This window comes from Metopolophium dirhodum, chromosome 9, assembly GCF_019925205.1.
Source record: "Metopolophium dirhodum isolate CAU chromosome 9, ASM1992520v1, whole genome shotgun sequence".
Taxonomy (NCBI): Eukaryota; Metazoa; Arthropoda; class Insecta; order Hemiptera; family Aphididae; genus Metopolophium; species Metopolophium dirhodum.
In genome coordinates, this window is record NC_083568.1 from 13,818,395 (window position 1) to 13,961,410 (window position 143,016).

Sequence of the window (143,016 nt, forward strand, 5' to 3'; positions counted from 1 at the left end):
AGAAAAGTAATAGAGATATCAATCTTACACGCGTTACTATGCATGTTATATGTACATTATACTCGTACCTACACGCGTATCATAATCATAATACTATACAAATAACAAATGCATAAAACAAGTACATATTTATAAATAGGGTGATTCACCAAGCACGGTCACCCACATTTATTTAATTTCTGATTTTTGGGATTTTGAAGTATACTTAAATAACATATTTTCAGTTACTTAAGATTCTTCATGCCATTTAATAAGGATTGTCCTGTTTCTTTTTTTAATGACAACAATCCCTTTTCACTGTAATTATTTTTTTTTGTGTTGATGTACCATATTATACTAACTATAACTTTATGAGTTATTTAACTTAATGTACTACACAAAAACACAAAAGACACAAAAGACAAAAGACTAAGGAGTAAGTATAATTATTATAGTACATATATTATTATAATAGGCTAGGTATTAAAGATATTGGGACTATGATAATTAGAAAATTGTAGTAATTAATATTAATATAATATTAGCATTTTATGTTTTAAAAAAAATATTCTAAGTATAATAAGTACTAAGTAGGTATACTCATAGATATATACAACAACTAGATAGCCGTCTTTGAACTACAGTTGTGACCAATGTTGAAGTCAGCCGCCATTTATAAAGCAGGCAATGTTTACATTTATTTTACATATATTCATATACATATACTGTGATATTATTATTTTGTAAACATTGAATGCTCTATAAATGGCGACCGACTACGATAATAAGAAGGAGATGGCTATTTAGTTGTTGTATATATCCATGGTTATGCTAGACTGAATATTACTTCCATTTTATATTTTATGTAAAACCATTATCAAGGATTATTATGTATTACCATTATTGTAATTAATAGGTACATAAAGCTTATAATAGCTTAGAAATTAATCGTTAAACCTCGATTTGAATTCATCAACATTTTCCAAAATAAATCTAAGAATCTAATGGTTTTTAGTATTCCTACTCAAAAATTCTGAAAACGAGAATTTGAATAAATTTATTATCATTGGATAAAAGTTGTAAGCCGTAAGTATAAGTATGCTTGGTGAATCATCCTAACTATAATGTAAATCGCGAGACAGGGGACACGCGAAGGTACTTCACCACAGTCTAAATATATAATACAATAAACTCGTAGTCACGTCAAAAACTCCAAAAACGAACAGTTTCAATATGTGCACTCATATTATATAGATAAGCATGTAAGTATATAAAATATAAATATACCACTCATCCCAGGAAATATTTGTCAGATTCGCACAGTAAATTTCTGTTACGTTCTGCACTTCTGCGTGCAAGTATTGAACTCTTTTGAACAGGTATCTTTCGAAAACAAAAACTTATAAACATATATCACACACACGTCACACACACGGTAGAAACTAAATTTGATAACTGCACACAGATACTTCAACAACTGCTAAACTGCAGCTAACCTAACCCATATATTATGATCGTCATTATACTCATTATCGCGGTATACCGACCTATATTACAATACCTAATACATCAATAAATTATAGGTATAGCTTTAGCCCATTCAACTAATTTTAAATCCCAACCACCCATGGCCAATGCCTATACGTAAATCAACTCAGGGGTGTGCTCACAGTCCACAGCAGGGGTGCTGAGTGTTACATTTCCCCTCTTTGGATTTTTTTTGTCTATCGATTTCTCATGATTTACTGAAAAAATTAAAATTCACGTTTTTGATATATATTTTTCTGTGTGATTTTTAATATTTCATATAAGTTAAGTTGATCGATAACAATACAATTTGTAATAAAGTAATGAAAGCAAATATTACTATCGTCACGGGGCGAAAGACGTGAATATGTTACTGATATAAGTTATTGGTAATAAGTAACAACATATACCTACACATTATACAAATTCTTCTCACTCCCGAGTTCGACTAATGATAGTATTATAATTAACAAGCACCCGGTAAATTGAAGAGAAACTAAATTTTTTTATTTATTTAACTTGGTCTGAAATTAGACAACAGTGTACATACTCCACCCACCACGTTTCAAAAAATCTGAGCACGCCACTAGACTAGATCCATCGCACATCATCATCAGCGTACAGTCGTTTCACCTCAATAACGTCGGAACCCTCATTATGTAGGTATTATTAAGAACGAGCTCTCAAACTTTATCGACGTATACCTTATACCTATATATATGTATAAATATAATACCTATACAATACGTTATATACACGCGCGTTATATACATATAAATATTATATACGAGCACACAGACCAGATCGCACGGCAGTTCACACACGTACGGACGGAATAACACACGCGCATTATATATTTATATATTCTCATATTATATACCTATATTATATTATCCCTAGGCACGTGATTATATTATACACGCCGTATATACGTATGATACATATTATATACATGGCATGATATTATATTATAATCTTCGAATGTATTATAATAATACACGAGCGATTCTCTCGGGCGCGCAAGATGGACCGAATAACTATACGTAGGTATAGGTATAGTATATCGTATATAATATTATATAGGTATATAACGGCGACTCGAATACTCGCGGACCCGCTTTCTCCGCGGGTCTCACAAGTCACAGATGCGCGTGTATATATAAATATAATATGATGGTTGCACCCGTGTATAACATATTGAGGTATAGCTAGGTATCAGCTATAGGTTATATATATATATATATATATATATATATATATATAGGTAGGTACCTACACGCCCGCGAACACGTGTATATATGGCATTTATCCGACGCCGTATATACCGCCCACTGCAACTTACTGACGTGTGTGCATATATTATAATACATCATATGACGTACCTATATACCTGTAGGTCGAGGTACCATTATTATAATATTACACCTGTCCTGCGCGCGCGTACAATATCCGTATATTAATTTGGCGGCACCGTTGCGGCAAGAATGAGAAGGAATGATAATAATAATACCTACATAAACGCGAAAGTCACGGGGCTTGATTGTGCGTTAGATTATTATATATCATATTATTATTATTATTATAATACGCTTCCGCTGGTTACAGTCGTGGTCGTTTCGCGTTATAATAATGGTACGGTATGGTCATTGTCGTCGAGATGCAATATAATAATATATCGTATTATAATATGTATACGTCATATATGGCACAATCGCACAATCGCGAAGGGGTCATGGGCGAAATGGGTTGCATATAGAATACGCATCACAACACACCGCAAGACTGTGTGCATAACTATCTGGTGTGTTAAGTGTGTGAAAACGACAGAGTGTCGAACGTCGATTGGATATAATATTATAACTTCACACCATCGACCAATTTTGCGAACGGAACGCTTATTTATTTGATATTTGATTAGATTTGAATTTCACGACACGTGGTTTTTTTTCTGTTAATGTTCGTGATTTGTTTTACGCATCGATGGTGAACGATATATACGTCGTGCAGGTAAAATAATAAAACGTATAATGTCTGTGTATATAATTATTGTATATTTGTATAGCCTCATCCTAACAGTACGTAGATCGATACGTAATACGCACACGGCGATATAGTGTCGTTTTCAAGGGAGGCAAATGGGGAAATTTATTACCTTGTACCATTTTAAAATATTCTTAGTTAATTTTTCTGTAAATGAACTGTTTCTGCAGATTACATTAATATTATTATTTATATTTACATTTATATATATAGGGAGTATTTTATCCATAACCTTCAGACTTCAGAGGATATTTTTGTAAAAGGTAATGATGAATGGTAACGACTAAAAGGTATAGTATATTATATTCATACACGTTGTAATATTGTTTCGAATATATATACGTACCTACACTACCATTCTGCCTAAACGCAGTTATATATAAATGTAATGAGGAGTTTGTTTATTTGATTAAAGTTTAAAATACAACAATAATTTACATAAACTATTATGTGAAAAAATTATTTTTAATCTTTTTACCGTCCATGTGAGTATTCGCTTTGAAAATTAATCAACTCTCAACAAAAATTTGAAACGCATTTTTAGGGTTTAAAAGTCAATGACGTTAAAATCGAAAGACCATTTTAATTAAAAATATTTGTTTTTGGTAGGTATTTAATAACTTTCCAAATATATATATTTTTTCGGTAATGAAGTATTTAGTATTTGAAATATTCCTTTTAATTAAGTTCGAATTGTTGAAACTATATACAATCAATTTTTTAAGTAAATAAAATTATACAAATTGGCTGAATGTATTTTTTTTATACATATCTACCAATATGATTATATGAATCAAACAAACATTAGGTTTATATAGAACCTAGGTACTTATTAAAATTGTTTAGTTTTATAATTTAATAAAAAAAAGCAGAAAAATATATTAAACCATAATTTATTCACTGTACTTTTTGTGCAATAAGTGATAAAAGTTAAAATTGAAATTTATATTTTTACTATAATATTCATATTAAAATGATATTTTATTTTTTATTTTTTAAATTATTGTAAAATGTATATTAGCTACCTGATCGTGAAATGAAATTGTGCCTGGCTCTCTTGGTGACATACGGCGAATTTCCCGACATCATTATGGCACTGTCAGAGTCGGAATGGTAGCCAGATATGTCACTGGAATCTTCGTCCTCCGCGACTTCCTTCATAAATTCCAAAACCTTTAAAACGAAAATCATAAATTAGTAATTACTAATTAATATATTATTTACTTCGTGACCATCGCCCGAATCATCGTAAGTACGATCCTCGTTCGTACTTAAAATACACGAGCGATCGCAGATCATCTATATCATTAGAAAGTATCGTTTTTAGGGTTCGCGCACGCATACGAACTATGGATTATTGAGCAAAATTCAAATCTACTTGTCAGCACTGCAGAACGATTCACATCTCGATTTATTTGTTTTGTGAATCGAATCAATAGGTACTATACTTTCTCTCCCATCGTCTACATTTCGACGATAATTATGTGCGGGAAATAAACATTATACATACGTGTACCTACTTATGTTTACGTTACTGATAACAGTGGAATTCGATCCAATTATAACCGACCGCAAAGGTTGAAGGTCGTTAGTGAAAATTCAACCAACCCTCGAACGAACGCTATAGCTAGCTAATAATAATAATTGCCATCGTGAGTGTAATAACATCCTGAATTGCGTTCCTAGTGTACACATCATAAACCCACTACAACGACTTATACTAAAACATGTACATAATACGATGCTCCGGTGTATAATAAAACAGCCAACATTCACCAGCGCTCGTGCAGTAAGTAGGCGCACAGGCGGCACAGGTGCCCAGGGCTCAACGCTCGAATTTCGGTCGTTAAAAAAATAAAAACCGTATAATTTCTACCCAGCAGAAATTCAAACATTTTACACAAACACTACGTAAACGGTAATGATACCTGCTATTAGGATGGAAGGTAGATTGGTTGCCAGGTTGGGAGTATAGGTAGATGCAGGGGTGGACTGGCTAGGGTGGTGGGTGGGTAATCCCTGCCTGGGCTTGCTGAAAAGTTGAGCTGATAACTTATGAATATTTTATTGTATTAGTCCAAATTATCTGTTTCTCCGGGACCAATTTTTATCACCCTGGGTAGATGGCTTTATCCATTTTCCTCCAAAAATGAGATTCAGTTTTCATCTCTGTCCATTTTCCTCCATTAATAAAATAAAAAATTAACCCTCTTGTTAATTATTTGAATAGGTATAAAGTGCCTATCGTGTTCTGGCCTAGAATATTGTTCTTTGTATTTCTATGTATAGGAATGAATATCAAAATAACTATGAAATAAATTAAAATTAAAAACCATCATAATAAAATACAAGAAAGTATTAATTTTTTTTTTTTTATTATGGTTAAGGCTTCGACTACTAGGTCATTAGCCTGTGGTACTGTAGGGGAGGGTACTGTAGAATTGTTTACACGTGTGTGTTTATTTTGGCAGAATTTTTAATTTGGGCAGCCGTAGATATCTGCCATGCCCGGGTGGGGGATGGCGCACTTGTTCTCCGGACACCGTGACTTGCCCGAAGAAAATGCCTTCCGCGACCGAGGTATCGAACTCGGGTCGGCTGCGTTGCAGCCGACGCCTTATTCCGCTCGGCCACTCCGTCCCCCGAAAATATTAATTGTTTTATAATAATTTAAAATTTAAATATAATATAAAAATGATCGTAGATTAAGAGTGTTACTACATAATACAAATAAAATAAATAATTTAATATTTAAAATATTATTGTATGACTTTAATATTAGAAGGAAAGTAGACGTACACGATTCTAGTTCAAAAAATAAATCTGTGGAGAAAAACGTTATCTCATTTTTGGAGGTAAATGATGCCACCCAAGAAGGTGTATAATGTTAAATAATATTCTATTTCATCAGAAATGTTTTCCATGTGGAAAAAAAGTGATCTCATTCTTATATGTGTGTATTTTAAACCCATTTTATCGCCGTACAAATCCATTCATCACGTCCTCTTAACTCGGAGAGCGTCGTAACGGTGATCGTTTGTCGTCTAATGTCACAAACTGTTTGTTGTATTTTGTTTTTTTCTTATCGAAAGCGTGTAAAATGCAGACGCAAAAAAAAAAACCATACGGATTACGGAAACATATTATTCTCTGTGAGTTCATTTAGTCAAAATTTCTTGCCAAATAGCATTGGGTTAATCGTGATCAGAGTCATACTTAATTTATACCCCTGGGAGAAATAACATATTATCTACTTCAGTGGTAGGTACCTACTGCACATGTTCGAAAAATACCGGTTAGAAAGGCTATAATAGAAACGTTGTATATTTATGATGCAAAACAACAACTCATCGTTAACTCGTTTGAGATCACAACAGTACTTCGATGCAGTGTGTCAGTAGACTAATATATTCGATACCCCGGGGTGTTTCGAGTTAACCTTGAGTTCCGAAAATATATAAATATCATTACCTGGACAACAGTTTTTAAATACTTAATAAATCTACATATATTACGAATGACTTGATACTTTAGAATTACATATTATGGAAAGAAACTGGACAGGAACACGTTAAAAAGAATTATAGAAACCGTTAATCGCAAATGTTTTCTGATAGCTTTGAAAAAATATATTTAAAGACTATGTATCAAACACTGAAATATAAAACAAAACGTTTGGTCACGATAAAAATAACAACATTTTCATTTTCATATAAACTTATAAAAGGGCTCGCGAAAAAACGCAGTCAAAAGTCAAAATTAATTTTGTTTATAGATAGCACATTAACTTCTTTGTATATGATAAATTGATTTTAAAATTTAATAGCTACAACTATCAAAGACTTTGTATTTAAATAATTTTTCAATAAATAATATACCGTTATATTGTTCTATGTCTTTCTTCAAATAATATAACTATATAAGTTTAAGTGTATGTTTGTGTGCCATCTGGATTTGTTTTATTGAGGTACATATATATTATACATATTAACATAATATAATAATAGTAATAACTTAATAAGTGAAAACATTTCTGTTTAACTTAAAAAAATATATCTATAATTGATAATTTAAAATCATATTTTAGCTGAGCTAATAAATATAGATATTTTGTATATAAACTTTTCTTTAAATTTATCATAGCCATAGGTATTAAATAGGCATTAAGATACTTATGTATGTAAGGCGTAAGCCTTAATTAAAAAAAATAATATATTTTGTGATTAAATTGTGTCTACAAATAATATAATTGTAAGTTGAAAATGTATCGAAAAAAGTATAGCAAAAACATGTCATAAAAGTTAGGAAAAAAGGTTGTCAAATTTATATTTATATATAATTTAAAAAAAATACAGAGTTCTTGTATGACTTATTATTATCTTATTACAAGATGTTTACAAATTTATTATTTCACATCCAAACTATAATTACTTCCTCTTTGTGACAGAATTCCTATAATTATATCCTATAGGAGTTTTATATAGTTATAGTTAATACATTGTTATATAATAAGGATTAAAAAAACAAAAGATGGTAACAAATTACAAATGTACCTTTCTTAATTTTTTATTATTATATTTTTTGCTGTATTTATATAATTATATTTATATTTATACTTTCTCGTGGGAAGTGAAAAGTGCAATAACTTTTTTATGTGTTTTAAATATAAAATACATACATCGCTCCGCTCAGATTTTAAAAGTCGGATATAAATGTTATCTTATAGTTATTATATTATATAATCTTATTGAAATGAAAATAATACTTTTTTACAGAACGCGAAAAATAAAACCAAATTTTAATATTATTGTTTTAAAATTTTAGAACATGTGAATCCGAAATTAACAAATATTTCCCATACATAAATTTAATTGTTTTAATTTTTAAGTATAGGTTAGTTCAACTATATTATTTGATACAATTTTTACAATACATTATAATATTATACTTTAATATGTGTATAGTAGAAATTTATGGCTATAATATTACATTGTTTGATTACTATACAAAATTATAATATATATTTTATTTCTTGATTAAGTAATTCAATATATTATTTTTATTGCGTTACCGATTGTCATTTTTGTATTACTATAATATATAGCACACATATCATGTTGTACAATGACTAATGACTTTGGATTATTTTTTTCGATAAAAAAAAGTATAATCAATGTGTTTTTTGGAAGTATTTTCTGGTATTGACGTTTAATATCATATATCCAATACGTTCATTTAACCACGTGATTGTTATTAATATTTATTATATTATATATCAATACTATTAAATATAATAGGTATATACTATAGTAAAATAAGTAGGTTTATTCGATCGGAAATAGACTTATAGATTATATTATATTATAGAAGACATAACAATCCCATATTAAACATTTGAAATCATACTTTGTAATATTTCATTCGAATAGTATAATTATTATTGTATTCAAGCCTATTGAAATAACCGTTCGGGAAATTTGAAAATGAACTCCGGTCTTTTTTGTGTTGAAACCACCATTCGTTGCTTTTACAATTGTATCGTTTTCCTAAATTGGAATAATGTTGTTGTTATATAATCTACAGATTTATAATTCTTTTAATTTAAGATGTAATTCGTATAGCGGTCAATTTCGGTTTTATTGGAAAAATATCCAGTTCAGTAAGATTATTATTGGATTGCGTGAAGACGGAAAACAATAACTGCGTACACGGTGAGTACCTAGCAAACAGTACATTATGCACATCATTGCACAATCAGCTGTTCATACTAAACTTCTAATAATTAAGTCCGCCGTCTGAAACATTCGTCGGTGGTCGCCTATTGTGATGCTAATAACCGGCTAGTCGTGCTTCTACACTGCTTCGTCAAAGTCGGTGTCGCTCGCACGCAATTACTTTTCGTGCGTAGGTAGGTTTATGTCACATACACATCGAGTGATACACTTACGTGGTAAGTGGTAAATGCATATACAGGCATACATACGTATGTATTGCCTAGCGTCCTAGCCGCATTACCCACGACTTCGGCTGGGAAATAATGATCGATTATAAAATAGAACGCTCGGTGTACTTCGGTTTAAATGTTCAATGACTCCGTTGTAAATCGACCAAGTCGGTTTATATATAGGTACACCCTCTGCCCACAAAAATTATCAACAAATATTGTTAACGCAGTCCGAGTCCCAATGAATCCACCTATAATTTATTTGATATAATTTGTATATTGAAAATGGAGCAAATGGCTACATTATTTTCCGGAGAGTGTGATAAAAAGTTATAAATTCGTTTCGTATCATTCTGGTTGTAATGAAGTTAACTTTATTCTGCTTCTTCCCCTCAATGTACATTTTTGATAATGTATGATTAATTTTCACGAAAATTTCATATATTTCTGAAATTTTATATGGGCCAGGTCATACCACCTACTATACTATAACCAGAAATATGTAAAACGTTCGTTTTCGTCGTCGAAATTATTTTGTTTATTATCGGGGTAATATAATAATAATAAAATGATGGCTGATAAAAAAAAAACTATCAAAATACAGCTGTAGTTGGTTGTTGTAATTTTATTATAGCGACCGTTTTGACTTTTGAAAAGGGGAACATTAATTTAATTTTTGTAGTTTATAAGCTTAAATTAAATATATGCTTTTATAATCGCAATTATAAACGTTCTTTTAACGGTCTATTTTCCTACAAAATCCGAGCCCTGTATGACGTACAATGTACGTAATGTGTACGCACACCGCACGATTTGCGTAGGTATGGTAAACACGAAAACCTGCCCGATGTAAAACACACAGAGCAACTCGTATATAGGAGCTAAGTGCATTAAATTGAAATAATTATACGGTGTCCTTGGATATGCGTTACTCTATATACATATAATATATTATATTTGTATATGTAGGTAGGTATAGTGCGGTCTCGCGTGTTCATATTATGTATACTTGCTGGTTTTACAGTTAGGTAATATAGGTATATAATATATGGTATGTATACAATTTACAAAAAAATTTTTATCACGGATGTCAGTTCGTTCACACAGCGCGTTAGCGTTTAAAACGCGAACATAATGGAAAAAGATGAATATGTGAGAAAAACGGATGTGCGCTCGCGTGTGTGTGTGTGTGTGTGCGACTGGTTCGCTCGATAATGGCCAGCGCCGGTCGGAGAGCCGACTCGTCCACGGTCATTGATCTCATCACACGCGTATAGGTACACATCGCGACACATCTGCAGCAGATCTTGTGACCGCGACTGCCCGCGCGCACCTGACCGTTGAGACGCCGACTCGCCCGACGCAGACGATTAGTATATTATTTTCGTGAACGACTTTGCACCGGGTCGGCCGGCACTAGGTGTAGAGGTGCCTATATGAGATAATATATATATATGAAACCAATCGCGTTCCTCTGCGTGAAAACCGGCGACGAAATCGTTTCAAAGTCACCGAATACATCGTGCAAACCACGATTTGGGCTTACGAGTTTCGACTCGGGGGGTAGGCAAAAAACTCGAAACATGAAGGGCTCAAAAACATATTGCCTTCCGTACCTATACTACTAATTACTATATATTGTACAGCCGCAGCATACCGGTTCGACAGGAATGACTGTACGTTATCCATCACGATCTGAGGATGTCCAAGAATTTTTCCAACAAGCATGCGAATAGTTGACTACCTATACTATAGAGTTGCACTGCACCAATTAGCAACCGCTAAACAATTTCTTTGTCGCAAGACATCAAGCAACCCAAACGCCATAAGCCGTACGTCTAAGCATAGACGCAACTCGGAAGCGGCTTGGGGGAGGCTTAGCCCCCCCAAACATATACACTAACTGGATAATAAGTCACGAAAAATGTTTTCTTCAATGAGACATGAATCGGCTAAGAACGAGTAGACAGCTACTAGCAAGACATTTCCTCAAATTTGGCAAATGCTTAGATTTGTTAGATTATTATTTAATGAGTGTCTGTGGCGGTACAAATTTCTTTTTTCAAATGAGAATCAACCACTTTTACTAGGTATTATCAAGATGACTTTGCACTAATTATATAAATCTAAATAATTTAAAATTCGATCCTTAAGTTTATTTATAAATTCCAATAATGAGAATTTGAATAAATACATTATTAGGAAAAGATGGGGGGGGGGGGGTGCATGCTCGTTGAACTATACTGGATACATATTCATGCAAATTTATATTTATTTAATATTTAAACCACTTGTAAATATTCCAACTGAGTAGAAGAATGTAAGTAATATTTCTACACAATTATAAAAGACAATACCAGGCTCCCCAGAAAAAAAATTAGTCCTAGTAGCGCCTATGCGTCTTAGTTTAAGTGACTTGAGCTAAGGAAAAGGACTAACACCTTGGAGTTACAACTACTAGGTACCTACTATCCAAAACATAATCATGTATACACGTATATACATATAGCTATATTATGTAATATGTATTATTAATTTATAAACTCATCAGCTATTGATCGTTTAACAAAGATGCATTAGGCCTTAGGGTAATTAAAACAATGAAACTTATATATAGCTATATAAAAATATAACCACACGCAAAAACCGTCACTACACGACCATAAACAGTGTATCTCAAAAGTATTGTACCACCCTAATTATCTCTGTGGCAAATCGATATATATATATAAATGCGTTTTCTTCAACAGTATGTAGGTAGGTAATCGAAAAAAAAATGTATGCCATTAAATTTAAATTTTCATTGATTACCTACTGTTAAACAAACTGCATTTAAACATAATGATGTATCACAGTCTCACAAACGCACATATAACTTTAGGGTGGGGTGGGACTTTTGGGATTTATTGTATGGTACACAAATGCAGTGGTAATAAACTTGTAGCTGTTGTACAAGGTACTAAAACATGTATATTTCTCACCTGTTCGCAAGCGTGCGAGTATCTCATGAGCAGAGGCGCCACCACGTGTTCCGATTCGACTTTGAGCTCTTTCCGGAGCTGAGTGAACTGAAACAGAGCGTCTTTGTCGTATTCGACCCGCCGCTTGAGTATGGTCAATAGTATAGCCATCGACTTATTCTCCAGTACGGGTTCGACGACGTTCAGCAGCGTCTTGTTCTTGATGAGCCGCTCCTGGATGTCTGACTGCTGCAGGGACAGTTGCCGCTGGTGCGACGCTTGCACCGGTGCCGGGCCCTTGCTCACGCCGTCCCGCTTGCCAGACAGGCTGAGCTCTTCCAGCTTGAGCAGGGCCGCCTTGTATGTGTCAACCAGCTTCTGGAACTCCACCTTGAGCGCGTCGTGCAGGTTGGTAAGCGTCTCGTCGCTGGTGCCCACCAGGCCATGCTGGCCGAGGCCCTCGACCGCCTTGTCTAGCGACCGGCGGCGCACCTGTAGTGCCTTCCGCAGCTTGGGCTCGGACAGCACGATCACCTTGAGTAGCTTGCGCGTGCTGCCCAGCCACCGATCCGCGCCACCCGCCGCGGTGCCGGTGAACAGCTTGACAAGCCGCATGAGCACGTGGTCGGGCCGGAGCACCTTGACACCACAGTCAGATGACAGAAATACCTTGGCGTAGAGTGCCTCCAATATGGACAGGCTGTGTGGCATCGCCTCAACGAACAGGTCGATGGGCAGCTGGTCGAGGATCGCCTTGAACGTATTGTGGCTGAGCCGGTTCACAAAGTTTGCCGCCTCCCTGTACTGGGCGTTCTCGTAAAGCAGCAGGATGCGCTTCACCGCGAACCTCGGGCTCACGTCCGCAATGGTCATCGAGCCCACCAGCTCCGGGAACCCGTCCACCCAGTTGGAGTTGCGCCACTGCATCTTCTGCACGTTAACCGCCTGACGGTTCCTGTCCGGCTTGATCCGGTTTCCGAGCCCTTTGACCGGTTCCGAGCTGTACGAGTTCCACGTGGCCGACGGGTCAGACAGCGGCGGCGGCGGCAGGGTCAGCATGGTTCCGCCGCTTTTCGGGTACGCCTCGTAGTATCTGTTCATGTCGCGTCGCGCATAACACTCCGGATGTCCGGGATTCGGCCGGAATACTCGGTGGCGACGGCCGGAAACTGTAACGTCGGGACGAAAAACCGCGGCAAATCGTCCGTGGGGATGATCGAACTTTTTAAACGGGTTGGAAAAATAAGTACACACGTAACACGTTCGATATAATAAGGGTATACACGTGTAGTACCGCGTTATCACAAGTAGGTATATAATACGAAAGGCGATCGCGGTTAAACGTGGTCAAACTCAGTGGTTCGTGTTCTGTGTGGTGCGACGCACTGCGGTAGCTGACGACGACGTGCGCGGCTGGTCACGCTGGCGAAACTGGTCAGGTGAGAGACTCTCCGGAGACTGGGTGTTTGAAGAGCCGGTCTCGGGTACGCGCGCGGAGCCGGTTATAATGACTCTCCTCTCGTGGGAGAAAACCATGTTCGTTTACACGACTTGTCGGGCCGCGATGAGATCCACCGACGTGCCCCGCCGCATTGCAGTATACCGCGGACGGGGGTCCCAACGAATTTTCACGTACATTTACACGTACATATTATATGCGTTGCGTTATCGCGGTTTACCGTAAACTCGTGCATCTCAGTACCTAAGACGCAATAACATATTATATTATTATAAACGTGTATCTATGCGTGTAATTTTACTCGAGAGTATAGGTATAGGTACGTATAATAGTGTGGAAGTAGTTCCAGTTTACTGGAAATTGTAGTGTAGTATACCACGGTTATCTGTAAATAACCGTGCACTATACACAGCACCCCTCCCCATCTTGAAGATTGGGTCAGGTCAAGTTTCTTGGTTATTATTCTTTTTCTTGTAATCCTAACATATACGTATTATATGAATATTATCATAGATGTAATCTTTTGACAGACGCGGTACACCTCAAAGTTTAAAGTAAAAGTTAAAGAACACAGATTTTCAGAATTTCCCGTGGCTTATAGTAAAAATATTCAATTTTTCGTGTATTTTATAATATAGAGTCACCATTTCATTATTGATCGTCACATTAATAATCAAATACTGTTGTTGTTGTTGTTGTTGTTGTGGTTGTTGTTGTTAACAGCGCAGAAAATATTTAACCTATATTATGTATATGGATTTATATAGTATATTATATTATTTAAATCGTTGAAGTTCGCCGAAACCTTTAAGACGTACCAATAACTGTAAGATTTTATAATAGATATATAAAATGGGTACTTTGAAACTTTGTTATTTTCTTTTTTTTTTAATAATTAATATAATATTATTCTCGTACTTTTCAAATAATAATAAAATACAACAGTTAGGGAATATAAACTTCTCTACAATAAACAAATTTTTCAAATTAAATTATCCTTGTGTTTTATGTACACTTTTTTTAATTTTTCTATCTTACATTCTTACGTCATAGTATTAAATAATAATTTGGACTAACAAAACATAATTTTTTCATCTCAATGCAATTAAGCTCTTTCGTACAACTATATCTTAAACGAAAGAATTCTTAATTTCTCGTTGATAATTAAGGGTTGAAACTTGTTTAATTAATTATATATTGGTACCTCGAAACGAAAAAGATTCTTGTTTTTAACATTATCCATTAGCCGTGTTTGAATAAGAAAGTTGGGATGGTTCGTAAAATAATTTTTTATTTCATTATTTGTAATTTTTGACGATCCGTTGGACAGTGTTAGTGTGATACATCAAATATTTAACACGTATTATCCATAAATTGGTGTTTTAATGTTGCTAGCCAATTCCTTACGCACAGCTAACCTATATCAAATTTAAATTATTAATTTTTACACGTAGATAACTATCTTATAAATGGTTTCTTTTGTTGTACGGCGATTATAATCTCGCAAATGAGAAATAAAAACATTAAATCGTCATAAAAATGTACGAAGTGTGTGCAGAAATCGTGTGGACCATTATTTTGTTTTTATGGAAAATAATAAAAAAAAAATGTTTGTCAATAACTGAATGCGATTTAAAAAAAAAAATGATGCAATTGACGATGATTATTATTTATTATAATAAAATATATTGTACTGCTTGCATGCGTTATGATCTGAGTCCATCTCCTCCTTAAAATATAATTGCATATGCCTGCTAAATAGGTCTATACGCCATCGTCTTTAGCCCTTCTAGCAATGTTCTATACCTACATTAGCTCGGCCACGCCACGTTAAGATTCTTTTTAACACACAAAAGAAAACACAATACAAATACTTTTAACTCCATTAAATCATTCGCACGCCTTTATTATTATTATTATTAATTTTTATGTTCTACATTGTGTGTAAAATAGTTCGTTCACAATTATGAAATTATTATATTCCAATTGATCGATTTTATTATATAGTAATAACGTAAAGCCCATCATCTTTATCATTAAGCAGGCACGTATTTAGGGGGGGAAGCGTACCCTGTTCCCGGGCAGGCGATTTTGTTAGTCCATGTAGTGGGCGAAAAATGTATAATCACATAATTTTTAATTGGGTATTATATTGTCTCGAAAAATAAATGAATATATATTATTTTATATTTTAATTATTATTATAACTTTCTGTTAAAAGGAATTATTACAGCTCAAAAATATATATTGTTTTCATCAATTAGTCGGAAAATAATATTAATAATCACGAAAAATATTTAAGTTCAACAATGAACCTAGAAAGATGTTTTGCATTGGAGCATTATTGCGACAATTGAATCAGAAATAACAAGTACCTAAAAGTAAAGCAGATTTTGAAGAAATTATTACTTTATTTTTAAATCTCCAATCTAGGAGAAAGATATAAATGTATCTAGATTCTAGATACATTTATAACTTTAGATAACTCTAGATTCTAGATTATTAATATTAATAAAATCAAGATTGTATCATTGTTCTTAACTCATTAAAATAAGTTTCCAAAAAAAAAATATAAGCCGCATTTATGTCACAAAATAGTACTTATACTTTACATTTTAAGAAATAAGTTTTTGGGCGGAGGAGAGGGGAAATATGTTGCCCCGGGACGCAAAATGTTCAAAAACGGCCCTGTCATTAAGTATTATTATTACTTAACAAATTTAAAAATGTTTCAGTTTTAAATACATACTTGTATACTACAATATACTTTACTGCAGATCACATTATATAAATGTACCTATATATTATACGAAATATATTATAATCATCGCTGTTATTGCATTTAAAATCATTTTTTACCTTATAAATTTATAAAGTTTTAATCAAATAGATCGTAGTATTAAATCGATTTAAGTAGATACTAAACCAAAATAAAATATGAATATTATATTATTCTATTAAGCTTAAAATATAAAATAATATTTTATGAAGTTGTTTCATTAAATTAGTTTATATTATTTTAGAACAACTTTAAATGGTTAAATGTTTTTAAAAAAGTGTCAAAAACAGACATATTAGTGGGGTTGTTATACTGTTATAGTATATATAATATCATTGTAGTGTGGAGTTTTTCATTAATTTAACTATTATGTTTGTATGTAAATAAAAATATATTTATTATTTTAGTATTAAAGTAAGTTAGTAGGTAGATATTTTAGAAGTAACCCGGAGGAGAAGTAATGCTAACGCGGTTCCTCCTCCGGTTCTCGATACCACGAAAAAAAAAAGATATTTTAAGATCTTGAGTATATAAGAACATTTAATCGATTCAAAAAAACTCATAAAATATAATATACTGGTGTGCAACTATAAATGAGTTACATTTGTATAATTATTATGTAGGTATATGGCTGTCGATTGATGTTAGTGCATTTCACTACAAAAGAAAGTTTTCAAAATGTATTTTCCAAACATCACGTACTTGGTGTAATGCACACATTTATTGTCCCACAAAGCATTTTCTAGGTACTTACTTTGAGTTAACAGCGTATAATCTTTCGTGTTAAAGTTAATGGCAAAACATAACATGTTGTAGACAAATAAAAAGTGTAATTTTTTCTAATATTTAATACATTTATCCTTAGGTACCTAAAATATTTTTCATCCGTATATTTTCTATTTATAAATTGCTTATTTATTATATTATAATGTATGATTATTATGAATAATATAATATTATATATTTATATTGTATCATAATGTAAAATACTAATATGTTAATACTTTAACAATTTGAGTACTTTTATACTATCATGGTAGGTATATAAATAATTATAACGGTTCTCCTTTTTCTTCTCAACCATACCCTTTGAAGCGTCTAAAATATACGACATGATATTATGGTTTATATCTACGTCGTACTGCCTTAATAAAAAAATATTGATAGTAGTTATTTATTTTAAAATACGTTATTGAACAAAATTTAAAAAATGTAAAAATATCAATGTTTTTGGAATGTATAATCCATTCTCTATTATTTCATTATTCAACACGCTGCAATACCATTCAGCCATTGTTGACGATTGTATAATGAACACAAAACGTGAATATATTAAATACTTTTATATCTATAACATCATCATTGTTGAAACATCGCTCGTTGTAATATGAACGCATGAATATAAAGGTGCGCGTTCTCTCTCTATATATATATATATATGCGTATCCTAATCAAGGTTTTATTTAATATTGCGATTATTAAAGAATTATTAATGATAACGATAATGCGGCGTCGGCGGATTGCCAATGGTGTTCAATTTTCCACCCGAAAAGCCACAACGGTCTAATAAGTTTAAAATTTAGGAGGATCCATTGCGTAAGACGTATATTATACACTATAATATACCTATGCGCTTAGCGTGCCACACATGTATATATCGTCTGTACGCAATAAAAGTCCACTTTAGCACACTCGTACTTATAGTTCGCGATGTGTAAGTACAAACAATCCAATTTGCGTTCGGACGGTAAAACAAACAACATATAATAATATAACGTACATTTAATCGTCTGGGGATGATTTGACGATTCCGCGTATATACTGCGGAGGGGGTTCTTATAATCAGACGTTCGGTCTTTATATTATGCGTCATAAAGATGTTTAGTGTTATGATTGCCGTGTAGTCAAAAATGACGAAACACTAAAGACAGTAAACAGCGTTAAGGTTCCGGTGCCAAATAAAATAATTCATTTCCTAATGAGATTGTGTGTGTGGTATAAAAATTCTCATCATTAAACAGCTACCTAACATACAATAATAATACATGTTATGTGTGTATTATGATATATTATGGTGATGATGTGTTAACTGAGGAAATGCCACGGTCATTATATAATAGTATTATTTTATTTGAAAAATATTTTCCCAGGATTAGATCAATACCTACTAATAATAATTATGATAAAAAAATAATGATGTTATAATATTGTAAAATTATGTTGTTATTATTATAAATACCGGATACTTATTATATCGTTGTGTGTTCAACGTTCGATATAATTCGTTTTTTCGTGACGTTCCATCTTCATAAACCAAATTTCTGTTTCCATAAAAAAAAACTGGGGATTAAAGTACGTTATAAACGTTTTGTGTCAAAATGACCATAAAAGATAACTCGTATAAGCTATTAAAAAATAAGTGGACATTCTTTTAACATTGGGTAGACTGTTGTTTTAAATGGAGCAAAACTATTATTATCGCATACAATAAAACATCAATGTATATAACAAGATTTTATTAGCAGTTATTTTTTAGTTACAAAAATCCAAACTGGCAATTTAATTAATTTTGTACAACGTAATCAAATTTACATAATATTACAATAATATTATAAAAACTCAATTTGTATTTACATTATTAATTACAATCTTAACTTTACTTTAATTGGACTAGTATAATATCTTATAATGACCATAAAAATATACATATAATTTTAAATTAAATGTAACATAATACATGCAACGTTTTATAATAATATATTAATATGGATGGGTAAATAGCAATGTAATCTAAATTCCACAGCTTATTACAGTCGCGAACTACAAAAATAACAAACTTATTATATTTCAAAAGTCCGAAAAAAAACTATAGTTAACTAAATAATCTTTCCTTACTTTAGATCAGAAATTGAAAGACCAAGGCAAGTTGTATAATATTACCTGAAAAAACTACAATGAAAAAAAAATATAGTGTTATGTGTATTTATTGAACGTAACATAAGTAACCAAAAGTGTGATACCCATTGTTGGTTAGTTTTTTTCAAACTAATTTCGTGAAAAATACTTTTTGGTCTGACGAAGTGATGAAAAGTTTTTTCTTCGCAAAAATGTATACTTTTCTCCGAAAGAATTTACGACAAGCGTAGAAATGTTTTTATAAATAAAAATGCACCCTCTTTTGAAATGGCCTGCGATAAAATTATCATATTATCACAGTAGTATAATCGAAATAAAAGTGATTTCGTTCCTAGTGCAAATAAAGAAATGTAATAAATACAATAAGTACCTACCTCTAAACACTATATTGGTATTGCATGCGTGTTTTAAAATGTGATCGAAAACATGTCTGAATCTAATTTAATGCGTATCCATTTTTTATTCTAGAAATGTACTTGGCAATTGGCAATTATGACTTACAGCGTAATGCGTTTTTAATATTTTCTAATAATATATTACACCCATTATGGTGTCCACAAAATGATTTGTTTGGTTTGAATAATTTATGGGAAACATCAGTGACGTAGTCACGATTTATACATTACAGGTGTATATATATATATATATATATATGGAGGGAGGAGTTTTAAAGCAACCTAAAAATCATTTTTTTATTCTCTTCACATTTTCATGACGTTAAGACTATCAAATGAAACGCTGATGGCTACATTTGACGTGAAACCGAAAAAAATTGCACTTTTGTTGGATTGATAATTATTGGTTTAAACAAATTACCGTCAATGGCATGGTATTTCTATGCTCCATTAAGGGACATGTGTGTACTTATAATGATTACCTATAAGACTATATACCAGGTAATTAAGGTCCTGAAGGGCTGTATAGTGTGTCATCAGACAGTGGATACAATACACGATTTTTAAAGGTCTTTAAATTTATCTGTGAAACGCCTAACTGATTTCAAACAGCATTCATCAAGATTCGAGATTATAGCTCGAGAGAAAGAATTTATGAATTGAGTATATGATTATAATATACCTACGTCATCAAAATGCTTATACATAGGTACCACTTGTGCCTGCTGTGTGTGTATCACATTACGGAGATTTTGCACCAAGACGCGATATCGAATTTGATTTTCAATGTTCGTAAAAAAAGTATAATATTAAATCGTGGGCGGTGGACGGTCAGCAGAGTGCCGCGCGTACAATAATAATAATTGCTATAGCGTATATATTATCGATTCAATGGAACAATTTAAACGACTACGCACGGCGAGCTGAACCCGAAGTCGGTCTCGAAAAGCTAGAAATCAAATTTAACGGTAAGTGTAGAATATTATTATGACAATGTAACATTTTATTGTGCTATTTTTTTTTTATCTTTACCATTAACCATCATCACCACATGTGCCGTAATGGCGTTTTCGTTCTGTTGCCGATTTAGTTTTGTATTCTTTGTCGTCGTCTGAACAGTCGACATTCGTATACGTGCACGTCGAAAAGAAAATAGATTTGTTGCGGAGCACATAAAATGTTTAAGAGGCATAACATAAAAGGGGAACTCTGGGAAATTAAAATCGTTTATTTAGTTTTTTAATATCGTTAGTCGTACTGCGTACACGCTCAAGAGGCCTATTTCTAGAAAATAATATAATATATGCGTCTGTTGTCTACAGCGCAAAGACCCCCGTGTTGCATCTGTTGATTGACGTCGGTCGGAGAGAGTTAATCGAAATTTTATGAAATTCTCTAGTTATGACTCAAAATTACTATACCGCTGCACACAAAGCTGCCGTATATTATCCTTCAACGAGTCGCGGTCTAAGTACTTGAGTGAAGAACCTTAGACGAAGGTTCATGCGGTTTTTTCCTTTGCATTATTACAATATTACAATATAAACCAAACAAGTGGTTTCACCACTCCCTTCGACATGTTTATTATTAAAGTCTCGTTCGACGCACTTGACTGTTCCTTGTATATTTTCATCCCTACGCCAACACCGATAATTATTATGATTTATGAATTCTGCGTATCGTTACAATAATATAATATAATAGTAACATAAATTTATATATATATAACCGATAACCCTGCAGTAGATGTATGGATATTAATTGTGGGCGTCTGTGGCACATATAATATTGGTACCTATAATACTATTTTATTTATATAAAAAATATGTTTTCTCTACGAATGTCTTTAGGTACAATAAGAAAAAAAATCACATATAAGTTTAGACCGAATAATATAAATTAATAACTATGTGTCCTAAAATTACGTGTAGGTGTACCTCCTACCTACTTAATGGTTTTCAAAACCATTGAACCTATATATACCTATTATAATTTATAATGAATATAATGTGAAATGTATTAATTAACATTATTATTACTTAAAACCTAAACTACCAACCAAAACATAAAAATTAATCAATTTTTGTTTAAATGTATTAAATTGTTTTTTGTTTAAAAATATATTATATTTGTTAATACTTCACATTTTTTTCGATATCTACCAACTAGAAAATGTCATAAACTATCACCAAACTTATACCTCTTATACCAAACTTTGTTTGAAATATATGTGCACTGTTGGTGGAGATTCAAAGCAACAAGAACTATTTTCAATACTTCTTCAACTTTCAAGTACCTACCTGTCCTACCTATATATAATTGAAAAAACTAATCATAATATTGTTTTAAACTCAATATTATTTTCGATCAGTTCAGATTACTTATTACAGTATATACAGACAACAGCGATACATTATATCATACTTATATAATTATTTTAGTACCTTAAATTTTAAAACAAAACATTATATCTTTCACAAAGTTCCGCTTGGTAGAGCATTTTTTCCGAATGCAATGATTTATTATTGCTTTTAAATTTAAAATAATAATACACCACTTCTCCATCGTATGGCATTGAGGTGAGTGAGGTGAAACAAAGCGTATTCACACATATAGGTACCTATTATATAGTCTCCGTATCCTGTTTGTACTTTTGTGTTAAAATATTATTTACATAACTGTGTTTATTATAATAACTTATACATATATATACGTAAGTACACAGTAATTCACAAAGCAATCTCACCCTATTTTTTTCTTTTAATAAGGAATTTATTTAAATTTGAATTTTTAGAAATTTTTAAATACTTTAACTCAAGGACAATATTTGTAATTACTTCGAATTGTTTTATAGAGTTAATCGAGATTCAAAATTATAGACCTTCTAATGGCTTAATAATGCTTTTACGTAAAAAATAAAATAGTTGTTATGTTGGTTATAATATTTATTAAACTATCAGAAACATTTTACGAATTATAAAATGTCAATAAGTTAATATTAACTATCTTAATTTTTGAATCATTCATCAACATTCAAAAAAAAATCACCTACCTATTTCTAATAAATATGGGTATAGTAAAAACAGGTATAATTTTAATTTGAAAATAATCTAAATAATTAAATATATGGTCATCAAGTATCTATACTAAAAAATGTCAAGTTATAAATTAAGTAAATCCATGATTGAAGGAAATAATGAGACGAGCATACTCGAAGAATGCCCCTGACCTATAGTGTATCAATAATATAGAATAGTTGCAACAGTGAGTTTATAATATTCATTTAAGTCTTCCTAATTTTTAGGCATGCCCTCCTTTTTTAATCTAAAGGTTACCTTAGGTAACCTATATTGAGGTCAAAAGTTACTAATTATCTTGCACAATATAATATTTAAAGGCAGTAGACGTTTTTTTTACGGAGTCGTCTAGTATTACAAATCAATACTAGGCGTACAGTAATTAATAATTATAGATAGATAACAATATTATTATTCGTGCAGGTGCTGCATAGGTAACAACCAAATGTCAACAATAATCATATTATTTATATTAATTCGTGTTTAAAAGATGAATTGTAATATTTCATGTATAAATTATTATTCACTATACTTATACGCAAAATACGTCACAGTACCTACCTAATGTTTATATCTATTATATTAAACCTCAGGTCCTACTACATACCCAATATGGGTAGATATAGGTACTATATTTCCATACTTCAGCAATAGCGCACACAGGATTTTTTTTCTGAGAGGGCTATGTTAATAATAATAATAATAATCCCAAAATTACATACTACCAATGCTATAGAGGAGAGGTATGCATTTAGTAGAAATACATTTTAGAGAAGGGAGACATTTCATGACCCCTTAACCCCCCCCCCCCCCCCCACTGTGTGCGTACCAACACCGGTATGCAGACATGCTAGCTGTGATTTAGATGCAATTAATGCAGTGAAATTACACTGCAAATTTGTAATGCGCTCGTTATAATCGAATTAACGGTGAATATATATTTTGGTACCTGCTACTTTATTTTTTTTTTTGGTCATCCGTTTGTTGTTAATATCAGAGGGTCAAATGTGTTTTTAAACCAAAATATAATTTAAACGATTAGCGATCATATTATTATATACGTATTATGCATATGGTAAATCTGAGACTTTTGAATGATAATGATGTTTTCTATATACGTGTCTGCAGTAGGTGAATAGCACAATAACGACGAGATAATAACACATGGCTAGTATATAGATGTAGTATGTCTTGTTTTGAACTTGCGACCAACGGCGCGGCGGTATAAACTTATTGCAGCGGTCGACCATCACCACCGCCGGCCATCGTCGCCGTGGCCTGCTGCACATCCGATCGATAAAACTCGTCGGGCGCCGAATATTCCACGACCGATTATAATATTACATTATTATTGCTATTATTCGGCCTATAAACGGGAAATCGTTCGGTCCAGACTCGCACGGCTGCAGTCCGCCGCCGCCGCCGTCGTCATTATTATTATAATATATTATTATTATATACGCGGGACCGTTAATGTTATGCGGGAATTTTTATGGCTCCGAAAAGCCTCGAGGGTTTTTGGCGTTCCAGCGGTGCGCGGTGGATTTCACTTTTTTTCTGGACGCAGCGGCGCGGCGGCGGTGCACATGAGTCAGCGTGCGGAAAAAAGCGAATCGTTTCTATATCAGATACCCATAACCTATACGCGCGCGCGCGAGCGATGCCGCGATAGACGCGACGGAGCGGCTTTGGAGCCGTTTCCGCCGGTACCGCCCCGGGTGGAGTCACAGACCTTTTTTTTCCTTCGTTTCATTGCCGCAGATAGTCACCTCGAAGTGTGTCAGTGGGTTGGAATGCGATACGTGTCTACACACGCGTGTGCGCGCGCGCACACACACAAACACACGCACACACACACGAGCCGAAGATGTATCTAATAATATGTGTATAAAAAATAACTGGTTTCGGATTTCGATTTTCTATTCTGTTTCGGCACGTGAATGATATATTATAACCACCGTAATTGTGTTATGGATGCTGAAGAAAGTAATATCCTCCCGTGTAAGTTGCTAAATACACACACACACACACACATTAAGTTATAATGCGTAGTATAATGTATGGTATATTATAGTTTACGATTCAATTGACGACAATATAATGATAGCTGTCATCGGGCGGCACTGGTGCACGTAGCACGTGGGGCGAAATACGATCAAGCGTCAAAATAGTGAAGAAAAACGGTAAAACCTTGGTAGGTATATAGGTGCAACTCGCCTAAAATTCACACGCGCGAACGGTTAATAGTCGGCGGCCACATCGTATAAATACTGGTGTGAATATATTTTAATTTAAAAGAAATAAACAAGAGAGTAGGGAGATATTGTGTCGTGTGGTATGATGTGCGTTGGACGAAAAAATAAAATGTTTAAATGAAAATAATTCCAAATCAGATAATATAGAGAGTGTATATATGTCTTCATGCTGTAAATTATTAACGTAATACAATATAAAACATAATTCCGTACGGTCGTGATTATTATTGATTGTAAGGCGACCGCGCGTAAATACTAAACAAATTATTATGTCGGTCGACTAAAAAACAATTATTACCTATTTTCGTTGAATAATCGTTTTGCATGCTTCATACATACACGTAATTGATCTCTAACGCACTAATACCTGTCTTGCTATTAGTGGATTTCACTAATTTAAATGTGCTTATAATGGTTTTTGAAAAATGATTTGTTTACGTTTCACATAATATACCTATGCTCGTATATTTATGTCAGTCGTCAGGTGAAGAATAGCAGGTAATAGTGGGTACATTGGCGGCTATACCACTCAGGTTTTCACAAAATAAAATATCATAAAAACATCATTCCTCAAATTATTTGTGGTTATTTAAAATGTCCCTAAATTACAATGTAAACATGATTTGTTTAAAAATCAATCGAAATTGAATTACAGTAATACCAAAGAATTTATTAATATCGTAATTTTTCGCATTTTATACATACAATTGTACCCATAATAAATATTCTTACTTTAAAATCAATAAACTACATTCAATACCTGTCAGCTGCCATACTGAAAAGTATTTAATAAATATCTCAAAAAATTTAATTTAAACTGTATATACAAATGTATAATAATTTAAAATATTTCTAATATGTTTTTTTTGTTATTACAGCATTTCATTTCCAAAAATTCTGTAGAGTAATTACTGAAATACTATAATGAGCACATTAGGTATATACAATAAAAAATAATCCTGTGTACCATCTGATTATTACAAATTAAAATAATAAAATAATTATAAACTACATAATGAATAATAATAAAAAAAATAACTGACAACATTTTCTAACCTTTGGTTTCTAATAATAATAATAATAACAATAATAAATAATAATACAATAGTGATTGTTAAAATTACTAAGATTTTCTTTGGATAAATATTTATTGATGAATTAAATTGTTTCGAAATACTTTAATTTAATAGTAGCACTTGGTAAAATACACAGCATAATAATTTACATTTGCCCTTAAGAAGACTTTTTAAAAGCTTAAACAAAAAGTGAAAGACGTAATACTTTCACATCAAGTCTAGGCTGTTATAATTATAAAGAATAGGTTATATTAAATACCTTAATATCCATAATATAGTTTATAATGCTATACATATATTGTTAAAGCTGTTATATGATGGAAATAGGTTTTAATTAAATTTTATGAAGATAACCATGAGGATACACGTTAGTATAATAATTTACCAATCGTTTCAGACACAATTCATACTTTTATTTTGTAAACGCAATTAAAATGTAATTTGACCAAGCAAAAATGAAACAATACAAATTCCTAAATAGTATAAGGAATTTATATAATAAAACAATTTGATTATATACGAAACTACAATCATTTTAAAAATATACTTTTAATGTATTTCTCCGATTTTATAGAAATTGTTATACAACTATATACGTTTGTTTTTCAAGCTAAGATGATGTTTTACTTTTCTTTAGGTACTGCAAAGTGCAAATGAATTCCAAACCTCGAAAAAAAACGAATTCTAAATGTTTACATTACACAAATTAAACTTAGAAACATCCTTTTTACACGAGTAGCTAAACCAGTGCATTACACTTGGAAGAACAACTGTGATGATTCTATTTACAACAATCTAATTTTAATCTCACCCAACCTAAGATTTATAAAAAAAATCGGTGAAGACAAACCGTGTAGGCATAATTAAGATAAACATTTTTAGGGGCTTATATAGTTATGTACTTAATATACATTTAAAAATACATACTACAAGTGTTTGATATCAACTTTTGGAAAGACTTTAAAGTGTTTTTAATTGTGCAGAAAATCAATAACGATTGCGACTAGTATACATTTGATCATGAAAAGTGTTATGGACTTGTATTTTCGCACGTATATTATATTATATTACTATAGAGATGTTAACGTATTAATATTACCACTATTGGTAGACGATCATTTTTTCCATTCAATTATGACATTCGATGTATTTTTTAAGATATTTTCAAGCCAATCTTGTACGAACAATTTTCTGCGTACAGCTGTAATATACTAAAGCTATTTTACATTCGTTAAGAATAAAACTATAAATAATTGTACTTATTGCTCAAAAGTTAAAACTATAATATTATAATATAGTTGCTGAAGGACAACGACATTGATATTTTTATACAAACAGTTTTAAATTCCACGATTTGTGGTCATTGGTTAGTAACCAAATGTTACCAATGGTAACCAATGGTTACCTATTCTAAAAAGACTTCAGAGTTTTACAACTGTTGTAAAATCGTAAACGACTTCCGAATCTCAGAATCAGACTCAGATCGATTCCGATTGACGAAGAAAAACTTAGGAAACCAAATATAGTTACAATTACGATAAAGTTAAAAAGAAAAATAGAGTGGGACGATAAGACATCAGTCTTCAGTTAATTAAATAATAATAAAAATATATTACATTTTAATGTATCACCACTCAGATATATCTTAAGGTTTCCTCCTTGGTTTCAAGTTTATGATTTGTAAATGTTTTGTTACATAAGATGTATTGTTATGTGCTTAGTATGCAATTTTAATCAAATATTATATTAACCATATCTAAAATTCTATAAATAGCTACACTGTAATATTATATTATATTATATTATAAATGGCAAAATGTTTTGAGACTTCTTTTATAATTTTTTTTTTTCATATTTTTTTAAGTTATAAATAATAATAATTGAGCACTTGAGAGGTTGAGCATTGTTATTTGTTAATGATTTAAATAACGATAATAATTTTTATTCACAGTTTTAAATAACATTAAAACGAGTGTTTTAAATGCTAGTTGTTTTACCGCCGTAAAATTAAGAAAATAATATTTTTTTTAAATGTGGGTAGGTACTAAGGGTACTAGGTATATAATATTATACTTAGGAAAGTTTTAATTTTTATGTTAAGAATACCGTGCGTGGTCGTCCTCTTTATGTACATATAATATGCTTTCTTTTTCAAATATTCAATTATTTTAAACTCAAAGCGAAATCAAGACCACTTAGTTTATCAATTACCAACACGTTTATAGTTTTTACTCTCTCAAGTCTCAACAGTTTTTCACATGACTCCTACTATCAACTATACTTTTAATTATTAAAAACCATAATATATCAATATACTATAACTATCGATATAATATCATGTAAATACATATTGTAACATAATATTATATTTTTTTAAATGTTTGAAATATTTCCTAAAAATTATAAAAACAATTCAACGTTTGCTTTGAACTTTGTAGTTAGTTGACGTCAAAGGGATTATACGCATGAACAGTAAATGGACATTTCCCCCCAACTGTTTTCGGTCTAGTAGGACATTTCCCCCACCCCCGATATATTTTTGATGCGGACATTTTACACCCATTTTTTTAAAGTTTATTATTGACTAATAATATTGAATTTAATAATACAATATTATTTATTATTTAATATGAAATTATTTTTTTTAAATAAAATATAAAATATATAAACATTTTTTTATAATAGATTATAAATGTATATTATGTTTGATCCACTCAACTACTTGAAACAAAAAAAAAAAATAATAAGTATAAAATAAAATATAATTAGTAATTAATAAAAATAGCTAAAAATTCCGACATAAAAATGATACATTTGTAAAAAACATTTGATTACTGATTCTTTTGTCATTTCTAAACACATTTTTTTTGAGCGTTTGTTCATATTTATTTTTTTTTGTTAAAATGTACCAGTTTGAATATTTAACAATTTAATAATTGCTTTTGAATTTGATTCAAGTAGTTCAGTTGATCAAAAATATACATCTATAATTTATTATATTTATGAAAATATATGGAAATATTAGACAATGTGCAAAAAAATAATTTCATATTAAATAATAAAAAATTATTATTAAATAGTAAACTTTAAAAAAAAAATGGGGGGAAAATGTCTGCATCAAAAATATATCGGGGGGAAATGGTCCGCGATTCGTATGAACATACTATATAGTAAGTTAATATGTTTTATTGATTTCGCGTAAAAAGCTAAAAAAAAATTGATCGAATTAAGAGAGAAAATGGATTTTAAGTTTTTGGAATTACTAAAATATAATGTATTTACTACAGGTACCTTTTAACTATCGTGTATGCAATATATATTCTATATTTATAAAAATAATACTACGGTCAACATTACTTGAACTGATTATTATTATTACCAATTTACAATCGACGATTTCTATACTAATATTTTTTTAAATATCTTATTAAAAAATTTAAATCAAAAGATTTAATCGATCTAACACTGTTCTGGTTCAGTGCCTACCTGAAATAAGCAACTAAAAATTCTAATTCTGTGTTAGTTCCTTATTGTATTCACCGGGATTTCTTAAATGATAATTTATCACCATTTTTATTAATGATGCTGGTTTAGTTTTAAAACACTCCTAACTTCTTTAGTTCACTGATGACGCTAAAATTAAAAAAAAAAAAAGAAAAAAATGTTAAATCGCTTTATGCCGGCATTTAACTACAAGATGATATATTAATCTCTTTGCTGCCTGGTGTAGAAACAATGGCATGCCCTTTAATTTTAACATTAACAAATGTAAACTTATCACATTCGCTTTGTGAGTCATAAATTATACTTAAAAATTTTAAATTTTAATATAAATTAAGCTGTGAAGAGTGTTATTAATGATTTAGATTTAAGACATAAACTGTTTGGTTATGAACCGATAAAACCTATTTTTAAAAATCATGACGTACCAAAGTTGTAGTTGAAATGGGCAAGACCCCTCTTTTCGTCTTTGTTTAGATGACGTATATTAGACATATTTTAAACATTAAACATTTTACCTATATATCTAATGCAGCTTCAAATAATCAAATATCATTACCTAACTATATAATAGCTATTGAATTTATTTTTATCAATCAAAATTCAATCGATTTCTGTAGTTTCGATGCCCTAAAAGCACTATATTACAATATACCGTATATATAATTCTTTTGTTTGCTCGGAACTTGATTACGGTTATTTGGATTAACTTATTTGGACAGCAGCCAGCATACAGGCAGTTACAATCATTAGATTCCTTAGCCTATAGACGTACGAATTTAAACTAAGTTTTTTGTTTAAGCTACTAAATAATTTTGTCGATTGCCCAGAATTGTTAGAAAGTATACATCATTTTAAATGTCTTTAGAATAAGAGTAAAACATACATGTTAACAAGATAATACAATATATTATTTTTACCGTATATACATATATAATGTGACTTGTTAGTAGGGTACTACAACTGAAACTTTTTGAATATCAATATTAATCTTTTTAGTGGTGATGTTATAACTTTTTGAAATCAATTTAGAGGTATATGAAATTCTACAATTACCTATTTATATTGTTTTTCTCTCTTTTATACACATTTTTAATAAATTATAAGTGTTTGTAACGAAATGTTAATGTTTTTACACAAGCGAACTTATTTAATTTTAAATCGTTTGGCTACCTATTATATGACTAACTTTTGTCAGATTATTTTTATTTTTATTATAAATACCATTGTTTATAATAATATTTTTATTTAAACACAAGGATATCATAATAGTCTAAGAAAGTTCAATGATATCTTTGGAAAACAAAAAAAAAACTTTGTTGTTGAGTTCAATTCTCGTTTTGTTTTAAACTTTTAATTTTTTTATAAAAACATAACAATACGATAATCTATTACCACTCTTCAGTGAACTTTACTTTCTTGCAGTCATACCAAAGAGTTGTATTTGTATTGTTGCAACAATATACACAGGTACCTGATAAATGTTTTATTTTTTATTTACGTTTTACAACAGATATTTGTGAGCGACTATCGTGCTAAATAGATTTATTTTGTATTTTTGTTGTCATACACAAATTATCAGAGGAATAAAAATTTTAATTTTATTCAACAACGTGGAATTTTTTTTTCTACACGAAAATATGTTTAAACGTTAGTTACCTGCGCTTATTTCCTCTTCTTTGCGCTTCCCCCTTAGAACTTCCTGTCAAACACATGCACGTCTGTCGACGCTACATCAGTATAGCGTATAATATATATGTGTGTGTGTGTCTTACGTATATACAGACATGACACGTACTTTGCGGGTGGCCGGGAGGCACGCATTTTCAAAACGAAGAAAACATAATCGCTATAAGTATTTCGATAGAAAATGCTGTGAGGTCGCAACGCTCCGTCGAGATAGTATTTTCCAGTCACCGCACGCGCGTCACGGAAAATCTCATTATAATTTTAAAAGCAAACACTTGGAAATCTGATAACAATAATAATAATATTAATAATAATAAGGCTATGATAAACCTAAAATTATAATATGAATAGTATTTCATTGTAATCAAACATTATTTTATTCGATTTATAACAATACTCTTATTATATTATTTTTTTCGTATTTATATTGCTTTTATAATATTTACCTTGTCTTTATATCCCTAACTTGCACTTTCGTCATTTCGTCGATGCCATAATGGCATCGACGAAATGGAACTACTTATCCGAACACATATTTTCCAACGTATTTATATTATATTATTATGAACGGATACCGGGATACGCATACAAATGTATAATATAATAAACTGTTACAAGCACGTATCCAGGATCAATTTTAAGCGTTTTAACCGTTACATCTACTAAGCTTAATACGTTTTCGACATCTAAAAATAATTTGTGGAATTCTTCCTCACTATTCTCACGAATTGAATTAATAACTTGCACACTGTTATTGAACCCCTACCCCCCCCCCCCTGTATACGGGCCTGAACTGTTGTCTGTTATTGCATCTTATGGTAAAATCACCTTTATGAAGAGAAAAACAATTAAACAATATAATATTTTTTCAGTATTAAATGTTTAGGATTAATCATTTACTCACATCCACACACAACACATTTGTAGTACAATAAAAATATAATTCCACACTCCAAAAACATAATCGAATTTAAGCTAGTATAGGTTTATATGTATATGTCCTATGGTGCATAAATAATACATAATATTTAATGCTACAGGTTGTACCTATAATGTATTATAGGTATATTAAAATTATTACTAATCTTTCGATTAAGTTTTAATTTCAAAGCTGAAATAAATCAGTCAGTAGAATACATGCGCACGATTTAAAACTTTACAATAGATATAGCAATGGCCATTATGTGTTTCATTTTCTAAGTTCTTGAAAGGCTTTCCCGTTATTAGCTCACTGCCAGGCTTTCGCTTTTCAGTTAATCGGATTATTACTTTATTGTGTATGTACAGTCATTATAAACGATAACCTTTACAGTGAACACATCCCAATAATAACTACCAATAAGTAGGTAATAAGTAATAACAGCTTTAAACTTCCGTCCGTATATGACGTATAATAATGCTTCGCTCTTATGTCGAGGAGTCAAATCGTTTTAAAACGTACGACGTTATGATGATTTTCTAATATTTTATTTTTCAATCAAAACTAATACGATTTTGCCGTCGACGCTTTAATAATTTTTCCATTATTGAGTACCTATAGGTACCTAGTACGCAGGACAAAGTATTACTCTTAGGTGCACCGTGTACATGACGTATAAACACGTCAAACACAATTATAGCTGTTTGATTAATGTGTATTCGTACAGGTAATATAATAGGTATAAGTACACATCGTAATTATGGTTGTAATTCGATTAAATATTTATTTTTTAATGCAAATAGCCGTTCTATTATAAATTATAATACAACTGGATAAATTATTAATCACGTGTAAAAATGGACTCGTTGAAATAATTATGTAAAACGCGTATTATATTTATTTCACTAATTTGTCGAGACGTCACTAAAATTTAAATTATCCACAACTGGTTTCCCACATATAGGTATACCTATGTATATATACGATACATATATGGACGATGTAGGTGTGTGTATCTTCGCAATAATACACTTGCGGAGGTATTACCAATATGACTTGTGTTGGTCTTACTTATACAATATACATTATACATGTATGATATAGTCATGTAGATCTATGACCCGATCGTAACGGTAGATCGTTTTTATTCATTCTCTCGCGCGGTCGTATACCTATAGAGTATATGACATAGGTGTATTATATTTATATTATGTACAGAATGATTCAGCGAGCATGCTCATCCCCCATTTCTTCCTTGAATAATGGATTTTGATTTTTAGAATTTTTAAATATACTTATACATACAGACCATAGGTATTTTCAAATTCTTGAGATTTTTTTGTATTAATATTAAGGAGTGTCCTGTGGTGATACAAACTTCTGTTTATCAAATAAGATCTCCCCTTTTTCACTGTAAATTGTTTAGTGGATAATATATTTGAAAATGTTGATGTACTCGATTCAAAATTCGTACAAAAAGTTTCTCAGTCGTCTAAATGTTTATACTAAGGATAATGCCTTTAAAAATGGTTTTACAAAAATATAGAATAGATGTAATATAGTATATTTATTATCCTTAGACCACTTTCCCAAATTATCAACGTTGATAGATTAATATAATTTACTACAATTTTCCACTCACCATAATAGCCCACATATCTTTGAAAGCCATTATCATGAACATAATATTATCCTTATTAGTACAATAAGTTAAATAACTTAGAAACTACTCGTTAAAATTTTAATTCTAATACGACAAAAAATACCCTAAATAATTTTCAGTAGAAAAAGGGGGACCTAAGTGGACTTAAGTACCCAGTGACGAAAATCTGTATAGAATTTGAAAACTAATACATTATGTTCTTAAATGATATTGAAACAGTTTTGAATAACTGCGCATTATTGGAGAAAAAAGGGGATGAGCATGCTTCTTGGTGAAACATCCTGTCATAACGTCATGATGTCATAGCGTCATGTTATTATAAATTGTTGCACTATATCGTCATTATTTATTATTGTATTCCGCTTCATAATATAGCTGTGTGTGCAGTATATATAGGTAATTTGCAATATTTACATAGGCCCGCAGTAAAATCACATTATATTTTGTACATGCGCATCACGAGAAGACATTTACGTAGTAGTATAATATGACATAATATTACACGTTAAAATCCCCTATGTACGATGCGTGCGATGTTATATTATTATGTGTTCGTCGAACGCGTATCGGGAAAAGTATATAATAAAATATGACATTAAATAATTCAGCCGCATGCGCGTGAACGGGTAGTATGTTCTCGATGAAAGCCTGCAAGATAAAAGGAAATATTTCTGGAGGACGACATTTATTCACCGCAAGTCTTATAATAATTTAATCACTAGATACTACACTCAACTACCGCAGAATAAAATATAGTGGTAGACGCGTTGCAATCAAAGGACATGTATAAATGAATTTATTTTATATATAAATATTACACATCATCGATATAGAGCCAATTACATTATGTCATTAAATTGATATTATTTGCTCTGACCGTTACACAATAATAATAATAATATGGTTTACCGTAATATTATTTAATAATGACAATAATAATAAATCCTGAGATAACGGAATCCTAAGTTGCGGCCGTAACGTTGCATGATAGGTACATAATATCAACTAGAATAACTCGATGATCCTCTTAATGATTAAAGGTTAACAATTACTTTGATCGCCATAGATCTCATAATTACTTAATTATTATGCTGTGCTTGTAATTATTATTATTATTATTAGTAGTAGTAGTAGTAGTAGTATTACTATTATTACTATTATTATTGTATTTGTACAGAACAGGTGAGTTATAATTTATATTAATCGCAATCTTAGGTATTTACAAGTTTATTATCGCCAAGCTGTACGATGCAGCTGGGGATAAATAAATTAGAACTAGACAAAGAATATCGTTTTCGTTTTATACTGTTAATGTATTCAAAATTATTCTTAATAGTTGTTAACATTTTTATTAATTTAAAAATGTGGTTTAGAAACTACTTAAAATATTTAAAAAGTAGAATTCACATTAACACCATACTAAGTGATATACATACCTACCAATATTCACATACCTTCGTGATACTGCAGCCGTCCGCTTATAATCGTTCATAATTCGCATACATTGTGTATTTTACCCATTCGATTGTGGAAATTATTTATGAAATTTTTATGATGAAAAAATTAGATGAAACGAAGTCGAATTTAAATCGTGTGTAATGTGTATACTCTCTATATTCAACGTACATCATATTAAAGGTTATATGGCTATATATATTGTATGTGTATACCTACCTATATCCAAAATCAATATAATATAATTTTCATTAATATAAAAAAAATGCAAATATATTGTCATGTAAAAAATGTAATTAATAACCCGAGTCCGCCGAATCAAACCTCTGTAGTAATTATTTATACTTTTTTCGGAAAAATATATACGAACAATTCGTTATGTTGGCCAGGTATGTATATACATATTATACACGCATACATTATATATATAATAATATGTATATGTACCGTATATATAATATATTATAATAATACTACATTCGTTTTAGTCATGTCTCGTTCTATTTGAATTATAGTCGTAGTCAACCACCACAAAAAGTTGATGTATGTTGCGTATTGCGTTTGATGAATGTTGCGTTTCTGGGACTTTGGGATAGACCTACTCAATCACATAGACGCACGTAAACGTGGTTTACGGAAACCCGAACGGAATATTTTATACAGAGAACAACATTTTCCTCGCGTATTTATAATATTATAATATAATATAGGATATATGAATATAATATAGTATATACCTACCCTACTTACTTACTTCGTATAAAAACTATGGCGCATTTAATTTAAAACGATTTCTATTGAAATAATATTGCAATCATTTTTTTTTTAGGAACAAAATGTAAATGTTAACTTTAACGATTACATCGTATGTATTTCCGTCTGAAGCACAAAACAAAATCCATATATTGATATTTTAATGTACACATTTATATACATGTACAACAAATAACACATATAGGGAGCGGAGAGATATATAGATAAGTATGAATATTAAATAATAATAATAATAATAATAGTGTAGGTACGACATTATACTTTGGTATATATAAAACATTACCGCGACTGAGTTGTAACGTATAGCAATAGTGCAGTATATAATAATATCGAAACACGCTTATTCGACACAGAATACTTCATATTCTGTGTCGAATAAGCGTTTTTTTTTGTGTGTCATTGTCGAGGAAAAATCGATAATCGCCGTGGTATTTGTATAATATATTATTATACATTTTACTTAATCCACCATTGACAATATACCATACACGAAAAACGACGTTAAAATTGTAGTACACACTACACATATTATATATTGTATACACGATACATCAATATTATAATATATACTTTTTTCTCGTAACGACATAACATTGTTATAACTTATAATCATTAATGCAAACCGTTATAGAACATTCCATACACAGAGTGATCCATAAAACGCGTTTTTTTATATACCTACCAATTGTCTTTGAAATAGGTACCTCTTTTATTGTTTTTTTTTATTCACTCCCAAAAAACATATACCTAATAAGCTTTTTGAAAATGCACACCAAGCTGATTGATGTCCAAGAACCTATGATTAATAGGGCTCGGATTTTGAAGCAAAATAAATACCAAAAAAAACCAACGATTTTTTTAAATGAGTAATAAAAAAGCATATCTCAGTATACAAAAAGCAATGAAAAACTTTAAAAAAAATGTAATTTTGTTTATTTTGATTTTTAAAAAAACGTGAGCAAATGGATACCACTATGGTGCACTGCAATGGATGTTGAGTGGGTCACTGTAATGGATGTGTAAAATTTGAATTCAATGATATATCATATATCATTATAAATTTATAATATACAAAAAACGATTCTGAGATGAGATGGTCTGTCAGCCCATATCAAGTATATTATGTCATGATATGTTTTAGATTCTAAACGGAGAGAAGAATATATTGATTGTACAATGATGTTTTTTATTTTTTCTGTCATCACCTTTTGGGGCAATATAAATGCTTTGATTTTCTACTTCAGCATCATTTCTTATAGAAAAGTGAACCATTAGTTGGTACTTTGAATTCCTGAGCCATATCTATTCTATATAATATTTTATCCATACTGGGAAGAGGGTGCCGTATATCATATTGAACCTACCAATATTTTGAGGTAAGCTTAGTGTTCAAAAATATTATACCATAACACTGTCTCGAATTTTTATTAGAATAAAAATATATTATAATTTTATTTATATAGTATTGAAATACGATGAAAAAATGATTCTATCCGAATAAAGTCTAAATTTTGATAATCAAGATTACCAAACAATTATTTTAATGATAATATTAAATGTTAACAAATGTTCGTAATCTTCTTTAGTTTTTCCGGAATATTTTGACCTCGGCAGTCTTCCGTCCGCTCAGAATTGCCCAACAAAACTTAATAAAATATTCAAATCACCTACAAAGCATAATTATTTTCAAGTTGATTCAAGTAACCATTATGCGTTTGAGACACTAAAACAATAAATATTAATAATAGTATGTTGATTCGTATACAAACAGTGAAATTTGTATCATCTAACCATCACTCCTTAAATGGTAAAAAATCTAAAGATCTAACAATATGATCTTTAAGTTGGTATAATTAAAAATTTAAATAAATTCATCACATACCTATTAAGACTAAAAAATGGGAGTGACTGAGTGAGTATACTTGGTGAATCACCCTCTGCATATTCGAATAATGGCGAGGAAATCAGCAAAATTATTACCCATTTTTATTTTATTAGTCAAATTACGATGAAGCAAAATAATAAAACGATATAAAAATGATTTTCATCTTTTCAATGTTATTAATATTGGTATACCTCTATACCCCTTCCAAAACGATTTTGGCCAGCGTTGTTGAAATATATCTTAGTAAAAAAAAAGGTTATAGACCCCTGATGTATCTAACATAAGATATAAATAATACTATAATAGTACCTACTTAAAATATAATATATTATTATTTTAAATTTTGCATCCCGTATAGTACATTACTATACACGTATATTATATAATATTATATTATAATCCAAACGTTCCATTAATAAAATTATAATATTATACAAACATTATACAAACATTATTCTCAATTCGTTATAAAGGCCAAAAAACTAAAACTATAATCATTATATCCGGTGCATTATGAATTATTATGATTTATGAATAATACTTAACTTATACGCTATTTTTAAAAGTAATATTTTAGACAAATAATAGCAATATGCATATATGTTAGTATTTAATATATATTATAAATTATAACATAATCATTTTCGATCCAAGTAATAAATATTAATTTACCAAAAAGTATATTTAAATTAAATTAACCCAGTATAAGTCATAAAATATAAATTGTACCTACATTTATAATTTTTGTTCACTATATGTGTATAATAATATTATACTTTCATGTAGGTATAGCCATATGGGTATTAACTAATTATGTTTTATTTAAATGATAACTGATAAATATGTAAAACAAATTTTAAATCAATGAAAATAAACCAGAACTAATCTTTTTCCAAGATCTATTAATTTTTTGTCACAATGACACAAATAGAAAAAAATGAAATGAGATTGTAAAAAAAAAAAATATTATAATATAGAAAAATCATAATATACCTACTACATTATTAATTTGATGTTATACCTAAAGATATGTAGGTGTCTGGTGTAGGTAACTGGTCTCAGATTTCACTGTTTTGTATTGCATTTTTTCAACTACCTACTGCGGATAAATTATAAACATATCTAATCTAATATTCATTTTGTATTCAAATTTTATTTTAAACATTCTATATAATATGCATATATTATAATATTCTATTATATTTGCGTGAAACTTTTAGATTATATAATTTACTACCTGAAAAGTGTTTACCGCGAAAATCACACAATCAGTACCTAGTAATAGTTCCTTCACTCCGCTCAAAGTCTAAAAATGTTTTATAACTTTTTATAGAAGTATTATACGATACATATTAATTAAATGAATTAGAATAAATATCCGATTAAAATTTATAACTCGTATATCAACATAATTATAATATAATAATCAGCAATAGAATATTCTAATACTTTTCCCTTAACATATCGTACATTATCCTTGTATATTATTCTGTTATGTGCATGTATAGTTTGTACCTGTATACATTTAAAACATGTCCAAAAGTCCAATGCTGTGCTGACACGCATAAGGTAATTGCAATTTGTAATGGTTAAACAGATCCTCCTTGTGGTCGGTATAAATGGAAAAATAAAAAGAATAAAAAGGTGATTACAAATTACAACGGCACTGGAGCTTGGAATGTTGGATATAATAATATATATTGGCAAGTGCGAATGCGTTATAACGTGTCAAAGTACGTCCGGTGTAGTAGTAGTGCAGGTACCTATAATATAGACTAGCCAAGAAGAATTTTACTGTGTTGCAATTAAATTTTAAAATGACCATTGCGTGCTTACGAAAAAAAATTCCTAACGGAAACATTATAACGCGGCAATAATAAACTAATGATTCATCGAAATAAATGGTTCCGGGTTTTTTTTCATACAATGGTTACAATATTAAGAAAATGTGTAAGTACCTAGGTATATATATTTGAAAAAAAAAATCTTAGTTAAAAAGTATAACATTTATAGTCATAAGGATAATTAGAGGTTGGTACATGACCTATAAAGGCTACGTGTTGTACACAAATATTTGTATTTTGTACATAATACATAATAATAATATAGGTTTGTACCTCATTTGAATTAGGTATATAGTCAGAATTTTGAATATGTATTTATGTTTGAGTTATACATTTTAATTACCTACTGTATAATGTATGATACTGGGTAAAATTATTCTTCTGAAAAATATAATGAATAGGTACACTCTTTTTATTATTATCTTAAATAGTGCATAAAAAATAATTCGTTTTTATTCAATACAATTTACTAAACATTAAAATATACATTGGCACTAACTATTAGTTATAGTCTCAGTGGGAACGATCTAATCCCAATAAGTAAATATTTAAAGCGATTCGTGACAAATGCCATTAATTTTGACTTCAAAATTTAATATATTTAAGTTGGACCGGACTATAACTATAATAATGATAGCTATAAGTCCCTAACTCTACTAGGTGTTCATTTACATAATTTATACAAAAGTATAATATGTGAGTATAAAAATTATGTTATGTGGCGTAGGTATAGGTATTTCGAAAGGAATTTTTGTGAAAGCTTTATTCAGTGCATATATCTTAAACAATCCAAATTGTAGCTTAAAAGAAATATCAAAAAACAATTTAAATTTTTAACTCATTTTTTCTCTACAACAACTCCAATATATGACAGTTATTGTATTGTATATGTACAGCATTACAGCGTGATTCACAACTCACAAGGTATGCTCAGTGCTCACCCTATTTTTCTTCTTCAATAATTATTCAGTTATTCAAAATCTGATTTTTTAAATGTATGCCTAAAGACCATATTTTCCGATTCTTGAGATGTTTAGTTCTACTTAAAGAATGTCCTATGAAAACATAAATGTTGTTTTTAAAATGAGTATCCCCCTTTTCTATTGATTTTTAAAACGTTTTTTAAGGACTTTAATCCTTAGTATAAACATTTAAATAACTGAAAAACTACGCGTTTGAATTTTGAATTAGGTAAATTAAAATATTCAAAATATTACCCACTAAAGTCAAAATGGAGAGGGTTCTCATTTGAAAAACGGAAGTTTGTATCACCCCTGTGTCCTGCAGTACACTCCTTAAGTAGTACAAACAAATCCAAGAATTTAAAAATTTTGTCTTTGACTATAAGTAAGTATATTTAAAAATTCCAAAAATCATAATTCGAATAAATTCATTATTAAAGGAAAACAATGAGGGTTGTATGCTTGGAGAATCACCTATATCGTATAGATGTTATGATTAATAATAACAACACTGCCCATAAATGTTATATAATATATATAAATCGTTGTATGTGTACAATTTATTATCGCACTGCAGTTATAATAATTGAAATGTTTTTCAAATACATATATATTATATAATCTTTTGCGGATAAAGGGAGTCGTGTGTCCGGTGCGTGAATGTGAAACACAATTTGTATTTATGGCCGCAATGTGGCACTATATATCCTCATATACTATATTATATACGCGACACTCGTACGTCTTATGTACATTTGGAGTTATAGGTTTTTATAAAATGTTACGTGTTTCAGCTATAGGTACAAAGCATACGCGCATAGCCTATTTTTCTATATGTGCATGCTGTTTAAACGAATAAATCATAAACCAATAAATTGCGTCTGTGTGTTCATAAATTTAATAGTCTTATAACAAACAACATCAAAATGACATATTGCCCAACTGGGAAGTCGACCGTAAACATTATAACCTATAAGCTTCAAGAATTGTTCATCTGTACAAAAACGTCCACTAAAAAAAGCCAACGATTTATTCGCATGTACGGGGCTTCTAAGTCCGCTAGGACTCTACGGAAATTATATAAAATCCTCCACTCGTAATCAATTATATTATATACGCGGAAGATAGACATTTCGTCCGACGGGCAGAAATAAATTCTCCGTGTACGCGTATATATTTTCCAATGATATTGTCCTAAACTTTGTCTTTGGTAAAAAATAATTTTACCGTACCTTATAATATACAAAATAACAGCAGTTAATGCCGAGCGACAAAATCTTTCGCGTCAAACCTATATGAGACCTATTGGGAGAATTAATGTATCCATGATATCTGTGGCTACTGTTGAACTCTTGAACTCGTCGAGAAGATTATAATTTAAATGAAATAAAAAATGCTTCAGTCAAGCATCGTGACGTGGGACGAACAACAACAAATACCATATAGTTGTTGTTTAAAAAATAATTTCTAATCTCAACATGGATTCGCCGCGTAACTGGTTTTTAGTGGCCTAATAAACCGTATAACTCGTGAAAACTGTATGCACAGACTATTATACTGCAACACGCTGAAACAGGTATGCCCAAATACATTCCTTTTGGAATTAACGATAAAAATGATTGACTACATTATAGAAAGATTTCTACCATTTATTAATGTGCGCATGGAAAGATATCGGACTAATAACACTGTCCGACAGACAATACAATATATAATATTATAACGTATATTTTCATGATTATATGCTATGGCACGATACCGAGCAAAAATCAGACACATGCTTCAACACATGACTGAACACGAGAAATTCCATTCCAACAGCTATTGATTTTAATTTTTAATAATACTCGTGTTCCATTACAGAAGTGTTGTTTGTGTATAATATAAGTATGTTGCAAATATACTCTGCTCGTATATGTGTACGACTAGATGCGGGTATAAAAAGTTTTACCGAAAGCAAGTTTGGGAATTTGAAATACTAATTCAAGTAATACTACAGACTACAACTTGCAGTACAGAGTAAGTTTATACTTTTAAACTACTCCTACGAGTCCTACGACAATAAGTTTGTTCGCCATTGAAATTACGATTTAGAAACGAAATACAGCTGTAGCGATAAGCGTTATTGCATATATATATGTGTCTGCGCAGTGTACTTACAAGCTCTGGTAAGTTAAGGTGCACCAAACAAAATTATTTTACAAGGGTAAAAAAGCACACAATATACGTTTATTATCATACCAACTCCCTAAAGAGGTGACCTATAGAAAATAGTTACTTCAAGTCTGCAAGTAATAATATGTTAAGTTCTAGAAAAATAGTAGTTCAATACATGTTTTGAATATTTGGAGTTAAATAGTAAAAAGTTCTTTAGTGAATCACAAGGAAGGGAATGCAATACGATTTATGAAGATAGTTTAGTGGGGTGTGCGTATAATGAAACTTTTACTTTTTAATTTGGAAAATCGTAATTTAAATTTATAACGCAAAAAGTATTTTGATTTAAAAACATTCTATATATCAAACAAACACGAATTTTAAAACAAAAATGTTAGACCGTTTTATTTATTTATTCGCCTAATTTAAAAGGTAACCCTTCTTTTAAAGTTAAAATAACAACTCAAAAACAAACAACCACAGAATTTTGCAAAAAAAAAAAAAATTTTAATTTGACCTGCAGTATTATATTATATGCCCGATGTTATATCTTACACATTTTTACTTTTATTTTAGATATTTTATTAATCATTTTCAATATCTTCATTCTTCTATATTATTTTGAAGCTCTCGAAATTGTTTTGTTTGCATTGCGTTGTGTTGTCAACTGTAGGTACCTATCTCAAAGGTATGTTTAAATTATTATACAAATACCTACAGCGATTATTGACTATAAGTTCCAACTTCAATTCATTCTGAACAAACGGATTTAATATTCCATTTTACGGTTATTGATCGAAAAGTTTCTCATGGCAATATAATCCACCAACCTATATCAAATAACCACGATATCTTGTAGATATACCAGCAAATATTGGGTAATTGATAAAATAATGAACACTGGTATGAGTGGTATATTGGTACAATGGTACCTACCTACCTACGCAATAGATTTACCTAATTAAGTTTCATTGACGTTGTATATTTTCTTATCAAGTTATCTTCCACAATAAAATAAATTAGTCATCAGTATACGGTAATTTTGTTATATATCCTTTGAAATACAGGAATATTTGATTACATGAGTCATGAATGGTACCTAGATTTCAAAATATTATTCTTGTCATTCAAATTGGCCAATTTACCAAAATAATATAATATTATTTATTAATTTGTTATCATTTAATAAAATACTATTAAAATATTGATTACATACTTCCGTAAGATCGTAAACTATTCATTTGTTCACTTCCCATAATTTGTACAAAGGTATTCTGTTGCCTTGGAAATATTATATCACAATAATGAATAAATAATGATGTAGGTTACCTACCTAATTAGGTTAACAAATAAATAGTTATGAATATTTTTGTAGGAAATATTAATTATACTATCGATTTAATAGTAACTATTAGGTATATCGTATATGTTCCCATCACAATCATGTGAATGCAAGTATAGGAACATATTATTTCAAATAAATATGCCTTACCAATTACGTGTCGTATCTAATCAGCAATAATTATTCGATAACAATGATAAATTGTTATAAATTCTAAGTGAAGGATAGAACTATAGAATAAATATAAGTTAGTACCTATAAGTAATAACTATAGTGTAGTATACAGTAAAACAACCTAAGCGGCTAAGCTATTGTTATTAATTTATCAATTGAACAATTATTTTTTGCGGCGAGAACTTTGCTGATTTCATTGTTGTTATATACATAACAAAATAACATTGGTTATAAATACATAATATGTTGTTTATAAATATTAAATTGTATTCAAACAATGAATGTAACATTTTTTCCATTTTTTCCATTTCTTTCTTTTATTTCTAGATCATTAAACGAGTGTAGAAACTTGACTTATGGTCAGAGTAAGAGTTTTCTTCATTAAATATGTTTTACGCTAGTGACGTAACTACGAATTAGTTGGGTTCTATTATTTGACTCAAAAATACGGGATCGAATTTAACTTTGGTAACCATATGCCACAGCTGTTAATCATTAAAACTACTGTTCAGATCGAAAGTGGACATATTAATTCACGGGGCACCCAAAGAAATAGTGTTATGCCCAGCATAGATAGATATACCAGATACCTAACTCAAATCTTGTATAACATTAAACGAGTGTTTCGCGAAAAACTCAATCAATAACGCCAATCTTCAGAGATAGAATTACCTATTTAAAATAAAATCACAAAATTGTTGATACCTTTTGTCAGCAGAGTAAATTTTCAATATATCATACATGAAAACATTGTTTACATTTTTTGGTGGTGAAAAAATAATTCAAAAAAACTGTTTTAAAAATGTTTCATCTTCGGGGTTCGACTTATACTCATTTGATGATCCGAGACATCGAATCTTACTCCACCTTCAATAAATATTATCAAATACATAAATATATTAAATTTAAAATTATTCTACACTATTATAGTACTATACCATGCCTGCCATAGGTGAAATCGGTATCCTTTTGATATCAGCTGGTGGCCATACTTGACTTGCAATTTTGTGAATGGCTTTTTCAAAGTCGGCATAAATATACTTTGGTGAAAATTAGATTTGAAGACTCAAACATTTTTCATTAATATAATTAAAAGCTTCTATAAACAAGAATTTGTTTCCGTATCGGGTAATAAAAATAATACTAAAGATATGTAATAACTAATAATCATTTTTAAATCCGTGTATATACTATAATATAGTGAACATATTTTGATAAGAGGAATTTAATGTTCTTTTCAGTTGAAAAAAAAAATAATATTCTTTTCAGAATTATTTTCGAAATCCAAATTTTCTTTTTTTGCAGTAATATTTACTTTATACGTAACAATTCATGAACTTCAGTCAAATTGGACAGAACCCTTTGTATTATTTTTTTTTTTGAGCGTTTTAAATATTTTTCTGAATTACTTAGCTGCATATATCTGGTTAAGTTACATATTTTATTGGACCATTTTTAAATTTTTCACAATATATTATAATAAATAATTCAGATGGTTTTCCACATACATCATTAAGACCTTTACCGTAAGCTTTTACAGTTTGCGCTTTACTGTGCATTACAATTTACAGTTACTTAGATTATTGACAACTTTGAAAATTTAAAAGATCGTAAAGTAAAATGTCAACTGTTATACCTGACTTATAAAATACCTACCCATTTAAGACATATAAACATACATTTTTATTTTATTTTTTTATTTATTCCGAAAAGTAGAAGGGCCTTTTAAGTTTTTTGAATTGGGGCCGTATTTTTATACATACGCCACAGCTGCATTACTTAAAATTTGTCGAATTAATGATTCTTCACTTTCAATTTCTATGCTCGGTTACTTAATTTATAACTTTGTTTAGGTTATTTGTTTTTATAGAACTCTTTCTGCATCGCGAGACATTTCCTTTTAAAAATGTATGAAATCCGAATTTATATACCCATTCAAAACCATGAAGTTGTAACTTGTAACGTTACATAATCCGTTGGTCCACTGCAGCACCCAGCCATCTGCGATCCAACACACCAGCTATACCACAGCAATCCATATTCTTATATAGTTATAATTTATCATGGCTAAAAATAGTTCAAAAGAGACAACATTTTTTAAAAATATTATTATATACCTATGGAATATGCTAATATAAACTTTTGGTGAACATTTCAAGTGTCTATGGTTATTCGTTTTTGAATCGATTAATGAGAATTCGTTAATTTACGGGTGAATATCCAATATCATACAAATATTAAATTCAAACGCCCATAAAAAATTAATGTTATTTTCTGGAAATTTTTTTTTTTGTTTAAGGTAAAACACTTGGGGGGAATCTTAAATTACATTTTCTAATGTGAGCTATGTCGCTATGAAAAGAAATGTTTTATGAATTTATAACTGATTAGGTAATAGGTACTGACTAATAATTTGCAAATTTCCTGGATTAAGACGACTTTTTTTCAAAATTCAAACAATCATAAAAATTTATTGAGGATTTACGGTTTTTATTTTAATTATATACTTAATAACTTATGTGGAACCTTGAATTACATTTACAATATATTTAATTGAGCAAAAAATTATTTGTCGACAATAATTGATAAAAATTTAACTTTACATAGGTACCTGTAAACAGTAAAAAAAAATCATTTGGTAAAAATTAGTTTCTACGGTCTTGTTAGTAAAAAAAAAAATAAAATCGATTTTGTTAAAAATTGGGTTTGCGTAAAAATTCTCACTTTCCTTCATTTTTTTTTTCGTTTTTCTCGATTCTTTTGAAAACTACTAAGAATTCCCAATTTTGACCTCCCAAATTGCTCCAACTTGATTCCTATCAGAAAATATGTTAATGTTGAAAGTAGCATAATTCGAAAAATAACAATTAATTATCGATTAGTGCTACGCAGAAGACATTTTAACGTTAGTTCACTTTGTTCAACAAACCACAGAAAACATAGAGCATAATGCATAAAACAATTTACTTTTGCATAACATGTTAGTGTTTTAATGTGGGTAAACAATTCAAAGGGCGGAGATTCTATACACACTAAAATAAAGTGTCCCTATTGTATCCTTTGAAAAAAACGTTATATCACGGCAAAAAGGCCGAGAGAATTATTATTATATAGTTATATGGAAACGCACACATTAAATGTCCGCCGCCTTGACATATCCAAATTGGATCGGTGCCAGATTATACTGTAGAGCCATTAAGCCCGTTTGCGGTATGACAAAAGCAAACTATTGGTTTTGGCCGTTTTGGGATAAATCCTGGCAATGGGCTGGAACTGACTTTTAAGCAGTCAATTTAACTGTGTATTAGTCATCCAGATTCTAGAATTAGATTTATTTGGTTCAGTGTAAATCACAAACACATAAAATGTTATAACACAGCTATAATGCTATATGGTATTGGTATAGGTGGTATTGGCATTTAATCTATTCTGTGGTATTGGTATACTATACTGTATCTACTATACCTACACTATACACTACCTATTCATGATTGGCCTAACAATCTTAACCTATATACGTTTACTATTTTCAAACACAATAATAATAATGATACCTAGATAAGAATATTTATTTAGTTAAGTCATAAGCTAAGATAATATTAATTTTCTTAGTTAGTTCTTAGTATGAGGTTTAGACGTTTAGTGAAATTAGGTACAATAGAATAATAGATAATAGAATAAATCCATGATAGACCTTAATACCTTACAGATAAATCATAAATATTATGCTTCTAGTCATGCAGATCAGTGGATATACCGGACATTTTAATTAAATCTGAAAATTATATCATAATATTATAGGTACCTATAAAAATTAGGATAAACAATTTTATCTATATGGTATATTAGTACTATCTAAATAATAAATTGTTACCAAAATCTTTTTTTTTTATTATTTTTATGAGAAATATACAATCTGTACCCTGAGGCACAATAAGAATATGGGCTAAATTACAGTGACATGAATTAGTTGTTGGAAGAAGCCACCCAGTAATGACACTTCCTAGCCAAAATCTTTTAAAGTATAAAAACGATTCTACAAACAAACATTGGTAGGTACTAAATATAGGTACATTACTGATTAAACCTACCTAATATTATGATATTTGTGGTAATTTAATTTAAATTAAGTACCTACAATAAATATAATAATTGCTCTTAAAATAATATAAGACAGTGTCAACTGTGAGGTAGTCACTATACTACAGAATTGATATGTATCAATTATTATGGAGAACATAGCAGACTGCAGACATGAAGTATTCTGCAGCAGTATTCCGTCTGGATCTGGCCCAATGAAATTTTATATTTATAATAATTTTTACTTAAATTTTAGATTTTGAGTGGACCAAAGACTGTAGCCTGTAGGTATTAATGTATGTTTTTCTTTATATCTGGAGACACTTTTTTAGTAGACAAATACTCTAATCAACAACTTCAATAGATGTTTCTTTTAGCAAATTGTATCTAGTTGATACTTTTGAGAGGTTAAAATTCAAAATTCTCAGCACTTTAAAATATATTTGGCAAAAACTAGAAAAAAAAAAGGTGGATAAGTGGATGTCGCTCTGCTGTACGGTAGGTTACAAGTGGGTCACTGTAATGGATGGTGTTAAATTTGAATTCAATGATATAATATCATTGTATAAGAAAAACGATTCTGAGCGAAAACGGTCAGTCAGCCTATGATTTTACCAAGTATATTTAATGATATTATTGTGAATAAAGTAATTTATATATAACCTATTTACGTGGAGCCTTGTTTTAAATTTTCAATCCTTAGCCATAAAAGTTAAAAATTTATTAATTTTTAACTACAAAATAATTAATAAATTATAAATTCGATAAATGTTGTCAAAATTTGAACTTTAAATGCTTATAAAAAAAAACTGTGCCTATGTATTTTCAATATTTTTCAACTGCTATTGTAAAAATATATCAGGAGTCTTGTATTAAATTTTTACACTTTTTGGCCCAACAGATAAAACTTTATTGATATTTATAGAAAAAAAAACTAAAAAAATTGAAAACTGAAAATGCCCGTAAACAGCTCAAAAAGTGTCAAAATATTTTCAAAATTGTATGGTGTATAGGAAATGCTAATATAAACATTCAGTGAAATTTTCATGTATCTACAGTTATTCGTTTTTGAATTACAAGAAAATAAGGAAATCGGTACATGAGAAATCGAGTGAATATCTAATGTTGTAAAAATATGAATTTAAAACGCTCATAAAAATTTAATTTGACTTTCTTGTAGAAATTTTTTTTTTGATAAAGTTAGACAAACTTATGAGGAATCTTGTATTAGATTTTAAAATCTTAGATTTAAAAAGAAAAATTTTTATGAATTCTCATCAAAATAATTTGCTATTTTTCGTGATTTTTCCGTATTTTGTCAAAATTTGAACTTTAAATGCTTATAATTAAAAACTGTGACTAAGGATTTTTAATTTTTTTCATCTGCATTTGAAACAATAACCTAGGAGCCTTCTATTAAATTTTCAAGCTTTTTTACTCAACAGATAAAATTTTATTGATATTTATAGAAAAAAAAACTAAAAAAATTGAAAACTGACAATGGCCGTAAACAGCTCAAAAAGAGTCAAAATATTTTCAAAATTGTATTGTGTATAGAAAATGCAAATATAAACAACCAGTGAAAATTTCATGCATCTACGGTCATTTGTTTTAGAGTTACACCAATAACCAAAATCGATTTTGTTAAAAATCGATTTTGCGTAAAAATTCCCGTTTTTCCTTAATTTTTCTTTTGTTTTTCACATCGCTTTTGAAAACTACTGGGAAATTAAAATTTTGACCTCCCCAATGCACCAACGATATTCACTTTCCCATCGAACAAGATACTGAAGTCGAAAATCGAAGCATTATTTCGACTACTTATCGTGTACACAGACACAAAAATAAAAAAATAAAAAAAAAATAAAAAAAAAATAAAAAAAAAAAAAAATAAAAAAAAAAACACACATCATTGTAAAATCAATACATTCATCGTTTCACTCAGAATCTAAAAAATATATGAAAATTGTAATTGTTTGATAACCAAAAAATTAGACTGTCTTTGCTCAGAATTGTTTTTTCATCATATACAATGATTACCTATTTATTTTCAAATCAATAAGTTCAAATTAATCCTATTTTTAATGTCAAATTAACACTGTTAATATGTCTGTATGGATATTCAAGTATTTTATATTAGTATATTTCATTTATATAGACAGTAAAATTGTATTCTGATAACAATTGGAGTTAATGTTATGGTATATTTGTGGTGCTTATGGTTTAGCGCAAACTGCAAAGTATAAGTACAGTACAATATACGGCTTTCAGTATGTATAAAAATATTAAATGTTCAATGTGGCCCAGGTATTGAAATAAGTTCAGCACACCTGCCCCATAGTATAAACTACAGTTTAAATAACATTAACAAAACTATTTCTTTATTTTTGGCACAAGACTGCAGTATTTCACGTGTCCACGCGTGCTGTTTATAATTTAATTTAATTGAAATATTAGTGTATTCATTTATCCATTTTTGATAGTCAAATTCCTCTTTATTTAATTACATTTTAAAAATTATATTGAAAATGCATTATTAACATTCACACTAAACTTAAGATGGATATATTATAGCTGTTTATTATTGGTACGATCAATTACAACTTCTGTAAAGATGTTTTGAGGTTTAAAGAACTGAAAAATAAATAATAAAAACCTAATAATTGAATAACAATGCATTGTATATTTATATCTACATGCATATTAAAATTAATAATGAAAATATTTATTAACAGAGTCTTACACATAAACATTTCATACTTAACCATACCAATGTTAACTTTACCAGTAAAACGTCTTTTTGAGGAGTTTAAAGACTGTCTGTCTCTATAAAAATATCATTTTAATATAAATTTTTTATAAGAGTTCTATAAAAGTTTTTAGTAAATTAAAAAATTTAACAATTAATATATTTTATTTTTACATTTCTTCAAGAAAATCAAATTATTAATCAAGAAAGAAATGCATTGGTCAAAATTACCAGTAGGTAGTAGAATATCATAAAAAATAAAAAGGCCAAATTTGTAAATAATTTTCTTATAAATGAAGCAATTATATTATTTGCCCTTTAGCCCAAAGCAATATTTAACTTAAAGTCGTTCAAAATACACTATTAGTTCACAATGTGGTGTTTGTGGAAACATATCAACAGGAACAGCTTTGACTGGTACAAATGGAGCACCTTGTTTAGTTTTAGATTCAGCCATGGACAAAGATAAAAAGTTTTGCATAGCCCCTTTAGGGTTACAAGACATGTATACTAATCGTTTCAAATGTGTCATCCTTCGTAGAAGCAATATTGCTTTGTTATCTATAACACATTAATTGAATGGGCAATTTAATAGTTTGTTATCAATATAAGATATGAAGCCAGTGGATTGCTTACGTAGTCCTGCTCTGGGTGGATCAACTATGGCGACTACATCATTAGCATTTTCTGGGTTCTGAAACTCACGTTTGTTCATTACTTCTTCAGCTTTTCCAGCAAAGAATATTGCATTAGTGATACCATTTTCAGTGGCATTTAATTTTGCCATATTAACTGCTTCTTCCTGAATTTCTACACCAATTACTTGAGCACAGTCCTGAAAAAAAAAAAAAATGATAAATGATGAATATTCTAATTAGTTGTACACAGTTTACTGTATAGTATATAAGAAACATAAGAATTGTTGTTTTAAATTACCTTAGCTATAGACAGGCCAATTGTACCAGAACCACAACATACGTCTAATACAGTAGTTTGTGAATTAATGGAAGCTAAATCTTTCGCAGCATCAAACAATATTTCAGAAGCAGCTGTATTTATTTGAAAAAACGATTCAGGTGAAATTCGCAATCTAAGACCTTTCACTTCTTCAACGATATACCCCTGTCCATGTAACAATTCTAAGGGAAATGAATTTCCTTCACCAGCGCTAAAAAAATATTTTTATAATATAATAAACATGATGTAACATTAGTATATTTTTCAGTAAATCAGGTATATTAGCTTCTAAAATATTTAGATTGAGATGATTTATTATATGATATATTAATTAATTTTTAGCTTCAAAGGTAAAACAATACTTTTAAAAAGAGGTTACTTCCAATGATATCTTATTATGGATGTAAGTCAGAAGTAAATACATAATGATTTTAATTCTTACGCTCTTTTTTTTGCTTTTTGAAAGTAAAGAGAATCTACTTTACAATCAGTCCCAGCTCCTTCAGTAAAATAACTTAAGATTAATTGTTTCAAAGAATTCAGAGCTGATTCCTCCATGTTTTCTGTGTGTACTACACAAATTAACATCAATTGTTCAGTTTTTAAGCTCAGTCTCACAGTTAACTGACGCCAATGACCTGTATAATTTTCAGGATCAAACACAGGAAGTTTAGAAGCTCTAACCAAATCTTGAAAACACTAAATAACAAAAGTTAAAGAAATATTACACACTTGAATATAAAATAATATGGGCAAGTATTTTCCCATATTCCTATGTTTACTATAAATGGAAATAGGAAAAATTATTGCCCACCAACATAAATATAGGATTTATTTCAAGAAGATAAAAACTTACTTTAACAACATCTTTCATACGTTGAGGAACGTTTGAAATATTATCAATAGGGGCAACACTAGTTTTTCCCTGGTTATATGCACCAACACGAAAACCAACAACTGGTTCTTTATTTTCTACGTCCATACCTAAAATTACAATATATATATACATTATATTGTTTATTAAATAATAGTACAAAAAGGGTTAATAGTTATATCCACTTCTTATACAATTAAGAGGATAAAAAAAAATTAATTTTTATATATTTCCAAAAAAAGTAAACAATCCAATTAAATGAATATGTATTAAAACATAAATTTTCTTCACTTCATTCAAAATTTAAATTTCCTTGTTAGATATTACTTGTTTCAAAATGATACTGAAATACATAATTACGTAACAAATAACAATTATGACTGAAGTTTTATCTATGTAAAATATAAGTACATATATTTAATTAATATACCAAATACTTTACCTATAGTAAATTCACATTTATTTCTATAACCAATACATCTCTCAGGATCGTCTTTAAGACTTTGTATTTCCAAAAGTTTACATGGAAGACCATTATTTTCATCTTGTTGTTTTTTTAACCAATTAAGTATACCTTGACCACACTTAATTCGTTTCAACCGTCTACTATAATCCATAAGAACATTTTTAATAGAATTGGTTTTTTGGATTAACTGAAACCAATAAAAATATAATCTATAATTTGATATATTTGTAATAATAATTTAAAAATATACAAAATTAAACGTTGTCCCTGTTACTGTAATAAGTAACAACTAAATCATATCAAATAAATAAATAATTTTGTCAAAAAAATTTGACAGTTAAATTCAATTTATGTAGGTAGGTACAAGAGGTCGATAATTATAGTACAATTTTTCTTATAAATCTATAACATTATAACATTCAAATTGTTGTTTTCTAAATTAAATGTAGGTTCATAATTATATAACTTACTTGCTCATCATAAGATATTTTATACAAAGGTGTTACAGCACTTATCATCTGTTGTTCTGCACCAGCATTGTCCAATTTAATTTTCTTTGCGTCTGGACAGTCATCAAATTGTTCATTACGTTTTTTTACTAATGGATCAGGAACAGCTTTGGCATTCTAAGAGGTTTGAAGACCAATTAAAACAAGTTGAAAATTACAAATGTAGGTATAGGATACTTACGCTAGCATCTAATTTAGTGTTTTTCCAATTATATCCATTTAAAATACCCAGAGCTGTATTTTTATCTTCTTCTGAACGAAAACACATATAAAGCCATTTTCCATTACGGTTAGGGGTCTTGACTTTAGAACAATTTAATTCCAACTTTATATTAATTAATTTTTTGAACTCCTAAAAATGTTTAAAAAGTAGTGCAAATTGTAATCATTAATATTCATATTTCATAAATTATGTTCTTTTGTAGGTACTTACAGCAATTCCATAATGTTTTGGAAGGTTTCTTATTTCTATCTTGTACTTTTCAGAAGTAAAATCATCCCGATCTAAATAAGCAAAAGGATCTTCTTTTGTCACTGACTCAGTTTGATCTTTTATTTCTTCTAGTCCTACTTCATTGTCTTTTTCCTCAGATGTTACTTTAATTTTCTCGGCCAATGATTCCGATTGATATTCTTTTTTAACAGGTTCTATTTCATTCACTTTTTCTTCAGATTTTAAGTGAATACCTTCAGTTACTGATTCTGGTTGGTATTCTTTTTTAGCTGTTTCTAGTTCATTCACTTTTTCCTGACATTTTATTTGAATTTCCTTGGTCACTGCTTCTAAACAATTATCAACATTTACTTCCATCGTGTAGTTACTGGTTTTTCATAAATTTGTAATAGATACCGTCGAATATAATACAAATATAAATTCGGTTTTAAAAATAAATCGAATCTCGCTTTAAATTTTAATACCTATGTATTTTAATAATTAATTCATTAGATTCAAATTTAAATTTTATAACCAAACATAAAATTATTGTTACAAAAAAGATATCATTCTGGATTAGAATTGATAATATTTCACGTGTTTTTGTTGTTGTACTGATTACAATATTATTGTTAACAAACATTGTTATCTATAAAAATTTTTTTTTAAATATTAAAAATCTTAAATAATTAAGTGTTGACCGTTTTCAGTTTACTAAATAATAATATTAATTAAAGATTTCAATTCGTGTATACTATTTTATTCATTATGCCACAGGGAAAATTCAAAAATAAATCACAAGTTTCTTTTTCAAAGAAAAAGAGAAACGAACCAAATAAAAGTAGAAAAGGTAATTTTTTCTTGAAACTATTTCATTCGTGATTACTGATCAATAATATCTATATTATACCGTTGTCTATTTTGTTGTTTGATCCTTAATTGTATGAATTTTACTGTGTAGCATGTCCAATGCCTTCAAAAAAACACAAGTATGAAGAAGGTCAGCGTATTAAACGTATGATATCTAAAAATGTTAACAAAATGGCTGAAGATGATTTAAGGTCATTGGCTATGGATAACAAGAAAGTGTTTCTTTCAAAGAAGAAGAAGCAAGTTGCACAAACAGTTAAAGCTGCAGATCCTAAACCTAAACAAATCAAGGTTACACAAAAATAAGCTTGCTATGTTAAAATATGTTTAATATAAATTATTTTGAAAATACATAATTCAATTTTTTTTTCACAATATTGGACAATAAAGAAGTAAATTATTTAAAATTGTTAAAGTGATTCTGTTTTGTTTTATTAATTTCATCAACATATCTAATTTATTTAGAGTTATTAGTGAATATTGACTGCTTATTATAATAATATAATATCACAGACCTTATACTTAACGTATAATATGAGGTCTATGTACAATATAAAGACCTGATGTCCTGATCAATGCGTAAACATATTATAACAATAATAACATGTAAATATACAATAATAGACAATTTATGTCTTTAGTCACAACATAATAAAGACAATGAAATTCAATGAAGGGTAGATATATTTGGTTTAATAATATGCCAACCATAACATATTGTAATATACTATAATATAATACAACTCAAACACCAGGGGGGGTTCGGGAGGTCAACTGACGCACAGTTATTTTTCCCAGTTAAATGTGGCCCCTCGAAATAGCAAACTACATTAACATTTTTTTTATTTAAAAAAATTATGTACAATGATCAATAATAAAATAATAATAATTTATAAAATGTACACACTACACAGGTTTATGAATATTTCTATACAATTACAAATATAATTATAAATGTCTAAGTATATTATGATGTATATACAGACGTAAAGAGTGAGTATTGAAGTGAAATCGTGCTTAAACTTATCAACTTATAATGCACCTAATTCGAAAAACACGAGTATAAAAATATGTTAGATAGTTATATATAAGGTTTTATGAAGTTGGCATAGATGAAATTGGTATAAAAGTGCAATACTGTTCATTATGTCTATTTTACCAACAAGTGTATGACGAAACTATTGAAACTGGAGTAACTGAACCTTTAAAATTAAATGAAGTATTGAAGTTCATGATATCACGAGACATGGTTTCTTCGTATCCAAATTTATATACTTGGTATAAAATATTTTATACACTTCCAGTCAGCAGTGCAACTTTTATTGAATATAAATTTTAATTCAACAAATAAAAATAACAATTAATTAATAATACCTTAAATCTTATAAGTAAATTGTACATTTTACTTAAAAATGTGTTATGACTCATATAATATAGTTATATTGAATTTTGGTATCAAAATGTGATGTAAATAACTAATAAGGTAAATCGCGAGCATATTGGGCGACTTTTGAATACCTAGTTGGTTGAAGTCAGAGGCATGCCCAGGATAAAAATGTAGGACACGCCCGGATATAATTATTTTAATTTATGTAGGTACACATTATTTTTTAGAAACTTTTTATAACATTTTTAAATTTAATTAGAAAAAATGATGATATAATATAACACAAATTATTCCTCCTGTTTGACTTGTTAAAAATATATTTAAAGATATTAAAAGTGAATACAAATGAAACAGTAGCTTTTTTAATTATAAGTACATAAAATATGATTCTTTAGTGAACTCAAGTCTTCGATTTTTCAATCCAAGGATATAATTTATACCATGACAAACTACGTTGTTTGTCACAAATGTTACGACGTGGAAAATTAATAATCGACTGAATAGGTTGTACATCATTATTTAAGCTAATATCAAGCACTTGTAGAAGAAGTCGAGGTAACATTTAATTTTAAAATTTTCGATTGGGGTTCATTTCAATGTCCTTGTGGATTTTGGAATAGGTTTATAAAACTAGCTGTTCATTTATTTTAATATTAGTAGTCAAGTTTTAAGCGGTTTTAAAAGAAAAATGTATTTAGGTTATTCTAATAGTGTACATAGACAAAACGATTACCTCGATCGGAATAAATTATTAATAGGTACCAAAAAATAATCCATATTATCCATTATCTCATGAGTCATGACTCATATCAACATCGTCAATTTCTTGACGATTGTCAGCCGCGGAGAACGGCCAGAAACTAACATATAATTAATAACAATCATTTCGGGAAATGACGGGAATATGAAATATTTGGTGCAAGAAATTTTGAAATTGTTCAGGATAAGCAAAACCAAATCCTGTATCTCATGTATCATTATTCATTATTGGCGGGAAATTATTCATTTTGAGATATCTTTGGAAATAATAAACCGATTTTTCTGATTTTTCTACGAAAATATAAATATTTCTTTGATGAACAATATTCCATAAAAAACTCATTTTTGATAAAAAGTGGACTTGTCTCGTTGTTGCACCAAGCCCTTCATATTGTCTATTATTTACTATTATTAGTCGTCGCACGATAAGCAGTAGGAACTGTGGCCACAATATTATTATTCACCGCGGAAGAAATAATTATTATAAAGTGTGTAATAAATAATAAATCTTTGTTCCAAAATGATTTAATTTCGTATCATTTCGTAATACGAAAAAAACACAGGGTAGCTTCGACTTGAAGTTTCTACACAGTGGCCTCTCGTAAATTGTAAGTACGGCGGAGTGGCGGACCCACGGTTCTAAAATCCTGGGTATAGCTATAAAAACTACTAAGAGTCGGTTAGTCAATTAAACATACTTACTGAAGTTCGATTGTAATTTCGAAAAAATCGTTGAATACCTCTTTGGAAAAAAAAAATTTTTGATCGAAATATAATGTGCCTAAAATAAATGTCATACAAATATTATGCAATCATAGGATTTTTGAAAAAAAATCTATATTTTAAGGAAAAGCATAAATATTTTGTCATAGAATTCATAGGTACAAATGTATGTATGAAAAATACGTGTACCTTTAAATAAATATATTTAATCAATGCTTGTGCTGCTTGTGCCCTTATATATTATATATTACCCATATTAGCCACACTAACCGCCTATGTCCCACGTAAATTGTATATAAGTACCAGGAACGTATGCGGTGGATACGTCGAACGAGTATAATATAATATTTTTGTATGTTTTTGTACTTTTTGTTCGTCTATGCCGACGAAATCGATGAACGGTGAACGAATAGTGCTAGACCATGCAACCCTGGTACCACCGAGTCGAAATTTTGACACTTGTCCTTAATATTTTGTCGTTTAGTGAACAAAAAATATGGCGTAAAAACACGGTTTCGTACTTAAAGTAAGTAACACAGCTCGTGATTTGTGGTAAAAATACCTATTATACAAATTGTAGAGTAGGACTTTGTCTAAATTCGTAAGTAGTCCGATTATCGATATTTTTATTAATTAGCTAAATAATTAATCGATAAAATGTAAAAAAACTTGTACGTTATTACCATGTTGAAACACGATTGAAATGCGATATCAAAAATCAGGTCTCTCACGATTCTAGAAAAAGTTCTTTTGAAATACAAAACAAATAATTAATTCAAAATACAAATTATGTAGACAGTTAAATGTTGATTAACTTATACAAATTTATAATAGGTTATAAAACATTTAAATGTTCAGTTTTTTTGCAAATTATTATTGTAAATGTGTATAATAATTAATAGGCATTCGTCATGTTTACACACATGATTATTATTATTTTTTACTAGCTGAACCCGTGCACTTCGTTTCCCGTTAAATGTTGTAAAAATATGAATTTCAAACGCTCATAAAAATTTAATTTGACTTTATTGTAGACATTTTTTTTTTTTTGATAAATTAGACAAACTTATGGATAATCTTGTATTACATTTTCAAATCTTAGATTTAAAAAGAAAAATTTTTATGAATTCTCAGCTCAAAATAATTTGCTAATTTTCGTGAATTTTCCGTATTTTGTTAAGATTTGAACTTTAAATGCTTATAAATAAAAACTGTGACTAAGGATTTTTAATTTTTTTCATCTGCCTTTGAAACAATAACCTAGGTCTTCTATTCAATTTTCAAGCTTTTTTAACCAACAAATACAATTTTATTGATATTTATAGAAAAAAAAACTAAAAAAATTGAAAACTGACAATGTTCGTAAATAGCTCAAAAAGAGTCAAAATATTTTCAAAATTGTATGGTGTATAGAAAATGCTAATATAAAATGTATACATTCAGTCAAAATTTTATGTCCCTACGGTTATTTTAGAGTTGCACCAAAAACCAAAATTGATTTTCTCGAAAACAGATTTTGCGTAAAAATTCCAGTTTTCCTTTAATTTGTCTTTTGTTTTTCCCGTCGCGTTTGAAAACTACTGAGAAATTTTTACTTTTGATCTCCCAAAGTACCAACTACATTCACTTTCCTATCAGAAAAGTTACTGTTGAAGAAAATCCAAGCACTTTTACAGTCCTAAAAGGTGATGACAGACACAAAAATAAAAATTAAAAAATTAAAAAAAAACACATCATTATAAAATTAATACATTTATCGCTTTGCTCGGAATCTAAAATAACACAATATTCACTTGGATTCACTGTTTTAAACATATATTTTATTTGTTTTAAAAAGTTGACAAAACGTTTAAAACAAATGTTTAAAATTTATGTTTTAAACATGTTTGAAACAAGTTGTTTAAAACATTGTTTTAAACATAATAACCCTGAATATGAGTAAAGTTTAATTCGTTGATACAAAATAGGTATATTATATATTTTAATATGATGTTAGATTTTAATTTTAAGCTGTATTATTTAATCAACTAAGTACCGTCTATATGTAACCAGTGGCGTATTTAGCCTTTTGTTTTGGGAGGAATATGAATTTATCAAGTAATCACAAACTCGAGATGGGCTCAGTCCTATATGTTGCCTTAAATTGTAACAATTTTGTAATACCATCAATACAAAATATGTTACCGAAATAATTTTACTATTATAAGGTGGTGACAGACACAAAATAAAATCATCATTGTAAAATCAATACATTCATCGCTTCGCTCAGAATCTAAAATATTGGAAAATGAAAATATCCGTAAATGTTAATACAAACAACCAGTGAAAATGTCATGTATCTACGGTTATTTGTTTTAGAGTTACGCCAAAAACCAAAATCGATTTTGTCGAAAACCGATTATGAGTAAAAATTCCATTTTTTTAATAACTTTTATTTTGTTTTTTCCTGCGTTTTAGAAAACTATTACAAATTTTTTACATTCATCGCTCCGCTTAGAAAATAAATTGCTAGAAATCAAAACTAAAATAAGTTTTTAAGGTGTATAATATTATTATTGTTATATAAAAAATAAAATAGATTAAAAAAAAATATATTTTATATACAATATTAAATGTAGTTAGTTAATATTAACTGATGTTGTATATTAATTATATTACGTAAATTGTAGTTACAATAATATTTAACATAAATATAACACTATAACAGACAATAATATAGATGATATAGACATCTAGTTTTGGACGTAAAATATACTAATTGTATTTAATATTTTTATCCACAAACGATCAAATTCTTGTACTTATCTTTAGTAATACTGGGCGTGGAATTGCCTTCCTTTAACTCTATAACACCACTTTTGGAACCTTTTATATCGTGCAATAATCTGCAATAGTAATACCATAAAAATAAAAATACAATGTTTATGATTAGGATTATACTAACCCACTAGAGGTTATATAAAGTTTTAACACTATATAATGATAAGTATAAGCAGATTAGGTTAGGTTGGAATACAAGAGTTTGGCTTTTTTTTAGAATGTAGGTATACTTACGTTTGATTGACACCTAGTCTGTTTATATTTAATAGCTTATAGTTGCCCGAGATGTTAATAAATTTAGTAACGAATTCTATTAAATATGGAACTTCAAGAATTATATCGCCCTGCAAAGTAAACAATTTATATAATACATTTAGGTGAACGCATATATCAAAGATTTAATTGAAATTGTAGAGGGTTACTTATATACCATATATTTACAAAAATTAATAATCATCCCCATTCTCCACTCCCTCTGTTAATGTTTTAAATATTGTTGTTCCCCCTCAATCAGAAACATAATATTATGTGTTGGGCAATAAGCAATAATAAGTACATAAAACATATATACGTTACTAACAATTAAAACTAATCGACGAAAATAGGTTATAAGTTCGCGGAATTAGATACTCTAAAATTCTCCTGTACCTACAACTTTGCTCATGGATGTTTTTGCGGTAAAATTATTCAGTTGGTTATTTATTTATTGTTATATTCTTGAACTGAAACCATGTAACGGTAAATAAAATATTTTTACTTACACTTTACAGAATGACTATAAACAGATGGAGATGGATAGGACCAAAAATAAAAACTGATAACTATTAACTTAAAAAATAGACTTCAATAGAATCAAATGTATAAATAACTTTAAAATAATAACAAACCTTCCAACATAATATCTCGTTCAAAGTTATAAACTAACAATACTCGACAAGTACAACATTTCTTCCCCCTTCCACTACAATCTAACGTCTATGGGTAGATTTTCTACTTATTTTAATTCTTGTTAATATTCTAATTATTTAAATTAGAGACATAAAGTAGAAGTGTAGAACTATAATAGCAGGGGTAATAATAATAAAATAATTGCAAATGCCTAAACAGCTATAGGTACGTCGTTATAGTAATATAGTAATATAATTACTATATTAGTATTATACTAATTATAATAATAGCATACCTTATTGTGTTTATATTGTGGTGAAATTTTGATGAGTAGAAAGTTATCCCTTCCCGAAGTAACTTCTAATTTTTTTACAAAATCCAATGGTATCTTTTCTTTGGGTTTTAATTTGTTTTTAAGTATTTGGTTTAAACACAATGATTTGTTTGTCAATATCAACAGTCTAGTTCTTCGTTTGTATCCTTTCCGGTCGAATTTTACCACTTTAACACCATACTATAGAAATTATCAAAATAATTTAGCAAAATTCCCAGTTTGCACAAGTAAAAGTATACAGGCGCAATTATCAATATTTGAATCGACCAGGTATATCACTCGTTCCCAAAAACAAAAAAATCCACATCGTCTCAATCACGGTTCTCAAATAGGTACCTATACTTATGACATTTTTGGATACAGAATTATCCATTTTTACATTTTATATTGCGCCTATATTATTTACATAATATACTTGGCTAATGCATATTAGTTTTTCCATAATTTTAATAAATAATTACATTAGTATAATTATTCTTACTAGGTATTTTTCATTTAGAGTGCGCATAAATGTCATTTTCAAATACTTCTCTAATGAATTCAACCGTTCAATCAAAAACAGACAACGTGTATTACATTCATAGCTGCATTTTTTGTCTGAAATTAGGTATAATTATTATTTGTTAGAATATATTATGTTTAATTACAAACATGGAAAGAAACTAAGGAAAACTTTTCGGAATAAATTGAATTAACTACCTTTAAAAAGATATTCGGCGAGCATTTTCAGTTCAATTTGTTTTTTTCGTTTTAAATCTTGTGAGATTTTGTATCTTTTATTTTTCCAAATCATATGAATTTTTCTCAATTTATTAGTTGCCTGAAAACCGTATAATATAACAGTGGTATATATTCTTAAAAGATTAAGTAAATTAAAAAATATATTCTTGGTTAAGTAAATAGCTGGTAATGTGTTGAATCTAAGATATAATGTAAACTGTTATAAAGATAGGTACCCACCGTACTCATATATATAATCTAGATAAAATAATGAAATTCAAATCTCAAATTAAAAAGTTGGACAGTTCGTTGGTAAAACCGTAAAAGAAAATAAATCAATTTGGCCATTTTTGGGTTAATATCTTGGAGAAAAAAATATTCTAAATACGTAATTTTCGTCATAAAAATATTTGATTTTGATTTTTTGATCCTAAATTATCTATGAATATTAAATGCCCATTTCAATCAAATAATACAAAAACGAGACATTTATTCGTTTTGTGATTTTGACTTATTCCTTTTTAACCACGCACCATTTAATTGTGTGGTATAGATATACATTTTTTTTTTATTTGCGTGTAGGTACTATTATATAGTAGTAACCTGTAACACTTATACCTATATGTAAATTATGTGTGTAAATAAAGTGAGTAGGTAGGTAAGTACTTGCACACGTCGTTGTACCTATTTAGGACTTACTTTGATGAATATTTTTTTATGCCATCCTCTGGGTAAAACCCTCAAATTTGGTAAAGACCTTGTAAATCTGCGTACAATTTTCCTTCGGGTATGTGTAATAAACGTCCGTTTAAAAGAAAATTCTTCTTCCGCCATTATAACAGTAATTAACTTTTCGACAAATTAACACAATTTTTACTTGAAGCCGCTCGTCATAAAATAAATGTAAACCATCATAAACAATTAAATGAAAAATAAATATGTTACAACTATTTGTATTCGTCTATCTAAATATAATAAAAACAAATAAGCCTACAACTTATGTATATTTGTAATACATATCATACTATCCAGACATCCAGTACACCACACACTTTAACTTTAGTATAGTGTTGTTGTATATAGCTCCTTCGAAATGCCTTGACCATTGACAAAACCATATTAATATGCCCTCTCAAACTGTTTTGACCTCAGTCGAATTAAACGTTTTAAAACTCTTAAATCAAAATGTATGGCGCAGAAAAATATATGGACAGTAGATCACTGTATTTAATTAGTCCAATTTAAAATACATAACGTTTAATGGCTTGGTTTTAACGGGTTACGTATATTCTACACGGTACCTATATTATATTTTAAGTAATGTTTTTTTTTAATATCATACCTACTAAATAAATGTGGATCCTACATATTCCTACACCTAAAACAAACAGGTATATATTTTAAAAAAATAAAAATTAACGTATACGTCATACAAATATGTATAATAAGTACTACAAACGCATATTTATTTGGGTAGGTAATTGAAATGTAAAATAGCTATTTTAAACAAAGTTTTCAGATTTTCAGTTGTTCAATTCAACAAGACGTTTCATGATGCCTCTGAAAAAAATTGGACATTGGACATGTCTTGAATTGATTCTTGATACCTATATGAATAATCAATCAGTCGCAATGATAATATTGTACAAATTTTATATAATATAAAAACAATTACAAATCTGAACAATCGTCTTATATTATTATTTACCTATAGACTTACATTAAATATAATATATACGATATTGTAGGTACTAAGTATGACTACAGACAAATGCATAGATGTATTTGCGATTTCCCTATATTATATTTTGAGCAGAGCGTCGAGCGATAAACATAGATAGGTATACGTTTTTCAATGATGTATTAAAATATTTAGACTAATTTCAAGCTATACCATGAACCTATTCACAGTTCACACTGGTCGTCTATGGTACGTATTGACTTTTTAGTTAATAATAGTTATAGTAATATTATAAGAAATAATATTGTTATAATAATAACTAAATAATAATTATATATACGATTTGTTTTTGAAAAATATAAGTTCAACCTACCGAATGTCCGTATTACCTCATTGTTTGAAAATTATATATTTTTAATTAACATTTTTAACCAACGGTATTAACCCTACTAACTGAAAAATAAGTTACTAATCGCGATATTAAATACGTATTAGTGTTATGCTGTTGTAGATATATAATTATTTAATAAAATATCCTTAAAAATATAGGCTGACAGACGCCACTCAGAATCGTTTTTTGTTTGTAATGATTTATCATTGAATTCAAATTTAACACATTCACTACAAATAATTACACGCTTTCCACTGTCATTTTCATTTAATCTGTGCTTACACTGTAGATACCTAATGATTACATTTACCTACCATAATATTCAATGACACCTACTGAAAAGCAGATCGATGATCGATCCTCAATTTCCTATAGTTATGTACTTATGTCTTAACGGGAACGATAATTATTGCAACTTTGCAAGTGGCGACTGGCGTCTGGCAAGTGCAACAGATGTTCGTTCCTATCACTCCTAAAGTTCAGGTCCTTCGTCCTTGCTCATTATCATACTGTATCCAACACGTGTTTTCTATTTACAAGATTGTCCGGTTATCAGACTATCAGTGGGTACGAAATGTAATGAAATGAAACTGGTGAAATGTACCTAATATTTAACTATACAATACAATTATTATTATGTAACGAATTTCACCCAGTCCTGAGTCCACAGTCGATCCAATTTATATCGTGAATGCAACAGTGAAATGCGTCGAATGAAAGTAACACGTCATCAGTATTGGACGTACGCTATAGGATAGCTGCCAGTCTAAACAGAGGTATCTTAATTTAGTTTTATCGTTATTGCTATACCAATATACGGTTGTTGAACGTCTTTATAATTTTTTTTGATTTTACGTTAATATTAAACTTTACCGCGTCAACATGGATGAGTGGATCGAGAATGTTGTAGAAGTGGAATCGAACATCGGGTCGTATCCAAATCCAGGAACCAAAGTGTTTCAATACGGCACATCAGGCATTCGTTATAAGTGAGTGTGGTGGTCACACTTCAATCTTGTAATGAGGAATAAATACTTACTATTTTCAGTTCTGAACATCTGGACCATGTCCAACATCGGATGGGGATGCTGGTTGCTCTGCGCTCAATACATTTGAAATCGGCAGCAGTGGGGCTAATGATAACCGCCTCGCACAATCCGCAAGATGATAATGGAATCAAACTCATTGACCCTCAAGGAGAAATGTTGGACAGCTCGTGGGAAGTCTATGCCACCGAATTGGCTAATGCCCCTAACAACCAGGATGTATGTGCTATGCTCATAAATATTGCTTCAAAGTATAATATTGACAAATCATATATACCTCGTGTGTACATCGGTCGTGATACTAGGTGAGTGGCTACCCTTTAAAATTATTATATTATGTCTTGCGGATTTATTTTTACAATAATTATATTTTATATGTTTATATGTTTTTAGAAATTCTGGTAAAAGATTATTGGAAGCTGTGCTTTATGGTGTTAAAGCTTTTAAAAGTAATATTGAAGATTTTGGCATAATAACAACACCAATGTTACATTTTTTTGTTAGATGCTATAACACCAATTGCTTATACGGTCAGCCAAATGAACATTCTTATTATACTAAATTAACAAACAGTTTTAAAACTTTGCGTAAAATGGCAAGTAACAACTTACATAATTAATTAATTGATGACAATGTATTTCTGTTATTATCAATATAATGTATCTGCCTTAGTGTTTAGATTTGAAAAATTATAGCCCAATAATAGAATTTGATGGTGCTAATGGGGTGGGTGCTTTAAAAATGAAAGATGCAATCACATATTTAGAGGAATCATTGGTAATTAATATGCATAATGATGACATATTGAATACAGAAAAACTAAATTACAAAGTATAGTTATATTTTTTATTTTAAGTAAAATTAAATGGATAGTTGTTCATCAAAATATTTTTCCCTTTCATTTATTTAAGTGCGGTGCAGACTTTGTGAAATCAAACCAATGTCCTCCTACCGGAATGACTATTAAACCACACTCTAAATATGTATCCGTGGATGGAGATGCGGATAGAATAGTTTATTCTTTTATTGATGAAAGCAACACATTTTATTTATTAGATGGTGATCGAATTGCTACACTTGGTACTACATCAAAACTTATTTAAAATTATGTTCTGTTTATTTTGTTATTTGTTAATTTTATTTTATTGTAGTGGCTGGTTATATAAAAGATTTATTCATTGATTCCGGTCTTGATGTCAATGTAGGGTTAGTGCAAACCGCTTATTCAAATGGAAATTCTACAAAATATGTAACTGATAAGTTGGTATGAATTTTGCTTTGTGTATTTATTTCTTTATTAAACATTTATAGTTAACATAATTTATATGTAATTGTATTCTAACAAATATAATTTTAACAGTTCTTAATTTATAAAGAGTAGAGCAATATTCATCATTAACTTGGTATAAACAATTTTAATTTTATTATTAAATGATTAACTTATGTGTTTGCTTTACAGAAAGTTCCTGTTGCATGTGTTCCGACTGGTGTGAAATATCTTCATCATAAAGCCAACGACTATGATGTTGGCATTTATTTTGAAGCTAATGGTCATGGTACTATATTATTCAAGGATGCTATACGTGAACTTATTCGAAATCAATCTGTTATTGAAAAAGATGAGTATGTTGCCCATTATATTTTATTTAAAATAATACAATTACCATTACACTTAAATAATATGTTTTGCCTAAGAATAAAAAGTATTCAAGATTTACAAATCAGATTAAATATTTTGATTTAAGTTTAAAAAACACATCTTTTGTTTGCTTTATTATTTAAAAAATATTCAAACTAGTTTTATATTTTAAGGGCAATGTCATTGGCACTGAAGAAATTGATTTGCATTATGGATATGACTAATGAAACCGTTGGCGATGCTTATTCGGATATGCTGATTGTTGAGTCTGTACTTTGTGAACGAGGATGGAGCATTAGTGATTGGTATAAAACATACTCTGATTTACCAAATCGTTTGACAAAAGTTACTGTCAAGGTAATGTATGTGAATTTATGTGTTTAGCAATAAATAATAATTGTATAATGTGTAAAATATCAGGACAGAAATACATTTGAGACTGGTGACGCTGAGAGAATTTGTATCAAACCACATGGCCTTCAAGGAATAATAGATTCTATTGTGTCAAAGTATTCTATGGGCAGATCTTTTGTCAGGTAAAATATATTATGGTAATAATGGATATATTTTCCATAATTGTATTGAACAAGTTTAATACTCGGGAGTTTCATCTACAAGTTGACAAAAGGTTTTTTTCTCTTATTAATTTTAATTGTTTGTTGAGAAGGAGATGGTATAATTAGTAGCTAAGTATTTAACATGTGTTATATGACCGGCGCTTTCCATTACCGTACAAACATGACTTAATGCCGCACAAAATGTATAACCCATTACCGCACGGGTTTATATAACTATACAGCTTATTTCCGCACACAAAAATAGTATAATACCACACAAATTGAAATATAAATATATAATGTAAAATTCAAATTCCATAAATCAAAGTACACAAGCCAAATTAAAAAATCCAAAATGTGTTTTACATCATAATAATTAAAAATAGCATCTGAAAGATTATTTCTTAAGCATAAAAATGTGCTCAACAATTTCAATAAATTTATTTGAGGTAATGGGATATCTAGTATTTTAATGTCTGTGTGCGGTTTTGTCCAATTTGTATTTTGAACATTTATGCAGTAAAGAGCGACGCCCGATATGATATTATATGTTAATGTAAAATATATTGTGTAGTTATTTGTGCAATGTCCGATAGAAAATAATTTTTTCTATTTTATAGTAAATACATTAATATACAATAATTTTTACTTTTTACTTTGTAGACCTTCTGGTACAGAAGATTTGGTGAGAATTTATGCTGAAGCAGACACTCAATTTAACGCTGATAAACTTGCTGTTGAAGTGGCTACCGCTGTTTACGATATAGCTGATGGTGTTGGAAAAAAACCAGAATAAACTAAACTATATAAAGTGCAATTTGATGTGTTCAAATACAGTAATATTATCCAGGGTTAATAAAGCATACGTGATTTAAGTGATTTTGTACTAATATGCTGGTACACTTTCATAAAATATATAATTTTTCTAAGATACCTATGTTCAGATTTTATTAATATTTTTGTGAAACTAGCTAATTTTAGAAGAAAAACATTGTTTAATTTTGATTATATTTAAATAAATATTATATTATAGTATATACATTTTGTATATTGATGTTACCAGATTCTTATTTTTAAATTGTTTATATTTTTATTTTTTATATAATGTTATAATAATTAAATTAATATTAAAACTAATTTAACATCTAACTTAATATTATATACAATAAGTTCTGATTGAATTGTTTTAACTGTAAATCATAATAATTAGAACAATGATGGTAGTTACTAATCTTGCACTAGTGTTCATATAACGGCTTCTTTATAGCCACATTAAATAAGTCCCACCGGATAGTGCTGGTGAGCCCATTTCATTGTATGTTTATTATTTAATTGTTTTCATTACAAGTATTAACAATATACAACTATTATTAAAAAAAATTATGAATTTGTTAATAATTATATAACAATGTTTTATTTGACAAATTAATACAATATTGTTTATTGTATTATATAATATTTATTATTTACATGAAGTGAAAACAAATGTTTTACATTTGAAATGCTTAAAATGTCAATTAAATTATAGATAATTACATCCAAATCTCTCATCCAAATGAAATATGTTTTCAAAGAATATTTTTATTGTTTGATTTAAGAAGGAAATAGAGTAGAAAATAGGATTTTAATGCAATGTAACATAATTTTTCAATGCTTTAAAATGTAGATACTTACACTTTGGACAACTTTGTACACTTTTCTATAAAATTGGTACATTTTATTTTTAAGTTTGTATATTGTAAAAATAGGATCTTGGATTAAACATTTTTAGAAATATTGTTCACGTTAGGTATCCATAAAAATAATTATTAATATTTTTAATTATTATAAAAAAATATGAATTTTAATTATATAAATAAGTAATAACAATCACAATTTAATAGGATAAGGTACATAATTTTCATTAGTATTGAAAAAATATAATAAATTAATCCTTTAGAGAGTATCACTATAAATGAACATTTCGACAATTTGATCAGTCTGCTATTAGATATTTCTATAATAATAAAATTGTTCAAGACATTTAATAAATGTATGATTAATACTTATTACTTGATGTTACAGTCGAATAAAAAAGGTAGAGATTGAAAAATAAAGTTATTAATTTGTAATGAATATGTCTAAATAAATAAATAACAATAATAATAAAGAATGATTAGAACATGATAAAAAAACAAGTATTTAAAATAATACTATATTGGGGGGGGGGGGGGGTACTGACGGTTTAAGCAGCGACATCAAAGAATCGATCGAGCATAGCAGACACTTGAGCTGGAGTGTACTTGACATATTTTTCTGGATTTTTGGTAAACGACGACTGTGAAAATCTGTAAATGTACATATCTATAACCGAAGTGCTCAATAAATTTTGTTTCAATAAACTTTTAAAAAGTAAATATAATTGCATATAATGTATTACTTGTCATAAAATGCACTGTATTTTGGTAAAACAAATTCCTTGTTATCACGTTTCAACCCTTCTCGTAATTCAACATCAGGTATTGTATAACCTCTTTGAAGCTTTAGTACTTCTTCAATTTCTTTATTAAAACCCTATACAAATCATAACAAAACAATATAGATTAAATATTAATAATACCAGTTTTATAAAGTGAAAAATATCACAATGTTCTTAAAAATGCTATAAAATGTGATGTGTGTCACACCTGCACGTGTTGTCTCCGTCTTACAAATACCCAACAAATCAAAAACTCTTTTACATGGTTAAGAATTGAGAAAGCTACAGTCATAAACTAAGAAACAACATTTTCACCACATTAAAAGGAGAAATTTGGTTATGCGATATTGTTTTTATATTTTTGATATCACTTATACGAAAAAAGTTACTTTTTTTTATGTGGTGGAAATTTTGTTTCTTAGTTATGACTGTAACCTTCTTGGTTCTTTCACGTGCAAGAGTTTTTGCTATGTTGTACATTTGTAAGACAGAGTCAACATATTCGGGTATGTTGTCCTCTTAAGTAACTAGTGCAACATTTTCATCAACATAAAATTAAAAATATACACATAACACAGTGAAAAAAAAAAGAAAGTAACAATGGTCATAACAGATTTTATTTGGTAGAAATAAAATGCATGCAAATTAACATTAATATGATTTCTAAGTATCTGTCATTATATCATTTTTAAGAAGGGATTGTAGAACTTACAGAAAATCTCTCTTTGATTATATTACGGTCCTTATCCTTGAGTCTGCCATTTACAACTTGAACATCATCCAAATTAACTATGAAACCTAGTATTCTATTCCAACTGAAATTGAGAATACAATTATTAATCAAATAATAAATATATAAAGATTAATAAATATTTTTACCATTGTTGATAAGACTTTTTATGTGACGCAATCATCTCATCGTAGGTATTTTCACATTCAGGTTCAGTCAAAGAAACTATATCCAACAGGGCTGACCTTTGTAATGATTTGACTACATAGTGACAATTGTTCAAACGAAACAAATATTTCACACCTGGTTCGCTGTAGGAGTCACTACGATTCACAAGCATCAAGTTCAACTGAGACAACACTTTCTCTGTCAAAATGCAATAGTTTTAAGGGCTGAATATTTCTTGGATGTATAACCAGTATATACTTACTGATATAAAGTCCTAAAAGATACTTATATTTTTCCGGTGGAGTGACATGATGTGATACCATGTTGTTATATAATGGCACTTGAGCTAAAAGAGGACCCACACTGTCTATATAGTCAAGAAGTTGTTCCATCAACACAAGCACATCACTAGTTAATTGATAAACTGTACCATCTCGCGGCAACCCCATAGAATTGTCAGTCCTCACACTTTCAACTATTTCTTCCAGTGTTCTAACCCCCTAATTAGGAAAAATAATATTGTGATAGGTTATCATAATATAAGAGAAAACGAGGAAAGAGGATTACTAACCGTGGAGTGAAGTGTATTGAGTATAATTGAATATTGACCTCTAATGGTAGGATCACAGCCTTCCATTGTACGTTCGAATTCAGACTTCATGGCAGCCAAATGTTTTAAAATTGGAAACATGACAAACAAATTGGCAAATTCTTTTCTATGAATACATCTTTTTGCTCTAGTAGCTAAGCTCTGCAATCAATATATTATTTTACGTACATTATTAATTATTCTGAAGAACGACCAGCAATATTCCGAAGATAATAAAATGTTTGTACATTTGTAGAAGCACAATAGTATCACTTTATTGTTTTGTAATATGGTTAAAAGTGAACATTATAAAAAAATAATATCAACATCAATATAATACCTCTCCTTCGTGAACAATATTAGCGAGGCTTTCTTGAATAATGATTTGGAATACTTGATGATGATGTTTGATTGGTATTATACCAACCATTAGTGACAGTTCTGCTTGCATGAGTTTTTGCAGAGCAATTACAGAAATAAGATAATTTTCCATTTCTTGTTCATCAACAATGTCTTCGCGGTTTTCTGAAAAGATTATTTTTGATATCATTAGGTATTGATAAAATTAGACAAAATCACAAAATAATAATTATTAATTACCTATAAGTGTAGGTCTCCTGGTCCCCAAATTCAAACCGGTCGACTGTCCTAATGTTTGAGATGCTTTTAAAAACATACGATTAGCTTTTTTCTCGAATCTAGAACAATATAACTAATCAACCTGAAATAAATTTTGAACACAGATTTACTTACACATGCTGGATACGTTTAGAAGTTTTTCTAGTGACAGTAACTTCAGATCTATGGGGAAATTTGGATTTCTAAAGTAGAAAAAATATGTTCATTTATCAATAAATAATCATATTTTAACACGGTTTATTTGAAACATACTACTGAAGGTGAACCCATAGTCTGCCCAATGGCCATATTAGTGCTTCCAGCACTTCCAGTTTTCTGGTATTCTTTAAGAGTAGTCATCGATTTGGTGAGAGTGTTAGCCCTTACTCTAGCATACACATTCATGTATTCGTCGCGAGATTGACTGATTAACCAATCTGCTAAACGAATTAGATCCGAGGAAACAATTTCAGAGAAATGGCTAATAGAACTCACAGAAGATGAATCATCAGCTACCAACTCTATGGAATCAATAAAAAAAAAATTCAATTTAAATAATTTACTAGTAGTAAATTTACTAACCATCATCATTCGTGGAAATATCAACCAAAATTGCTGGTTGAACATGTCTACTATGCTTTAAAAGGATCTCTTTAAACTCTCTCTGGATACTATCGCCTCCAGTCTTAAACAGTGACGACTAAAGTACAACAAATGAAACATATTAATTATTAAATCATGTTAAAAATAAATAAAAAATTTAATTCAATAATTTAACATACCACATTTTCTAGTTCAACACTTTGAGGATTATTTTTTTCAAAATAGTTTTGTGCCTCACGTAGTTTTTCCATAGCATCCAAGTACTCATTCAAACCATCTGACCCATTTGGTCTTCCTAAAATAATCGATTCAACTGTTGGACACACATCATGGAACATTATTACTTTGTCCAATGCAAACATTGTTTTTTCAATGTCTAAAATTAAAACAAATGTTTAGAAATTAATGATTATTAATTGTTTAGCGAACAAATTACTAAACTCTGATCATACTTGTCTTTTTTAACTGTAGATTCTCCATTTCATTATAAATCGGGAGTATAGTTTGTTGAAGTCTACCAAGTCTGTTTTCAAACGACGTTAGGATATCGACCATTTTATCTGATAATTGATTATTACGTTGCACCTGTTCTTTAAATGCTTCTAAATTCTGCCGCTCCTAATAACAAATTAATAATAAATTTAATTATTTACAATTATTTTAAACAAGCTAAATAAACACAAAATAGTAGCATAATAGCATACTACCTTATTGCTTTAGTAGTTTTTTTTAAGGAAACCTACGATATTTAATACATTTCAAAAAATGTTAAATTATTAATAATTTATCTACATTCTTTAAGTTTTCTCACACGATTCGATAAGAAAAAATTTCACAGGATACCATAAGCTGTTTCACTATTCATTAAATTATTATTAAACTATGTACCTATTTATTACAATTTATTATTTATCTTTTTTTTATTTAGGAAATTTCTTTTTACCTTTTCTAATTTTCCAATGGAATCCATAATTCTATGCGTTTATTAAAAATGTTTATTAAATTCAATTATTTTAAACTGTCTACATGGTACAAAAAAAAATTAATTCGGAACTTCGGAAGTAATTCAATTAATTCAAAACAATTAAACAATATTATACTATTATAGGAATATAGTCCCTACTCTCTATTCATTGTTCTCGCGAATCATGATAACTTGTTATCTTTTATCAAACCAAAATAAACAGCTGACATGAAAAAGAAACAAATTGTACGTGATAAGACATTTTTTTGCTTGGTGATTTAGTCCTTTACCTCTATCATTCAGAAAAAAAATTTTCCGGTCATTAAAACCGTTTTATTTGTCAAAAATTCACCAAAAATGTTGTCTCTGAACAAAATTGCAAAATGTCTCGTAAGTACTTATCTACGTTTCTGTAATACGTTAGCACCATCTACCTTTAGGTAAATGTTAATGTATATTTTGTTTATTATTTGTAGTTGTCAAATTCAAGAACCTTCCAGACGTCTGCAGTCCTCAAACATGACACAATGTTCAATGTGAGCATAATTTTATGTTATTGTTTGCTTAACCATTACATTACTTAAGTTTTGTCGACAACTTTTTCGATTACTTATGTCATTTGGCTTAGGAAAATCTGTATTGTGAAAGTCCAAAACTAATATTTCTAATAGGTTACTTTGGTACCTAGTTGTGATACCCACATTTTCGCTTTTTGCAATCCATGTGAACAACATTTAAGTATACTTGTAATAAAAATTTAAAAAAGGTATGTATGATTAACTAATGCAATTTGGTTTTTTGATAGATATTAGAAGTTCAATATTTTTGAGTATCTAATACTTTTCCTAAATCTTTTTTATTATTTGTTGTGAATTCCGAAATATAGCGCACTCCTGTAATTCTTCATATTGCTACTATATCAGATATCAGAATTATTCTGTATATTATATTAGACAACTAATTACATTTTATATAAAATGTATTAAAAGATCATGGTCATAAAATATATTAAATCCAAATATTCGTGGAACCATTAGAGTGACATTTTGTTACAAATTTAAAAATATCTAGAAGTTATTCAGTTAAAATTTTTTTTCCTCGGAGAAATTGCCTATATTTAACTCCTTAATATGTACTTACTGTTGATTATTGTATAACTACAGTACTAGTACACCAAATTATAAGGATTGTGTTTGTAAATAAGTTTCTATGAAAAACCTACAAGTTATAATTAGTAATGTGAATGTATCTCTCCACTGTGTGACTTGTCCAGATTTTTAAATGTATCAATATTGTTATTATTCTCATTTTTTTTTTTATTTTACTGTTGTCTTTATAGCTGTTGGGCTTATGGGGTAGGTTATAACTGTTGAGTGTTCAGTTAATTAGATGTAAATTATTGCATATTGCATTACAATAACTATTCAATAGATATCCCTAATTAAATAAAACTATTACTTTTTTATTGACCTCGACTAATAAATATAAATTTAAACCTCAACTAGTAGTATTAATGATTTTATAAACTTATAAATAAATAGATGAGGTACAATCTGATATCTAGCTACAATTAAAGTAAAGACAATATTAATTTAAACTTGTATTGGTGTTATTCTCTAATAGTCCAATATATTTAATTATCTATGGTTATATATTTTCAGCATAGGGATACAAAGGAGGATAATCTGGATATCAAATTTGAGTTCAGCGATGAAAACAAAAAAGTAATTATTTTCATCCTTGTTTGTGTACTCATTATACTCACCCTTGACACAAATCTAATTTGTTTAATAGAGAATTGATGCCATATTAGCAATATACCCAGAAGGTCATAAGCGAGCAGCTATGATACCACTGTTGGATTTAGCTCAAAGACAACATGGTTGGTTACCTATATCAGCTATGCACAAGGTGGCTGATGTATTAGACTTACCTAAAATGAGGGTTTATGAAGTCGCCACTTTTTACACAATGTTTATGCGAAAACCGACTGGCAAGTATCACTTGCAGGTATGCACAACAACTCCTTGCTGGTTGCGAGGTTCGGATGACGTTATGTCATGTTTAAAGAAAAAATTAGATATTGGTGTAGGAGAAACTAGCAAGGATGGCCAATGGACATTGTCTGAAGTAGAATGTTTGGGTGCATGCGTCAATGCTCCAATGATGCAAGTCAACGATGATTATTTTGTAAGTTAACCTGTATAATAATATAGTATAGCGTTTTACCAGGGTTGGTAACATACGTGTATAAAACAAATCAATATATCACATAAACTTGGTGAATTATACCTGATAATTGCTGTTCAGTGCAACTATTAAAAAAAAAAACTTATACAGTAATAGTATAAAATGTATACAACTAAGTAATTTTATATGTTCCAACCCTGCGTCCTAGATAAATATTTTTCAATTCTAAAATGTTTTAAACATTGTATAAATCAATAGCTAATTTATAACAAAATAATATTTTAATTGTTTTCAAAGTAAATTCTAGAACATTTTTGTCCGTATAAATTATTAATCCCTAAATTAATATTAATGATGCCATATTTAATTAGTAATTTATATGTATGAATTTGTAGGAAGATTTGACTACAAAGGATGTTGAATCTATAATTGATGACTTGAAGAATGGTAAAACTCCTACTCCAGGACCCAGGTAATTCTTGCAGTCTTCTAAAGAAAGCACTTATTAATCATATTATTTCCCAATTCTATATAGATCTAGTCGGTATGCATCAGAGCCAATGGATGGATTAACATCATTGAAAGAAGAACCCTATGGTCCTGGATTTAAAGTACGACCAGATTTATAAGTTACAATACTCTAGTAAAACAACAATTTTTTGTTTTGAAACTTGTCGCAATACATGATTACGTAACATTAGTGTTTTTTTTTTTTTTTTGCTTTACATGTTAAATAATTTGAAAAAAAAAGAAATTATTATGTATGTTAAAAAATGTATATAATTATTTAATATACAACTAGAATTAAAGATCTCTTGTATCGTGGTGTAGGTTTTTCTTGTTTATTTTTTTCTGTTTCAAACACGTAGCACCGTGAGCCTTTAGATTGTGGTTGTATTTGAACCGACGGTGGCATTTAATGCATTCATACATGAGGTCCAGACCACACACAACTGTTCTGTGATGCACAAGCGAGAGTTGATCGCCAAATGTATCCAAACAGTCTGGGCATGTATGCTTTTCGTCTAGCCTGAGGTTCATGAATAATTGTTCATCCAAGTAATCCGATATACCTAGATGATTGTAATGGTTGTCAACATTACTACATTATTATGATAATAGACCTCGCAATATATAGTGTGGTTAAAAGCATAAGTAAGATAATAGCAGCACAAAATTGAATAGGAACGGATTTCTAGACCAATTACATTTTACAGGAAATAATTATTTTTAGAAATAAGAAAGAATTTATTTTTTCAAAAGAACAAGGAACTGAACATTTCTAACACAGGAAATTGAATATTAGTTTAATGTATAAATGATACATTAACAAATATTATGAACATAAAACATGTTAAGTTTAATATTGTATCACAATATTAACCAAATTTGTTAATTTATAGGAATGTGAATTTTAAAAAAAAAATGAACAAATAATATATAAAATTATTTTTAATCATCTTAAAAAATAAACAGTCACAAATGTTGATTTTTTGTAAAAAAAATCTGGTTAGTGTTACAAAAGTGAAATTGCAAATGTTTATTAACAGTATTAGGAGGTACCATAACACAATATTATAGTAAACATAATACACTATCATAGTATTATATAGATTTATTATAGTCCTTACAATAAGTTCCAAGTACAATGTACATACATATTATGTTATACATATATTGACTAGAGAAAATATTAATATAAAGCCTTTGCACGACGTTGCTATTATACAATATTATTTACTACCGCGGATGACGATACGTACCAACAATAATATTATAATGGGGAGCCAGGGCACAACAGGTGTTTTTTCACAGATCTTTTCACTTGAGGTGGGTCTTCATGTGCAACAACAGGTTGTGTTTGTGCTTGGACTTTTTGTGGCATACGGGACACTCGAACTTCGGATCGACGCCACACTCGAATCGGACGTGCCGGCTGAGGCTGTGGAGTCGTGCGTACGAGTTGCCGCACCGAGCGCAGGCGTACATCGAGCGCTGGTGATGATTGGTAGGTAGGTGGTGTTGGATTCTGGTGGACGGATGCAGGTTGCGTCCGCGGTTGGCGTATGGGTCACCTGAAGACGGACGGCGAGAAGACAAAAGACAACAACAGAAAAAACAAACGAAAATATACAAATTATTAGCACCAAGACCGCGCAGTTTGGATCCAGTATTATGTAAGTGTGTGTGTTCGCAGCAGCTCACATGCAACGCTAACTATTTTCATAATATAATATAATAATGATAGCGGCGACTGCACACTATAGTCACATAAATAAAAGCAACGCAAACGAGAGTAGGTATACAAAATATAATAAATATGTTTAATATATTGTATTATACCTAGCCTCTATTTACATATATAAGTAATAATATCTAGTTAGCAAATGATTGGGATTACCTTATTGAATATTGGACGTAATATATTATATAATATAATATTGTATAGTCTTTAGTAGTAATCAGTAGGTAGGTATATTAGTAAATCTTTATCTTTTTTTTTGTTTTTTTAAGTACCTATACTAAATTGCGTTTACATTTACAAGGAAACTTTTTAGTTTAATAATTGGAATAAATAGGTACATACTATATAATATAATATATAGTAAAATGCAGATGCGATATTAATATATTATCTAGGTAGACACTGCAGACAGCAGCCTCGCTACACTTCATAACTCAAGTTAGGTATAGGTAATTAAATATTAATATTAAAATATAACACGTTAATGGTATAATGTATATTACACGGTTTGCAAACAATATTATATACGAGTATACTCATAGTAGTACATAATCTTACAATATTGTGATACATACATGATAGTACATAGACGTAAATCTTAACATCCTCAAATATCCCATTAAGGCATTAACCCACAAAATAAAAGACATATTTTTAGTGGTATGAGATCGAAAATTCGAAACCCTCCGCTTACATTTATGTTAAAAATATTAGGCCCCCCCCCTGAAATTGTATAATTGATTTCTGCCTATGAATATTGATATTAGTATATTGGGTATGTATAATTTAGGCGGTAGTTTCAATAGCATAAATCAAGAACATATTATTAAGGTTTCTAGCATAATACAATTTATAGATAATCACAACGAGTTCAAATCAAAATGTGATGTTTGCTCATAGAATGGGTCTTCAAGTTGTGCCTATGGTAAAAGTACGCCTGGCAAATGTTGCACTGGTGACGGGGCATTTTTCCGCACTCGTCTCTGATATGCCGGCGCAGGGAATCTCTGTGCTTGTACCATTTACTGCACGTTTTGCACGACCAATACTTATCGTCTGTAAAAAAAACCGAAATTAAATTATAATATGCCTAACACATCAGCTGCAGGCCATTATTATAAAATCATGTAATATGATTAAATTATATTGTAGTATTTATGCGGTAAAGAGTAAAGACTACACAGAAGAGAGATGGAGAGTGATGGAAGAAAAAGACTAAAATATGAAGGTAGGTATAATGAAGGTGACTTAAACCAACGAGAAAATAGAAATTGAGGATTAAGCAAATAATATAACATTATAATATGATCTCAACAACAATATAATAATAAAAAAACTCCGAACAATAAAATGTATACCTAAAAAGGTATCGTTAAAAAAGCAACAAAATACACAAAAAACGTAATAATAATAATAATAGTAATAATAATTTACCCACCTGCACCAGTTAGCTGCAGCAATTATTCAAGAACTGCAGCTGTGACACCACATACTTTTACTTATCATCTAATTAATATAATACCATAGTGTGTAACATATTATTATGTCTATTAGAAATAAATAGGTACCTATCCATACAATATGTGTGTATAATCTCGTCACGTACCTATCACATCATTATATTTGTATTGCATACTATATCTACCTACCTAATGATGTATTCGCATAACTGGCAAAACAAACAACAGAAGGATAGGTAAATTCACCTAATGGTACATTTCAGTGCAACCCTCAACCCGGCAGCAAGTATATGTAGAGGTATGAGTGTATGACAGTACATGTACCGAAGGAACCGTATATATTATACTGAAGCATTGGTTATATTCTATACAGTGAAACCTCATTTGTCCACTATTCAGAGAATACAGTTTGTAGTTTGTTGCCAAAAAAAAAAAACGTCCGCTATTCGGAGGTGTTCGTTAGGCGAGGTTTCACTGTACATATATATATATATATATAAGACTGCGGTGCAGGGCGTGATTTAAGGTCGTGTCCTCCTGGCCGCCACGTATGTCTTAAGCGTGCCGAACACGCTGCACGAACCCAAATGGTTTTCTAACTCCGTACAGATTACCATCCGGCAGTATGGACATTTGGAAATCCAAATGTGTTGCAAACGCCCTGAAACAAAACACGGTGGCGATTAGCGTTGGGTATCAACATTCAACATTGTTTGGTCTTGTGTGTCGAGTCCACCGAAATAGTATATTTCATTATAGTCATATTATACTCATATACAACCGAAGAGAAGCGTTAGTATTGTAATATAAATAAAAGACGGAACAAGCCCGGGCTGTGATAAAGGACTATTGGTTTTTCGTAGCTTCCCCGTGGCGCATGTTTTCGTGACGTCTAGTGCGTCCCTTGCCAACGAGCAGTACATCATATTCATTTATATTATAATTTATAATCGATAATTTTCGCACCAAAATGGCTGAAAATTAATTTCCTCGTTGTATATAATATTTATATTATGTACGCCGGTTTTGTCTTCGCGTCATCTAACTTGCCCCGGCAATGTCCTATACATATATATTATAATGAATAACGATGCACAAACGACAGCGCCTTCACCTCGAAAAATCACTTTTAATAATATGTATTTTATTTTGGCTAGTATGTGAGTTAAGTTAGGTCGGCCGAATGTGATATAGTACAACGGAATAAAACCAAATATATACTTCCGTTCTGAGTACAGATACCTACATAATAATATTTAAGTTATGAAAATATATCCCCTCCCTCCCGTTGACGAAGATCCAGCGATTTCTTTGATCCGTATATCTACTTAACTTTACCAAAATAAGGATAACCTGCTCAGCGTACGAAATAATTCGTAGGTACCGATTGACTATATCTATTTTCAAAACATTATATAATATTATTAATATTGATTGTTACATTTTTAATATAATGTACTTGCGTTTAAAAATCAATACTATAGTCCTATATATACATAATAACTATACAGGCGCAAAATTCAATTAGGTAGAACATGCGAACTTATTATTTGGTATTGGTCGATCAGAATATAATTACATATTTTACACCTACATATATATAATATATATTATGTAGTTTGATTTTATATTTGTCTATATAATATAACACACATATATATATATTATACTATCCACGTTATTACGATTGTATAAAATTAATAATTGAATATTATATATGTACACATAATATAGATATATTATAATTATAATAATAATATTGGCGTTTCCAACGGAACATGAACGGCACACGAAAAAAATATATTGTATATTATATAATAATACTTTTATAATTCAATTGATATTATATTATAAGTATTGATGACAATAATTATTATTAAGCGACAAAATGGACTAGATATACAAAATGAACTAAGGAAACTTGTTAATCATTCATATATAATTTTTATAAATACACATCATATACATTGTAATAATACACGAGTAATAATATTAATTTTGTGCTCATACCTGACTAGATTCATGGACCGCCACGTTAAGTAGAGGTATTACACTTACATAATTATATATAAGTAGTTTTTATTTTTGTAATTATTTCTATATAAAGGTCATGACTAATCAAGGAACTCAATTTCATTGCACTAAATAATAATTAAAAATAAAAACAAAAAAAATAAACACAAATACATATAAATGACTATACTTTATCCATAATATGAGTTAGTTGAAAAAACAAAAGAAATCCTTAACATAAAAAAATCGTCATATTACAATACAGTCGTGTGTCAGTGTCACATATACGCATATCATGTCGCAAACTATTACAATATTATTAATATTAAAATATACAAATTGTTGAGTATGAATTTTATTACAATATATTATATAATATATTGTAGGAGCCATTTTCAATTAAGTAAAAATAAAAATGTTATAGAAATATCAGAGGCAGGGTGTTTTTAATTTTTCGTCAGAAAACTATAGGTACGATGAATGGTCGAGACAAAGTGCAGGATTGAGTTTGGAAATGCGTTCGATCGGGTCACCACGTTTTCAACACTCGTTATAAAACCCTTAACCCTCCCGGTGGCGTACAGACAGTACCTATAAATGAGTCTATTTAGGTGGTGCAAACATATAAACGGCCGCCAAATGTGTTCTACACGATACAAGTGGGCCACCCACTTAGACGATCGACCAGAAAACCACTACAGAATATAATTGCAGTATATCTGCCTACACATTTGTCACGGAGTTTTGATTTTTGAATTTACATATATTAATTTAATAAATATTGCATTGGCTATATTATATTATGATTATTATGATCGACGGACACAGCATTTTCTCAGTTTGTTGAAAATTTAACGTTATTGTAGGCCTATATATAGGTACTCACTCCCCCCCCCCCAGACCCGTACAAATTCCTATTTATGAACACGAGGCAGTGGCGTATCTGTGGCAGGGGCGTATATCCCCCGACCAAATTGTGTACACAATACAACAACATGTAAATAATAATATGAATATATGTGTAATGTGTACCTATACTGATTACTGAATATGTCTATTAACATTTTTTTATCTCTCCCCCTCGTGAAAATATCCTTGATACGCTACTGACACAATGTTCAACTGAACACGATGATACAAGAATAATTTTATTTGCACTACCCGAATTACCTACAATTGTTTAGTCGTTAAAAAAAATGTTTATATCAGAAAAATTTGAAAGAATCGCTGTTAAAAAAACGTATTGATCGTATTCTCACACGGCACACAAAATATTGTTGATTAAACTTAAAATCATTAACCCTAAAATAATCATAATTTTTCCACAATACATAATATTTGTGTTTTGTGCGTTTTTGAAATTAGAATAGAAAAACAAAAATTCAAAATACAATTTACATTTATGTGACAATTATCTTAAAAAGTAAATTCGTGTCTGACTTTGGTATAATATACCTATTAGATCCAATGACAATATTATGATCCAATTCACTCGGCATGTTTGGTAACATAGATGCAAATTAACGCATTTAATCGAACCAACTAAGTTTAATATTGTGCTGTACGAACCCATCAACAATATTGTAATAATAATGTGTTATCTTACGTCACTTTATATATTATGTTTGATACAATATTGTTCAATTGTTGACTATACCTATAGTTATGGTTTAAAGTTTCAACTATCAATAAAATATGTTTATACGTTTGGCAAATGTTTTGTTGTATTTTTTTGAGAAAAAATATGAATTATACAATATAATATTATGTACACGAATATAATTAATGTAAAATTAAAGTAAATAATTATTTTTGACTAGATACATTTCAAATCAGACGAAAGTATAAATAAAAATATTGATATAAATAGAAAGATATCTCTTCACCGTATATTATTTTGTTGATAGGAGAGAACTTTAGTCTTACATTCAATCTTATTATCTAATGACTATAATGTATTCGATGTCTATAAACATTTCGCGGTACAATAACCCGAGTACCCGAATACGATAAAACTAAATAAAATAAAAATAAAAACCAGTATTCATCTAACACACACTACGAATAAAAAAAATAAAACATATGATTTTCTTTGCATGAATAAATTGCACGAAAAACGAAAAAAAATAGACTAGATTGCGTTGTTCCATATTTGACTAGCAAAAATAATACATATTATAATAATAATTGTATTATGCTGCGTAAGGTATAAATAGTTTTTTGTTGTTGTTTTTATATCCCTAAGCGAGTTCACCCACGCATATAATATCTTATAATATACACTTCGTTAGATAAATAATAATAATATGGGCCTTTAGATGTACGCAAGACCTGTGATATTATTATAATCGGTGTGGTCAATAATATAATAGTAATTATAATATACGGGCAAGGTCGAAAAATTAAAAAACGTTTTGAATTAAATATACACAAATTTGACGGACCATACACACACACACACACACACACCCGCGCGCGCACATGAATGAATATTTAAATACGAAGTACGTTTTTGTTCTAGTTTCCCAGCTTCTGGATTTTAGAATTCCAGTTTTGGGCCAAACTCTGGTTTTTTAGGTGCAACACCAGTATCGTCTGAGAGGGTGACGACGTCGCGGTGGTGGACGTGGACACGGCGGTGATTGGCAACGCGTCCGGGCACGGCGGCGGCAGTTTGAGTATGCGCTGCACGGTGGACGTGGACGACGTGGACGCCGAGGACGAAGGGCTTTCGTCGAACAGGATGTGCGGACACAGGATGACGTGCTTGTTCAGGCGGCTGGTGTGCTTGAAGCTCATGCCGCAGCGAGGACACGCGTGTTGCGGACCCTTGTCGCAGCGGTCCTCCCGGATGTGTCTCTTTAAGCTCTGCTTCCACTGGTACACCTTGCCGCAGAGCTTACACTCGAACTTCTCGGCCAACAGGTCTGAATCTGAAACCATCGGTACGCCAGGTAAATCTCACACGTCATAATATCGTGGCCAACGGCCAAACTTAAGTGTTATTATAGATAGGTGTAGCCGTACATAATATTATATGAGTATACGAGTGGCACATTTTATATTATATTTTTAAAAACGATACCTATTATCGTAATAATGGTATGAACATTTATACTAAACTACAATAAAACGATTAACCTAACAGCCACTTATGTGTCTTATTAAGTTCGATTTTAAGTTTTCTGTAAAAAAATAAGAATATAACTTTATACAATTACCTACACCAATAAATTCCGACATTACAGCGCATAACGAAGACTGAGTACTGACTACTGACTTCTTTAAATGGTAGCGACGTAGAGTACTACCGTCGTCCTATTCATACCCTCCCCCCCCCCCTCACCCACTCCACAACCAATCCAAACACTGAATATTTTCAGTTTATCATCCGGTAAAACATTATCCTTGCCAATGAAAATCTTAAGTTAAATATTTCAATAATTTTAAATTTGACGCAGATGGCTCTAATAGTTACATATTCCAATTAAGTACCTAATAATTATATTAACTAATTAGCGTTTGTTAGTCTTTGTTCTTGATACATAAGATTTAATAATTATAAATAGGTAATTATTAAATAATAAGTTTCTTATCAAGTAAAAATAATTGTTGATACTTGTATCCCGTACCAGCCCGGATTAAGGGGGGCACGGTCCCGGGGCCCATCTTTATTCCCAAAATATATTTTTTTAACATACCAATAGTTTTCAAAAAAAAAAATTATTTAGCCTATGTAAATTAGGTATTTCAGTTAAAAGTATTAATGCATATTATACTAAACTTTAGAGGACCATAGTTAATAACCTAGCGAACCCAAATTGATTATTTGACTGTCAAAATGTTCAGAAAAAAAGCTTTTCCGGAATCTATAAAAAAAATATAGTGGTAACCATTTAAAAATTTTGAAAATGTTGTAAAAAAAATTGCCTGTTAAAAATAAAGAAACACGTCTTTTTTATTTTAACGAAACTCCATATAATCGATCCATAATTAAAAAAAACCCGCGTACAATGACATAAGATACACTCTGTATATTTTTTATACAGTAAAAACTGATATAATAATATAAAATCGTTAATATGTAATGATATAATTATTTTGAAGTTAAAGTTGAAAGGGGGCCCACTAAGTATGTGGTGTACCGGGGCCCATTTGATCCTTAATCCGGGCTTGATCCCGTAGGTACCTAAACAGGTATATATTTTTAGGTACCTATATATAGGTGTATATTATTAGAAGAAGTGTATTGGGTATATAAAAATATGTCTTAGAACAATAAGAGATATTAAATGAAATATTTCATAAATCAACAATGGACTATGATTTCAAATGATAAATTTGTATAGAAAATAATATAGTTGATACGATTATTCAAAGATAGTAAATCAAAGTAATAAAACATATAATTTTTTTAAATACAATAATTTATTGTAGTATAAAATATGTGTTAATACTGCAATTATTTTGCATTATTTACTAGAAAATAGAAGCAAAAAACGTAAAATAAATTTATTATATTATGGCTTTAATTGTTTAACGTATGGTACAAATGTACGATTTGTCCCACCTATATTTATATTACATCACATATTCACATGAACACAAATATTTACACCTGCATGATAGGTATCGCTAGAATAAACTTACTAAATTAATTGTTTATAATAAACATCAATAGGATACTGAATCTAAATACACATAATATTATATATAATGATTAATTGAGTCCATACTCCATTGGGTTCAAACTAACTATGTAAATATAAATAAATTGATGATGAATAATTATTTATTTTGCCCTATACACGTAACCATTCTTTCGATCTATTGTCTTAAGATAAATATCAACTAAATTTATCCTTAAGGTTCAATATTTAAAAATAAAATACAATTATGGATTGTGATTTAATTATTTTTAATATTTAATAAAAATCATAATTATTTTTTAACATTGATAGGAGGTACCTGCTATAGTCATAGTTATTGTATAAATCAGCTATTATCTACACTGATAATTATTTTTTTAATATATTATATATTATATAACATGTAACATTTTTGAAAAGTGAACCAGTCAACAGATACTAGTATACTATACGTCTATATCATAGGAAATCTTTTGTTTTTTGTTCATTTGTTAAAATAGTAGGTACTTACCAATAGGTGACCTACAAATAAACGTTTTATAGTTTCAACTGTCAATCTATAAAACTGATTTACTGTTCATTTACCTTATCATTATCATTATATTTAGGCACATTTTATAGGAGGGGGGATTGTACATTTGGAGGGGCTAAGCCCATATTCAATATTTAATTTAGGCCCTCCAAACATTACGTACATTATATTGTGTTTTGAGGTTAAAATAAGGGAGTGGGTAAAACATACACGGGTCAGTTTTTTTACACTCAAAATAAATTGAAACGTCGTTTATGAATGAGACTAACGATTTAAGAAGTCATCGTAGTCTGCCCATGTGCTGTTTCCGTCTAATGCATAACATAGCAACATTTGGGTACGTTCAGCATTTTCAATTTTATGTTGTCAGCTTAAATGTAAATTAATGTATTGAGCATTTTTAAATTTTAATATTTTACATACGTACTCATTAAAATAACGTAAAAAAACTAATATGATAACACAAATAATAATATTACTTATTAGTTATTATCTTTAAGTTATATAATAGCAAATTCACTCTAATATTAAAAATTTGAACGGCTGAACGTAAACTTGGTATGTTGGCTATTTGCAAGACCGCAGAAAGAACTTAGTATACGGATGTGACGTTCTCTAAGTTTTTTAAGTTAGAAGAGAATAAATTACTTTTCGTTCTAAAGTTTTTATAAGGAATAACTTGATAATATTTACATTTATATTTTATAGTAATGTAAAATATGACTAACCTAATTTAATAAGTAAAAATTACAGAACCATGGTTAGGTGCACCTAAAATTATTTTATTATTGGGAATAGCTCTTATCCCTATACTTTATAATCACATTATTTAATATAGGGAATATGTACACTTACATTTAAATCAAATGAATAGAATACTATCTTAAAAGTTATAACATAAAAATATATTAGGCCCTGTTTGACATGTAGATGTATTATATACATACTCATTACACAAATATTACAGGTATTTGTATATATTTTTTAAAATGGATATTATACATAAAATAGTTTAACTTTAATAAATGGTGAATTTTTCTTCCTACAACTGAAAATACTTTATTTGATCTTTATATTTTTATAATATATGCTTGATTAAAATACGATTATTTTTTTTATTTTACCCAACAATTTAAATATTTTCCCTGGAGACTTAAATATGTAGTCATAATACGATGTATTACTTACGTGATGGAGTATTGAATCTCGTGCCTATTCAGTCGGAATAAAATCGTACTTACTACGGATGGTTAGACTAAAATAAAAGTATACAAAAAAATAATAAATAAAACGCAACTAAAAATGAACACAAAAACTTCTCATCTAGTAAAACACAAAAAATATCTAAAACAAAACATTTAGTAACACAAATACTTACCTTTCAATTTTGTGTTTTTAAGATTTACTGAGCAAATAGGGAGATACTGGAAGAGTATCGTATTCTATAAATATTTTATAGAAATTGTATCAGTTATTGAGTACATAACATATTTAAATAGTATATATATTTTGAATAACGCTTAAGTAAGTATCAAAACATAAATAAGTATAAAGCTTAAGTAAAACTCCAATATAATATAATATGGTCAAATAGTTTGTACAACCCAGTATTAGCTTAAAAAAAACTAAAAATCTACACTCTAAAAATCATATTAACATTCAATAAAAAAAAGTAAGATCTGTCGATACGTAATCATTAAGTTCAGTTCCAAAAAATAGATTATTCATTAAGTAGATAATTTGTAATATTTGTTGACTATAACAAAAAATAAACATTATACATACAAAATATCAAATTATCATAGTATCAGACAAACTTAAAATATAATAGTAAAATTTGGCACTAAAAGATCGTAAACGATAAAAAAAATATATATTTATTTATTATAGTAATATAATAATAATAATTGAGCATTCTTCTATTATTGGTGTACGACTTTCGGGTCTTCGAACACCGAGTTTTGTACTACAGACGTCGGAGGTTTGTGATAATTGCGCACGTGCTTTAACAGGTTGGATCGAACCTTGCACCTGTACGGGCAATGAGGACACAAGCATCGGGGTTCTTTGCCGCATTCGTTTTGCAGGTGACTCTTAAGCGAGCTCCTCCATTTGTACGTTCGGCTACATTTCGGACACTCGTAACGCACAGTCGTCGAGTTATCGAGAGTGGTGCCGGTGATGGCAAACATGAAGTCTGTAGGAAATAATAAATTGCAATTACGCCTACAATATAGATCGAGCTGTGCTTCACACCGATGGTAACTTTAAAAAACGTGCTGTAATTTAAATCTAATTGGAAAAAAAAATTCGCACAACAGGAGGAATAATGACCAACACGATAAATCGTTTTTCGTCTAATTGAAAATCCCAAAACTATAGTATTATATAAACGCATACGCGTACATACATGAACAATTTTTTTTTTTATAAATGTATTATGCCCCGTGATTAGTTAGTCCAATGTGACCCAGAGTGCAGGCACAACTCGAATATATTTAAAACATTTTTTAATAAGGAGCAACCACAAAAGCATGCGCGAACAACCCAAAATCTTGCTATTAATATTATATTACGTATATTTAAGTAGGTATACATAATTATTTAAATACATTTTTTCAATAATTTCAAGGGTAATAAAATAAAATTAATACTTACTTGATGACAGTACTTACAGGTACCTAAGCGCATGTTCATATACATATATATATATATATAATCCAAAGCAAAAATGAAATTTAAATTTATATAAATGGATTCCCAAGTTAGTACATTGACACTTACAAAAATATGATAATAAACATATCGCCCTTTGGACATGACAAAAACCAAACTTTTGAAACACCCCATAGCAGAGCAAGCAACAATGAATGATACACCATATATTTTTGTAAGGGTGAAGAGAAAGGTTGCCTAAATATGAATACAATATTAATATCAACACTAAAAAAAAAAACTTATAAATTCGTTAAAAATTTCATGTTTTTTTTTGTTTTAATAAAAATAATACAATAAAAAGCAATGGATGTAAACATAAATACTCATGGGATAATTAATGAAGTAATACATGATAATATATGGGGGCTTAAAGGGAAACAATAAAATAATTAATAATACGAAACAAAAATGAAATTATATAATCTAATGAGGATAATAATGATTGAAATAAATATAAATTCAATTAATAACTAAATAAAAAAAAAAACGAAGTGCTTAACTTAATAAATAATACTTATTAACAAATTAGTATGACACATTATGAATATTTGATTTTATGTGCATAGACTAAGATTTTAAATTTGTATTATTAACACAATAAATATATAATAATCCATTTATACACTAACAATAGTTTTATACATGTTTGTAATAAAAATATCTCCATTAGGATAAAAAATTTTTTTTTATATAATATGGCAAAACAAGTAAATTGAAGTTGAAAATAAATATTAAATAATCTACAAGAAGTATTTTTTCAAATGGCACTTTTTGGTGGGGAAAATAGAAGATTACATAAATAAAAAGATTTGTTAAGCATCTTAAACTAAAATAAAAATGTTTTTCTAAAACAAACAAAATAAATGCAAATAAAACAGTACAGACAAAAAGGCACGATTATCACATGGTTTCTGCCGACTGGCAATCAACATTGATCAATACAAAAATATATTTTAAACATTCTTAAAATCAGACTTTTTAAAGTTGGTTAAAAAATAATTTGATTGTGCAATATAACATTTTTTGATTATAAATTGATTTCAGTTTCATTTTTGGTATAATTGTGCCCAACTAACATTATACGAGTATATATCACACTTATATATATATATATATTACGGTAGGCATTATCATATAGAATGTTCTTAAATACATTAGTGGAGATTGGCCGAGGACACTAATTAGGATAACATATAATTATGTACATAATAACAATTCGTTGCAAAACATGACTTATTTCAAATAAATAGCATAATTAATGGCGATTTTAACAATCCAACAAGCTAACATACATATCGACTAGGCCAACAAATAAAATGAATCATATCACAGTTGGAGTACTATTATTAAATAATTTAAAAATGATATTATCATTAAGGGCTAAAGTGGAAATAAGTATTTTTAATTTCTCAAAATGTATAATTATTATATACAACACAAATTGTGTTTGTTTATGTTTAAATACAAATGCACAAATACATTTATCATATGTGTTTGTATTTACTATACAAAAAATCAAATAGTAGCAAAAAGATTATTTGGGAATGAAATATCTAGTGTAAATCAAAAGTGAAATGTAAATAGTAATTATTACTTATTGAAGTCAATTGGACTAATTAAAATCGCCAGATGTTATACGCCTAACTCTTAACTTAATTTACTACGATACAATAAATAATTTGTGTACACAATGTAAACAATTGTATACTTCATTGGCACTTTTAACACTTAAGACTAAAGTCTAAAAAAAATATTTTGATATTCGCATATATAAAAACCATTTTCATTACACGGACTTGAACAATATGACCAGTCAATATGTGAACATTACGGCACTTTAGTTTGATTAAAAAGTTTGTACTTATGAGTTAATATCTCCTACAGCTGTTGCCGTTGTTGCAGCTGTCGTAGTTTGTCCAGTAATATTTTGAAATTCTTCTGAGCATTTTTCTCTATGCATACGTTCAATATGCCGAGCAACGTGCATTTTTTGTTTAGCTCTGTAATTGCAAAATGGACATTGGAATTGTGGGTCTTTTCCGCACTCCCATTTTTGATGATTGCGTAATGAGCTTTTAAGTTTATAATGCCTTCCGCAACGTGGGCATTCTACTCCACCACTCGTGCTTGGTGAACTTGCATTACTGATTTGTAACGTGTCATTAGGTGAAGTTGGATCAAACTTACAGTTGTTGTAGTAGTTAGTGAATTTGAAATTTATGGCAGACATTGGGCCATTTGGGCCAAATGAATTGAAAAGCGGCACAAGGGATCGTTGAGTAGGAGGATATCCATCCCAGTTTTCACCTCCATCCTGCCATCTTTTTATTATTTCTGTAAAGGATCCGAATAACAAACATGACAGAAAAATTTAGACAATAAATCAAAAGGAGGGAAAAATAGCTTCCGATGACATTAATTTTTTATATGACATGTTCCCCTTAATGATTTTCTTGATCGAAATACATAGAAAATGGAATTTTTTAAATGTTTTTATTTATTTAAATACATTTAGATAGTTATATTTTCAATCAAATTCAATGCAGTAAAATTTTTATATTTCTTAACCAATTTGGTGTAGTCAATAGAATAACAGTATAAAAAGTCTTAGTAATTCTTATATTTGCAAGAGTTAAAATTACGTACCTAATAGTTTATAAATTAACTGACACCAGAAACATTAACTTACATATAAAACAATTAATTTGTTTTAACATGATGCTAATTACTTGTATGTGTTAATATATGAGTATTTTGGCGTGGCGTTAAACATTCTAACAGCAATGATATTTATTTTTTAAAAAGCCAATAGCCTAATAGAACATTCATTAAATATTAATAATTATTTAATTTATGTATATACATATATATAAATAAATACACTTATACATAATATTGTTTATGTATATATAAATATATATATTTATATATATATATGCATATATGAAAGTATAATAGAAGACAGTATAGAAGATATGTTAAACCAATCCAAGCGCAACAACATTAATATTAGTTATTATATATTTATTCATGACTTACGCACTATCATACTTCGGACACAAATTTCACGATGAAATAGTGATAGACCAATATAAAAACAATAAATACATAAAATGTTAATTTGCGTAGATCTAAATATAATTCAAAAGAAGAAGGCATTTTGGATCCTACTATAGTTTTATGTAAAAATAATTTAACTAAAACTGGGTATAGTGAAACGTACACTCCCAACACTCACGAGGATAAGACTTAGTAGTGATGTTTGTTTAAGATAAGGTTTATCTTAGTTCCACTTTATGAAGGAGTATTGTGTACAAAATTATTATTCAACAGGTCGCAAATTGTTGGAGTGAATTTGAATAACAATTATTTATGTTAATGACATGCTAATTACCAAATATATAGATAGTTAAAAAAAAATAGAACATTTTCTTTTTTTACCAAACAATTAGTGAACAACACAGGAAATCATAATATATATAATATGATAATGAAAATGCTTGATGGTTATATTTAGTATTTATCATGTGTGGACATTTTCCAATGAAAGTCTTAAATCTAATTGAAATTCATAAGGTACGAATAGGCTTTCTCCTGTGTTCCTAAATAAACTTTTTGAATTGTTAATTACAATGTTATGGTATTTTAACCTTTTTTGGTTTAGTAACATGTACAGACAAATACAGTACATCAGAAATAAATGTAGGTGATATCTAATAAAACTAATAAGTAATGGCTAATAATTACACATTTTCCTTTGAGTTGCAATCATACTATTAGGTAGCAGAATAATACTATTTTTGTTTAATAAATGGACAATTAAAACGAAAATAATAACATTTAATCAAAAAGTACCATAAGACTTAGTAAATTGACATTTAAAAACATACAAATAATTAACAATATTTAAGGATAAAAATTAATTGTTTATAAATTTTATATTATTTTAACTAGTTTATGTTGAATGTACTATTTAAAGTAAATATACAAATTGTTAGAATTAAGGTAAAAAACAATTAACATTATTATTTTATAAATATAATTACAAAACACAGCCCTTTAATCATAAAACATAGAAGGAAAAAAATATAATTACTTTAAATTTACATTGCCTTATTCAATAGACAATAGTATAAAATATGTCCATAAAATGTGAACTAAACATTTATATATAATATATATGAGACTTGTCTAGAATTTGTACATTAATGTTTATTGCTATTTATTGAAAATTCAGTCTATTTTAATAAACACAGTAATGATGACAATTAATATTATAAGAGTTAATATCCTATTCCCATCCAAAAAAAAATATTGGAGCATTTTTTTCTGAATACAGAAAATTTTAAAATTTTAAATATAATATAATGCTAATAAAAATATTCAGTTTTGATGTTATCAGTTTTATGCCTGTACTTCATATGTGTCAACAAGTGAGCTTTCTGTTTTGCTTTATACGAGCACATGTAGCATTTGAATTGCGGCTCTTTACCGCACTCCCAGCGCTGATGGTTCAACAATGAGCTCTTCAATTTGTAATGACGGCCGCACCTCGTACAGCTTATTGCTAAGGAAAGCACACACAACACACATACCACATACAGTTTCCAGAATAATAATATTTATAATAATAAAAAAAAATTTGGTTTGTAATCTAACCGGACCCAGTTAGTACATCCATGCCCGTTATTAGTTAGAAAAATAATTTAGGATATATACAGTAATTCTGAATTTGTTTTTACACAAATAAATGAATAATATAAAATGAATGATTTCATACAAATCAATAATAGCGTAGGTAATACAAAATATAATTCTTAACTGTGGGTTTAGGAACAAAATGTACACTTTTTATTATACTTTTTTTTTTTGTTTTTTTTGTTTATTTATACTCATAACGTAACATGCTAATGATTACTGTGATCATAGATTAAAATTATTATATATGTATTAACATTTTTCAATTTTTACATTTTATTATAATTTTTCTTACAAAATATAAAGAAATTAGTGCTAGTCTCCTTAATAAAAAAAAAAATAGAATAAAAATGATACAAAGCCCATATTATAAGATACAAACCACCAAGATTATGTAACAAAAGATATAAACAAATAGCAAGGCTGGACATTTTTTTAAGTTAAGTAATATAAAATAAGGTAAGTTGAGTTGAGTTGAGTTTTTAAGTTACCCGATAATGTTTTTTAACTTTGTTAAATTAATAATTAAATTATAAACTTGAAGCTTATCTAATTAAAAGTAAAAAATTAATGGATAAAAATATAAACTTTATTGACTCAGTTTAAAGATTAAATTTTAAATTTTCTATATAGCATACCTATATCAATAGATGAATTTCAGTAATTTTCTAAGCTAGGAGCAATATGGCCTATAGGCCTTCTACATATGAATGTTTATAGGGGATGTGTAGAGGGAAGTTGAGTCTCCAGCAAACTCTTCTTCCCCATCCACCAGAGGGGAAATCCAAAGTTGAATCCACCAGTAATTCTTGAGTAATTACTTGGAACATTTTGTACTTTGGTTATTTTTTATATTATTATACTTTAGTATTTGGGATAATTTACATCTTTATATTCATTGAAAAAATTTTCTTTATAAGTTATTATATTTATATTATTATGTGTATATGAGAATTATAAAGTACAAACAGGTAATGAATATTTAATGATTGCACATTTTAGATTTTCCTATATAATATCTTGCAATTTTTTTTATCACAAATAATATCTCTTAAGCAAATAAAAATATAAATAAATATATTAGTCATATCACAATTTAACTTAATTTTAAGACTTTTCAAAAACTTGAAGTTAATATGTTGTAAACATTATAAAAGTAACATATTAAGTTAAAGTTAATTCCAAAAATAAGTGATGATTTAATTAACTTGTTTATTGCCCAGCCTTGACAAATAGTATAAATGGTAAATAATTGTTTAAACTTAATAAGTCAAAGACTATTTCTTAACGAATTTGATACAATGTTAACCGGGATTCACAACTTTTTCAAAGCAAAATAATAGTATACATGTTTCTATAAAATTTATAACTATATAGAAAATGTCATAATTTATGAAAGGATTGTTAATCAAAGTTATTCCATCCAAATTTAAGACATATTATGAATCTTATGAGTAAAAAATATGTAATTTTATTAAAATATAAATATGCATACATGTAAATTGTAATATAAAACAATTATATACAAGATAGCGTTTATATTATACTTGGTCATTTACATGACTGATTTATATCATATAAACTCAATAAAAAGTTTCAATAAAAATTATTTAAATTTATTTTTTTTTTATATAAATTATATCAAATTTTAATTATTTAGGTATTGAAATAAATAAATATCTTTGACAAGCTTTAAAATTAACTATAATATATTTATATTTTATTATTTTTTTTTTTTTTATTATATATGTATATTAGGTTGCCCATATAGCATAATCAGCTCCAACACCAAAGTATTGGGAAGACCCAATCTTGGATCTAGCCTATTGCCAATCCATTCTATTGTTCTACAACATACCATCAACCCATCTAACTTAAGTAATTTTACTAAAAATATTTTAGCTAGTAGCGAGTTGAAAATAAATATACCTATATATAAGTATCCGTGATAAATAAATACTTATGGCATAATGGTTTTCCCCATCTTACTAACTTTTAACATAGTTATACTTACTCCATATTTCACCCAGTCATAAGATTTTTAAAATTAAGGTATTATTTATTATAAAAATTATAAGGAAAATTAATAATATATTTATATTTTATAGTTATTATTGTTCACAAATAATTATAACATTAAAATAATCTCCAGACAAAACACAGATAATACTATTTATATAATTGTCATTGTATGTAATAATACCTTAATTTCAATAATTATACCACAATGAATGAATTACTGAGCAGAGAAGTATATGGCTTTATTATGTGTAGATGACAGAGAAAAACATATGGGCAAGAAAATTTATTTTTTTCTAGAATTTTGAACTATGTACGTAGTTTGTGAGAAAATTAATTAATTATATAAATAACTATAAATAATCAATATCAATAATAATAGTTCAGGTACCGAAACTCCAATAAAAGTTTACATATTATGCCAAATAATTTCAAATAAAAAAAGGTGGGTAAGTGGATGTCGCTCTGCTGTACAGTATGTTACAAGTAGGTCACTGTAATGGATGGTGTTAAATTTGAATTCAATGATATAATATCATTGTATAAGAAAAACGGTCCGTCAGCCTATCATATTACCAAGTATATTTAATGATATTATTGTGAATAAAGTAATTTATATATAACCTATTTATGTGGAACCTTGTTTTAAATTTTTAATCCTTAGCTACAAAATTTGAACATTTTATAAATTTTTAACTACAAAATAATTATTACATTTTAAATTTGATAAATTTTGTCAAAATTTGAACTTTAAATGCTTATAAAAAAAAATTGTGCCTATATATTTTCAATATTTTTCAACTGCTATTGTAACAATATATCAGGAGCCTTGCATTAAATGTTCACGCTTTTCTACCTAACAAATAAAAATTTAATGATATTTATGGAAAAAAAAAACTAAAAAAATTGAAAACAGACAATGTCCGTAAACAGCTCAAAAAGTGTTAAATTATTTTCAAATTTTTATCGTGTATATAAAATGCTAATACAAGCATTCAGTGAAATTTTCAAGTATCTACAGTCATACGTTTTTTTAATTACAACAAAATAAGAAAATTGTTACACGAGAAATCGAGTGAATATCAAATGTTGTAAAAATATGAATTTCAAATGCTCATAAAAATTTAATTTGACTTTCTTGTAGACATTTTTTTTTTGATAAAGGTAGACAAACTTATGGATAATCTTGTATTAAATTTTCAAATCTTTGATTTAAAAAGAAAAATTTTTATGAATTCTGAACTCAAAATAATTTGCTAATTTTTGTGATTTTTCCGTATTTTGTCAATATTTGAATTTTAAATGATTATAAATAAAAACTATGAATAAGGATTTTTAATTTTTTTCATCTGTCTTTGAAACAATAGCCTAGAAGCCTTCTATTAAAATTTCAACTTTTTTACTCAACAAGATAAAATTTTATTGATATTTATAGAAAAAAAACTAAAAAAAATGGAAATTGACAATGTCTGTAAACAGCTCAAAATAAGTCAAAATATTTTCAAAATTGTATGGTGTATAGAAAATGCTAATATAAAATGTATACATTCAGTCAAAATTTTATGTCCCTACGGTTATTTTAGAGTTACACCAAAAACCAAAATAGATTTTCTCGAAAACAGATTTTGCGTAAAAATTCCCGTTTTTCCTTAATTTTTCTTTTGTTTTTCGCGTCACTTTTGAAAATTACTGGGAAATTTTTTTTGACCTCCCATAGTACCAACTAGATTCACTTTCCTATCAGAAAAGTTACTGTTGAAGAAAATCCAAGCACTTTTACTGTCCTAAAAGGTGATGACAGACACAAAAAAAAATAAAAAAGAAACACACATCATTATACAGTCAATACATTCATCGCTTCGCTCAGAATCTAAAATGTGTTTTTTATTATTAACCATACTATTAGAGTCTTGAGTATACACAGTCGAGTCGCGATAACTCAAACCTTGATAAATCCACTTGTTACCTACTGTATAGCAGAGCGATATCCACTTCCTACACAACCAAATCCTATGTCACTTGTGTTAGACAAAGAAAAAAAATCATGGGGTGGAATTCCCTTAATATAATATTTACTATAATAAAATGTACATAATTTTTTAATCAGATATTAGTCTTTAAATAAAAGAGTCTATATTAATTAGTTTTAGTTTTGAAATGGGTAAACATAACTATTAATTATTTTTCACTAAAAGAATATTTTTGTGTTAAGTATTCATATTGTTTGTTAGTAAAAGATTATAATAATCAATAAAGGTAATATGAAAAACAGATGTTTACTTTTTAAAAAAACTTTAAACAAAAATAGAATTTATATAAAATATCATTGAATTAAATACATTCATAAAAACAATACTCTTTAATTTATTAGTATGGAAACATTTAAAGAAAGTACAAGTCCGCAAATCTTAAAATCTAAATGAGCTTAAAGGAAACATTGAAGATCAAGTAGCAAACATTCCAGCTGAAGAATTGCATCAATTGAGCCAAAGCACAATAAACAGAGTTTAACATTGTCTACAGGCTTTTAGTAAACAGATAATTTATAGAAGTATATTAGATGTAAATAATACTAATTGGTATTTATTTAAATATTCTAATTGTTAGTTCTAACAATTCTAACTATTTAAAAACTAAATTTAACAAGAATTGTTTTTTGTTAACTATCAATATTTAGAGAGAACACCCTGTATAATACATGTTTACATATTGGTAAGTTTTAATCTTTTGGAAAAACAAGAAATATTTATCAAATAAAGAAATAAGTTAAAATAATAATTAATTATATTGAACATGTGTTACATCGTATTTCCAAATAATAGAATCGATAATTCATTATAGATGTCTATAGATATATTATTTTCAAAACTACAAGTAATAATAGCAGTAAAATATATTTCATTAGGTACCTAACATTTATACTGGTCATAAGAAACAAACTTTGTGCTAGTCAAATGGTCAATGATAAACCTGTTATAAGATATCTAAGAAAGGCCAAAGATAAGAAATGTTTTATTATATCCTGTACAACAAGTGGTGTCAGAAAAAACGTAGTTGCTCATTAAAAAAAAAAAAAATACAAAAACAAAGAATTCTATTTAACAAATTTTTATCTAGAATTATTTAATATTGATTTCTATGACTTTTTTTTTATATTTCAACTAGATAGAATTTACAAAGAATAAGATTATTCCATTATGCCATAGGTTTGTTAGTTGTGAATAAAAAATGCTCCAATACATTAAAACATATTTAGTTTAAAATAGTGTTTGTATTGAATTTTGAGTTCACATTATAATTCACAGTAACATTTTACAATACAATTTATAATATGTTATATCTTATAGCTTGTAGTCCACGCGACTAAAATTAAATCTTATATAATAATACAACAAATAAAACACATTAGTAGATATTATTTTCTATTATCCATCAGTCGTTAATATTTAGTTGGACTTTAATCACACATAGTGGATCTGTTTGTAATACAATTTAAATCATAATCTTGTCTATATTTAAACAGTGTATAAGATAAGAAATGCTAGTAATCTGGTCAAATTCTCAGAGGAAATCTTCACATCGTTATTAAAATAAATTGTCAGATTTTAATGTAGTATACATAATCGCGCTAGATAACCTTCATTTATCATAATATAATGGTAAAGTGCGCAAGATAAAATATAATTATTTAAAAAAAAACTTACTTATGTTTACCTGTAATTTCATTTTTTGCTAAAATACAATGATCTAAGAAATAATAAAAAATTGAAGCAAATATATAAATTTCTATATAAAAAAGCAACCACAAAACCAAGCTTATACATGCAAATAAAATAAACCATAGGTACTCATAAAATCATGCAAATTGTAATACAGTGTTAGTAGGAAAATTGTTGTTAACCAACTTGGAAAGTATAATGTAAAATTCTCAAAAATACATAAAAGTATACTTTGATCATGAAATATTACTTTAGTATGGGTATATACAAAACTAAACAAAAAAGTATTGAGTCAATTTATCGGGAACATACTTAAATATAAATTTTTTTTTTTGATATTTTATATAAAATTACAAATTACAATTAATTTAATTTTCAATTTATAAAATATCTAATATTAATAATATAACTATTAAAATGTATTATTCATATTTTTTTAAAAAATTAGCTAGGTTTTTAATGTTTTTTTAAATTTAATCTCAAATCAATGTATATTTTTAAATAATACAAAGAAATGTTTTGTCATTATATTATATAAATTTATATTTTTTTGTTAATGGGTACTTTTGAAAAAAATACAAATTTACATGTACCTCATCCACAAAAACATTTTCTTTGTCCCTTATTCATGCATAATGGATACACATTTAATTTTAAAATTAATTATTTTATTTTATCCATTTAAAATTTAATTATTTATTGTACGCTTATTTCTACAATTAATATAAATAAAAATCTTACCTTTACAATCCATTGGTGTATTAACAGTACTGGTGCTATCTTGATTAGTTGTGTCTAATTGCCATGAATTTGTTTGAGGCACTGCTAAAATATAAATAAAAACACCAAAAGATAAGTAAATATAAAATAAACCGGCAAGGTTATTATTTAAAAATGTATGGGTACATTTAACTACATGAGTAATACACCATTAGAAAAAATGATATATCCTGAATGATACATTGGATATTCTTAGGATACATTTTAATAGAAATTAGAGTAACAACATCTTATTCGTATCATACAACAAATAGAGTTATCTCTTATGTATATTAAATACAATTTTTTAAAGTGAAATATTATTTATTTTAAGTTATTTACCGGTGTGATTGGTGTCCCCTTGCGAAGTTCCAGGCTGTGATAATTCATTTTCATCAAATTCTTCTTCCTCCTCTTCTAAAGCCATATCTTCTACACTATCGTCATATGACATTTCTGTCAAACATTCTTGCCGGTCACCAGAAATTGATTCCACTTTTGGTTTAATTATCGTATTTTCAGTTGGTTTAAGCACTTCTTTGTCTGGTGAACACGATTTACGGTAAGGTTCTGCTTTAATTACCTTACTAACTGAAGAAGGGATGTTATTATTATTATTAGTTGGCGATTTTTCAACTCCCTGAGGTTCAGATTCAGTCATACTATCATCGCCATTATCGGGATGATGATCATCTGATCCATTTGTTCGTTGTAATTTCCGTTTCTTGCTGGTTGGAGATAAACTACCTTCTCTTGGTCTTGAATATGTACGTACAGTTTCATTTTGGCTCCAAATGGTAGGCGAGTTAGAACTAACTGATGATAAAGAAGGTGGTTGTTTTCTATGTTCAAAACGTTTAGATACTGGGTCTTCAAAATCTGAATTATCGCGAACCCCAATACCAGCACTTTCTGTCAAACCTTTGATTTGAAGAGATTCAGCAGCTTTCAAAAATGTACCAAGTTCTTCTTGAGAAATATTGACTTCACCTCGATACATATAATCCAACATTGACTTTAATTCTTGAAATTTGATATCTTTCAAAATTAAGATTGGATGTTTCTCTTGATGTTGACTTAATAAAACCTTAAACAAAATGTAAAAATAATGTTAACATTTATTGTAACATACTTAGGTATATAATATTTAAGCACAAGTTTAATCAACAAAATATCTTTATAAATATGTCTTTTAATTATTGTTAGAAATTACAAATATTACTATAAAAGAAAATGTAGTTCATCAAATAATATTTTTATAAAATTAATAAAAAATAATAGTTTTTATCATGTTAATAGTTTATTGTCACAAATTTTATATTAAGTGGGTAAGCATGGGTAAGTATCTACTATAATACCTAACCACTAGTCGACCCTACCTAGGCAAATATATTATATAACTATGTAGGGATAGATCCCCCTCTCCAAGGTTCTTTATTTTTTACATATTAGTAATAGGTACACGTTTCATCTGCTTTTGATATGTGTTTTCAATATTGACTAGGTAGTTATTATTTTTATTTTTTTTGTTGCTATTTTTCTTTATCGTGATTATTGATTCCTCCAGCCATAAATAATATTATTATTTATCACTGATAAGGATAATATAATATAACACGCAATTCGTTTTACAATTGATTTGTACTGTATTTTTGTAAATGATCACACCGTTAACTATACCCATTCCCAGTGTCAGAAATATTGTATAGGTAAGATGATAACAATACGGTGATAAAATAAAATAAATAATTTAAACTGATTCATAACATTGTTTTATAGTTTAAATAAAAAGTACAATAAAAATGACTTGAATTGATTATTTGATATTATCAACTGTCATTGCAAGGGATCTATTGGTTTTACAATAGTGTTCATTTTTTTTTTATCCTGAATACAAAATTTCTACCAGAAGGTTCTTTGCTTTCAACATATAGTATCTTATCTTTTATAGCAAATTGGATCAAGATGGTACTTTAGAGAGGTCATTTTTCGATTTTTTCAATATTTATTTAATGACACAAGAAAAACCACCGACAAATTACAAAAAACTGCTAAAAATGGGATTTTAATTTCCAACACTTAGTTTATCACCATAGAAACAAATAAAAATAATGATTTAGGTAATTATTTTGTTTTAATTTATAATATTAATTCAACTTACAGGCTATAATAAAATATAATAACAATATCAAATATCCAGACTGACAAACTGTCTTCGCTCAGAATCGTTTTCCGTATACAATAATATGATATTATTGAATTTAAATTTAATACAATCCATTGTACAGTGACCAACTTGAAACCTACTATACAGCAGAGCGACATCCACTTACCTGCTTTTTTTAATATTCGTTATTATAATATGGGAGTTGTGAGGCAAAACCCTTACGGCTTATTTTGTAACCATTTTTTTCATCCCCCTCCATTGAAATATCCTGAGAACGCCTCTGTAGGTATAACTAGGTAATAGAGTGAATATTTTTTTTCAATTAGGCATTATTAGAAAATACATTATTCAAACAATTGATAGTCATATCAGAAATTTTTAGAATCAATTGAATACAACAAAGGTTAGGCTATCTATAAGATAGCTCAAATGTTTTTAAGCGAGTTTTTAAGCAAATAATGAAAATGAAATAGGTACCTACAAGTTGGAAAAAAGAATAGGGATTTTAAAATATACTTAATAATTAAAAATATTTAATAAACATAATATATTATTTATTTCCTTAATTAAAAAAAAAAATAGTTACCTGCTATTAGCTATATTGTTTAACATTTATAAAATACCATTACTTAATATTATACTCTGTGGCACGAGAGAAGTAATCCGCTACGCGCATGCAGACTGATGGCAGCGACCGTTCCGAGGTCCCGTTTCCCCTCACTTTACAACATGATACATACTAATAGTATTACTATATAACATTGCCGACTGTTGACCGTCGTGATCGTGCAACGTCAACATGTCAAATAAGTGGGGGATGTGTGGATTCGACCGCGTTTTGGTCGGGACACGGGTCACTTCTTTCGTGGCACGGAGTATAGGAACTGAACTACTCTAATTAAGTCTTTTAAAGAGTTTAACTACTGAAAAATTTACTCTAAAAAAGAGATCATAATAGAAAATTCATTATCATTTTGTAGCTAGGAAGTTTGAGTGTTAGTAGAATTTCTAATACTTAAAATTGTACATCATTAATTATTTCGGAATAACTTTCACTTTGTGTATTAATATAGAATGAAGTGCCTACCTATGTTAGGATAACGATATAGCCACGTATAGCCAAATTAGTTCATCACCAACATTTGTTAATTATTGTATAGAAATCAACTAAATAATTAATTAATGCAATGTAAATATCTTTATGTAGATCTTAAATTAATCAGTCTAATATAATTCTATTTTATAAATGTTGTGATATATTTATTGGGTATTTCTAGGTTAACCTTAGCAAGACTATTTTAATTTCTATGTGATACTCATCGACATCCGGGGTATCGCAACAACCGCAATATCAGGCTTAGGTACCATAACTATCTTTTTGGTTCTTCTGTAAGGTTACCGATTAAATATAATAATATCAGATGTTATTTTTTACCACATTTTATTATCATAAATCATGTTCTGTGTATATATATATATATATAATTCTAACCTTAATTTTAAGGTAATGTTTATTTATTTTGTTGGATTAAATATTAGGTTATTGTTCTCTTTTGATTTAATACTACCTATATTTTTTAAATTCAATTTAATGTTATATTAGTAATTAGGTAGGTATGAACAACTGACAAGTGGCAACCACCAAAATAAGATTAGGTGTTATTTTAAAATTTTAAAATGCTTTTATATATTTAATTTAGGTCAGTAACTTGATTCTTATAATCTTTTAAATTAAGGTAGGTATGTAATATAGATATTAAAGATTATGTACCTATATTAATAAATTATAAACATTTTGGAAATATTGATTTTTGATATTATGATAGGTAGGTAGTTGATATAACCCAAGTACCATTTATTGATTTTGAATGACTCTAAAACTCTAACCAAATTTAATGTTTATACTTAAGTCATTGAAATATAAAATCCTACTTAATAGGTACACTACTACATTTAGAAGGTTCATATGGAAAATTTAACTGGGCGCTTAGTAAAACTATTCAAAGAGAATGTACTGGTATGAATATGAAAGCAGAAATTGTGGAGGGCTTTCAAGAAAGTGAAATCAGAAAGGTATGTCTAGAAGGGTAGGGCTCAGCTAAAAATATTTTAGGAAGCAAGCTTAAAAAAAGGAGAAAGGAAATTTATGGAAGAATTAAAAAAAGAAAGATCAATAATGATACTTATTTTTTTATTAGTTTAAATGTTTTTATATTTACATTTTCACTATAATAATTAAAAATTATTAATTTTCTAAAATACTTTCAGGTGGATAGTTCAATTAAAATAAAAACAAATGTATATTACTAAATTTATTATCTTAAAATATGTAAGTAATATATTATAAAAAAATTGTATATTGTTAAGAATTTATGCAAAATACTTATATATTAACCATTTTAATATGATTAGCTATGTCTTTATATTTATGCCATGTTGATGACTACCTAACGTATGTTTAATAAGGAAATACAATTACTTGGTATCAAAGTATCTTTAATAATATGTAATAACAATCAATACTACCTATGACTTTAATCATTTTATTTTTAATACAAAAATAATTCTGAATAATATTAACAAGTACCTACTTATTTAAGCTATTTTGAATATTTTGATACTTTTACATTAAATATGTATTGTACCTACCGGCCTAATCATCTAATATAGTTAGTAAGAAGTACCTAATAAAACTGTATCAAGCAATCAATTAATTTGCTTAAGTTTATCTAAACTGATAAAATTAATGTGACTAAGTAGGTAGTACATACATTGTTTATATTTTAAATTACCTATAAAGATACCTACATACAGACTTTTTAAGTATTCTGAGTACAGTATTCGGAATATTTTTTTAACGTCCAATATTAGTTTTAATATAATTTATAACTAATAGATAGCCAGATAGGTGTGCATTATCGAGATTATAATAATGTTCATTTATAAACACAGAATTGAAAAAGATATATTTTTGCTATTGAAATCTAAATCTACTAAAAAAAAGTATTTGGAATACTTTTTGTGAACCTATTCAAAATATGTATTTGAAATACTTTTAAAAAGTATTTTACCCAAGTCTACCTAAATAATAATAGGTTTAGGCATAAAAAATGTGTATATTATATTATTGTCAATTATCATATAATAGATATCTAGATAAAATTATGTTACATAAATAGTGAACATGAAAATTATTCAATATGGCTAAGAAATTCTATGGACATTTTGTTAAATTTTATCTCAATACGTCTGTATTTAATGTTTTCCCCAAGCGAGTACTCGGTTGCCGACTTGTTATCAATTTTACAATACTTACAGTCAAAGTAAAGACATAATATTATCTACCAAACCAAGTAGGTACCTACTAATGTGTCTATTCACATTTTATTCTAAGGTGTCAATGGAATATTAATGAAAAAAAGTATGCTAGGTACCTGCCTACAGGACAAAAAAATAAATACATTTTGTGCATGCCTATACGGATATACTTGATTAATTGGATTATAAATTATTAATATATACGTGCGTGTGCGCGCGTGTATTAATTCGTCGTTATTATTATTATTATTATTATTATTATCATTATCATCATCGTCATCGTCGTAGTCCGTTGGCAATAAAATATTTGCCAATTGTAGAGAATTCGATCTATACGAAAGAAGAGAGAAAAAAAAAGAGAAATTTCCTTTGTCATTGCATTGTGTGCGCGAATAACGGGACAGGAAAAAGGAATGAAAAAAAAAAAGTGAAGGGGTGTGGAACTGGTTTTCATACCGCCTGGTGAAAATCATGTGCAGACACCGTACTACAAACACACGCGCGTAAGTAGGCCAAAACAAAACGGAAATGCCCTAAAAAATTTTATATACACACACAAAATAATTAAAACCCGACTGTAGTAAGATCCTGTTAGCGATTACTAATCAATATCATAATAATATAAACGGAATTTTATCGTCTCACGGACACAACGACTAGAATGTCGTGGGAAAATCGATGGAAAACGCCGGAAAAATCGCATCGATTTATAATATTATAATAACAATGAACAATGTACCCAATAATATTTAATAATAACAACAATAAAATGTCGCGACCTTAAATAAATCACATAATTCGGCCACCCCGGGAGGCGGGGAGAGGGCTGGCTATTGTTGTTGCCATTATATTATTATTATTATCGTCATAGTCGAATATTTCACAGGCACTATACACTTACCCCTAAGTACGGACTGCAGGCGGACAACACGACTTTGTGAGCTTTCAGGTATCGTCCCTCTGCGGCCAGCGTGCAATCCACAAGGGTGCCGCTCTCCAGGAGGCTGTCGAACACCGAAATCAGTGTCCTCTGGTGGTTGTTCCATCGCAGGCAAAACTGTTGGCTGACGGACATGACGGCGTGTAGTGGCGGTAGTTTGTGCGCGCCGCGGCCTTTGGTCTTTCACACGTTTTCACGGACGGGCGGCGGGGCGCCGGGATCGGACGTCGGCGGCGGTGATGATGATGACGATGACCACGATGATACTGATAATGATATGGGTACGAGTGCACCGCACCGGGGAGTGACGACGACGACGATCGGTCCGCTACGCGAAACTCGGTACGCCGGATACTGTTGTACTGGCGTTGGATCTACGCGTCCGATGCGCCGTTCTACTGGATCCGCGGCATCGCGACGAGTGGAAAAATTCGACGGCGGCGCCGATAGCGATATGCACACCACACAAACACAACGGTTCTCGGTCGGTCGGTCGCGGTCGCGGTGCAGGAAAGAATAGAAAAAAATCTAATATCACGACAAATTATTTTATTAAGTCGACTATTTATTTATTGCGCGTACGGCAGCGGCATGTACAAACGAGATGATATTATTTATATTATTATTGTGATTATTACTATTATTATTATTATTATATATATACACACACACACAATGATATTGTTATTATCACACACGACGTGTGTGCGCTGCGCTGCTGCTGGTCGGTTCGATTAAAATGTTGATATACATATACATATATCTATGAATTGTTATATATAATAGTAATAATAATAATAATAACAATATTTAGGTGTTAGACGTCGGTCGTGGTGTTATCGTCGTCGTTGTTGCGGTGCCCGGACCCGTTTTCGAAAACGCCCGGTGTGGTGCGCGGACGGCGAGACGGACGCGTTTCTTTTTCGACTACTACGACGCCACCACAGCAGCAGATCTACACGACGTTATTATATTTTCGTCCGTTTGGGCAACACAACACGTACACACGCGCACGCACGCGGAGCCTCACACGCGCAGCACACACACACACACACACACAAACGCGCACTCGCAAAGAGGCACACGCACACGCACACCTTAAAACCGATTCGGAACCCGTACGATAGAAATGCGCGCTCGTGTGTGTTGTGTGCGTGTGCGTAACGCAGCGAAGAACACCGCGCCAACGGGCATCGATGGGTTTGGGGAGGGATACGGACGGGAGAGGGAAGTGAGGAAAAAAACAAAAACGAGGACCAAACTCGACACACAAGCGCGCGCGCGTCGGAGCACACCAGGTTCGCTGCTTTACGGCTTTACGCGCGCCAGGTTCGCTATTTCACCACGCACGCGGATAACGGCGGCGGTCTGTCGTGTGTGTGCGTAATACGCCATAATGGATTCGTGCGACCGAACGGATGTTGGGGTCGGGCGGGCGCGCGCGCACACGCGGCTGTATCCGTCCCGACGTTGGCAACGGTTGTCGGTTTCCCGCGGCGCTGTGTTTCGATTATGGAGCATTAGCGGCGTTCGCAACGACGTTTACCCGACGTTTATTATTGCGAGACGGCAAAGAAAACGCGCCTGCTGCTATTCAAGTGCAGGCTGTATAATGTTTTTCCGTCGAGCACTCGAGCAGGCAGGGCCATGCCGAGGCCATAAGGGAGCGAGTGCAGTAGGGTGCCAAATTAATAAAACATATATTTATATTTCTTTTTGTTATTAACTTGTTTAAAAAAATATATTTTTTATCCATTTCAATATAACATGAATTATGAATTATAAATTATATTTTATAATAATATGTACAATTTGTTTAGTTAAATGTCTATTATCTAACACATACATAATAATATAATAGTTTTTATAATATATCTTAGATATTCATCATACATAATTACTACTAGGGGTAGGCCGATATCACTTTTAACCGTCAACCGATAAACCGATATGTTATGTAAATTTAAAACCTATAACCGATATATTCAAAACTTTTAATTTTTTATCCAAACGCATGAACCGATATTATAAAATACCCGATAATACTTACAGTTATAACCGCGCGCAGAGATGATAATATTAGATTATACATATAATGATAAATTGGTTTTTTTTTTATATCGGTTCAAATATCGGATAAAACCGATACTGCCAATATCGGCCTAATATTGTTCTATGCTAATAATTACATAGTTACTGTGGTAATACAGTGAAACCTCTAAATACCTGACTCTCTAGGTCGTTAAAATATTGTTTGTTATTCGGAGATGTCCGCTATTAAGAGGATTGTAGAAAGTGTGTAGGTAATTGGTACCTACCCAAGAAAACGGCCGCTATTGGGAGGTATGCGTTAGGGAAGGTTTCACGCTGTATGTCTAAATAATCGTATATTTTATATAGGTAGTGGTGTACACGTATATACGGATTTGGAGGGGGGGAAGTTTATCCCCGCTTCAATTATTTACAACATAAAAACATGAAAATGTTGTTATAAAACATTATAATATAATATATAAAATATACCTATATAACCGCTTCCCAATTTGAAATTTCAGTGTAGACGAAACTAACTGTATTCGTATTTTATTATAATATTTAAAATATAAATTTAACATTCGTATTTCGCTTCATAATTTTTTTTATGATTCACTTATCTTACTATGAACTCAACTCGTCATTTTATAAAGCATAAGCATATTATGCAGCATGCTTGCAATCATAGACGCCATTTAAATGCGGGTGGCTTGGTCCTCGATCACCCATTGAAATTTGTTTAAAAATCCATTAAAACAGATTCAAATTTTATTAAAAATTGATAATAAGACAAAATACTTTTACCTCATTTGCTCAAGTAATTAATGGCAACCATATTTAAACAATAAAAAAAAAATGATCGATTTCTATTGTGAACCTCAAAATCCACGAGGAAGCCCTCTTTAAAATGAGAATATTGGAGAATCCTTTCTTAGTGCACCTCTCTGGTACAAAGAAATAATGGAAATTTCAAAACTATAGCTATTATAGTTTAGGCTCATTTCAGTCTTGACAGTGAGGTTACGTTCAATTATAATATGTACTTACCAATAGACTTATGGATAATATTATGAATGGAAAAATAGACAATTTATGTATAGAGGCATAGAGCAATAGTAACAGTATGTTTTCGTATTGTTGATGATAATTTAGTGATCATAATATCTCTGTTATATTAAGAATGAATGAAATTAAGAGGACGCCACACCCGCATGTGTTGTCACCGTCTTACAAACGCGTAACATACCAAATTTACGCTCAGAAATTCAAGTTTTATGCCGTTAGCTTAAAAATTAGAGTGAATCGACCTATTGTGATACTTAATGGTAAGAACATTATCTGTATTTTGTTAAAAGTTTTTTTACGATAATTCAGTTTTTAAGTGGGTTATGAGCATTTTTAATTTTCATTTATTATACACACTATAACTCACTTAAAAACGGAATTATCGTAAAAAAAATACAGATAATGTTCTTACCATCAAGTTTCACAATAGGTCGATTCACTCTAATTTTTAAGCTAACCGCATAAAACTTGAATTTTTGAGCGTAAATTTGGTACGTTACGTGTTTGTAAAACGGAGACAATACATGCGGGTCTTAAAGCACACTATTTATTTAATGGTGGGGAGGGCTTTTCACCTAGAGAGCACTCAATGATTTATTGAAATCTTGGCGCTTATTATTGCATCTAATGTTTATTTGAGTTGTCTATATTGTATATTTTGTTGTCGCAATAAAATATATTATTATTATTTATTAATAATTATAATTACAAGACGTACCTATATTATAATTTAGAACAGTGGTTCCAATCCTGTAACCATACATTTTAAATTCAAATTTTCACGAAACTTAAAAGAATCTTAATAATTGTAAACATAATTCTCATATATTAGCACTACATTATAGTAGGTATAAAATAATACAATATATAAATAACACGTACAATAGTAAACCGATTATTTATAATATTTTATGATTTTCTTCTTCTTCTCTTTTTTGTAGGTAGGTAGGTATTAGATTAATTATTTGAGGAAGATTTATTAATTTAAATACCTATTCATAAAAAATTATTCTGAAAAAATATGTGAATTATGCATTCGCGACCCACTATAAAAACCTCCGCACCGTAATTTGGGTCGCTCGTAGGTATTACAATTGTATAAGCATTTTCAATAACTGGCAAACGACAATTTAGTATATAACACTATAGCTAGATAGGAAGGTATTATTTATCCTATCAAATGTCTATGAATCTGTATCACATGTCTTTTCATCGATTGATTATCAGTAAATTTTTTGTTGCAAATAAGACATTTAAATTTTGGTTGTACTCCACATTCAAATTTAAGATGTCGCCAAAGCGAGCGTTTATTTTTGTATGATCTTCCACAGTAGTTGGAGCAAAAAAATCTTGGTTCATTTTGGTCTGAAAAAAATTGTATCAATACTATATTTATAAAATTAAAATAGTTTGTTAGCATAGGTAGCAATAATATAAAATTGTAAACTAAGCATACTGCTGTACCGCCTGTACCAAAACATACATATGCATCATACATTTATAAACTTAAAATTATAAAATATATTGTAGGTATTTAACATAATAGATATATTAAAATAATACCACCTAATACTAAAATATTTATTAATGTATCCGATATTTAAATTTGAAGGTGTAATTGAATGACTGGTAGCCCCCTCAGATTTCCTTTAGTCCCTATATACATTATATTAATAATTTACTTATTAAAACAAATGCTAGGACTGAAGCCCTGTTAACTTTACGGTCTAGCGATTGTAAACTCGGGCCGTGTTTTTTACAGGTAAAAATTATTTAGGTATAAACTTAGCCCGGGGCTTTTTCAGGTAAAAATGATTGACGTGTAAACTCGGCCTGAATAAAAATGTACATATAATATTTTTGAGAACCATTTAGCATTAACCAGAGGACACCATGAGGAGGCGATTCTCATTATCCTCCAAAAATTATTTTCATTTTAATATTGTTATTCATACCTAGTATGCAATTCGTTGTATAAGTGTAAAATTTAAGTAATATGATTCAATATTAAAAAATATAAGTAAAATGTATTTGCAAAATAAATTATGTTATGCTTATTATATTTTATTGGTCAAAATTATCGGGCCGAGTTTACAACCAACCTTCTTCTTAAATTTCAGGGCCGATTTTACAATCTACCTATTTTACTAATTACAATTCCCGGGCCGAGTTTACATTAAAAAAGGTAACTTCGGCCCAGTTTACATTTGCTTGTTATGCCTATGGTGGTCACAGGTTACCTCAAAATAGCAACATACCTACCTTATTTAGATAGGTATACGTATACCTATACACGGTTACACGGTACGGCTATTGAACGATTAAGAACGTTATACCTTTTTGGCCAAACGATTGAGAACACTTAAAAATAACAAAGAACTTACCGCTGACCCCAAAAAAACCCCAAAAAGAATACGATTGAGAACGAATTTACGTGCAACGTTGCCATATCGTTTATTTGGCTATTGAAATATTTATATGCCCGTATGCATAAAATAAATATTCTTGAAAAAAGTCATCAATTAATAATTGTTAAAACAATTAAAATATTCATACTGAGGATATAATAATCCTTAAATATGGTTTTACAAAAATATAAACTATATGTAATATTAGATGTAGGTATTCGTTATACTTATATTGATAGATCATTAGTAAATAGGTAGTAATTACCAACATTTTTAGATCATCTAAGACCCCTAATCTACTTAACCTATTGGCTATTGCCATAGGGCATAGACATATTATTCTTAGTACCTTGACTCTAACTATCGTAGATATTTTCAACATTGTTTCTGCTTGAGTTTCAGATTAAAGTTAAATAACAATTAACATAATATATTGCTAATTCAATATCAACAAATTATCGTGCTTAAATTATCAAAAAATAAAATATCGAGCGTTCTCAATCGTATTTTACCGCACAGTACAACTATAATCGCAATATTACTCTAGGGATTAAAAAGTAAGGTTCAGTACTCAATAACAATATATTCTGTATCACTTATATAATATAATGTACTCTAATATTACCAAAACATAATATATCGAAGGTTGAGTATAATATTATTATTTATTACTGTTTAAATGGACTTCAATTTCACTATTACGGGGAGACGAAAAACTATCGACTACCTGGGTTAGGTATTTAATTATATCTTATAGTATACCTATATATTGTACCAGCTATACCAGCTACATGTAATCAAGGGCGTCCGCAGGAATTTGTAAAGGGGAGGGCAAAATATTTTCTTTTTTACATTTTTTGTCTCACTATCCTATTAGTTATAAAGTATTTTTGTGACATATTTTCTTTCATATAGACAAGGAATGTAAACATATTTATGAATTATACGTACGAATAGTTAGTTAAAACTTCATCTTGCAGCATTATAATTGTAATTATTTGTTATGTAATTTTAAATTATCAAATACATTTTTTTTAATAGATAAAATGTTACCGTTGGTTTTATAATTTTAGGTAATTTATAAAATTTAATATTTCTAGCTTATTCAGTCATTGATACTACAAACTTCAAAAGTTGTAGCTATTGTAAGTGGTATGCCATCTATGAATTTTAAATTTTTTTATCAAAAAAGAAAAAACTTGATTGACACTGCAGTATTGGCGTATTGCACTTGGTCCCACCACTACATCTAATAATCTATAAAAGCAACGTTCTTATTTCTGACTCTGAATCGAGTGTAATAAAATTCACTCTGTAAAAAAAAAGAAAATGTTTTTATTTTTAATTTAAAAATAGTTTATTTTATGATATTTTATATAAAACGGTAATGATTGAGGTTGGGATTATAATGAACTTTGCATTGTTTTTCAAATCCACGCAATACTCGTTTTATAACATACCTACATTGAATTTTTTGACGATTTTAAATTTAAGGCCATTTTTTGCATTTAAAGATTTTTAGAACATTTTGAAGTTTATTCTAAATTTAAATTTAAAATTTTATTTTTAAATTTGAACATGTTTTTATATGATTTTATAGTAAATATATGATCTAAAGTTTAAACCTATAGTTACAGAAAAAAAAATTAATTTTCAGATTAAATTAGTAGTCTAAATGATAAGTTATAACTATTAAACTTTTCTACAATCATTTAAAAGTTTAAAATGTATATAAGAATTTATATCTTTAATATTAAAAAGGTGGGTAAGTGGATATCGCTCTGCTGTACAGTAGGTTGCAAGTGGGTCGCTATAATGGATGGTATTAAATTTGAATTCAATGATATAATATCATTGGATAAGAAAAACGATTCTGAGCGAAAACGGTCAGTCAGCCTATGATATTACCAAGTATATATTTGATGATATATTTGATGATATTATTTTGAATAAAGTAATTTATATATAACCTATTTACGTGGAACCTTGTTTTCAATTTTCAATCCTTAGCTGTAAAAGTTGAACATTTTATACATTTTTAACTACAAAATAATTATAAAATTATAAATTTGATAAATGTTGTCAAAATTTGAACTTTAAATGCTTATAAAAAAATTAGATCGATATATCAGGAGCCTTATATTAAATTTTCACGCTTTTTTACTAACAAATACTTACTACTTATAGAAAAAAAAACTAAAAATAATGGAAACTGAAAATGTCCGTAAACAGCTCAAAAAGTGTCAAATTATTTTCAAAATTTTACCGTGTATAGAAAATGCTAATATAAACGTTTAGTCAAAATTTCATGTACCTACGGTCATTTGTTTTAATTACACCAAAAACCAAAATCGATTTTCTCGTAAACAGATTTTGCGTAAAAATTCCCGTTTTTCCTTAATTTTTCTTTTGTTTTTCACGTCGCGTTTGAAAACTACTGAGAAATTTTTACTTTTGACCCCCTTAAAGTACCAACTAGATTCACTTTCCTATCAGAAAAGTTACTGTTTTGAAGAAAATCCAAGCACTTTTACTGTCCTAAAAAGTGATAACAGACACACAAAAAAAAAACACACATCATTGTAAAATCAATACATTCATCACTTCGCTCAGAATCTTAAATAAAAATAATTTAGTCCACTATTTAGAATTGTTAGGTCAGTTTTAGTTTTTTTAAAACATTAAAATCATCAATGATAATATATGAAAATCAACCCAGAAAAAGCCAAGGGAGGGGCAACTGCCTTTACTTGCCCCCCCCCCCCCCTGCGGACGCCCTTGCATGTAATCACAGTTAGATAATATTCTATTAAATTGAGTACGATAATTAATGGGCATCTTAATTGTTTTGTTTTTGTAGAAACGTAGGTTAAGCGCAGCGTCGTATTTCTGGATACCTAGTCGATTGACGACTCGGTGTGCGTAATATTACTTTTTACGATTTTAATAATTTGTACGTTTTCTAGATTAAAAAATTTATGTACATTTTATTATAATAAACATTATATTAAGGGGATTCCACCCCATAATTTTTTGTCTTTGTCTAACACAAGTGACATAGGATTTGGTTACGAGTTATACTCCAAACATATCAAATGATGTGATAAAGTGATAAGAATTCTAAAAACAAATTTGAACTTGTCGTCAATTTTTTGATTTTAACTTCTCCAATGATTGTAATATGACAATTTTTTCAATTACTCTTTTTTAATATAACTTTTTTAGGAATTTGGACAATAATAACATAAATGTGGGAAAGTTGATTACAAGTAGACTTGAAAAATTCAAATCTGTTTTCAGAATTCTTATCGCTTTACTTTATCAATTGATTGCGACATTTAGCAAAGAACACATCAACAATTCTATGTTGCCCGTTTGTTAGACCAAAGACAGAAAATCACCGGGTGGAATCTCTTTAATTACTTTCAATAAAAATTAAATTTTTAGATTCTGAGCGAAGCGATGAATGTATTGACTGTACAATGATGTGTGTTTATTTTTTATTTTTTTTTTGTGTCTGTCATCACCTTTTAGGACAGTAAAAGTGCTTGGATTTTCTTTAATAGTAACTTTTCTGATAGGAAAGTGAATCTAGTTGGTACTTTGAGAGGTCAAGAGTTTAATTTCCTAGTAGTTTTCAAAAGCGACGAGAAAAACAAAAGAAAAATTAAGGTAAAACGGGAATTTTTACGCAAAATCTGTTTTTGAGAAAATCGATTTTGGTTTTTAGTGTAACTCTAAAACAAATGACCGTAGGGACATGAAATTTTGACTGAATGTTTATAACTGCATTTCCTATACTCCATAACATTTTCCAAATATTTTGACACTTTTTGAGCTGTTTACGGACATTGTCTGTTTTCAATTTTTTTAGTTTTTTTTTTTCTATAAATATCATTAAAATTTTATTTGTGCGGTAGAAAATCGTGAAAATTTAATGCAAGGCTCCTGATATATTGTTACAATAGCAGCTGAAAAATATTGAAAATATATAGGCACAACTTTTTTTTATAAGCATTTAAGTTCAAATTTTGACAAAATTTATCAAATTTAAAATGTAATAATTATTTTGTAGTTCAAAATTTATAAAATGTTAAACTTTTGTGACTAAGGATTAAAAATTTAAAACAAGATTCCACGTAAAGAGGTTATATATAAATTACTTTATTCACAATAATATCATCAAATATACTTGGTAATATCGGACTGACGGACCGTTTTCGCTCAGAATCGTTTTTCTTATACAATGATATTATATTATTGAATTCAAATTTAACACCATCCATTACAGTGACCCACTTGTAACATACTGTACAGCAGAGCGACATCCACTTACCCACATTTTTTTTACATATGTAGGTACCTAGGTACAATGTAAGAATAATCTGTATTGTAAGATAAAAGAACGAGAACAAGACACAGTAGCGTGATTGAAGTCCATGATCCATCATCCTTAGCATTACTTAAGAGTTAAGATACGAACTTGGGGTTTGATAAATTTACCGTGATTCAAAATTATAAAATATTAAAAATTGTTTCGTCAAAAGTTTTCAAAATTTTACAGATTTTAATTAATTAGAAATTAGAATAGGTTTAATGGCTATCTAAGCTATTACTACTAAGCTTGGTAGTAGTAACTTACCTACATAATATATAAGACATTTTATGTCGCTGAAATGTTTGATAATAACGCAGTGTTGTTATTTATTTATTAATAAAACGTTAACTATTTTATTATTTTATCATGATAAAGAAGTGAAAAATAGATTTGAAGAATTGTATAATTAAATTATTTAATTAGATACCTAACTATATTTTACTTTCTTATTAGTTATTTCTAACAACAGTAGGTACTTATAATGAGGAATATGGACACATTAATTCATTAGGGATAGTAATCACTAATCAGCAATCTGAGACCATAAATTATTTTCACAATATTGGGCTTAGGCGATCCACCATTCTACCCTGTAAATCTCGCTCGATAAGCACTATTATATTATAATGTTAAAGGTTCAGGTACCGCATTAGAGTTGTTATGTGGTGTAATACCTATACAGTACCTATATATCTTTTCACGCCCACTCAATATCTAGCGCACGCAGGGTTTTAGTTCAGTTAAGGTTTCACCTCAGTAAATAATTTACATTATTTTTTTCTTAACAGTTTTAATACAACAAATTATGGTTAGTCTCAATCAATGAAGAAATATAGTCTACATTTACAGTGTTTAATCTGGTCATCTATAGAGCCTCTTCGGGCCGTAATAAATGTGGTAATACACGATGACACACCATCGATTATGGCAGACGCGCAGACGTTTAGCAATGTTCTAAATTAACCAAAAAAAAAAACTGAAACTATGATTACCGATGTCTTTGTCATATTCAAAAATTTATTTTATATCTATTAAAAATGACCAACAATTGATTTGTGCGTACCTACTACCTACCAAAATGGTGATAAATAAGATTTTTTATAGAAAAAAGAAATTTCAGGGGAGTCAGAACCTCTGCGTATGACACTGCATCCACTCTAAACATCATATTGAATCCTAATATTAAATTACATAATTAATATTCAAAGGGTTTTTATTTTTTTAATTTTATTATTACTTTAATAAATAAAAAAAATATTAAACATAAAACAATTTTTTTTATAAATTATTAATTAGTTAGGTACAAAATCACAAATAATATCAAAAATAATAAATGTATACATGTGAACATGTTTATTATTCAGATTAGCGTTTACATATTTTGATTAATTCGACATTTATGATTAATGGATTAACTGTATTAGCTTATTATAGATAATAAATTAATATAAGTTACAACATAATAAAACATCGGTACTATAAAATAAAGTATAAAGTACTATAAACGATGGTCCGATTCTAAGAGTTAAGACCTATAAATTTAATTTCTACTTTCCACTTTTCAAGCTATCAGTACCATGTACGAGAATACCTATATACATATTATTATTATTATATTATATAAAGTATCTAGTGGGCGTGACTAGTACATCGAGTAATAAATTGCTTTAGTAGTTCTCACTTATTTCAACAGATGTCGTTGAAAGTATCGTTTAAATATAATTGAACTCGAGTCCAAATAAATTAATCAATAATTTTATGAATTAGAACTAAATGTTTCTTCATTGATTCATTATATGCAAATCTTCTGTGGCAAATGTGACATTTAAATTGAGGTTGTACTCCACATTCAAATTTGAGATGTCGATCAATAGAGCATTTATTTTTGTATGATCTTCCACAGTTGTTAGGGCAATAAAATCTTAGTTCCATTTTGTCTGAAAAAAAAAGTAATTAATACTACCTACTTTTAAAAAGAAATACATTTTTAGAAATATAGAAAATACTAAGTACAAACAGTATGCATCATACACATAATAATGCATACATTATTGTAGTATTTAGGGAAAGGTATGAAGTGCATATATCGCAGTTTTTTTTTTTAAATTGTATTTATTTACTAAATAAGCATAATAATGATATTAAAAACCATGGAAATCGTTATGATATAGTTATATAGAATAGAATGTTTCGAGTGTACCTATATTTCCCTGAAATTAAGTATAGGCGAGTCACTGTAGACAGAGCATATTTTAAGAAATTTTTTCTAGGCGGAACCACTATGACTATATTAAGCTATAAGGCCAAATACCAATCTCGGGTACTTTTTATACTTTCTAACTATAAAACACATATTTTGCGATTTTTATATACTTTTATAAACTTCACTAGTCATGCAATAAAAACAACAAAATATGCAAAATTAGTATGACTCTGTATGACTGTATATGTAATGTGTATATTATTATTAAAAATATATACGCATGTTCCATGTAATATATATTTAACATATTTTTAACATTTAGTAAATAATGGACAAATTAATTTATTACGAAAAAATGTTAAGAAGAATCTATAATCTATATTCTAGATAATATACGAATGTTGCATATAAAATATTTAAAAAATTTTCCGCCAGCGGCAAGAGCCATACTAACTACTATAAACTCCTCGTTAAACACCACGGCTCTGCGTATAACATGTGTAATTATCGGTGTTTATGTTTTTAGACGAAATCGGAAAAATTGGATTATTAATAAATAAATGTATTTTCGATACAGCGGCGACGAAACCGCCGAAAGTAAAGTTAATCTTAGTATTTTTCGTCAGTCGTATTTTTAATATTAATTTTTTAATGATTCGACCAACGATGATCGAGTAGGTACTGAGTAGGAAAGTAATTGAAAACAATGAATTACTGTTAAACATCGCAATTAGCAAGTATAATAAATTAATAATAACATGTATTATAGCCATATAGGCGTATATAATTACTATATAATATAAACTTATAACATATTTTTCATTAGGATAATCTTTTACAGTACCTAATCAAAACGTATTTGTCGATGTTATTAACAAATAATAAGTCTTTATGTAAAAATATTTATTAAGTGGCCGTGGCTATGGGCAAGGTGTACGCTAACGGCAACGTATATCCATTAACCACAAGGTGGCTATAACTCATCCTACATTCCCACCTATTTTATATGTTAAAATATGCTCTATAACTGTAGAAGATTTTTAAAATTTGAATTTATAGATAATAGCGAGATAGGTACTAAAAATATTAACTTATCGAAGGAAATATAAATGGGGATTGGAATCAGATAATCATTTTAGTTTAAATGGACAAAGTTGCTTTTCGATTTAACAAAACAAATGTTTGTCCAAATTTTGATTTAAAATCTGCTCTAATACAACCATGTTATATACTTACATCTTACATGCACTATAATGTCTATATACTATTATACTATTGTCTATTCTCCTCCACCACTTAACTAGAAAATGCCTTTACCTATGATATAGCCATATAAGTATTAGTATATTATTAAGCACCAATATTTTATACAGACCAAAGTAACTGATTCTTTTCATTAAATCAAATTACGTAGATATATATACCCTAATTTCCACCATATCATACAGCAACCTGTATGTTTCTACTGCCTTGTCTAAGGATGTGGCCCTCACGGCAGGTTCTCGAACACAGGACCACAGATTATGCCCTGGATGACGGATGTCGTCCACCGCTAATGATGGACATCCCAACCGAGCCTGCAGATCTACCTTCATCCAGTAGAAATGCTGGCAGTGTAGCATGGTGTGCTCCACCGTTTAATACTTATATAGGTACCTATATTATATTAGTTTTTACCTATCCATTTTTAGAATACATTTCAGCGATACATAATAACATATTTAATAAATATGGTAAAATCTCCAAAGAGATTATGATTTAATGCTAAAATAGTAGGCTAATGGCCATTGGCAGGTCACAAATATTTAAAAACGGCCCAATTTAAAAAACTAAAAAACCTAGATGCTAGGCCAAACTCTGCCCCCCCTTAAATCCGCCACTGCAAGTGGCCAGTGGGTACCACTCTACTGTACAGTACCGTGTCGACTATCGAGTGGGCCACAGTAATAATGTAATGAATGTGTTAAACTTACTTAAATTTAAATTTATACACATTTTTGTTTTTCCTGATTGATTTAATAATACATTTTTTCTCACAAAATAACTATCTTTATCTCATTTGCTACCGAAATCACCCTCAAAATTGAAAATCTAATCATTTTTTCTACTATAAATTGTGTACACATAACACATAGATATAAAAGAAAAACACACACAGACACCATTGTAATACACATTCATTGTTCCGCTCAGAATCTAAACAATATTTTATACAGTGGTGTACGCTCGCACAGGCCGTGAGGGGAGCGTGATCATCTCTGCATTGCTTTTATTATTATATTATAAAAACTCGAAAATGTTGTTATCAGGGGTACCATTTCAGTTATAAAATAGGGCTGCCAAATTTTTTATCAGGATACATTTTTCTACCACCAGGCCACGGTTATAACAATGAAAATTGAAATGTAGCCATGTTGGAGTTATTTCTAACTTTGCTATTAGGAATGAAAAATAATTAATATTTTAAGTGATAACATTGATAAAAGTATAATTTTTTTTTTTTTATTGGGTAACCCGTGGCAACATAGGCCATTGGGTGTGGGGAGGGCACTGTAGGTTTTTTTATATCGGGTAGGTTGATACACGTGTGTTGTGTTTGGAAGAATTTCTAATGGGGCACCCGTAGGTTTCTGCCGTGCCCCGGGGTGGGGAGATGGCGGCACTTGTTCTCCGGACACCGTGACATGCACGGAGAAAAATGCAGCCCAGTGGTCGAGGATCGAACTCGGACCGGCTGTGCCGAATCCGTCGCGTTAGACCGCTCGGCCACCTCGTGGTCTAAAATATTAGATGTTAATCGTGACTAATCAGACTATCAGAGCTTGAATTGAAAACAAATAAGAATAAGCTAGGGAGATGCTAAAAGTGTAAAATATTTGCATACCTATACCTATATACTTGAATACTTGATGAATGTATATTGATTAGGAATTAGGATAGTATAATGATAATTATAAGGGGTACATACGCTGAAATATGTTTAAATTTTTAAGTAGTAGGTAGGTTGTAGGTTTGTACTGTTTGCAGGTTTTAAAAATAATATTGTTTAACAATTAATTCTAAACATTGTCCTCAATTTTAATTTTATATTTTAATATTTGATTAGATAATAAATATGCATAGAAATTACTTTTTTCAGGTTAATAGTCTTTAAGAAACCAATTTAATGGAGTTTTTTTTTAAAATGATATAACTGACTTTATTAATAAAAAAATGCAATATCAAAATATCAAAAATCAATAATTTTATGAACTAAAGCTAAATGTTCCTTCTTTGATTTATTATATGCAAATCTTGCGTGGCAAATATAACATACAAATTGAGGTTGTACTCCACATTCAAATTTAAGATGTCGATTAATAGAACGTTTATATTTGTACGATCTTCCACAGTGGTTAGGGCATACAAATCTTGAATCCATTTTGTCTGAAAAAAAAAAAAATAATTAATACATTTTTTTTCGTGTTGACACTAAGTATTACACGGCTATTGAACTGTTATCGCAATGCTTGGCCCCCAACAAGAATAGGTCTCCAAATGTAATTAATACTACCTACTTTTATAATGAAAATATTTAGATTATTAGCAATGTAGATACGCACAGTATGCATCATAAATATGGGAATAAAATGTATTATTGTTTAATATACACAATTTTATTTTATCGGTATTGGGGAAACAAAATAACAAAACGCGTTCTGGTGGAAGTAAATTGTACCTTCCGATTCGGGATATATAGATATAGTTTTATATCGGTTATTTTACTTTTTCTAGTAAACTAATATTGTTCTCTTAACTTTATACTCTGATATAGCTAACTGTATAAGTTGGTAAGTACCTACAATTTCTACTAATATGATCAAATACATTCAAATACACTTCACTTGAAGCAAAATGTATACGGAATATCGGGAAATTACATACCTACAAAGTAGATACAAACAGTAGATAGATAAAGGTAATAAAATGTATGTGTATATACAAAATATTATTTTATCGATATAAAATAACAACTTTCAAAACAATATATAGGTACTTTTCCATCAGTATGGAAAACAAGTTTTATTAGTTATTACGCCAATCTTTGAGGGTGGGAATGTAACTAGTGTAACAAATTATCGTCCAATCTGTCTACTTTCAATTATTCCAAAAATCTTCGAATCTATTATATCAAAAAAATTACTCCATTGCTCTCTTCATTAGTATGTGACGATCAACATGGTTTTATTAGTGGAAAATCAACAACTTCTAATCATTTAATTTTTCAAAAATTCATATTAGATGTTTTTAGATCTAGATCCCAAGTCGATGTTATTTATACAGACTTTTCTAAAGCATTTGATAAGGCAAACCATTCTATACTTATATCTAAATTGTATAACATTGGTATTCAAGAACCATATCTTTCTTGGATTTCTTCATATATACCAAAAAGGGAACAAATTGTAAGTTATGAAAATTTCAAATCTAATATATTCAATGTAACTTCAGGTGTACCTCAAGGCTCTCATTTGGCTCCTTTATTATTCTTATTATTTATTAATGATTTAAATTTTAAATATTCAAGTAAACTTCTCTTTGCCGATGATTTGAAATTATTTCGGAAAATAAATTCCTAAAATGATGTATTATTATTACAAAATGATTTGAATACTTTGTCAGATTGGTGTACAAAATATAAACTACCATAAAATATTGATAAATGTAAAGTTATTTCATTCTCTAGAAATCGTGATCCACTTATAGTGCCTTATCGCATTTACCAGTCTCCTTTGATACGTGTTCATGAAATCAGCGATTTGGGTGTAATATTTGATTCAACTCTTACATTTAATAAACACTTATAAATACTGTTAGAAAATCGTCCATGATTTTAGGCTTTATTTTAAGAAATTGTAAAGATTTCACTAATCCAGTTGTTATTAAAACATTATATACTTCTCTAGTCCGATAAATATTGGAATACATCATTGTGGTTTGGTCGCCATACTTAAATTATCAATTTCAATGCTTAGATAATATTCAAAACCGTTTCCTTAGATTCATGGCATTCAAATGTAATTTAACACGTGTGCAACATTCTCCTTATCAACCACTATTAGAGTTTTTTGACATTGCAAGCTTATCCGAGCGTAGGAAAATTTATGATATGAAATTTTTATTTAAGGTAGTTAATGGTTTTATCAATTGCCCAATTATTTTAGGCTCTCTCAATTTTAATGTCCCTCAATGCAGAACTAGATCAACCACTATGTTTTATGTGTCCACACATAAAACAAATTATGCTTCAGCTTCTCCTATGAATAGGATAATGTCGATAGCTAATGATATAAATGTCGATTTGTTTAACTTTAATTCCATTGAATCATTTAATATTTATATAAACAGAATTTTTTGTACTTAATATTGTATTATTGTGTTACTTTTTGATTTATTTGTATGTAATTGTTGAACTTAATTAAATTAATTATTGTAATTGGATCATATGATCCGTTGAAATAATAATAAATTAATATGGATTCGTTGTTATATGATTTATAGAATATGTAAAGAGTGCTTACCAGTAAATAACTAATATGAATCAGATCGATTAATTTTAGTTGGTAGGTACGATATAATTATAACATTTATTACTAATATTATAAAATATTGTTTTTTATTTTATTTTATAGATAACCGTAATTATGACATTAAAAATCGTGGAAGTCGTTATGACGTTATGATATAATATAATATAGAATATGTTTCGTTTTATCATTGCTCCAGAGCCATGAATATGGGGGCTATCTATGAAATGTTTTTACGGAGCCTATTAAGTGAATGTTAGCTGTTACTTCGGGGCCTCAGATCAAGTGTTAAATTTGAATTCAATGTGAAACCACTGTATACAAAAAACGGTTGTAAGTTAGCCTATATTTATATAATATATCTAAGGATATTTTATTACATATATACTATATACTACTATATAAGTACTATTAGTAATGGTAGATTGAACTAATTTTTGCCAAAAGCAAATCGCACAATATGCATGTTATTTTATAGTATGATGATGTCATATCCTCCCACACATTTTTATTACAGTATAGTGATGGTTTTTTTTAGAACAAAAAAAAAATTTTAATCATGAACCCATAAACACTGCAGATTTTCGGCGGAATATGACTATCGAGAGCTTATTGCATAAATATGACATTATGATTGTAACTTATACCTATACAAAATTAAAAAAAAATTGAACCATTTTTAAAATATACCCTTTTTTTTAAAGAATAGGAAGGACTTTGTCACCATTAATTCAATCACCAGGATTGAAGCATTATTATGATTAGTTGAGCTCGAAGGTAAACAATAATAATTGTATAATAATTTTCAATAACTGAGAATAACATATAATTGTATTGATATATTTATTATTAATTGCATTAATTAAAATATAAAAGTTATAATATTAATTTTACTATGAGTATTTAAATTGTAAGACGTAAATAATAATAATAATAATGAACTTTATTGCAACAACAACAGTACATACATAATAAGAAATAACAAAATAACACGAGTTACATATTGCAGCACCCCCTAAAAGCAAAGCTTGTGCTGGGGGAGCGAGTTCTTTTTACCTGCCTAGAAATATACATACATTTGAATAATATTATAATAAATCTGTTTTTTATACTATTACACTATAAACATAATAATACATAATACAATATCTTAAATAATAGTTTCATTAAGTATAATCATTAATCATATTTTCTTTAAATCAACATGTCTAAGATAAGTTTTGAAAGACTTTAAATTTTCAAACTGAAACAATACTATAGGTAGGTATATTCAATAAAGAAATGGTAGACGCTGTTGTAGCCAGTAGTATTACTAATTATATTATTTGTATCAATTACCTATTAATTAGGTATTAAATATCTATGAATCAGGATAACATGTCTCTTCATTGATTGTTTATCAGTAAATTTTTTGTTGCAAATAAGACATTTAAATTTTGGTTGTACTCCACATTCAAATTTAAGATGTCGATTAATAGAACGTTTATATTTGTACGATCTTCCACAGTGGTTAGGGCATACAAATCTTGAATCCATTTTGTCTGAAAAAAAAAATAATTAATACATTTTTTTTCGTGTTGACACTAAGTATTACACGGCTATTGAACTGTTTTTGCAATGCTTGGCCCCCAACAAGAATAGGTCTCCAAATGTAATTAATACTACCTACTTTTAAAATGAAAATATTTAGATTATTAGCAATGTAGATACGCATAGTATGCATCATAAATATGGGAATAAAATGTATTATTGTATAATATACACAATTTTATTTTATCGGTATTGGGGAAACAAAATAACAAAACGCGTTCTGGTGGAAGTAAATTGTACCTTCCGATTCGGGATATATAGATATAGTTTTATATCGGTTATTTTACTTTTTCTAGTAAACTAATATTGTTCTCTTAACTTTATACTCTGATATAGCTAACTGTATAAGTTGGTAAGTACCTACAATTTCTACTAATATGATCAAATACATTCAAATACACTTCACTTGAAGCAAAACGTATACGGAATATCGGGAAATTACATGCCTACAAGCTGATAATGTTTATCCTACTCCGGACTGGTGGGGTAACCCCGCCTAACCATCAATATGGCAGGCGTCGACAGCGCGCCCAGTGTTTATTTGTTTTCCCAATAAATTAACAACTTTCAAAACAATGGATTCGTTATTATATGATTTATAAAATATAAGAAGAGTATACTTCTAATTTCTATACATGAGTATAAATATGATCGATTTATTTTTAGTTGGTAGGTACGATATAATTATAATATTTATTACTAATATTATAAAATATTGTCTTAGATTCTGAGTGGAACAATGAATGTATTGATTTTACAAAGATGTGTTTTTTTTATTTTTTATTTTTATTATTGTGTCTGTCATCACCTTTTAGGACAGTAAAAATGCTTGGATTTTTTTCAACAGTATCTTTTCTGATAGGAAAGTGAATCTAGTTGTTACTTTGGGGGTCAAAAGTAAAAATTCCAGTTGTTTTCAAAAACGCTGTGTAAAACAAAAGAAAAATTAAGGAAAAACAGGAATTTTTACGCAAAATCTGTTTTTGAAAAAATCGATTTTGGTATTTGGTGCAACTCTAAAACGAATGACCGTAGATACATGACATTTTTACTGAATGTTTATATTAGCATTTTCTATATACACCATAACATTTTTCAAATATTTTGACTAGCTTATTTTGAGCTGTTTATGGACATTTTCAGTTTCCATTTTTTTTAGTTTTTTTTTTCTATTAATATCAATACAATTTTATTTGTTGGTTAAAAAAGCTTAAAAATTTAATAGAACTATAGAAGGCTCCTAGTATATTGTTTCAAAGGCAGATGAAAAAAATAAAAAATCTATTGTCACAATTTTTTTTATAAGCATTTTTTTTTTTTTTATTTTATAAAATGTACAATCTGTATTACATGACGCAATAAGTAAAATAGATGACTGATATAACACTATATACATAATAAAAATAACACATTAAACACAAGAAGGAAAATCATCCAGCGATGGTACCCTTTAGTAATTTATTTTTTTTATTCATTAATTGAATAGGTCACGGCACCAATTTTTTTTGAGTCGGCGCGGTGGGTTGTCAGGATACTCTTCCTGACAACCCACCGCGTGATGCTAGGTGAGTGACTAAAGGATTGGGATGGTGTTGCAGTTTAGAGTGAAATCTGTTATAGTACAATTTAGCTAGTTGGTCAACTGTTGGAATTCTTAGATCTTTGTGCAGGGTATAGGCGCAATTTGGATAACTGATTTGGGGGGACTAAATTTATAAAATCAATACAGACCCGCAGGGGCTCCACCCCGCACCCCCTCATCACTTATTATAATTTTTACGGTAGTAATATATTACAAAAACATTTAGTTTGGTACTCAACAGTAAAAATAAAATAAAATAAATAAATGAAATACAATAATATACACCTCAAGTAGGTACTCAACAACTCAATGCTAATTAATTATTTATTTGTAATTAAAAATAAAATAACATAGTTACGCAGTGTTAAATCTTATAATTATAAACGGTGATTAGATATATAGCGAATTTATTTAATATTCTTAATTTTAATACTACCAGAAATGTCTTTTTCTATATATATCACAGAAGCATTTGAAAATCTATCTTGATGCATAGATGTGCGTACCAATTTTTTATCTTCCTCATAGCTAAAAAAGACCCCTTAGTTTCCCCTTTAGGGGTTGAGTTTCCAAAAATCCTTTCTTAACGGACGCATACAACATAATAGCTATCTGTATGCCAAATTTCAGCCCGATCCGTTCAATGGTTTGAGCTGTGCGTTGATAGATCAGTCAGTCAGTTTACTGTTTTATATAATATAGGTACAGATGACATCTCCGTAAATTACATATTCTAAAAGTAGCTAATAGGCAATAATAATATTTATACCTGTGTTACTTCTATGATAGCATGTTATCTATACTCATAGAACAATACTATACTCAAGCTGTTATACAACACGATTTATCATCATATTATATTCATATCATTAAAACTAACATTAATAACAACAATTGATTATATTATATTCTATAAATTTATATTAAATATTACTTATTACTTATCACCAGGACTCGGAACTTTATGCGCTAAAAACAATGAAATATGTGCATACGTATGCATTAAAAAACGCAAATATGCAGTATAATATGCATATATTATTTTATGAAAAATATATATTTTAAGGTATAATTATAAAAAAAAAATATTTTTGAATCATAAATATTTTATTTATATATTTTTTTTTTGAAGATTTAGAGCTGTTATACTAAATCTATTCCCAGAATCTAATTAAAAAAAAATTGAATTTATCGAATATAGCAATTATTAAATAATGTTAGGTATTAATTAGTATTCATCCAACATATTTACAACATCACACATTTTTTCATAGTATTAACAATAATAAAGTACTGCAATGATGCAGGTACCCCAACGAGTTATGATTGGTTCTGGAAGTAAAGGGATCTCCGGTGCGTAATCTTTGAAAATTTTTATACGTGATGGTGCTTTTTTAAATATTTTTTTTACGTTGGCTACGATTTTAAGAACATTACCAAACTGATTTCGTACTTCCTCCGAAACGCTATGGAGGCCATGAGCAGCACATGTACCATTTTAGAGTAGAATGCGTTCAAAAAGATTTCCCACACTTTATCATATACGGTACTATTTATATTTTGTAAATCATTTAATTTACAATATTCAATTATTAAAAACTTGTTTATTTTTGTTGATTTCTTGTTAAAAATATTAAAAATACATAGGCACCATTTTTTTTTATAAGCATTTAAAGTTTGAATTTTAACAAAATTTATCAAATTTAAAATTTAACAAATGTTTTGTTGTTAAAAATTTATAAAATGTTCAACTTTTATAGCTAAGAATTGAAAATCTTGTTTTAAGATTCCATGTAAATATAGGTTATATATAAATTACTTTATTCACCTTAATATCATCAAATATAGGTACTTAGTAATATCATAGGCTGACTGACCGTTTTCGCTAAGAATCGTTTTTCTTATACAATGATATTATATCATTGAATTCAAATTTAACACCATCCATTACAGTGACCCACTTGTAACCTACTATACAGCAGAGCGATATCCACTTATTCACATTTTTAATATTATTAATATTATTTATATATTTCTCAAAAAAGAATACTGGGCTTCACTGAGTATAATGAGTTAATGTGGAGGCCCAGGGCAGGGGCTACTATAATAGTAATTTTTCCTATTTTATATTTTTATTTTATAGGTAAGCGTAATTATGACATTAAAAATCGTGGAAGTCGTTATGACGTTATGATATAATACATATATAGAATATGTTTCGAGTTTAACTATATAGGTCTTGAAATTTAATATATAGGTATAGCTATAGGTATACAGCTGTAGAATATTTGTTAAGTTTTTGACGAATTCCTAACGTCATTGATATGTATACCAATTATACAATTTTAAATATTTTTTTTTACTATATTTTATTTACGCCAAACGGCAATTACAAAAAGTATATGAACAATAGCAATATAGTAACAATATTACAATATATAGCTTAAAATTAGAATAGTTTACAAAATGCATTATTAAAACAGTAGTATACAGACAGTTAAAAGGGGAAAATAAATATAGAATAGATTACATAGCATTATTGGCATAACGAAGCATATACGGTGCAGTGAATGGTTATTACCGTAGGAGGTGGAGTGAGTGGGAATATGAAAGGGTGTGTGATGCCTTGATGGGTAGGATGGGACACGGAAATTAATGGAGGAAAGAAGATCTTATTTTTAAAGTGTTTTTAAATGTAGGTACCTATGTAAAATGTAAATAAATTTCATAATAGATAACGGTTGAAAAAAACCGCATTCTAAAATATTACTTTTGTGTGGACATTCTGGTTCAAAATAAATAATTAACCACCGATCACCGCTATGTAGAAAACCATTATTGAAATATACTATAATAGTTTTGATTTAATAACAAAATTCACGGATTCACGTGATCACATATACGTTCATTTTAATTTCACGTGTATCCGTGAATTTAACTAAACGTGAAATAGAGACCTCCAGGATAAACTTATAGGTATAAGATATTATATATTACCGGTGTGTATAGTGTATTTATATTATATGATCAGAACTTGAAATGGAAACAAATAATAGAAGGGATACAAAAGTGTAAAAAGTGGGCATACCTGTACTTGAAGATTTGAATATCTATTGAGTGAGATAATTTATTATTTTATTAAAAAGGGCAACTACACTAAAATATATTTTAAAAAGAAGATGGATTTTTTTATTGGCAGCAGTTCTAAGATTATCTTTAATGTTCAGTTAAAAATTGAAAGTGGTAAGTTGTAAATAGTTAGGTATTTTTTTAATAACAATATATAGTTAACCATTTAATTCTAACATCGTCCTAAATCCTAACATTGGATTTGAATATTTGATTATAGATAATCAATATGCATAGGAATTACTTATTTTCAGGATAATAATCATTAAGAAACCAATATTTCTTAAAATGTTTTTATTGCTTTTAATAATAAAAAAATATAAATATGTATTATGTAGTATAATATATAAAAAATTAATCAATCCTTTTATGAACTAAAGTTGTTAACTATATGAAAATCTTTTCTCGAAAATATAACATATGAATTGCGGTTTTTTACCTTGTAATTCACATTCAAATTTAGAATTTGAATTTTTTGGTGTCGAACAATAGAACTTTTATATTTATATAATCTTCCGCAGTTGTTATGGCAAAAAAAACTTGGTTCCATTTTGTCTGAAAAAAATTGTAATTAGTAGTTATAATTAGTACTGCTTAAATTTAAATGAAAACATTTCATATTAGCAATCATAACCGAAAATTTTACATTTGAAAATGCCATTGTATGAATAAAATATAATAATTAAGTAATAAGTACCCACAAATAATATTTTTAAATTACAGAAAATAACTACAATTTTAGTTATTCTTCGTTTAACTATCTAATTTTGTTGAAATTAGAACTTAATAATATGTATATTATAAATAACTGTGTTTATATATTTTTATAGTTGTTTGTTACAAGTTAAAATGTTGACGTAATTTATCAAATTGAAAAATTATTTTGTTGTTAAAAATATATAAAATGTAAAACTTTTATAGCTAAGGATTGAAAATTTAAAACAAGGTTGCACATAAGAAGTTAATTCTGTATGTAATCAAAAAATCTGAAAAATCTACATAAACATTAGTTTTTTTATAGTTATTTGAAGTTTAAATTTGGACGAAATTACATAATAAATAATAAATAATAACGATTTTAGTTATTTTTTTGTAATTTTATAATAATTATTCAACTTACCGGCTACCGTATTAATAATAAGTAATAATACAATATAAAATTAATATAAAATATCCTAGAATGACAAACCATCAACACTCTTTTCGTATATCTACATTCTACAATGATATTATAATATCATTGAATTCAAATTCAGAGATTCAATTGATACTCTGCAGTTGGGTCAGAAAACAAGATTATTTGCTTATCCATTTAATAAAACAATTAGAAATTTGGGACCTGATTTAATACAATAACCTACATGTTACATACTTACATTACACTACTTACTTTACTATTATTCCACACGGCTGCACAGTTCAAATAGAAAATTCCTTCATTTTTGAAATATTACTAAACGTCAAGAATTTAAGCAGAGCAAAGTCACTGATTATTTTCGTGTACATCAGATATAAGATTGTCTATTGAGTTCATTTAAAAATTAAAGAAGTAGGTACCTAGTTATTAGTAAGTAAATAGTACTGTAGAAGTATACTTTATGAGTAAAAATATCGTCAAACAAATTAGGTAACATTTAATTCAAACATCGCATTAAATCTAATATTACATTTGAATATTTGATTAAGTAATCAATATGCATAGGAATTACTTATTATTAGAATAATAATTATTAAGAAACCAATACATTTAGATTTTTCCATAAAAAAATAGACAAATAAAGTAAAAAAAAATATTTAATTTATACATACAATGTTATGAACTAAACCTAAATGTTCCTTCAACTTCCTATTATATGCAAATTGTTTTTGGCAAATATAACATATAAATTGTGGTCGTACACCACATTCAAATTTAAGATGTCGGATAATAGAGCATTTATTTTTGTATGATCTTCCGCAATTGTTGGGGCATACAGTTCTTGATTCCATTGTGTCTGAAAAAAAGTACCTATAGTTAATTTATTTTGTTGTGTAGGTACAACTTTATGAGAACTGAACTGTTTTCATAAGGCTTGGTCCCCAAATGTAATTAATGCTACCTACTTTTAAAATGAAAATATTTTGTTAGTAATTAGTAATATAGGTATTATATTATTATAAAGTAGAGGCAGGGTGGAAAACACTGTTATAACTAGGGTTCGGATTTGAAGGCAAATGCCTTTCTTTTAATTTATTAGACGATGGAACCTTTTTTTTTTTGCCTTTTTTTGCCTTTTTACTTATAAATGCCTTTTTGCCTTTTTTTTACCTTTTGTACTTATAAATGCCTATTTTGTGTTTAATTTTTCAGTTGATTTATAATTTTATACACAGCTTGCGTATATCGCTACAAATGGGTTTTATTATTCGCAATATTTATCGATATCGTCTTATCGAGTATTTGGTATTTACTGAAGACAGCCTATCAAAGTACATGGTAGTCAATTTTTTTTTTAATACCAACTAGTTTATTTTGCATGCAGTTTTAATTTTTAATTTGTATTTTTCTCAAAATGTGTGCAATTGAAAGTGTTTAAAAAATGTTAACTTTTTTTATTTTGTAGTATATTTATGAATTGCCTTTTTATATAAATTAAATGCCTTTATTTGCCTTTTTTTACATTTTAAATGCTTTTTTTATTGATTATATTGCCTTTAAATCCGAACCCTAGTTATAACACATTATGTCATTATATTTTAATATAACCCCCTCCCCGGCTCCCCCTACAGACTACCTTGGCCATTTCTGTGTACGTCTTTAATTATAAATATTATAATATATAAAATACTTAAACAACTTTAATACTTACTTTGGAATGTACCTATTATATTAACTATAGAGTATACATAGTTTATACTATATATAGGTAGTAGGTATCGTGTTATATTTTTATATTCCATATAATATACATGGTCTGGGCTTAAATTGGAAACAAAATATAAAGGTGATGCTAAATTATAAAAAATTTGCATACTTATACCTGAAGATTTGAATGTCTATAGATTAGGATAGTAAAATGTAAAAGGGGTATAGGTACGCTAAAATATGTTTAAAAAAGAAGAGGGATTTTTTATTGACAGGTAGTATAGATCTAAGATAATCGATTGAGTTCAGTTAAATATTTAAAGTATAGTATAGGTACTATATAGGTACTGCCTATATACTACCTACCTACTTTATAAATAACAACATTGGTAGATTTAAATGTTCAAATAAAATCGGCAAATCTTTAGGAGGGAGTTGGGGATCTCGTACTAAAATGCATGTCAATAGCATACTTACGGAATTGTTGTTTTTATTAACCTAACCTAACAATGGTAAATTATATTGCAGTTTGCATTATAAAAGGTATTATTTTTTATGTGGTAAAAATAAAATAATAATTAATTATATCTATGATTTACGTGGTTTCTCGTTAACATATTAAGAGATGGGCCCCATCGGAATTTGCCGATTAAACTACTGTTAATACCCGCCACTGAATAACAATATCGTTAAAAAATTAATTTTAAACATCGTCCTAAATCCTAATATTATATATTAATATTTGATTAGATAATATTAAATATTCATAGGAATTATTTCAGGATAATAATCAATAAGAAAACCAATAGGTACATTGACATTTTTTAAATGCATTATTACGCTTAATAATAAAAAATTAAATGTACAAAAATTAAGTAAGAAAAAATGTAATTAATTAATTAATTAATCAAAAGTTTTATGAACTAAAAGTAAATGTTTTCTCATTGTTTTATGATATGCAAATCTTTTGTTGCAAATATAGCATATAAATTGTGGTTGTACCCCACATTCGTATTTAAGATGTTGATTTACAGAGCCTTTATTTTTGTATGATCTTCCGCAGTTGTTGGGGCATACAAATCTTGATTCCATTTTATCTGAAAAAACGTAATTATTACTATTAGGTACCTTAGATTAAATATAGAAATATATACAGTGATGTATTGTTAAATATAATGGCATAAATATATAGTAAATACCTTATTAAGTAAAAAAAAATTATATTTATATAGGTATCTCTTATAAATATATATTTATATTGGGTATTTTGTCGTGGTTTGGTAATTGGGTCATAGGCGCAAAGTTTTTGACTTGGAAGGGCTATACATAGGTATTTAAATGAAACAGACCCATGGGTGGCTCTGCCCCAGTGGCGTATAGCTAGATGGTTAAGGGCCGTAAATAAACTAGCCCCCCACCCTTACGAATATGATCTTTGTGAAAATTCAAAATATACACGTAATATTGTGGGGTCCCAGGGCACTACACAACTTTTTCCTATGATAGCTACGCCACTTTTCTTCCCCTTCACACCCCTTGTCTGTTCAAATAACTTTAAAATACATTACCTATACATTATGTAACAATAAATTTATCATTTTCTTTCTCACTTACTTTCTTACATTCAATATATTATAATTATACACCTACCTATTACTAAAATGAAAATTATTTTTATTAAAACAAATTATAACATTTAGGGTACCGTCTAATATGTATAATATATCATAATATTGTAACGATTCGAAATTGCAAATGTAAATATAAAACAAACACTGCTATGTCTAGTACTTATCGACTATATTCTAGACAAATTGAAATGTTATTATTAATATATAGTAATTACTAATTTGTTATACATATATTAAACGTATATAATTATGTTCTGTGGATCCGATAATCGATATAATGAATCATGGTTTAAACTTAAAGGCTAAATTTAATATTGGGGGGCTGAGTCCTCACCAAATTGCGCCTATGAGTTGGTTCTCAAAATTGTTTGGATTAACTCTTGATAATTGTATGAACAAAATTGTTAATGTTATATGAAAAATGAAAATTACAAATAATTATAGAAAACTTTGTTTGGTCGCCGAAAATTCTAATGCCTAGGTATAGTGACTGGTATACTACTATAATATACGCTATACACTATAAAGCCATACAGGGCTAAATTGTATACCGCCGTGGCGCCGTAAAAAGGGTAAATTAGAGGTCCAACCCGGGGAGATTTTGTAAAATAGTGATTTTGAGATTTACAATGGAAATTTTTGTTTATAAATGTTTGTTATTGGTCATAGGAGAAATAATAAGTAGGCCAATTAGTTAGTATCTATTATTTTATTGGTTGTCATTGGTTAATCTGGCAGATCAGGTACAAGCTTGCATCGAATCGATTTTTCGCATATTTCCTATACCAAGGCGGCTGAGTTGCATTTACTGCAGCGAGTTACACCCAAAAGGAGTTGAACAATAATAATTTTTTTAAAAATTGTCACTTTTTATAGGAAACGAAGTTTGAGCGGGATCAGCTAGTACAATATATTTATTAGTTATCATACCATTACATCATAAAAAAAAACAATTTGGTATTATTTATATCCCAAACATGCGGAGACTATTTTATTATTTTAGGCCTTATGGTCACCGAGGAATATTGTTATAGTATGACAGCATTAGATAAAACATTTAACGATTTTATAAATTATAATATATATTAGTTCGTACTTCGGGGTTAGTCCATAGAATAATTCTCATATTCTGGATTTATTCCACTTGAACTTTGTGGAACGATTTTTTCACAGCTTTATCATTGCTCCAGAGCCATGAATATCGGGGATGTCTATGACATTTTTTTGGGGGGCCTATTATTAGTTAATGTCATAGGCCTCAGACTATAAGGGTAATTCAATGTGAAATCACTGTATATACGATAAACGATTATGTGCGAGGTCGGCCTATATTTATATAATATATCTAACGATATTTTATTACATATATACTATATACTATATAAGTACTATTAGTAATGGTATAGATTGAACCAGGGCTTGAAACCGGTTACCGGTTTTTAATGGAAACCATGACAAATTTTGGGTCTGGTAACCACTTCCCTGTTTTTAAGTTTAAATTTTGAGAAGCGATTAACAATTACCGGTAACCACCAAGTTAATTTAAGGGTTAACGTGTAACGGTAACCTTTTTTTAAAAAACCGTTCAATTCAACAAAACCGGAAATTTCAAAAAAATTAATGTTATATTTGATTTTTATATTTTATATTTTTTTTTTTTTTGGGAATTTGTATTCAATTATTTTGATTAATAATTTTATTTACAATATAATAAATGTAATGTAATAATAAGTACGACTAAAGACGGTATACTGTCTGTAGCCGCGATAATAAGTAATAAGCACCAATCATAGATACTAAGTACGATTCATTGGTTTATAGACATATTCAGTGGCGTATATAGGGGGGGAGGGGCTAGGCCAGAGCCCATAGTGAAATTGCAGGTTCAATTAAAACATTTCATGTATATCTACACTGTTTACAGTTTTTCACCATGATTAATTTAGCCGGTTGATTAAAATCGTTTTTGAGGAATTAACAAGGAAATGATTGTCAGGACTTGCTTTGATGACTTTGAATGTTAAATTCATAGTAAGATAACATTAAAATATATATAATTGAAATTGTCAATATTTTTAAAAAATAAATTTTACATAATTATTATAAAATTAAATTGGGAAATAAATTTGTATTTCTATTATTTATGTCATAATTATAACCACCCAGCTTCCTAAAATATGTATAGTTATGGCTATGTTAGTCGTGCTATGCTTGACTAGTGATAAATTGCCAAAATTGGCCCATAGTGAAAATAATTTGTATATACGTCACTGGACATATTATAGAACATATTAAATTATTATATTCATTTTATTTTATTGTAATTGTCGCCGTTGATTAACACTTTGCCGTGAACTATTTTTCAATCGATGGTTATATGGGTAATTTACTAATTTAATTTAAATTTATGTTAATCCATATCTTCAAATGATAAAATATAGCCATATAGGTATTTATTTTTTAATTTAGCTTGTCCTTAACCATTTTATAAAGTGGAAGTGGATATTTGTTTTGTGTAAATTCAAGTAAAACTAAAATTTTCCGAAAAAACATAAATGGAAAATACCGTTTCCGAAGTGGTTACCGGTATTCTTGAAGAATTAAAACCGTTTACAAGCCGTTAACCAGTAACCACTTTTTTAGAGATAATTTTGGTAGCTGGTAATCAATTACCACTAATTCTAAAAACACTAAATCCGGTAACCACTTACGAACATTTTTTTGGCTCCTATCGGACCAGGTAACCGAATTTTTCATAAGCGATTTCATGCCCTGGATTTAACTAATTGTTGCCAAAAGAAAATCGCACAATATACATGTTTATAGTAATATGATGATGTTGTAGGTGTAGGAACGGTTTTGAAAGGATAATACTGACACGGTTAATGGTACGATACGATTTTATTGAATACAATTGTAGCTACAATAATCAAACGCGTTAGTTCGTCGACGGTCCAGTCAACTTAGATCAACTAGATTCACTTTCCTATCAGAAAAGTTACTGTTGAAGAAAATCCAAGCATTTTTACTGTCCTAAAAGATAATGATGACACACAAAAAAAAAATTAAAAAAAAACGCGCACCTCATTGTAAAATCAATACATTCATCGCTTCGCTCAGAATCTAAAAGTAAATAGTAACAATTTTAACACTTTAGTCTTTTAGTTTCCTTTTTAAATAATAAGTAAAATATTAAATAAGTAATAACTGTTTAATATAAAAAAAAATAATAGAAAATAAAATAATTAATACTTAAAAAAAGTTTTATACAGATTTTATACCATTGTATAAAATAATTCTATACAGCATGTATATTACCATGTATAAATGTATAATACGATATTATACATTAGTATTATACAAATTTACATCAGTAAGAGTACCTATAAACAGTAACAGATCTACAAATTATGTAACCCGAGGCACAACATAATATTAGCAGATTAGCTAATATATAGCTTTATGAGTTAACAATTTGAAATTTGGGTCTTCTATGATTAGCGCCCGGGATCCCCCCCCTCGCCCTAGATCCGGTACAGCCTATAAACTGTTTATAGGTACCAATATATTAAAATATAAGATATTTCATGTGTTATAAATGTTATGATGTATTTTATACTCCATTATAATATGATCAGTTCTTGAGCTTGGAATACAATTAGAAACGGCGGTCCAAATAAATGTGCGTACCAGAAGATTTAAATGTCTTATTAATTTGGATATAACATATAAGGGGTTCGTTAAAATATTTATAAAAAAGAAACGGGACTTCCCCTACCATCAATTCATTCACTGATTATGATTAGGTATACTTGACTAGTGAGCACATAGGTATACATTTTCAATAACTGACAAACGAAAATTTAATATACCTATATATATATTTTATTTATCAAAACGTTTTAACAACAATGGATATTAGTGTAAAATGTGTTTACATTAAATTTTATTTAGTGTGGTATAATTCTATATATAATAGTTATTATTTATCATATCAAATGTCTATGAACCAGTACTACATGTCTCTTCATTGATTGATTATCAGTAAATTTTTTGTTGCAAATAAGACATTTAAATTTTGGTTGTATTCCACATTCAAATTTAAGATGCCGAATAATCGAACATTTATTTTTGTATGATCTTCCACAGAAGTTAGGACAAGGAATTCTTGATTCGTTTTGTTCTGAAAAAAAAATATTATTTCTACTATTTATTATATTAAAATAATTTATTAGAATAGCAATAGTATAAGTAGGTACTAGCATATTATACTGCAGTATGCATCATAAATTGTAAACATCATAGTATAAATTATGTATTGTATTTAAATTAAATTTACAAAACAAGGGTGCATTATAGTCAAGGTCGGGCCAGTCGTGGTAGGCGGTAGGGCAGCCACTGTAATCTTGTGATTACTAATTTTATATTGTTATTTTTGACATTGACCAAATGCATTTACGAAGAATCATTTGTTTATGTTTTTGAGTAATCTAAGAGGAAAATTAGTATTTAAATCACATTACCAAAACGATAATAATACTTTTGAGGGAATAACGTATCGATTTGTCTTAAAACAATTTAAACATCATTGAAATGGAGGAACACTTTTTTTTTTTGAAAGTCGAATTGAAAGTCAAATATTTAATAATAAATTATAACATTGATAAGCTATACCCGCAAAAATATTATCATCTATAATTTTTATAATAGGTGATTGTACTCTAAGATAACTAAAAAATCATACTATAAAAAATGATTTTAGGCGAAAGCGTTTTATCTATGTTGCGTGTGGGTCTGAGGGATAAAACAAATATTGCGCTGACATTTGACGTCCTCTGAATTGCATCTATAAATTCACGATATATTTGTACTGACAAAAGTACAAGACGTTGGAAAGTTTTAATTAACGGTAACAAATCAGTAGGTAGGTACCCGTAAACTACAGGTATATAGGTTAGGTTAACCTTACAGTATACGTTATACTGTATAACTAGATACTTGATTATCCCACAAGATTCGACGTATACTTGGGGATAAATTTAATCTAGTTTCTAGATCAATAGGTACCACACACCAGAAACATTTTATTTAGCCCCCTCCCCAAAACAAAATCTTGGGTGCGCCCTTGTAACCTTACACGGTCTGTGGCATCGAAGTGCATATCCTCGGGTATATATAGGTTATACTTATTACTGTATTTATGGTACCAAATATAGTATATGTAAATGTAACAAATTTTAGAACCATATATTATGTGAGTACTGTATTGCATACACACATACATTGCTTTTTTTTTTTGTTTTTTTTTTGCACAGCTATTCTGAAGCTTTACAGAACCGATTTGCAAAGGTAATATTTTTTTGAACAAATGTGTTTGGTGTAATGAGAAAAGTTCGAAAAGTTGATTTATAAAGTGATCGGCGTTTTCCATATTACGAGCAGTTACAAAGTGACTTGCATTCTCGAATACATTGTGCCTATGTCATACTATAATAGTACGGTTGTTATAATTGACGACTCGCTGTCGACGGCTGAGCGGCAGCTAGGCGACACTGTGGCAGTACCCCTGGCTGGAACTTGGTACGCATGGGTTATTATTATAATATTTGTAGTTCACACAGAAGTTACGAAATGTTTGCATGGGTCAGCTAGAACTTTAACTATGAATATCAAAAATAGTATGTAAAGATATTTTATTTTATCATTGCTTAAAACTAGTCAATATTAATTATTTTTTTATTTATTTTCTGAATAACGATTTACAACCGGGATAAAAAATTATTTTGTATACATTTATATTAATATTTATTGAATTATTACTACAAAATATAAAACATAGGGAAATTATAAGGACAGATTTATTTTATTACATTAGTAAATAGTAAGTATTTTTAATTATTTTTAAATACAGTCGTATATTTTTTTGGAGGATCTTAAAGATATCACAAATTGCAGTTGTTAGTAGGTACCATTTAACGAAAGTTTGAATAAATTATATTATTATTAGGTATTATAAATAATATTGACTATGTTTTTGAATCAAATGTTTTTTCATATTTTCTTTTAATGCAATTTTTTTGTAGCAAATCAAACATTCAAACATTGGTTGTATTCCACATTCAAATTTAAAATGCCGAATAATCGAACATTTATTTTTGTATGATCTTCCACAGAAGTTAGGACAAGAAATTCTTGATTCGTTTTGTTCTGAAAAAAAAATATTATTTCTACTATTATATTAAAATAATTTATTAGAATAGCAATAGTATAAGTAGGTACTAGCATATTATACTGCAGTATGCATCATAAATTGTAAACATCATAGTATGAATTATGTATTGTATTTAAATTAAATGTACAATACAAGGGCGC

The 143,016-nt window shown here is 28.9% G+C and overlaps 8 protein-coding genes and 1 pseudogene across 22 annotated transcripts in view; 3 read left to right on the forward strand and 6 right to left on the reverse strand.

The window, feature by feature from the left end:
- The window catches only part of LOC132952291 (uncharacterized), a 25,340-nt gene extending 11,405 nt beyond the window's left edge, over window positions 1-13,935 (reverse strand). The window contains exons 1-2 of the mRNA XM_061024553.1: window positions 12,472-13,935; window positions 4,572-4,719 (exon numbers count right to left, since the gene is read on the reverse strand). Of these exons, the coding sequence (XP_060880536.1) occupies window positions 4,572-4,719; window positions 12,472-13,551 (1,228 nt within the window). The 5' untranslated portion in view covers window positions 13,552-13,935. The remainder of the gene's footprint in view (window positions 1-4,571; window positions 4,720-12,471) is intronic.
- Window positions 13,936-51,673: 37,738 nt separating this feature from the next.
- LOC132952694 (tRNA (uracil-5-)-methyltransferase homolog A-like) lies at window positions 51,674-55,406 on the reverse strand. Its single transcript, XM_061025080.1, has 9 exons — window positions 54,841-55,406; window positions 54,589-54,759; window positions 54,369-54,524; window positions 53,875-54,085; window positions 53,415-53,542; window positions 53,001-53,257; window positions 52,538-52,769; window positions 52,238-52,436; window positions 51,674-52,162 (listed from the first exon to the last, which is right to left on the reverse strand). The coding sequence occupies exons 1-9, from the start codon at window positions 55,216-55,218 to the stop codon at window positions 51,942-51,944; spliced, it is 1,953 nt and encodes a 650-aa protein (XP_060881063.1). The 5' UTR covers window positions 55,219-55,406; the 3' UTR covers window positions 51,674-51,941.
- A 70-nt stretch (window positions 55,407-55,476) lies between these two features.
- Window positions 55,477-56,125, forward strand: LOC132952695 (uncharacterized). Its single transcript, XM_061025081.1, has 2 exons — window positions 55,477-55,690; window positions 55,802-56,125. The coding sequence occupies exons 1-2, from the start codon at window positions 55,609-55,611 to the stop codon at window positions 56,014-56,016; spliced, it is 297 nt and encodes a 98-aa protein (XP_060881064.1). The 5' UTR covers window positions 55,477-55,608; the 3' UTR covers window positions 56,017-56,125.
- A 2,685-nt stretch (window positions 56,126-58,810) lies between these two features.
- LOC132952893 (unconventional myosin IC-like) lies at window positions 58,811-64,621 on the reverse strand. Its single transcript, XM_061025389.1, has 6 exons — window positions 64,041-64,621; window positions 63,321-63,441; window positions 63,103-63,218; window positions 62,583-62,801; window positions 61,634-61,743; window positions 58,811-61,464 (listed from the first exon to the last, which is right to left on the reverse strand). The coding sequence occupies exons 1-6, from the start codon at window positions 64,173-64,175 to the stop codon at window positions 61,353-61,355; spliced, it is 813 nt and encodes a 270-aa protein (XP_060881372.1). The 5' UTR covers window positions 64,176-64,621; the 3' UTR covers window positions 58,811-61,352.
- A 1,355-nt stretch (window positions 64,622-65,976) lies between these two features.
- On the forward strand, window positions 65,977-69,703 carry LOC132952890 (phosphoacetylglucosamine mutase). 2 transcript variants are annotated; one of them, XM_061025374.1, is made up of 10 exons: window positions 65,977-66,402; window positions 66,462-66,764; window positions 66,853-67,054; window positions 67,132-67,290; window positions 67,371-67,539; window positions 67,611-67,723; window positions 67,919-68,082; window positions 68,272-68,455; window positions 68,519-68,634; window positions 69,319-69,703. In XM_061025374.1, exons 1-10 carry the CDS (start codon window positions 66,296-66,298, stop codon window positions 69,449-69,451), a joined length of 1,650 nt encoding a protein of 549 aa, XP_060881357.1. In that variant the 5' UTR covers window positions 65,977-66,295; the 3' UTR covers window positions 69,452-69,703. The 2 variants fall into 2 exon arrangements, with proteins under 2 accessions (XP_060881357.1, XP_060881358.1); XM_061025375.1 differs by having other exon boundaries at window positions 66,539-66,764.
- Window positions 69,704-69,783: 80 nt separating this feature from the next.
- LOC132952889 (exocyst complex component 7) lies at window positions 69,784-74,931 on the reverse strand. 2 transcript variants are annotated; one of them, XM_061025373.1, is made up of 14 exons: window positions 74,765-74,931; window positions 74,274-74,439; window positions 74,001-74,197; window positions 73,801-73,918; window positions 73,492-73,739; window positions 73,354-73,421; window positions 73,201-73,298; window positions 72,941-73,125; window positions 72,583-72,762; window positions 72,274-72,511; window positions 71,993-72,209; window positions 71,826-71,928; window positions 71,075-71,208; window positions 69,784-70,982 (listed from the first exon to the last, which is right to left on the reverse strand). In XM_061025373.1, the coding sequence occupies exons 1-14, from the start codon at window positions 74,789-74,791 to the stop codon at window positions 70,880-70,882; spliced, it is 2,082 nt and encodes a 693-aa protein (XP_060881356.1). In that variant the 5' UTR covers window positions 74,792-74,931; the 3' UTR covers window positions 69,784-70,879. The 2 variants fall into 2 exon arrangements, with proteins under 2 accessions (XP_060881356.1, XP_060881355.1); XM_061025372.1 differs by having other exon boundaries at window positions 69,784-70,998.
- An 87-nt stretch (window positions 74,932-75,018) lies between these two features.
- LOC132952894 (probable NADH dehydrogenase [ubiquinone] flavoprotein 2, mitochondrial) lies at window positions 75,019-77,805 on the forward strand. Its single transcript, XM_061025390.1, has 6 exons — window positions 75,019-75,175; window positions 75,262-75,321; window positions 76,447-76,509; window positions 76,580-76,975; window positions 77,371-77,447; window positions 77,511-77,805. The coding sequence occupies exons 1-6, from the start codon at window positions 75,143-75,145 to the stop codon at window positions 77,602-77,604; spliced, it is 723 nt and encodes a 240-aa protein (XP_060881373.1). The 5' UTR covers window positions 75,019-75,142; the 3' UTR covers window positions 77,605-77,805.
- Window positions 77,806-79,703: 1,898 nt separating this feature from the next.
- On the reverse strand, window positions 79,704-109,779 carry LOC132952891 (longitudinals lacking protein, isoforms A/B/D/L-like). Of its 13 annotated transcripts, XR_009665527.1 has the most exons (5): window positions 108,174-109,706; window positions 102,130-102,874; window positions 101,770-101,853; window positions 80,659-81,341; window positions 80,260-80,276 (listed from the first exon to the last, which is right to left on the reverse strand). XR_009665527.1 is itself a non-coding variant. In XM_061025385.1 (4 exons), the coding sequence occupies exons 1-4, from the start codon at window positions 108,345-108,347 to the stop codon at window positions 80,092-80,094; spliced, it is 1,185 nt and encodes a 394-aa protein (XP_060881368.1). In that variant the 5' UTR covers window positions 108,348-109,723; the 3' UTR covers window positions 79,704-80,091. The 13 variants fall into 13 exon arrangements, 12 of the variants coding, with proteins under 12 accessions (XP_060881368.1, XP_060881367.1, XP_060881371.1 ...); XM_061025385.1 differs by lacking the exon at window positions 80,659-81,341 and having other exon boundaries at window positions 79,704-80,276; window positions 101,770-101,850; window positions 108,174-109,723; XM_061025384.1 differs by lacking the exon at window positions 80,659-81,341 and having other exon boundaries at window positions 79,704-80,276; window positions 108,174-109,708.
- Window positions 109,780-119,227: 9,448 nt separating this feature from the next.
- On the reverse strand, window positions 119,228-136,122 carry LOC132952473 (zinc finger protein 684-like; annotated as a pseudogene).
- Between the last annotated feature and the right edge of the window lie 6,894 nt (window positions 136,123-143,016).

Bases quoted from the DNA above. Each gene is read 5' to 3' on its own strand.
- LOC132952694 (XM_061025080.1), bottom strand. From the start codon at position 55,218: ATGGAAGTAAATGTTGATAATTGTTTAGAAGCAGTGACCAAGGAAATT. The intron at 54,760-54,840 runs GTAAGTACCTAC...AAACATTTTTAG, and splicing joins CAAAACATTATGGAATTGCT to GAGTTCAAAAAATTAATTAA. The intron at 54,525-54,588 runs GTAAGTATCCTA...CAAACCTCTTAG, and splicing joins ACACTAAATTAGATGCTAGC to AATGCCAAAGCTGTTCCTGA.
- LOC132952695 (XM_061025081.1), top strand. From the start codon at position 55,609: ATGCCACAGGGAAAATTCAAAAATAAATCACAAGTTTCTTTTTCAAAG. The intron at 55,691-55,801 runs GTAATTTTTTCT...TTTACTGTGTAG, and splicing joins ACCAAATAAAAGTAGAAAAG to CATGTCCAATGCCTTCAAAA.
- LOC132952893 (XM_061025389.1), bottom strand. From the start codon at position 64,175: ATGGCGGAAGAAGAATTTTCTTTTAAACGGACGTTTATTACACATACC. The intron at 63,442-64,040 runs GTAAGTCCTAAA...TACGGTTTTCAG, and splicing joins ATAAAAAAATATTCATCAAA to GCAACTAATAAATTGAGAAA. The intron at 61,465-61,633 runs GTAAGTATACCT...TTACTATTGCAG, and splicing joins AGACTAGGTGTCAATCAAAC to ATTATTGCACGATATAAAAG.
- LOC132952890 (XM_061025374.1), top strand. From the start codon at position 66,296: ATGGATGAGTGGATCGAGAATGTTGTAGAAGTGGAATCGAACATCGGG. The intron at 67,291-67,370 runs GTATAGTTATAT...CATTTATTTAAG, and splicing joins CAGAAAAACTAAATTACAAA to TGCGGTGCAGACTTTGTGAA. The intron at 68,456-68,518 runs GTAATGTATGTG...GTAAAATATCAG, and splicing joins TGACAAAAGTTACTGTCAAG to GACAGAAATACATTTGAGAC.
- LOC132952889 (XM_061025372.1), bottom strand. From the start codon at position 74,791: ATGGATTCCATTGGAAAATTAGAAAAG. The intron at 73,919-74,000 runs GTATGTTAAATT...GTTGTACTTTAG, and splicing joins GTGTTGAACTAGAAAATGTG to TCGTCACTGTTTAAGACTGG. The intron at 71,929-71,992 runs GTAAAAATATTT...TCTCAATTTCAG, and splicing joins AAAAAGTCTTATCAACAATG to TTGGAATAGAATACTAGGTT.
- LOC132952894 (XM_061025390.1), top strand. From the start codon at position 75,143: ATGTTGTCTCTGAACAAAATTGCAAAATGTCTC. The intron at 75,322-76,446 runs GTGAGCATAATT...ATATATTTTCAG, and splicing joins AACATGACACAATGTTCAAT to CATAGGGATACAAAGGAGGA. The intron at 77,448-77,510 runs GTAATTCTTGCA...AATTCTATATAG, and splicing joins ACTCCTACTCCAGGACCCAG to ATCTAGTCGGTATGCATCAG.
- LOC132952891 (XM_061025376.1), bottom strand. From the start codon at position 108,347: ATGTCCGTCAGCCAACAGTTTTGCCTGCGATGGAACAACCACCAGAGG. The intron at 101,854-102,129 runs GTAAATAACTTA...TTTATATTTTAG, and splicing joins AGGGGACACCAATCACACCG to CAGTGCCTCAAACAAATTCA. The intron at 92,927-101,769 runs GTAAGATTTTTA...GATCCTTTACAG, and splicing joins TACACCAATGGATTGTAAAG to AAATAATAAAAAGATGGCAG.